The 139763-nt window shown below is 47.3% G+C and overlaps 8 protein-coding genes, 3 long non-coding RNA genes and 2 pseudogenes across 35 annotated transcripts in view; 9 read left to right on the top strand and 4 right to left on the bottom strand.

The window, feature by feature from the left end:
* LOC120655032 (transcription factor HY5-like) overlaps positions 1–1313 on the top strand; it is a 3072-nt gene extending 1759 nt beyond the window's left edge. The window contains exons 3-5 of one of the 4 annotated variants that reach the window (XR_005667272.1): positions 243–399; positions 687–805; positions 844–1226. Coding sequence is in view for 3 of the 4 variants with exons in the window: in XM_039932750.1 (XP_039788684.1) it covers positions 243–399; positions 687–752 (223 nt within the window). In the remaining variant the exon portion in view is untranslated. The other 3 variants (XM_039932750.1, XM_039932749.1, XM_039932751.1) reach the window with 3 other exon arrangements.
* Positions 1314–25338: 24025 nt separating this feature from the next.
* On the top strand, positions 25339–28215 carry LOC120655031 (F-box/kelch-repeat protein At1g55270-like). Its single transcript, XM_039932748.1, has 2 exons — positions 25339–25717; positions 26675–28215. The coding sequence occupies exons 1-2, from the start codon at positions 25688–25690 to the stop codon at positions 27926–27928; spliced, it is 1284 nt and encodes a 427-aa protein (XP_039788682.1). The 5' UTR covers positions 25339–25687; the 3' UTR covers positions 27929–28215.
* A 3855-nt stretch (positions 28216–32070) lies between these two features.
* Positions 32071–35812, top strand: LOC120655028. 2 transcript variants are annotated; one of them, XM_039932746.1, is made up of 9 exons: positions 32071–32278; positions 32351–32369; positions 32492–32620; positions 33014–33129; positions 34426–34507; positions 34641–34700; positions 34798–34905; positions 35035–35080; positions 35224–35812. In XM_039932746.1, the coding sequence occupies exons 1-9, from the start codon at positions 32274–32276 to the stop codon at positions 35439–35441; spliced, it is 783 nt and encodes a 260-aa protein (XP_039788680.1). In that variant the 5' UTR covers positions 32071–32273; the 3' UTR covers positions 35442–35812. The 2 variants fall into 2 exon arrangements, with proteins under 2 accessions (XP_039788680.1, XP_039788679.1); XM_039932745.1 differs by having other exon boundaries at positions 32103–32369.
* A 1103-nt stretch (positions 35813–36915) lies between these two features.
* Positions 36916–39119, top strand: LOC120655029 (uncharacterized protein At2g34160-like). Of its 2 annotated transcripts, XR_005667271.1 has the most exons (6): positions 36932–37244; positions 37436–37484; positions 38402–38464; positions 38543–38607; positions 38701–38885; positions 38970–39119. XR_005667271.1 is itself a non-coding variant. In XM_039932747.1 (5 exons), the coding sequence occupies exons 1-5, from the start codon at positions 37095–37097 to the stop codon at positions 38794–38796; spliced, it is 423 nt and encodes a 140-aa protein (XP_039788681.1). In that variant the 5' UTR covers positions 36916–37094; the 3' UTR covers positions 38797–39035. The 2 variants fall into 2 exon arrangements, 1 of the variants encoding a protein (XP_039788681.1); XM_039932747.1 differs by having other exon boundaries at positions 36916–37244; positions 38701–39035.
* A 112-nt stretch (positions 39120–39231) lies between these two features.
* LOC120655030 lies at positions 39232–41008 on the bottom strand (annotated as a pseudogene).
* A 4075-nt stretch (positions 41009–45083) lies between these two features.
* On the top strand, positions 45084–78488 carry LOC120655026 (nuclear pore complex protein NUP205-like). Of its 4 annotated transcripts, none has more exons than XM_039932744.1 (45): positions 45150–45415; positions 45530–45625; positions 46646–46720; positions 46821–46925; positions 47010–47120; positions 47568–47727; positions 47897–47979; positions 48092–48211; positions 48314–48514; positions 49236–49325; positions 49489–49641; positions 54690–54806; positions 54878–55084; positions 58500–58601; positions 58704–58835; positions 60027–60157; positions 60235–60354; positions 60551–60656; positions 61481–61678; positions 61765–61883; positions 62026–62176; positions 62262–62374; positions 62446–62527; positions 62623–62709; positions 62795–62872; positions 63497–63679; positions 64216–64308; positions 64374–64487; positions 64589–64747; positions 64835–64890; positions 64958–65030; positions 65123–65313; positions 65418–65550; positions 65628–65705; positions 72677–72841; positions 75813–75983; positions 76051–76185; positions 76445–76588; positions 76667–76789; positions 76884–76976; positions 77150–77272; positions 77480–77580; positions 77702–77821; positions 77918–77993; positions 78240–78488. In XM_039932744.1, the coding sequence occupies exons 1-45, from the start codon at positions 45269–45271 to the stop codon at positions 78321–78323; spliced, it is 5499 nt and encodes a 1832-aa protein (XP_039788678.1). In that variant the 5' UTR covers positions 45150–45268; the 3' UTR covers positions 78324–78488. The 4 variants fall into 4 exon arrangements, 3 of the variants coding, with proteins under 3 accessions (XP_039788678.1, XP_039788677.1, XP_039788676.1); XM_039932743.1 differs by having other exon boundaries at positions 45162–45415; positions 48092–48202; XM_039932742.1 differs by having other exon boundaries at positions 45162–45415; positions 76890–76976.
* Positions 78489–81451: 2963 nt separating this feature from the next.
* On the bottom strand, positions 81452–92522 carry LOC120655024 (SPX domain-containing protein 1-like). Its single transcript, XM_039932740.1, has 3 exons — positions 92054–92522; positions 91802–91934; positions 81452–82114 (listed from the first exon to the last, which is right to left on the bottom strand). Exons 1-3 carry the CDS (start codon positions 92333–92335, stop codon positions 81702–81704), a joined length of 828 nt encoding a protein of 275 aa, XP_039788674.1. The 5' UTR covers positions 92336–92522; the 3' UTR covers positions 81452–81701.
* Positions 82568–89463, top strand: LOC120655025. 17 transcript variants are annotated; one of them, XR_005667264.1, is made up of 15 exons: positions 82571–83051; positions 83488–83560; positions 83760–83822; positions 84371–84572; positions 84694–84734; positions 84811–84984; positions 85232–85386; positions 85475–85541; positions 85638–86048; positions 86182–86285; positions 86691–87205; positions 87396–87474; positions 87591–87661; positions 87786–88394; positions 89020–89463. It is a non-coding gene; the product is annotated as an uncharacterized LOC120655025 (long non-coding RNA). The 17 variants fall into 17 exon arrangements; XR_005667257.1 differs by having other exon boundaries at positions 82572–83051; positions 84371–84564; XR_005667269.1 differs by having other exon boundaries at positions 82574–83051; positions 84371–84564; positions 84694–84984; ... (1 more) ...; positions 88299–88394; positions 89074–89463.
* Positions 92523–109202: 16680 nt separating the features above from the next.
* On the top strand, positions 109203–117312 carry LOC120655022 (annotated as a pseudogene).
* Positions 117313–122801: 5489 nt separating this feature from the next.
* LOC120655023 (ethylene-responsive transcription factor WIN1-like) lies at positions 122802–123893 on the bottom strand. Its single transcript, XM_039932739.1, has 2 exons — positions 123703–123893; positions 122802–123602 (listed from the first exon to the last, which is right to left on the bottom strand). Exons 1-2 carry the CDS (start codon positions 123807–123809, stop codon positions 123068–123070), a joined length of 642 nt encoding a protein of 213 aa, XP_039788673.1. The 5' UTR covers positions 123810–123893; the 3' UTR covers positions 122802–123067.
* Positions 123894–124451: 558 nt separating this feature from the next.
* Positions 124452–124880, bottom strand: LOC120653261 (glycine-rich cell wall structural protein 1.0-like). The gene has a single exon (XM_039931036.1). It carries the CDS (start codon positions 124878–124880, stop codon positions 124452–124454), a length of 429 nt encoding a protein of 142 aa, XP_039786970.1.
* Positions 124881–129153: 4273 nt separating this feature from the next.
* Positions 129154–132754, top strand: LOC120653932. Its single transcript, XR_005666900.1, has 3 exons — positions 129154–129528; positions 130764–130878; positions 131836–132754. It is a non-coding gene; the product is annotated as an uncharacterized LOC120653932 (long non-coding RNA).
* A 2855-nt stretch (positions 132755–135609) lies between these two features.
* LOC120653931 lies at positions 135610–136177 on the top strand. Its single transcript, XR_005666899.1, has 2 exons — positions 135610–135854; positions 135966–136177. It is a non-coding gene; the product is annotated as an uncharacterized LOC120653931 (long non-coding RNA).
* Positions 136178–139763: the final 3586 nt, after the last annotated feature.

Here is a 139763-nt window from a genome sequence, read left to right as displayed (position 1 = left end):
TACGGAAAACATTTTGTGTGTGTTAAATTTGAACTCTTAGATGGATTGTTTTGGATTAATATGGATTATGTGAGACAATGTCAAATTTATTCTGATCCAAAATATTCGTTATTTCTCCATTTAAGAAGTCCTCAATCCTCTCCTCTTTCCATTTCACCGATGCAATTTGCAATGCACAAGTTAATCCCATCTTGGGTCTGAAAGTTGTCTTGCTTTGCTACATATGTTTGTGACTTGTGAAGATTACTGAGGAACCGGGTGTCAGCCCAACAGGCAAGAGAGAGGAAGAAGGCTTATCTGACTGACCTAGAGGTGAAGGTAAAGAACCTGGAGAAGAAGAACTCAGAGATCGAAGAGAAGCTCTCCACCCTCCAGAACGAGAACCAGATGCTCCGACAGGTACATTTTGCATTGTCTATGTAATTGGCACGCTAAATTCGTCTGTTTGATGATTTAAATTCTGTTGATTTTGTTTGGGACTTGTTAAGCTTCATCAGTATGTTTGCACCATCAAAACTTCTTCAGCGCCTGCTGATCATCTGGTGCACTAATGGATTGTATTCTATATGACCTTGCAATTTGGAATTATACAGGGGTGCAAGGTTTTTTGTTTGTGACAGAGCACTGGTGGTATGATGCAGGCATATATACAACATTTTCTGATTGGAGTTTTTCTCCCTGTGCAGATACTGAAGAACACCACTGTAAGCAGAAGAGGCCCAGGCAGCACTGCTAGTGGAGAGGGCCAATAGCACAGAAGCTGAGGACAAATAGTGATGCTTTTATGCCAAATATATATATATATATATATATATATATATATATATATATATATATATATACTTATGTGGAATGGATTTGGTCAGGGCGTTTTCTAGCCGAAGAAGAGAACCCCAAAAAAACTGGGGTGAAGAAATTGTGAAGACGGTCATATAGTATCGCACTGTATTACTATCCGACCAGGGGCGGATCCGGGTCTGGAGCTCTGTTCTCGTCCGCCTTACCGCCTTGAGAACAGAGGTCTGGAGGGGCTCGAACCCCTCCGACATCCGTGTTCGATGTACAGATCGTTCAGGGGAAAAACTTGTGGAATGCTTGAACATATATCGTATCATTTTGAGACATTTAACATCTTTACATACCCCATGGTCTGCAATTAGTTTGTATATGAGATTGTGCATTAGAGTAATCAATATCAGTTCTGGAACTAGTGAGCAAAACCTGCAGAACAGTAGTGCAGGGTGTGTTTTTATGCCTGTAACATTCGGATCAGAGGTCAGCTAGTAGTACATTGCATCGTGTCATCTGAAAAAGGAAATGGACAAACGCTCCTAAGAGTGGGATTTTCCTTGCATATAGCCAACGGAATCCCTGCCCAATTTTTGTGTGTTGTCTGTGACAAGTGACAAAACCTAACATTTTTTCACGGTTCATTGTTAAGTAAAACTACAGTGCAAATAAAGTCTTCCGTGTCTTGCATGGTTGCATTGGCTTTTCAATAAGAAAAATCTCCGTTCTCCAACCAACTCGTCTCTATTCCAAGTCCGCGTTTCTCTCTCAATGCATCGCAACTTCTTCACACTGAGTCACTGAGTCACAAAAATAAAAAGGTTAAATTTGGCAGATCTTAAATTTATGTTGTCTTGGAACTAGGTATTGATACTACGGCCTTATTTGGCGGATCTAAAATTTGTGGTTGCCTTATTCAATTTAAACCCTTTTAATTTGGTCTAAACTATTGTTCCATACTAATTAAGAAAAGAGGTTATACTCCCTCTATTTTTATTTACATGTCATATTAGGTTTGTTCTAAATCAAACTTGATCAACTTTGACCAAATTTTTAGAAAAATAATAACTTTTATAATACCAAATTTATTTCATTGAATCTACCATAGAATATATGTTGATAGTGCATATGTTAGGTAGTATAGTTGTTGCTATATTTTTTTTAGACTTGATCAAAGTTAGCCAAAATTGATTTAGGACATACCTAATACGACATGTAATTAAAAACGGAGGGAGTATGTTCAGAACAAGGTTGTTTCACATAGTTATGACAAGAGCAGGACATAACAAATCTGTCCAAAAACCTGCCAAAATCAACGAATGAACTCTCCTGGTCTAATAGATCAAAATGTCTTATTTGTGATACAATTGTGCTAGGCTAAATGGAACCATTGTTCGCCTACACGGCCGTTTATACCATTTATACGACGTGTAAATGCTACTCGATGGGTAGCCGTGTAGGCCGATTAGCCATGTAAAACCGTACAAAACCGTTTTGACCGTTTAAAAGGATGTGTATACTAACTATTCGCTAAAATGATGGGTGACGACCGTTCACCGTTTAACGTTTAGGCTAACACTAAATGGAACTAAATATTATAACTTTTTTGCGTGTTTTAAAAATTGTGTGCCAATGTTCATTTAGGAATACAAGTAAGTAACCTATCGTAGCATAGTCACTTGTCCCCCATATTAAAGATTCAATAATAAGTAAGTGTCGCTAATTAAAATGACAAGGGTAGAACAAGGCCTCAAGGGCATATGCCCCATGCACCCTCCCAATGTAGAGGCGGCTTATGTTGTTGCCTTGTTGGTATTTGGTGTTGACAGCTAAAATTGGCACCAACCGGTCTGACCGGTCGAGGCACTGTGGCCAGTCCGGCAGGGACCGACCGGTCTGACCGGTGGGTCCGACCGGTCTGACCGGTTTATGAGGAATCCGATTATAATTAGAATTCTTAATAGATTTAGATCTGTAAACAGGATTTCTTGCAGGGTAAATCTTCCGCACCCTATAAATATAAAGGGTCATGGCTGATTGAGGACAACCCAATCGAACCAATCAAATACATTTATCTTTATCGTTTTTATCTTTTTTCCTCCCTACTTTTCCAATCTCGACATACTGTTCTTCCCTCGTCTCCATGGCGTTTGAAGACACCCTAGCTGGCCTGCCGAGCCTAGGGCAACCCTACGAGTGTTTGCCCCGACGGGGTCCCTCCTGGGCGAGCGATCGTCGCCATTCTGCACGGCAACCGGTCTGACCGGTCTCCCTGACCGGTCTGACCGCTCCACGCAGGAGGTGCTGCAAGGAGCTCCTCCTTGCGCCGCGCGACCTAGCGTGATCGTGTGTTGGCCCGTAAAAGGCGTCAACACAAATTGGCGACTCCGCTGGGGATCGAGAATCAGGCTATGATGGCAGATCCGTCAAACCCTAGCAATATATCGTCACACGAGGAACTACTTCAAGAGTATCGGCGAGAGTGCGATCAAGCGAATGAAATGTTGCTTCTATCCTGTTATCGTAAAACAGAACAAGGCGTCATCAAAATAAAGGAGTGGAAGCCACCATCCATGATTGATTTATTAAAAGAGGCACAATCTTCAGATACATTATCCGATGCTCTAGCTGATTTTGTTCAGTATTTGATTGATCAAGAAGATAGTTCAATTCCAGTTCCTATTATTCGAAAGTCGGTTATTGAAAAGCCGACTAATAATCTTTGCAAAGATTTGCCAACTTGTGATGTTGATTGTCAAGATACAATTCGGCCATCCCAAGCCGAATTTGTTGACCCAAAATTCCCTGGCAACAGCACAGAGACTACATCTAGTGCTTCAACGCTCGGGGGGGAACAAAACAAAGGCAAAACTACTGGTTGCACTGCAACCGGTCTAACTGGCTCGTCTATGGTTTTGCAAAATAAATCAAAGCCTAAGATGGTTAAGCCAAAGAAACCTGAGATCGGTGTTTGGAATACCGTTCAAGCTAAAGGTCATAGCAAGCATCAAAAGGCAAAGCCGAAGCCCATTGGAGAGTTTCCGGCTAAACCTCAAAAACAAAGAGATGCAAAAAATGCTAGTTGGCCTAATAAATCCAAACACCCAAGATCATCTCCAAAACGCCAGTTCAGTGATAAAAATCGGCAATGGAATAATTTTTCTACATCGATACCGTTTCCGTCATATGGATCTCCTATGAATATGCCATGGGGTGCTGATTTCAATTTGCCTTATTCTTGGGCACCATGGTTTCATATTTCATATATACTGTCTCTTCCTACATATTTGTGCCCAAATTATTTTACCTATAGGGAGCCGGCAATTAGTAAGTGTCGGGTACCACAATTAGGGACACCTTAATTGGGGTACTAAGATCGCTTTAAAAAACACAAACACCTGTTAAAGCAACTGGGCCCACGAAGGCCCACGGCCTGCTTCCCGTCCGGAAGAAAGGAAAGGACTCAAAGAAGCCCAGCGTGCGGCCCATTCACATTCCCCACGAACCCACTGAACAATCTCCGCTTCGTTCGAGGGTCCCTCTCGGTTCCGCTGGGCAATCTCCGTCTCGCTCGAGGGTAGCAAAACTACCCCCGAGCAGAAAACCAATCTCCGCCTCGCTCGAGGGTAGCGGATATACCCTCGAGCGGGTAACTCATTCTCCGCCTCGCTCGAGGGTAGCGGATCTACCCTCGAGCGGTGTCTCATCTTTCGCCTCGCTCAAGGCCGTCCTTCGGCACAAAGGACAAACGGCTCCGCCGCCCAACCGCTCGCCGTACGAAGGCATTCAAAGCCAACCACTCCACCACGGCTCAAAGGACGGGCGGCGTCAGGCCGCCACTCCCACAGTAGATATGACCGGGGTCCCATCCATTGACTCTGGTCACCACACCGCCATCCCGGACGCTGTGGCAGCGCCTTGGGACTTGCGACACGGGACAAGACGGGCTCGGTACTGCTCCCGCCGACATCCCGGACCTCCCCCCTCCTCTCGAAGGCCCGGCGACGTCACGCGTCCCCCGGACCTTCTAGTGTGCACGCCAGCACTCCGACCAGGAAGTCCGGGGCCATCCCGCGCCATTACTACCACCGGAACACTGCAGGGCGTATGGCGCAATCCTCACAGGACGAAGGACGACATCCAGGACGACATCCAGGACGACAGTGACGCACGCCGCCTTCCCACAGTGTACATCCTACAATATCCGACCACTGTAACCCCGCGATTCAAGGGAAAACAACGACCTCCATGCCCCCACTCGTGTACACCACCCCTCCTTATGCCTATAAAAGGAGGAGGTGGGTTTCCTTTAGCGCGGGCGGGCTAATCTCTCTGGTCTGGACTCTAGTCTGCTTGGCCTCTCTGGCTTCTCTCCTCAAGAGGACGCGCAAGGTCTACAGAACACTCATCTCCACCGACTCCACTCTTAGCCGAGACTTGGGAGCTTCTCTCCCTCTCTCGCCTCGCTTGTACCCCCTACTACAAGCACTCCGGGTGCAAGATAATACAGTGCCCTCGCACACTCCCTTTGCTGGACGTACGGCCCCGCGGCCGGAACCAGGGTAAACCGTGTGTTACTGTGATTGCCTCTTGCATCATCATCTGGGACGAGAAAACACGCAGCATTCACCAGTTGGGATCCGAGCCCCCGGGCCGGGACACTGACAGTAAGTCATCACCTACAAATAATGACCGTTTTGATCCTAAAAATTGGCCTGTGCAGAAAAGAAAACACAAGGTGATCAAACAAGTCTATCGTATCAAAAAAGATGGACGATTGGATAAAATTTCAGATTTGACACGAGATACAGAAAAAGTCGACCGTTGAAGAAACATCGGCTAGTTTTATTGATAAAATTGCCTCTGATATTGAACATATTTCAAATGATATGGCTGAACAATGATCAAGTTCGGCTAGGGGGCAAGATAAGAAAGAAAAGGCTGGCGATAAGCCAACCGGACCCCCGAAGCTCAAGAAGCCCTCGAAAGGCTGAAGGCATCGCTCACTCGAGCTCCCATTCTCACACCGCCTACGGACGGCGAGCCCCTCTATCTGTACGTAGCCGCGACGACCCAAGTGGTCAGCGCGGTGATCGTGGTCGAAAGACAAGAGGAGGGCCACGCTCAGCCCGTCCAACGACCAGTGTATTACATCAGCGAGGTGTTGTCTGAAACTAAGACACGCTATCCACAGATTCAAAAACTGCTCTACGCAGTGGTTTTGGCTCGGCGCAAGCTGCGCCACTACTTCGAGGCTCACCCCGTCACCGTGGTCTCATCTTTCCCCTTGGGAGAGATAGCTCGCAACCGGGAAGCCGAGGGTAGAATTGCCAAATGGTATGTGGAGCTGATGGGAGAAACACTCACTTACGCCCCTCGCAAGGCAATCAAGTCCCAAATCTTGGCTGACTTCGTGGCTGAGTGGACGGACACTCAGCTACCCCCATCGCAAATCCAGGGCGAATGCTGGACTATGTACTTCGACGGGTCGGTGATGAAAACCGGCGCCGGTGCCGGCCTCCTCTTCATCTCACCCCTCGGCGAACACATACGGTACGTAATCCGTTTGCATTTCCCTGCTTCGAACAACATGGCGGAGTATGAGGCCCTCCTTGGTGGCCTCCGCATTGCCATCGAACTTGGCGTCAAACGCCTCGACATACGGGGGGACTCTCAACTTGTCGTCGATCAAGTCATGAAGGAGTCTAGCTGTCACGACCCGAAGATGGAGGCGTACTGCAACGCAGTACGCCGCCTCGAGGACAAGTTCGACGGCCTTGAGCTCAATCATGTCCCGCGCAAGTATAACGAGGACGCCGACGAACTGGCCAAGATAGCTTCAGGGCGGACCACCGTCCCCCCGAACGTCTTCGCTCGCGACATCTCCAAGCCCTCCGTCGAGTTCAATCAACCGACGGAGCCAAGCCCCTCGTCCGCCGGGCCCACCGACAGGAACCCCCCGGCGGACGGGGTCGAGCCAATGGACTTTGACCTCGGGACCACCTCCTCAGACGAGGCCGAAGCAATGGAAGTTGACGAGGCCCCCACTTCGCAAGACTGGCGCGTCCAGTACCTTGACTGGATAGTTCGAGGGATCTTACCCTCGGACCACGCTCAGGCACGACGCCTCGCCAGGCGGGCCAAATCCTTCGTCCTAATCGACAATGAGCTACACAAGCGTGGCCCCTCGGGTGTCCTGCAACGATGCATCCCCATCCCCGAGGGCAAGGAGCAGATCCGCGACATCCATGCTGGCGTCTGCGGCCACCACGCCGCGCCACGCACCCTCGTGGGTAACACGTTTCGGCAAGGCTTTTACTGGCCCACCGCGGTCGCCGACGCCACTGACGTCGTACGGACTTGCGAGGGTTGCCAATTCTACGCTCGAAAAACACACCTCCCGGCTCATGCCCTGCAGACGATCCCCATCACATGGCCGTTTGCTGTGTGGGGACTGGACCTCGTCGGTCCACTAAAAAAGGCGCCCGGGGGCTTCACCCACTTGCTGGTGGCGGTCGACAAATTCTCCAAGTGGATCGAGGCTCGACCCATCGGCAAGATCAAATCCGAGCAAGCAGTCCAATTCTTCACTGACATCGTCTTCAGGTTCGGGGTCCCGAACTCGATCATCACCGACAACGGCACCCAGTTCACAGGCAAGAAGTTCATGGCGTTCTGCGACAGCTTCCACATACGTGTGGACTGGTCGGCTGTGGCACACCCGCAGACGAACGGGCAAGTGGAGCGTGCCAACGGCATGATCCTCCAAGGACTAAAGCCAAGAATCTTCAACAAGCTGAACAAGTTTGGCCGGAGGTGGCTCACGGAGCTACCCTCGGTCATCTGGAGCCTGAGGACGACCCCGAGCAGAGCCACGGGCTTTTCTCCGTTCTTCCTGGTCTATGGTGCCGAGGCTATCCTCCCCACTGACTTGGAGTACGGATCGCCGAGGCTCAAGGCATATCAAGAGCAATGAAACCAGCGAGCTCGCGAAGACTCGCTGGACCAAGTGGACGAGGCTCGAGACATGGCGCTCCTCCACTCTGTGCGCTACCAGCAGTCCTTGCGAAGGTATCAAGCGCAGAGGGTCCGGCGCCGAGACCTCAACGAAGGGGACTTGGTGCTAAGGCTTCGACAAGACAACAGGGGCCGCCACAAGCTCTCACCTCCATGGGAAGGACCGTACATAATCGCCAAGGTGCTCAAGCCCGGCACGTACAAGCTGGCCAACGAAAAAGGCGAAGTCCTCACCAACGCTTGGAATATACAACAGCTACGTCGTTTTTATCCTTAGCATTTCAAGCTATTTGTATATTGTTCGTACTCCCATTTTCAATTTCCCGAAATAATAAGGAAGTACGCTTTACTTATTGCTTTTTGGGAACATTCCCGACCCTTGAGGGCTCGGGCGCGCACGAACATTGAGGTATGCTCGGCTTTACCCTCGGCAAAGCCGAGCCTCCCTCGGGGGCTACTACGGGGGGAACCCTCGAACGTCCCCAAAAAAGTCGCCAATGTTTTTTCAAAATATTTCCGTCTCGACTCTAAGCTTCTCGTATCCTTGGAAAAAATGGACGCGAGGCATAAACAACTACGGTACGGGGCTGGCCGAGTCGTGGGCCGCCTACGCCTCCGGGATACGGCACCCCCCTCACCACCCTACGCCTACGTTGCTTATGAACACGAACTTCCTCGCAGATGTTTATCCAAGTCACATACGAAGAACACGGAAATAAAGTAAAGAAACACAGGCTCGAACACACAAGGCCTCGACGGGCCACACATTCAAATTATGAAATCTCTTATACTCATAGGATGCGATAACAAAGTGCGACTATGACATAAACACTAATCTATTTACATGGGCTTCGAGGCCCAACTGTTCTACAGGCTACCATCCCCCCCCCTTGCGGGTCTTCAGGGGCGTCGAATTCGGCGATGGGAGGGATGTCCGCCTCGAGCTTCTCGGCAAGGACAGTGGCGAACTCCTCCGCTACTACATCGGCTTCATCCATGATGGCCGATGCGGCGTCCGCGTCAGCATCATCGGGCACGACGTACCCCGACGACACCCTCTGGAGATCCATGAGGTAATGCGTCGAGGCCACGGCGAGAGCCCGCAGGACACCGAGGCGGAAGGTACTCTTGGCGTGTTCGGCAATCCGGCACTGCCCGAGACGGCACCATCCCCCTCGAGCTCTTGACACACACTCACGGCGGTCTGCTCCAGCTCAGCAAACTCCATCTGTGCCGCCGTGAGCGCGGTGTGAACCGCTTCCTTCGCCGCGGTCTCGTCCGCCACCTTTTGCCTCAGCTCTGAGTAAAGGAAATCAACATTAGCTACGAAAAGAAACAAATCAACGGAAAATCGAAGGTACTCACCCGCCATGTTCTTCTGCGCCTCCTCCCTCTGGGTACGGGCGGCCTCCTCGAGCGAGGACAAGGAGGCTTCTTTTTCCTTAAGTGTAGCCCCCATGTTCTGGAGGGCCACCTCCCTCTCTTCGAGGGCCACACCCTGTTCTTGGAGGGTCCCGGCGAGCGCAACCATGGCCACCTCTTTGTGGAGGAGCTCGGCCTTCTGCTGCTCGAGAGTGGCGCTGAGGCGTTGCAGCTCGGCGCTCTGCGCCTCAGCCTCCCGAGCTCTATCCTCGAGCGCCGTCCGTAGGCGCTGCAGCTCGGCGGCTTGCGCCTCGGCCTCCCGGGCCTTCTGCTCCGCTGCCGCCCTCTGGGCGTCCCGCTCATCGGTGACCCGGGCCAGTTCCTCCTCCAGTGCCTGCCGACGCGCCCCCAGATCGGCCATTTTTGTGTTGGCATCGATATTTTTGAGCACCAGCTCGGCGTTGTGTTGCCCGAGCTGGCTCATCTGGGAGTACAGCCGGTTCATCTCGACGCTCTTCTCGCGCGAGATTTCCCTCAGCTGCTGCAAAGGGGGACGGCGTGGGTGAAGACACGCAAAAACTAAAACCAAATCTGATCAATTTTCGGCGGGAAATATTTACCTGGCTGACCTGGTAATCCGCGTTCTGATGAAGCTGATAAGCGCGGTCGAGGCCCATCTGCTTGTTCCAGGCCTCCTCCTCCTCCTGCTCCTTGCGAAGGAACTCTGAGGGGACACCAGACGGGACGATAACCCCGAGGTGGCTCCCCTCCGACGCCCCCGCTTCGAGCACGCCCGCGATGGCCGACGCGAACTCGGCAATATGTGCGGCGGCGCTCGCCGCAGCAGCAGGGTCGATATCCATCGTGTCCCCGTACTCCTCGCTGCCGTCTGGCAGCTCCACCACCGCCGTTGCGCCCTCCTGCGCCGTGGGCACGGGCACTATCGCGACGGTACCCTCGTCCCGGGCCTCGGTGGGCTCCGAGATGGGGGTTCCTTCTATCTCTGGAGCCTCTTGCGCCATGTCCTCTGCGAGGCCCTCGCCCTCGACCCTCGGGGGCTCATGGACGAGAGTATCCTCCTCTGCGCCACCGGCAGGGCGCTCCTGCTCGCCCCCGCCAGCTTCTCCTTTCGTATCCAGTCGGGCGGCGCGGGCCGCGTCGCCCTGACCAGCCTCAATATTGATGGCCGCCTGGTCGGCGCCACCGGCACCGCCCCGGCCGGTCCCCTCGGCATCGTCGGCCTGAGCAGTCGCTTCGGCGCCACACAGGCCGGCGTCGCCTTCCTCTTGTGCCCGAGCCTACTGCACCGCCCGGGCCCCTCGGGCCAGGGCCTCCCGTAGCCTCGCGGTCGCCGCCTCGAGATCCACAGCAGGCTGGGGTTGCGGTGCCGTGTGCGGCGTGCTGCGCGCCCCGGTCTTGAGAGCCTTGGCCGGGGCGAGCTGCACCGCATCTTTGGGAACGGCCCCGGGGCTGAAAATCAAGAGACGCGAGTTGAGCAGGATCGAGAAATCCACCAGATAAGCAACAAAAATGAAATCCAAAATACTTACCCAGATCGAGCACTCATGCTCCGCTTCCTCGTGGCGCTCCTTCGAGCCCGGGGCATCGAGCCGTCCCTCGAAGACTGCCCCGAAGGCACCCCCCTCGTGTCGGCCCGGCGGCTCGAGGCTGCCAGCACGGACGACTCCTCTCCCGCCGCAGCCTCGGCGCCACGGATCAGCACCTGGGGCGCGGGCGTCTCCTCGGCGGCTGATGACGGGGATGACTCCCGCGCCGCAGCCTCGAGGGAGGGATTCGCCGATGGCCCCCCTGCGGCCCTCGGCTCCTCTGGTACCACGGTCGCTCCCTCTTCCTCGTCCCACAGGTAGAACGGTGGGGGGCTCGCGCCCTCTCCGTCCCTCCTCGGAACGTGGTCCTCGGGGTCCGAGGCCTCCTCCTCATCCTCCTCCGAGGACTCGGGTGTGGCGGGCCGCGCCTTCCCCTCTGAGTGAGCGAGCTTGCACGCCTTGTCGTGCTTCGCCTTCCTCTTCCTCTTCCTCTCGGCCTTTGTCTCCGCCGCGTCCTTCCGCCTCTTCATCTTCTCCGCGTGGAGGCGATTGATCAGGCGCTGTTCTGGGACCGGGGGCCTCGAGGTGCCGCACCTCAACCCCTGTAAAAACACACCGGAGAAAGGGTCAGGAAAGGGGAATTATACGACGCACGACGAGTTCGAAGCCAAAACTCACCAGGGAAATATACCCCGGCTTGGGGCGCATCTTGATCCTCCAAAGATCCGCGGGATCTTGGGGAAACTCTGCCACCGCGTACCTCGCCCTCCGGGCGGCGTTGGTGTGGGAGAGAAGCTTGCTCGACGTCCTCGAGCCTTCGACCTTGCTCCCGGGGGTGAGCTGGTAAATCGGCAGGGCCCTCTCCATGAGAGGGATCACCCGCTGCCGGTGAAAGTTCGCGATGACGGCCGCCGCTGTCAACCCCTTCCTCGCCAAACGCGCCAGCGCATCGGTGAGGCCCTCGAGCCTGGCTTGTTGCGCCGGGGGCGACACCCCCTAGTCCCACTTCGCCGGACGCTCCCGAAGAACCTTGTTGGTAAATGCCGGGAGCGTGCCACTGAAGTTTCGAAGGTAGAACCACCCTCGGCTCCACCCGGAGTTGTTCGTCGTCATCTTGCTTGTGATGTAAAGGTTCCTCCGGTTCGGGCGGACATGAAGCGTCAGGCCACCGGTGTGCGCGAACCGCCTCGGCTGGTTCCGCGCATTTTCGACGAAGAGCTCGCCGCGGAACAGGTGGATCCAGAGATCCCAGTGGACGTCGATGCCGAGGTACCCCTCGCAGACGGCGACGAAGACCGCCGCCTGCGAGATGGAGTTGGGGCTGAAGTTGTGCAGCTCCACTCCGTAGTACTCACACAGGGCCCTCATGAACTTGCTGACAGGGACGCCGAAGCCCCGTTCGTGGAGGCGCACAAAGCTTACGACGTAGCCCTACGGGGGCTTCGGCTCAGTCTCGTCCGGGTGCGGGGAAATCCACGCCGGAGCCCCCAAGTCCGGGTTCCGCGGCAGCAGCCGCTCGGCGACCAGCTGCTCCAGCACCGCCTCGGTGGCGGAGGACTTCCCCCATGGCAAGGGCTCCTGGATGTCCGACGTCTCCGAGAGTCGAGGGGGGATGCGAAAAGGAAGGCTCCGAAATGGCTAAGTTTCTCTCTCTCTTTCTCCTTTCTCCTTCTCGCTCTTGGCTATGGGTTCAGGAGGCGACGGAGGCGGAGAAGGCGAAACAGGATGAAGGCAAATGGCCAGGTGAACCCAAAACGCCCACTTTCTCTTCGTATTTATTCACCTAGTCGGGCGCATCCGTAGCCACGGCCTAAATCTACCGCATTGAATGCGGTAGATTTTGCTATCGCTGACGGATGGGCCCCACGACCGCGGAGTCCCCCACGCGCGCACGCCGCAATAAATGCGGCACAGTAACCGGCAGGTGCGGCGCGACTGTTGCGCTATCCCATCCGTCAGCCGCCTCCCACGCCGCTTCGTTTGCCCGAGGCTGTTGCTTGAAAAGGCGCGCCCACACCGTGCCGCACAAATCGGGCCACGCCGCCCGCTACCGGCGGAAGACCCGCACACACGCGTGGTTCGCGACTCTGCGACGTTTTCAGATCACGACGGAATATTCCTTCATGGGGTCTCTTTACCCACGAAGGAATCGCATTTCGAGACCTTACTGATCAGGGGTTCGAAGCCTGGCCCTTCGGGGGATCGACAGGCGCCCCAGATCACCGGAGTCAGGGACTGCAGGGATGTGCCTTACAAGCTACCCTCGAACGCGGAGTTCGAGACATCCTACGCAGTGTTCAGGGCCAGTCGAGGGTGCCTAGAAGGGGGATCCCATCGAGGGAGAGCATCGAGCCCTCGAACCCTACCGAATGGGTTCGAGCCCCGCCTAGCGAACCCTCGCGAGCGCTTTATGAGACGTGTCCATGGACCACGAGCCGACCCCTATCGAACGGGGCACGGACGTCCGCTTGAACAACCCGCTAATAGCTCACAGAAGCAGCCATAGCTCGCGGCCCGGGCATGGGTAGCATGGTGTGCTTCACCCCTCCTCCCTGCGGAAGGGCGACGAGGGTCGTAATCAAAGTCGAGGGTTCCCCTGAACGCCTTCACACGGGCCTGGGCTCGGGGGCTCCCCGCACACCACGGTACAAACCACACCCTCGAATAAGTCGACAACCGTCCATTGTGAAGCTCCATGTGTCTAATCAAACCCTCCGCTATCAACGTACACTCCCCTAATGGCTAAGCTGAACGCCGGGTCGTTGTACCAGCACTAAGAATGCCGAGGCCGGCTAAAAAAGTGCCGATGCCGGCTGAAAAAGACGCTGGACGGCCATCCCAGTAAAGCTACCCAGTGGGACAACGTTTGCAGCCCTTGGACGAGCACAAACGCTCCTCCAAGGCCTCGGGGGCTACACCCGCGGGTGCGCTGACGCGCCCCCGCGAAGGAGACTTCACACATATTCGAGGGTCGTAACTCTATGTACACCCCTATACCCTCGGTAATCCTCCCCGCAGAGGAGAAAGGGGACTTTATTGCTCAATGCGAATAAAGATTACAAACGGTTACCGGCGCGAAGCCATCGAAAGATACAAACACGTTGCCACCTACGTGGCAATTTTCCCTGTCTTGGGGAGGAGCGGGCGACGAAGAAAGGCACCGGGCCCCTAGCTGACGCAACAGCGAGGCTGCTAGGGATGCGAGGACCAGCCCCCAGACCACACGGGTCCAGCGGGATGCTTTCCTCGCAAGCCTTCTTCTAGCGTCTCCTCCACCGAAGACCATGCGGGGGGTCGAGCTGGCAGACAGCGCCCTTCGCACCGTCTCCCCGAGAGCAACCTTGTCGCCTAGGGGGACGATGCAAAGAACAGCCGCCCAACCTGGCACAAACGCCATGGTCAGGCATCTCCATCCCCCTTCAGGCTAGGGGACATCGCAGAAGCAGGATCCCACGGGCCCAATGCTCTTCTGCTGATCCCACTGAACCAAAGGGATGGAGCGCACGCCCACTCCGGTCTTCCCCAACCGCTCGCAAGCATTCCTCTAGCGCCAAAAGCCTAAAAAAGCCAGGCCACCCCATCTGGGGGCTGGTCACAAAAAGACAAAGGAAACATTACAAGAGTTGGGCAACGCTGGAAGAAAGAGCTGGGAGGATGGAGAAGAAAGGGAACCCCACGACCCCTATTTATAGCTGCACCGGGCACAAAGCTTCACGATTGGCGAAGAGCGGAGGCTTGTATCGTCCGTGACGACGCGGCACTCCACGAACAAAGGATGCCCTCTGTAAGAGCCCAGGGGAACAGTGTCGGGCCGGGTACTGTAGCAAGACGGGTTACTGTAGCTAGAGTACTGTAGCCGAATTGGGCCGGGCTGATGGCGGTTACTGTAGCTTGAGCACTGTAGCACGTCGGGTACTGTAGCGTCGCGACACTGTTCATCCGCGGGAATTGTCCCATACTGAAAGTTGGTTGAGAGCCAGACCAATTTAAATACCGAGTCACGGGAAGCTAATTAATTCCGGATCGATCCTTTTTGCGCGAAGCGAGGACGAAAGCGCAAGTGGATTAATTAGTAGGTGTGGTTTACTCAACTTGAAGAGTAGATCTTAGCCGTTATCCCGGGCCGGGTCGTTACACCCTCGGTCACCGCGCCGAGAAGCGACCGAACGAAATAAAGCAGAGCTGAACCCCTAGACGCCAAGCGGTGCAGCATTGGCTCTGGCCGGCTGCCCTCGAACGGCGCGCCGCAAGGCGACCAGGAACGCCGGGGCCAAGGCCCTGTGTGCGGGGCAGCGCGACGAAAGCGCCAGCTGCCAAGCATCGGGCGCCACCGTCGCCCTGGCCCCCCCTCAGCACACAGACACGTTTCGTCCTTCAAACAAACAAACAAAAGGGCACGCGCCTCGAGCACCCTGCCCGCAGGCGCACTACCCCGTCTGACGAGTTGTCACATCCGCCGGGCCGGCGCCAAGGCGCGCCTGGCGGGGGCACGGCAGTCTCCGATCACATCAAGGGAGAAATCGCCGAAATACCCTTTGGCCGAATCCCTTGACTCGACCAAAGCCTCGGGGGCTACTGTCGGGTACCACAATTAGGGACACCCTAATTGGGGTACTAAGATCGCTTTAAAAAACACAAACACCTGTTAAAGCAACTGGGCCCATGAAGGCCCACGGCCTGCTTCCCGTCCGGAAGAAAGGAAAGGACTCAAAGAAGCCCAGCGTGCGGCCCATTCACATTCCCCTCGAACCCACTGAACAATCTCCGCCTCGTTCGAGGGTCCCTCTCGGTTCCGCTGGGCAATCTCCGTCTCGCTCGAGGGTAGCGAAACTACCCCCGAGCAGAAAAACAATCTCCGCCTCGCTCGAGGGTAGCGGATATACCCTCGAGCGGGTAACTCATTCTCCGCCTCGCTCGAGGGTAGCGGATCTACCCTCGAGCAGTGTCTCATCTTTCGCCTCGCTCAAGGCCGTCCTTCGGCACAAAGGACAAACAGCTCCGCCGCCCAACCGCTCGCCGTACGAAGGCATTCAAAGCCAGCCACTCCACCACGGCTCAAAGGACGGGCGGCGTCAGGCCGCCACTCCCACAGTAGATATGACCGGGGTCCCATCCATTGACTCTGGTCACCACACTGCCATCCCGGACGCTGTGGCAGCGCCTTGGGACCTGCGACACGGGACAAGACGGGCTCGGTACTGCTCCCGCCGACATCCCGGACCTCCCCCTCCTCTCGAAGGCCCGGCGACATCACGCGTCCCCCGGACCTTCTAGTGTGCACGCCAGCACTCCGACCAGGAAGTCCGGGGCCATCCCGCGCCATTACTACCACCGGAACACTGCAGGGCGTATGGCGCAATCCTCACAGGACGAAGGACGACATCCAGGATGACATCTAGGACGACAGCGACGCACGCCGCCTTCCCACAGTGTACATCCTACAGTATCCGACCACTGTAACCCCACGATTCAAGGGAAAACGACGACCTCCATGCCCCCACTTGTGTACACCACCCCTCCTTATGCCTATAAAAGGAGGAGGTGGGTTTCCTTTAGCGCGGGCGGGCTAATCTCTCTGGTCTGCTCTCTAGTCTGCTTGGCCTCTCTGGCTTCTCTCCTCAAGAGGACGCGCAAGGTCTACAGAACACTCATCTCCACCGACTCCACTCTTAGCCGAGACTTGGGAGCTTCTCTCCCTCTCTCGCCTCGCTTGTACTCCCTACTACAAGCACTCCGGGTGCAAGATAATACAGTGCCCTCGCACACCCCCTTTGCTGGACATACGGCCTCGCAGCCGGAACCAGGGTAAACCGTGCGTTACTGTGATTGCCTCTTGCATCATCATCTGGGACGAGAAAACACGCAGCACTCACCAGTTGGGATCCGGGCCCCCGGGCCGGGACACCGACAATTAGTCATCACCTACAAATAATGACCGTTTTGATCCTAAAAATTGGCATGTGCAGAAAAGAAAACACAAGGTGATCAAACAAGTCTATCGTATCAAAAAAGATGGACGATTGGATAAAAATTCAGATTTGACACGAGATACAGAAAAAGTCGACCGTTGAAGAAACATCGGCTAGTTTTATTGATAAAATTGCCTCTGATATTGAACATATTTCAAATGATATGGCTGAACAATGATCAAGTTCGGCTAGGGGGCAAGATAAGAAAGAAAAGGCTGGCGATAAGCCAACCGGTCTGACCGGTTCCCAGAGCGGTCCGACCGGTACGCCGACCGGTCTGACCGGTACTCAGACCGATCTGACCGGTGTGTTCAGTGAATCTGAGAGTTCCTCCAAGAGCAAGATAAGACCGAGTTTTAAGGAACTCTTGGTCAAATATGAGAAGCAAGGAGCTACTCAGAAGAAGGAGAAGCAGAGGGGACGACCAAGCAAAGCTAAGGATGAGAAGGCATCATCAAGATCTTTTAAGCAATTGGATCTTGAAGCGCCCCGACCCAAAGATCGAGGCTAAACCATGTATTAATAACCGAAGCAAGTCTCCGGTACAATACATGTTACATCAAGTGGAGTCTAAAGTCATACAGAGCTTTATTCAACCCGTACACGAGGAGTAAAGTGACAACACAAAGCTACCGCAAATAACCACAAGATAACGAGTAGCATAACGACATGCAAGACTAGCTCTTCGTCCATCACGGCTCCACTCGACCAGCTTGGGTGCGGACACGATCTACTCGTAATCTTCAGTCACAAAGTCAGGATCCTCTAAAAAAATAATCAACAAGGGTTGAGTACAAAAGTACTCAGCAAGTTTCACCTCGCCCTACGGGAGGGGAATGACATGCATGATACACATTAAGCACAATCTAATAGCAATGCAACTAATGGTATGCAAACCCTTCCAGACACAACCCACAGTAGGTAGCTCACTAGTTGTCAGGACCACACCTTAACCTGCCCATACCGTGGGCACGGACCATTCGAATGGATTATACACTCTGCAGAGGTCGTACACTGTACCCACACGCTCGACTGCCCGAACGGACAACCGACATAGCCGACACCCAGCCGTGGTCACGCCCCAGCCCGGCCGCACAAACCCTCGGGCCCTGACTCCAATGGTCTATACCCGTAAACCATCCCTGCGACCGTCAGGCTAACTAGTGGGATTAGGCTAAGTCCAGCCCATATCGGAACCTGTGGTCGTACTAAAGTAAGCTAGGTGAGATGTCAAAATAACTCGGTCCTTATGGTTTACCAGGGAGCAACCATCCCTCAATATACCAACTCGAGCCTACCACCACGGTAGCACTCACCCGCCAGTCTAGCACCACGGTAGCGTCGGCTCCAGCACACCCAGCTGCCCTGGTCTCAGCCAGATCCCTTCGTATCCTAGTCTCAGCTCTGGATATGCATGACTACTCAAATGCATGCATGAGTACACTCAATCACTCAAGTACTGGTATATGTAATCGATCCTAAACCCATACTACAGCTAAACGTCCTCACATGGATGCAACCGCTCACGTAGGGGTCGATGAAACTTGCCTTCGCTTACGTACACGTCGGTGGCTTCCTGATCGCGGTACTGGTCTTCTGGCTCCGGCTCGCGGTACTGGCCTTCGTGCTCCTCAGCGCGCTCCTCCTCGATCACTCGGTCGCCTACGGGAACGACACCACCGGAAAATAAACACAAGCAAGAACAAACATAAAAATAAAATGAGCTCAAATGGAGATGAAAATAGGAGGAGTATATAGTATATGATTTTAGAAGAATTTAGGAAAAAGAATCACGCGAATCAGAGTTTGGATGGTCAAAATATCATAGCTATAAGGTTGGGTGCTTAATTAATCCGAAAATAATAAAAAACAGCTTTGATTAAGAAGGTGACGTGCTCAGGGCCAACAGTTTTGTTTTGTTTTTTTTACACGGCCTGCATGTGCTGGCGTGGGTGCTCCTGAGCTGGACGGCCCAACGTCTATAGCTTTAATTCAGAAGGGGCCAAGCCCACACGGGCTCAGAGGAACAGAGGATGGCTAGCAGGTCGTGTCCTTTCTCCTTAGCTGCAACGCCATGGCAGGGCCACTGGAGCTCGAGACGACGGCAGCTCCGGCCACCGTTCTCGAATCCGTGGGCATGGGGAGAGAGAGGAGGGTGAGGGGATTCCGTTTTGGAGACTCCGGGTATGGGAGAGGGCTGGATTGTGGTCAGCCACGGGCGGCCATTGTTGCGGCCATGGTAGCTCGTGGGGAGTTCTGCTCGAGCAGGGAGAGGGAAGGCCACGACTTGGGACATGTTTAGGAGGGTAGGGGGTGCTCACCTCGAGAGGAATTGGAGCAAGATGGCCTGGGCGAGGAGATCGACGATGCTCTGTTCTTCGGCTAGAGGAAGAAGAAGGGCTCGGTCTGTGACTGGTGTGCACGGAGATGAGCTGCGGATGGTGCGAGGCGTCACGGTGCGGCACCCGGCTCAAATTATAGGCGGCCAAAGGCGGTTCGTGACGAGAAAAATCTCGGCCGACGATCTGTGCGCGGCGACGATGGCACAGCTACGTCGTGGAGTTCTGAGGCTGGCAGGACGATTCGACCTGCAGTGGGGCACAGCTCAGGCGTGGATTGCGGAGGGTGGCCGGCTGTCGGGCGTGCACGAGGGCATCGTCGAGTTGCTTGCTACCTCTCTGCTGGTGGAGTCGCTTCGAGTCTTCTCAAGTCCGGCATGCTCTCTGCACGACGGGTCTTCTCACGGTCGGCAGCGACGCGTCTGAGTCCGGCAGCGCGGCGTCAACCCCAGTTCGGCAGCGTGGCGTTCTCCTTTGGGCAAGGTTGATATGACCAGATGGCAAAGGCTCGACGGTGCATTGAGGCAGTGCAGCTTCTTCACGTCGCTTCTCCTCGTCGGTTTGCAAGTAACTGCGGGTAAGTGCTGCCACCAGTTGACGATGAGTTATGGCGCGGTACGACGAGCTTGAGAGGCTTCCGGTGGAAGAGACATGGCGAATCCGCTTCCAGAATAGCTATGGCTTGTGCTAGCGGCTGTTGAGGCGTGTGTGTGCTCTTGGAGAGAGAGGAAGGAGAAGGTATTTGCTTTTGCGTGGACAGGGAAGGAAGAGGGCAGTTGCTTTTGCAAGTGCAGACAGGAGCACGTGGCTGGTCAATGGAAATGAATGGGCTGATGTTCAAAGTTGGAGTAGCACAATGATTTTCGTGGTCTTTGTGAACAAATTTTAGTGTGAGGGTGTACGTGATTACGAGAGTGAGCAAGAAAGTTATCTCGAGAGAAGGAACTAGCTTGTCTATTTAATTATCTAGTATGTAATACCGTCCATATAAAATAGTATCATTGCCTCTAATTATTTGTAAAAATAATTTTTTTAAACTAGTAGTGAAAATCAGGATGTTACATATCTTCACTCACATCAAGGTAATTATGTTGTTATGCCACATTCAGAGCCGATTACTCCATGGTTTTGTCCATATCCTTGTTATTATACATTTTTGGATTATAGTAGGATGTATATGCAACCATCTTACATTCATTATCCTTCTATACATCCAAGTGGTATTTCTCAAAGACCGATTAGCAATAATCTGGTCGAAAAGGATCTGAATTGCAGCAAGAAGGGTGAGAAGGACGTGAAGAAAAATTCAAAGTACTTATAGCCGAGGTGGTGTCCCTCAGACATATCTCACACTCAAAAAGAAGACTGCAACGTTTGCGCAAGTAGGAATCGATGGAACAACAAGTGGAGGCCGAGCCAACAAAGCCAATAAACATGAAGAAAGTTTGAAAGCCAAAGCAAATTGTTTCATCATCAACTTGAAACAAAGCAAGTCATGGCCGATAATTGTTCATCGCCCTTAGACAATTTTGGCTCAGAAGAATATTTTTTGGCAAGCAAGCTTTACCAAAAAAATAGGGGGGCATATGTTGACAGCCAAAATTGCCATCAACCGGTCTGACCGAGCGGTATGACCGGTCGAGGCACTGTGGCCAGTCCGGCAGGGACCGACCGGTCTGACCGGTTTAGGAGGAATCCGACTATAATTAGAGTCCTAACTGGCCTGCCGAGTCTAGGGCAACCCTACGCGCGCTTGCCCCGACGGGGTCCCTCCCGGGCGAGCGATCGTCGGATCGTCATTGTTCTGCACGGCAACCGGTTTGACCAGTCTCCCTGACCGGTCTGACCGCTCCACGCAGTAAGTGCTGCAAGGAGCTCCTCCTCGCGCCGCGTGACCTAGCGTGATCGTGTGTTGGGTCGTAAAAGACGTCAACACACTTGGTAGGCGCATCGCAGATGCACATTGACAAGGACACTGCCAGCCACCTATGGATGGGCAGTAGAGTCAATATCAATGTTGTACTTTTTCGTGGTCAATAACAAAGAAGGCTGGAGAGTATCCTCGTATGAATGGATTCCTTTCTCCGTTCCGTTTTAAATTATAAGTTATTCTAAATTTTTTGAAGAGTTAAAATATTTTAAGTTTAACTAAATGTATACAATAAAGTACTAACATTTATAATAATAAATAAGTATCATTAGATTCTTCATTAAGTATAATTTTATATATCTATATGGTGCTATAAATCTTTGTAATTTTTTCTATAATTTGATAAATATAAAAATAGTTTAACTCTTCAAAAACTTTGGATTAACTTGCAATTTGAAATGGAGGGAGTAGCATGGTGGTTGATGTACTGAATAGCCATAACGTATGGTGCAGTATCGATGCATAGTCTCAGTGTAAGTTTCATTGCACTATTTCCAAAAATAGAGAACTAGGTAATCGTGTCATGTGGATTTCATGGGGATGAAACTCTACTCTCATCCCATGAAACTCCATCTCATCTCTCCTCGTAATGATCATGCCAAATCATCAAAAATGCTGATATGACATATAGAATTTAATGCATTAAACTCTCTATGAAACTCCTACTTAGACTGACCTAACATTCAACTTCACACGACATGGCGCATGACATTCAGCTTCACACGACACTGCGCAATGATACGAAAAGAGACGCTACAATGGTATATAGTGCATACTATTGCAATGCACTCCACTCCACATCAGTTGACAGCTGAATGCATTCCACTCCGCATCAGTTGACAGTTGAATGGATAGGTGCTAGTATGCTAGGGTTTCACGGCACTCTAGAATTATCGGCCAATTGTTTTGTATATCTTTTTTCTTTCTTTTTAGGTTTGGACTATTTGCCAGGTATCTAAAACAATGTCTATCATATACATTTTGCTACGTTAAATTATGGCGAACCTTCGTGCTTGTACGGGAGAAAGCAGTCAAATGATTATTGCCGCCCGCGCAGTGAGACACAAACCCATCCTTTCCCAAACTCTATTTGGACCCCTTGCTAAAATTTAGTTGGCTAAATTTAGCAACTTTGAACATAAACAAGTCTAACTAAAATGTTGCTAAACTTTAGTTGAACCCTAAAACCAAGAGTTGCTAAAACTTGCTAAAGTAAGCAAAGTCCAAAATACCTTCACGTTTACTCCAGCGGTGGGAGGGCTTTTCTAATTTACGGTCTCCTATTTCTTTCCGTGGATATGGTCATTTTCCGAGAACTCCACCTTTCCACTTTTGGCTAATCTATTGTTCCCCACATAGTTGTGGAAAAAATTAGTAAAAAAACTTTTATACTAAAACAATTAATATTGCAAAATTATGCTTGAGGTATTGAAAAGTTTGTGCAGCAAAAAGTCCTCGAAAGAAAAAATTTATAGAAGTTTTTTCAATAGAAAATGGAAACTCATTTTTCTGATATGTTAAGCAAAAAATATTTTCAAACTATTTGAAAAAAGCTACAAAAAAAATGTCTGAAAACGTTTTTATATCAAAGGTAAAGACTTTAAGATGGCAGGCCGTAAAATAGTAACTTGGGATGGCCGCGTGGTACGGACCAAAGATCCTATCCTTAGAGTTACGTGCTGTCATAGCTTTTCCATTATTAATATGTGCACTCACGTCAACACAGGCATATGCAACCAATCTTAAAATTTAAAAATATTGTAGTTCTTGAACCATACATCAAATTCAAATTTTGATTGTACAGTTGTGTTTCTTTCAACAACACCTAATCCTACTTGTATATGTTTTGACTATATTTTTCAAAAAGATATAATTTGCTTATGTAGACTATAAAAAAATGCTAAACCAAATTAATTAAAATGCTCAATTAGTTTGACAAAATAACCTATAATTAAACATGCATGGAACATCCACCTACCAGGACATTTTTGTTTACCCTCTTTTCTGATCATACCATCCAATTTATCTTCACAATATCATTATAAATATCTGGTTAATTCAACAAAAGTGTTTAAAGCAATCTTTTGCAAAATCATAAGCAACTTTTTTGAAAGTGGTAGGCAGATTATAATACACTGAAAAGTATTTTCTCACACTAGAAAATATCACTAAAATATATTGATGTGAGATCTTATTTTGAAGCTCTTGCTGAAAAAAACGCAATGCTGCAACCAGCTTTTGATTTGGATGCTTGGTTTTAAAATTACAACTTTTTTAATCTTCAAAATCAAGTGCATGCATGCACGTGCTTTTTTATTCCCCTCTTCGCAAGTATATAAACACCGGCGCAGCAGTGTCTAGTTGGATTCACGTGGAAGAAACAGTCGGGACCGCACCCCATATCAAGTTAATTATTCCCAAAATAATATGGCCGTACGGACAGCTAATATTACAGCCCGCCGTAAATTAGCAGTATCCAATTGATACATAACGAATACTTGAGGTACTGAGAAAAATTGACATGTGAAAAATTTGACAGAAAAATTATGGCTACAAAAAAGTTACACATTTGTTTGCTTGAAATAAAAAAAAGGAGAAAAAGAAAGAAAAGAAAAAAAGAAAAAATGGAGCGCGGCCCGCCACCGAGCCGATGTGGCTGTGCTCGCCGGAACCTGGAGCTCACTAGACTCCCCCACGAAGATCCGCTGCCCGGAGCTCGCTAGAATCCCCGCTGGAGCTGCGCGGAGGTCCGCCGCCGCTTGCTGCAGCCACCTCCGTTCCCCACAGGGGGCGAAGCGTGGAGAGCTCCGGCGCTCCCTGTCCGAAGACGCCACCCCACCCTGCTCCCACGAGCTGCACTGCACCGGCCTGCGACCCCCCCCCCCCCCCCCCCCCGTGTTTCACTGCTATGGACCTACTCGGAGGAAATAGGAGGAAAGAGAAGGTGAACGGAAGGAAGAAAATAGAAGGGGAAGGAGGAAGGAGGCGCTCAATAGTTATTGGGGGTATGCGGGTCCACCCACGTGCGAATCGACTGCGGCGAACATTGCGCCCGATCGACCGCAAATGCAGCTTTGGGAGTTGAATTTTAGTTGGAGGGGATTCAGATAGGGCTTCATCGGTGGATCGAACAATTTAACTTGTGGGGGGTGGGGGGAGGGGGGGTCTTTCTCTTCTTCCTCTTTCCTCTCATCTCCTTCTTCTTTCTTTTTTTTTCTCCTCCTTATCCATGGCTAAAAAATATTAGGGGGAGGAGGGAGGTCTTTTTGGGGCTCCATGGGATGCACGTTGGTAGGGGACAAGTTCCAGTGCAGTAACTGCAGGAGAACTCACTCACTTACATGTGGGGCTAGGCTCACGTGGCTATGGCTGCAAGCACCTTGGCAGTATTGCAGAGGATCTCATTCCAGTAGTAGGGGCTCCGGCCTTCTAGCCCCACGGTGGATCTGCCTGGGAAATTTCCCTTGACACGGGAAATTTCTGTCACGAAAACTCCTCTTCCTATGGACATCTACTTGCGTCCATTATGGAAGACACCTCTCTACTTCGTTTTTGGAAAAGAATGCCCATACCATCGATATTGTGATCATATTTGTTTCCATAAGGTTAAACTTTATCCCTATCGCATCAAAAAAAATCTTAATATCTAGAAGTATTAAATAAAATTTAATTATAACTTTCCGACCCTACAGCCCTACCGTATGATTGCTCCTGCAAGCAGACCGCTCAACTCTCAGCGATGGCAGGGGCCGCTCACCAACCCACCTCCTTCCCCTGGTTTGATTCCAAGCGACTCCACGCAATCCAATCGCATGCGTTTGTTTTTGTGCCCGCCTGATCTTGACAACCCACGCCACCGCTCGCCGCTCCCTCTTGTCAGTTTTGCCGCCTTTGCAGGTTCTGTTTTAGCCATCGTGGGCAACCTCCTGTTTTGCTCTGCGCTGCTCTGTTCTGTTCTCACTCTGCTGTCACACGATCTGAACGCGATTACACGCCGTGACCACATATGTAGGAACGTGTTCATGAAAGTTCTGCAGCTGCAACGAGCTGTGTCAAGAAAAAGGTTAACAATGCTAAGCATGGATACGTCGAGTTGCGAGGCTGTGACTGTGATGGATGGTCTGTGCTTAAACAAAGCTATCTGCTGAATCTTCAGAGCAGCAGTCAGACAAAGAAACAAACGAGCAGCAGCAGGAGCGGACGGTTGTTACCCTGCTGGATTTTGAAATGTGCAGCAGCGAAAGGAGAACACGGCTGCGAAGCATCCGGATAATAATCTGGAGGATAATGATCTCTGCTCGTCAGCAACCAGCCATGCGAGCGAACAGGGGTGGTTGACTGGGATGAGGAGACGGAAACGACAGCGACGGAGTCACGGAGAGGGTTCTCATTTCTCAAAGCCAAGTGCCGTGCTGCGGACCGGGTCCACCGGCAGGCACACACGCCCCATTTATCGTCACCACTCGGCACTTGCCACCTTCCCTCTCCTCCTCGCCTCTCGCCTCACCTTCTTCGTCGTCCTCCTTGCAGAGGTTGCAGACAGGCAGGCTGCAGGGTGTTTGGAAGACGTTTCTGGTGGGGAGGGTTCGGTTGGGCCTCCCAGCTTCTTCGCACGGTTCAGAGGCGAACTGAGAGGAGGGGGAGGACGGAGGATAGCAATGGTGTGATGTCTGGTTGGTGACCGGTTCTTGCAGTTGCAAGGCAGCTAGTCGATTCGTTGCTCCGGGAGCAGCCATGGATGCAAGGAACAGAACAGCTCCGGTGGTGAGTCTCCCTTCCTCTCTGCTCCAGTTTGGAATCTCTGACGATGTTTACCAAGCCGACAGGGGAGCATTGGTTGCGTCGTTGTTGTTGTTGTTGTTGTTCGTCAGATAGACATTAGACCATCAGATTCTCATACCTTTTTTCCTCATCGATCCATTGTTTGAACGTGTTTTGCTTGATTGACTAGTTCATCTGAGTATAAAAGAAATACAGGAGAAAAAATTGCCAGAAAATCGAGCTTTCACCACTTGTTTTGAAGTCAGAATGTCAGATGGAGGCTGCTAGCGTGTTTGGCCATCTAGATGTTTTCTTTCAGCGACTTTTCCACTTGAGATTTGAGAGAATAGTTGATGTTTGTTCTAAAGAAATGATGTTTTCTATCATGTAATTACCCAACAAGCCTGGACGGAGATAAACTGGTCAATTTTGTGTGCAAGTCACTTGACCTGTTGGAAAAATGGGCAAGTCAGCTGTATTTATTTGGTTCGGTTTCATCTGAGTTCAGAGGTTCCTTTCCAAGGAGAAAATTTGCTAGTTGTCGATGGGTTGCTTGGGTGCATAATACTCTAATATCTTCAATTCTCCTCCATTTTTTTCTTAAGAAAACGTATTATTATAGTGTAATGAAAATAGCACCTTTGCTAATGCCATCCATGGTGAAACTTTTGCATGGCGAGACCATCAAACTTGGTCCCCCACAAAGTAGTTGTTCAACTACTTCTGTAGGTAGCTGCTGTTTCATGACACCATTCAGTGTCTTATGCTGTTGTCTGATCACTCTAAAGTATCATCGACCAATGAATTTTGTGGAGAAATAACACGCTCAATTGAATCCCCAACTGCACCGAATTATGATGCATCTAGTTCATTTTCTTCCTTTTATGGTTTGGCCAACTTGTTAATGATCTGTTCAACAATCTGAAAATTTTTCGTTTTCTTGTGATGTTTTTGGCGTAGGTTGATACCTCGTCATGCTTGTGCCGAGTGGACAGATCAGCCGCCGCCGCCGCGGCGAGGCGCCTCCCGGTGTCCAAGGCGTGCGTGCAACCGAGCCTCAGGGCGTCCATCCACCCGCTGAAGCCGAAGGCGTCGCCGCGGCCGGCGGCCGATCGGAGCAGCGGTGGGCAATGCCCGCTGCTCCCCGGCCTTCCCGACGATCTCGCTATTGCCTGCCTCATCCGGGTGCCCAGAGCCGACCACTGCAAGCTGAGGCTGGTGTGCCGGAGGTGGCGCCGCCTGCTCGCCGGCAACTACTTCTACGGCCTCCGGCGGCGTCTCGGGCTCGCCGAGCAGTGGCTGTACGCCGTGAAGCGCGGCGGCAAGGACGGGCGCGTGTCGTGGGACGTGCTCGACCCGTCGCGCGGCGCGTGGCGCGCGCTGCCGCCCGTGCCGCGCGAGTACGCGGACGCCGACGGCTTCGGCTGCGCCGTGCTCGGCGGCTGCCACCTGTACCTGGTCGGCGGCACGGACCCGCGCGGGGGCGGCGCCATGCGGCGGGTGGTGTTCTACAGCGCTCGGAGCAACCGGTGGCACCGCGCGCCGGACATGCTGCGCCGGCGGCAATGCTTCGGCGCGTGCGTCATGGGCAACCGCCTGTACGTCGCGGGCGGCGAGAGCGGCGGCGGCGGCGGACTCAGGTCCGCCGAGGTGTTCGACCCCGCCAAGAACCGGTGGTCGTTCGTGGCCGAGATGGCCGCGGCGATGGTGCCGTTCGTCAGCGCGGTGCACGGCGGGCGGTGGTACGTCAAGGGCCTCGGCGCGCAGCAGGAGGTGGTGAGCCAGGCGTACTCGCCGGAGACCGACTCGTGGACCGTCGTGCTCGACGGCATGGTCACCGGCTGGCGGAGCCCCAGCGCGTGCCTCGACGGCAGGATCTACGCCGCCGACTGCAAGGACGGCTGCCGGCTGAGGTCCTACGACGAGGCCGCGGACGCGTGGACCACCTGCGCCGACAGCAAGCAGCACCAGGGGAGCTCCCAGGCGGCGGAGGCGGCCGCCATTGTCGCGCTCCACGGCAGGCTCTGCGTCGTCCGCAACGACATGAGCGTCTCGGCCGTCGATGTCGCGGCCGGGGAGGGAAGCCAGCAGAGCTGGGAGACCCTCGCCGGCAAAGCGCATGCTAAGAGCTTCGTCACGGGCCTCTTGTCCAACCTCGCCGGCCGTGGCCGGGCCAAGAACCACATCCTCCATTGCCAAGTTCTTGAGGCCTAGCTGATAACTTGCTGCTCCATGTGTTCTATGTAGAATCACACACTGAAAGAGAGAGAGAGAGAGAGAGAGAGAGAGAGAGAGAGAGAGAGAGAGAGAGAGAGAGAGAGAGAGAGAGAGAGAGAGAGAAATTCTTCCATATTGGCTGAGGAGTTTTTGATCAGTGAGAAAATCCTCGTGCTTGCTGTAGAGTTTTGAAAAAAAAGTGAGAATTACATCCGAAGGAAGTGATCATTGTACAGACAGTTCATATGATATATTGATATTTGAAAAGTTCATAGCACACATAATTACTTTCTATTCCTTAATTATCGCAAAAAAATTAAGTGACTTTTCTTTCCTTCAATCGTTCTTGCTTGCTAATGCTGTATCTTCAAGAGAAGACTTGACCTGGTGGTAGCTGCCCAGGCCATTTATCCCTGACCTGGCAAGTTTTCCAGTTCCAGGTCAGCGTCCGGAATTAGGTGAAGCTGCCATGGATTGGTGGGTCTCATCCTCATGCCCTCACATCTGAATGCGATCTTCACTTGCATTTTCTTCTGAAGAAATAGATGAAAAACATTTTTCTCCACTTCTGGCGTTGGCAACGCAGTCCTTGTCACTCTAGGAAGTGGAGCAGTTGGAGAATATTGTTAACGTAAAGGACCATGCACAGCCACAAACTACGAGTTCAAAACGAAGAAGATAACAATAGAATCCACAATTAACAACTTAGATACATAGTCACCGAAGTTCCCATGACGACGGCTCGAGGAACGAGGAATGAGGAACGACATTTAGGATGAATTTTAACACTGCGAGAACGAGAATGTTTCCCGTTTCTATCCCCGGAACGGCGTTCCAGGAACGTGGAACGCACCTGTTCCCGGTGACTAAGCTCCGATATTGAAGAAGAGAGTGACGACTGAAAATCCACTGTATTCAACCATACTTTGCTTGAAATTGCGCATGTGTATTGTTCCTTGGACCTGATGAATTCATGGTATGATGATCTTTTCGTTGGAATATAAGAATTTTATAGTAATGCAAGATCTGAATGGACCCATTCATCCGTTTCGTTGTTCAACTCTCGCTACAGCTCAGTTGTTACCCTTTAGTAAATTTCTTTTGAACCCAACCTATAGCGCTATGGCTTCGTACGTGTAACACCAAACCATTTTTTTTCCTGAGAAGCAACCGGCAAGAGTTCTATCGTGCATATAGAGAGGGAGTATTACAACAAACAACAGCAAGACAATGCACACATGATGATAGCGATTAGTAAGGCAAACCACCACAACAATAATGTAGCAAACTAAGCATCTCTGCACCGTCAATGAAGCGTTACAATGCACCACAGCAACCTGCACAGGGGTGTAGGGTCCCTCCAAATCTGTGCCTCCAAGTGAGCTAAGAAGAGCATGAGGCCAACCGAAAATGACATCAATTTGGCTCATTGCTGCAACTAGTTGTAAATAAATTAAAACGACAGATGTAAACAACCGCTTTAATTGTTTCTCGGAGTTCTTGTTTTTCTGCTCTGTGATTCAGGTATCGTTAAGTTAAATGCTGTTCCGAGTGTTGTAATTCTGACTGAGCTATCCGCTGCACCGGAAAACCCATGAAGAATACAAGCATGGTTATTTGGTAGTCACCTTAACTTGTTTCAGCCATTGGATTTTGGTGACTGAAAAAAGCAACAACAACATACATGGAGAAGGAACGAGTGCCTGTTCAATTGCAGAGACTATGGATATCTTGTTATGTTTTAGCTTATGGAAGTAGCAACCATTGCAGTTTCCTTACCATGATAATGTGATTGCCGATTTATTTAGGACATAAATCAATGCAGACAGGAGCTACTGGTCTATTTAAGGATTCTAATCGGTCCTTATGATGATTGATAAAAGTGAAATGCTTTGAAATGTTAAAACGATTCAGAATTTTGAACGATCTCTAATTAAAAAGGAAAAATTTCTTGCAAAAATTAAAAAGGAGTGAGCGCAAGGCCCGAATAAGCGGCCCAGCGCCATGGTGGAATTTTAGGCCTCGAGTACGCTCAGTCCGGCCCATAAATCTGGCCATGAATCCTATACATCTTTCACAAGATTTTTTCATATCCACCTTCTAGTGTTTGAGATTCGTACAAACAACTATAACCTTTGGATCCAACCAAACCCTAACTTCCTCTCTCTCCCTCCCTCCTTCTCCTTCCTCTCTCTCCCTATCTCCTCCCGGGCGCCGCCGCCAACCGCGTCCTGCCACCACGCGGGCCCTCGCACCGCCCGCCCCCTCGCGCCCCTGCCGGCCGCCGTGGCCTGCCGCCACGCAGGCCCCGCGCACTGTCGCGCACCCCCGCCGGCCGCCGCGTGCTTCACGCACCCCCGCAGGCCGCCGGGTGTGCCACGCAACCCTGCAGGCCACGCGCGCCGCCGTGGGCCACGTGCCCCCGCCAACCACGCGGGCCGCCACGGCCCCGCGCGCCGCCCGCACCCCGCGCCGCCGCCAGCTGCCGGCACCGGAGAAGAAAAGGGAAGAAAGAATATTTGTTCAACATTTTAAAAATTGGTTCAATATTTTTGAGATGCTAGTTCAACATTTTTGAGATGCTGGTTCAACATTTTTGAGTAAAATGTGAAATGGATCATTAGTTGGGCTTTAGTGGGCTTTATAGATAAGTTGTTTATCTATCTTCCGGAAGACAATATAGGGGCGCCAAATCTGGCTGCCTTCTTCGAAGCGACGAAACGAAGCCCCAGCTGCTGTCAGGAGACATATCCTATGCAATCGGCCTAGCTGTGCAATCGTGCAATCCGCGAATATGAAGCATCCGATCTCAATCCAACGGTCGCTGTTATTTTGCACTTAAACCCCCCACCTCATCAGCAATCTTCTCTTTGAATACTTACTAAACACCCCCTCGATGATATCGAATCGTTAAACCGTACCCCAGGTATCGCTCCACTCCGGTTCGTGACGCGCGGAGGACTTCTCGCATCGATGGCCCCGCGCCGGCCGCCTCGAGCTCGGCGGAAGCGGCCGGATCTGCTCCTCCTCGGCCTCCTTGACGCGCCAGTGGGGCCGGCCCCCTCCTCCTCCCTCTTCCCTCCCCCTCCTCCCTCTGCCGGTGGCCGGGCCGAGGAGCCACGCCTGGGATCCGGCCAGTCGTGCCCCTCCCTCTCCCTTCCCTCTCGCGCGGGCGACGGCCGGCGCGCGACGGCTGGTGCGCGCCAGAGACCGCGGCGGCCTGCGCACCGCGGCGGCGAGCCAGCGGCGGGCGTGTGCGGGGGCCACGGCGGCAACGCACGCACAGACGCTATGGCGGCGTGGCCCACGCCGGCGCTCGCGGGCAGGCTGCGGAGCAGGCGCGTGGCGGCGGGCTCGAACAGGAGCGGCGCCCTGTAGCTGGCGGCGAGCTCGGCACGCGCGCCCTGCAGCTGGCGGCGAGGACCTCCTCCGCGGCGGCCATGGCGAGGCGAGGCGGCCTCCTCCTCCCTCCCCATCTGGCGGCCTCCGCGCTCCGCCCCTGCCGCCCGTGGCCATGGCGGCACGGCACGGTGGCCTTGGCGGCGCGGCACGATGGACTTGGCCTCCGGATCCATCCGCGCGGCGGCGTCCATGGCCTCCGGTGGCGGCGCGGCCCTCCGCCGCCGTCGGTGGCGCGGCGTGGCGCTGCGGCGGCGGCGGGGCGGCCGGGCTGCTCGAGCGCCCTGCTCCATCCGCCGCGCCTCCTCGTGGGCTCCGGCGGCGGAGCCTCGCGTGGACGGCGGCGCCCGTCTGCCCTCCCTCGCTCTCCCATGGCAGCGACGCTGGCAGAGTCCTCCGCGGCCATGGCGAGCCATGGGGCCGCAACTCCCCCTCCTCTGCTCCATCCTCGCTCGCCGGCCGGTGGTTGGGATGGCGCGCGGGTGCGCGGGCCCCGCACCACGTCGCTGCGTTCCGGAGCTTCTCTACCTGCTCTGGATTTGGCGCGGGAAAGGCGATACCGGCGAGGAGGAAGCCGAGAAGTCCTCTGCGCGTCGCGAACAGGAGCAGAACTGATGAGGTGGGGGGATTTAAGTGCAAAATAGCAGCGATCGTTGGATTGAGATCGGATGCTTCATATTCGCGGATTGCATGATTGCACAGGTAAACCGATTGCATAGGATATGTCTCCCTGCTGTCACGCGGGGTCCACCGGTCAGCGACTCCGGCTCTCGACGGCCTGAGCGGCCGCCATAGCTTCCACGCTCCCCGCCGCCCGCAGCCGGAGGAAGAGACGAAGACGACGAGGGCGCGCGGGGTGGCGCCACCTCCAGGGCACCAACTGTAGCCCGCGGCTAGGCCCCCACGCCGCTCTCCTTCCTCCCGGGACGGGCGACGCGCCGCCATGCTCGCCGCGGCGGCGCGGCGGCTCTCCGCGGCCGCCTCGTCTTCCTCTTCATCCACGCGCGCCAGCCAGCTCGCCGCCGCACTGAACCCGCAGGTGAGGGAGGCGTATTGGTGCGTGGGTGGATCTCATCTGATGATATCGGCGTTTCGTTCTGGTGGCGCCGGTGACGAGCAGAAATGCTTATATGATTTTTTTTTTCGCGCGTGTGGTTGCAGAGGTGGATGCACGAGAGGAATAAGAAGGCGATGGAGCTGATAGCCAAGGGGTGGAGCGCGCTCCAGGAGGTCGACCGCGTCATCGACTACGCCGACCACAATGACAAGCGCCTCATCCCCCTTCTAAGGGTACGGCTTAGGGTTTATCTTCCTTGCTACCCCCATTTCTCCACAATAAGATGAGGGAGCATCTAATCCGCAAAAAAAGGTTCACTGATAGTAGACTAGTAGGTGAAATTTAGCATTGGCAGAGAACTTGGGGTAGTGCTATGTTGGTCCATACTTCATTCATTCATTCCTCTATCGACAAGTTCTCTAGATATTCTGTGAAACCATCAGTTTGGAATTATGGAGTGGAAATTCCTTAGTTCACATTGAGCTTATTCTTTTAATGGCTTATTCCTCTAAGTTGTACTTATTGCGGTGACCTGTTTCATTGATTTGTGGTGGCACTGCACCACTGTTTTTTTTTTACCAACATTTTTAACATTTTGTTGTCCAAATCTTTCTTCATGTGAAAAGGGTGCTAAGGAGAACTTTGAGCTCGCTCTGGAGATCGACAATGATAATACCCACGCGAGATATTGGCTGGGCAAGATGCATTTCAAGTATCATGTTCCTGGAGCTTGTAAGGCAGTGTGAGTGACTTAGTTTGCTTCCATGTGTTTGTTTGCCTGTTCTATTGCTGTTCCAGGAACATGGGAAATCCATGAAAATAGTCTTTTCAATGCTTTTGTTGCTGTCTTAATGTTTTGAGACATCTGTTACATATGTGACATACATTCATACACCTTTTAAAGTTGATGGAGTCCTAAATCCTTGATAAGTTTCATTGTAGAAGTATGTCGATGCTGGTTTGGGAAACTTGATGTTGATTATGCACTCTACATTAGCTGGCATATTGCTTGTCAAATGTTTGCTGCCTGATGATACTACGATGTACCATATTAAATGATACTTATACTACCATATTTGGCTTCTAATATTGAGAATTAGCAAAGCAGAGCTGGTATCTTATAAATGTGACTGATACTCAGCAGATAGTTCTATCAAATCTGTTTTAACAGGACATAAAGTCTGTTCCAAAATATAAGTCCAGTTATAGTCAAGTTCTTTTTTTCCTTCGTTTTTTTTGGCTTCATAACATGCATTTGCATATTAATCTTGTTCTTCCTGTAACTGTTATGCTGAGCATACATTCGTGTTGGAGTCCCCACTCACAAAGAGTCACCTGAAACTTTAGTGTGTGGAATTATGGAAATGTGTATTGTGGTGCAGCTTTGTCTAAAAATCCTGATCATGGTTCTTATGGCGGTAAGGCAAGGTGTGGCGAGTTACCACCACCCAGCCGCCTAGGCGTGCTAAGGCGACGCCATGAAAACCATGATCCTGATTGAGCGATACAAGCTACAGCGGTACAGCCTATAGGGTAGCATTTGAGAATTAAGTTGGTGAGCAAATAAGTTTGTTCCTTGTCTATGCATCAACAACCAGCGAAAAGTTTCAGCAGTAACCACTAACCACCGATTTGTATTCTGTCTAAAACTGTTGGAATTTGCCTATTGGAGCTCACTTTTGCAAACAATATATTGGATTACAGAGTTCATAAGAATAGTATTTGCATCATTAGTTGCATTATTAAAATTTGCTACCACAGCATTAACTGATGGACATTGGGATACACATGCACTGAAATTGGCACTGCAAGACTGGAAGATAAGGTTTAGAACATGTATTGAAATTGGCTGGAGTGTCTTAAACACTGTTCACACAATTAGGCCTTAAAATACTATAGGAAGTAAAGTTGGCCTTGCCTTTGGCTGTCTTCAGTTTAGAAAATTTGTTCTTTGCAGCCGTCTCATGACACATGACTTGTCAAATTGGCATCAATATATTTGTCATCTGAATTAAACTTTGCTTTCTAATGCGTGCAGCGGTGCTGCTTTGTTGGTTGAAGCTGCAAATATGGGTGATCCAGATGCACAGTATGAACTTGGATGTCGACTAAGAATTGAGGTTTTCACATCGTGCCCTCTGTCCCTTCTACTAAATGAGTCAATCACCCGGTTTTCTGCTAGGGAATGGACATTTGATATTCATGGAATTTGTGTTCAGTTGAATTGATCGTTTGTCCTTGCTGCTCTTGCAGAATGACTATGTTCAGTCTGATCAACAGGCTTTCCATTACATTGAGCAAGCTGTTGACCAGGTATGCAGTACGCTACTTACTTGAATGCCGATTATATTCTTTCTGATGTGCCATTAGGTGGACCTGTTTTATTTTTCACCTGAATCCTTGATTGCAGCTGCACCCTGGTGCTTTGTATCTACTAGGCGCTGTATATCTAACTGGGGACTGTGTTAAGAGGGATATAGCTTCTGCAATGTGGTGTTTTCATAGAGCTTCAGAAAAGGTGTCAAATTTTTCCCTCAGAATTAGTTGTATGAAATATGAATTGGACACTCAAGTTTCTGTTTCTTTTACTTATAAATAACTTATTTATGGTTTGGTGTTCTGACTTTTGAGTTTTGACCATCTTCAGGGACATGCTGGAGCTGCCATTGCATGTGGATCTTTGCTTCTTAAAGGTTTGTGATATTACTGTAGTGTCTGAGTAGCTAATCACATATCATTGCGTTATTCATAATGGAATATTGGTTATTTAACACTGTAAAGCGAGCAACATCAAAAATCGAATTAATTATGTGGCCTAACATTGCAATTGCTTCAGGTGCTGAAGTGCCTGAAGTGATTACCAGGTTTAACTCAGGTAAGAGTCCATCAACTGGGAAGATGCAGAAAAAGACCGTGCAGCAGGATCCCATAAAGCTAGCAAAGGAGCAGTTTCAAATTGCAGCTGAGGCAGGATGTGATTTAGGTTTGCGGTGGTTGAAGAGGCTTGAAGATTATGAAAACCAGGAAGAAAAGCTAAAGCAAATCCAACAATGACATCCTCTGAAAGAATCATTCATATTGCACTTTCGCATGATTGTCTGTGCACATAGGTATACCTTGAAGTTGCATTCTGCCTTTCATAATGTAGGAAGCAATTCGATTCTAGGATGTTCGGGTCAATCGAAATTGCACGAAAGATAAACTGAAATTTTGATCTCTAGGCTAACTGGTTGCACGAAAGATAAACTGAAAGAATTCATCATGTGTAGTGGTGTCATTACTGGTAACTATGATCGCATGGATTTGAATTTGTAATAATTTTTCCACGCGTAATAATGCCCCCCCTAATCTGTATTAATGTTACTTGTTCCTGAGGTGACCTTGGATAATTGAATACATTCGGAAAATGAAATTTTTTATCACTATCTTTGAGTGGCATTTGCTTGCTCCCAATTACATGATGAATTCTTGTCAGTTAGTTTGTTATTATGAACGTCAATATGTAAAGTGTTGCATAGATTCCCATGAAAGTACTTTTAAAACAGTTCATTCTTCATTCTATTTCTCTTTAAAATGTCGGTCAAAAAATCACCTTGTAGACTTTTCTATGTGCTAAATGGCATGCATTTGAGCAGTGTTTTATATAGCAGGCTATAGTATTTAGGGGCATCCTTCTCCAACCAATATAGCCCACAATTTTTGTTGCAATGGTCGTGTGCACTGCGTCAGCTCCGTGGAGCCACTATTGTCCTCTCTTTTACAACATTGAATTTGAGTCGGAGAGTATTTAAACAATTATCCTCTATTCTAAAACATTGAATTTGAGTCAGAGTATCTAAACAATTGGGTGGTAAACTTTTAAATAACCCTTCAACAAGTGGCATCAAGTGCTGAAGTTGATATGTTGCCATGCTCCAATACAATGTGACACAACTTCATGGTAAACTGGTAATCAATTTTCTAGATGCTAGAGCGGTCGGGAAGTTTAGGATGGTAATTGGTTGGTGGAGCTTGGTTTGCCCTGACCATTGCCGACAGCAAGGGGCTCAAGACATATCCTTCACTATGACCAAGCCATCTTCAGAATTATCAATCCATGCTATATGCTATTGCCAAGTGCCAACCGATGCTAGGAAAAAAGGCATTTGAAACATGTAAGAGCGTACTAGAAGCTAGTTTTGTCTATCACCATCACCTTGTATAGGTCTTTGGTTTCCAATTTCCCACGGTAACTAGCTTTGTCATCTGAACATGGACTTTTTTCCTCACTACCGTGTTCATCTCTATTGTAACAACCCGCACAAAGGAGTGGAATCTTAACCATTCCTTGCACCCCCAATGATTGCCGGCGATGAGGTCATCCACCGATCTTGTTTTGATATTGCTATGATTCGAACGTTCACAGGAAAAAAGCGTTGAACCCTGGTCGGAAGCTGCTTTGAAGATCCTAGTTCTAGACTGGACAGGACACGGACACACGACGACGTTGGTTGTGAGCCGGCGTTGGTTGGAGCCAGACACGGACCCTATTTTAGGCAAAACCCCGGAAACCCCTCAGGCCGGCCGCGGCCGTAACCCTACCCCGTATAAAACCCAGCGCAGCGATAGGGCGTCCCCCTCCGATTCCATCCATCGCCGCCGAAATCCCATTGACCTCTCTCGCGCTTCGCCAGGCTCTCAAGTTTTCTCACAACGGCGGCGGCGGCGATGGATGAGGTCATCGAGGCCGTGAACAACCTTAGCATCTCCGGGGGAGGGGCCGCGGCGGCCGGTGGCGGCGCGGAGGGGCACAAGAAGAACCGCATCCAGGTCTCCAACACCAAGAAGCCCCTCTTCTTCTATGTCAACCTCGCCAAGGTGAGCGTGGGGGGATAAACCCAATCGTTGCCTTTTGATCTGCTCGCGGGGTTAAACTTCAGACAGAAGAGCTTCCCCTTCTTGAGTTTGAGATGTATTGGCGAGCGATTTGGCTGGATTGGTGGGTGCTTCCGAGGATAGACAATGCGAAAGGAGGCGCTAATTTGTTGTGTGTTGTTGCTCTTGTGCAGAGGTACATGCAGCTGCACAACGAAGTGGAGCTCTCGGCCCTCGGCATGGGTAATTCTTCTCCTCCTCAAAGCTTTTCTTTTTATTTATTAAACACCTTTTCCCGTTAATTGGAGCTCCGCAGAGCTGAGCTGTGCTAGTAGGTTGCCATTGATTGAGATTTTGTAGTAGACTACTTGCGGTTGTGGGTGCTAGGTGCCTAGGTCTAAGGCGCATTGTACTCGTCGGCTTATTTTGAGCTTCTTCTATAAATTAACGCTCAAAGCTTTTGCGTGTTTGCAAAAAAAAAAAGGCGGAAAGATGTGTAGCAGTAGCAGGATTGATTCCATCTTTATGTTAATGATTGTCATTGTGTGGTATCTTTTTGTACTTGCCAAATGTCGTGGATCTTACTTTGGTATACTTGTTTTTAGTTTATTGCTCATCTTTCTTTTTGGTGAGCATAATTATCTAGATGTCCTGTTGGGGGCTACTGAGCTTTCGTTCCTGCGCAACTTTATTTAGTTCTACATCTCTGAATTTAATGATTGATTTATAATCAAATATCCTAACCTATCAAACTAATGATAAAAATTTATGATGTATTTTTCTAACATGTGTTATGGGGTGTACTATCATTTTGTAAAATTTCAAGTTAAAACTCCATCTATGCATGGAGAAATGAAAAAGACAAATTGTATTAGGGGGTAATTTGAACCAAAGGGCATAGTTTGAGGTAAAATGAACCAAACGATAGTTGGGTCATCCGAACTTTGGCTATGGGTCAGGGGCGTAATTTAGACTTCAAGTCAAATATTATGGGAGTTTGTTAATTTACACTTCAGGCATTGTTGGTTAATGTACACTTTAGGAATTGTTGTTGCATACCTGCTTTATTTGCCTTCCCCTCGCCCCCTCCTATTCACCTCTGCTATTGTGTATGTGCATGCCCTTTTGGTATACTAAACGTGGTAACTTTGTACTTTCAGCCATTGCAACGGTGGTGACTGTTGCAGAAATTCTGAAAAATAATGGGCTTGCTGTCGAGAAGAGTGAGTCTTGCTGAATGAGTAATAATTCAATGAATTACACTCTCTTTTCAGCCTAATCTTACCAAGAATCACTTGCAGAGATCATGACATCTACTGTTGATGTAAAAGATGAAACTAGGAGCCGCCCTATCCAGAAGGCCAAGGTAAATTTGTTTCCCATGGCAATGCTTATGCATTTTTTTCAAGATTATTGTAGGGGCTTTTACTTACACCTAACTAATGTGTGCCCTGTTCAGATTGAAATATTGCTCGGCAAGACGGAGAAATTTGATGAGCTGATGGCTGCGGCTGCGGAAGAGAGGGAGGCTGCTGAGGCTGAAGAGCAAAGCTAAATACCTGCAGGGCCCCTGTTGTAGCTTATTTTACTGTTCTGGAGCTAGATTTGCTCAGTTCTTAGTCGAATCAGAAGAGTCGTGTGCTTGTATAATCAATTAAGGGTGCAGCTTATTTAGTGCGCTTTTACTTGATTCATTAGTTCTGGATGGTACAACTTGTGTTCAGTATGATACTCCTGTTTTCTCCAGTCCCTATTTCCATTCAGAAGATATTCTCTTGTTCTGCTCGTAAACCATCTGTGGTGGTGTTGCAAAATTTGAAGTTCTCGCAAAGGTGCAGGAATCGGAATTCGAAGAACAGAATATGCTACATCCATTCACATCTTACCTGATTATTGTGCAGAGATCAGTAATAATTATCAATTCAGCAAAAATGATTACTCTGATTCAATGTGAACACATCTACTCTATGCAATGTTTGCCAAACGTTGAAACACGCCTACTTGGATTCCAAATAGGAAAATATATATAACACTAATGATGCAAACATAACATGACAAACTGAAGTAAGATAACTAAGATATAGTACAAAACACAAACTTGCAAACATGACAAGAAATTGAGTTCTTGTAAACATGTAACATGAAAACACAAACCCCAACTCCAACTTAGTTATGGTTTTGAATACAAACAAAGCATAAGACCTAAAGGAACCAAATCAAACTCCAAATATACTTGTCCATTATTTTCCAACACTTGATCATGCTACCTTGTTCTTGTCCCCGTTGTCAGCTTCACCACCTTCCTCCTCCTCCTCCTCCTCCTTCTCATCCTCCTTGTCGACCAGGATCTTCTTGCAGGCTTCATAGCACATGAAGGAGATGCCGGCGGCAGGCATGAGCTTGATGCAGCTAGGACCTAGGCCACGATACAGGCCATCGACGCCCTCCTTCTTGAGGATGCAGTACATGGCATGCAAGACATGACGATAAACCTGTCTCCCACCCACGGCGCCCACCTGCATCTGCTTGCGCGCCACCTCTAGTGGGAATGTGGCTGTGCTCGCGATGGCACCAGCCATTGACCCAATGAGTAGCGTCACCGCTGCGCCAACATCAGCGCCAGGGCGTCGCCCTGTCATGCGGCGGTAAAGCCGTTTCAGCATCTCGTAGGCGTAGAAGTTGCAGGCCGCGTACGGCACCACGCCGATCAGGCTTGGTGCCAACCCGCGGTACAACTCCGATGGGCCCTCATCACGAAGGATCTTCACGAACGCGTGTGCCACATTGTCGTATGCATCCTTCTGCAAACCATGACATGATGGTTAGCTTCAAGTTGCTAGTCGCCATTGCTTGTGATTAGGAGAAAATGGCTTTGCGGTTTGGCTCACCTCGATGGTAACCCGGGTCTTGATCAACTCCATGGGATAGGTGCACAAGGTAGACGCAACTCCAGCCATAGCTCCAGCAACCAGCGGTGTGGGGATTGGGACCTTTGGTGGCTCATCAGCCTTGGGGGTTAGAAACTTCTTGGCTGTGTCATAGGTGAAATGCTGCGCACAACCACCATATAAACAAATGACAAAGGAAGGTGTAGTGGTTTAGTTATTGCCACTGATGTCTGAATGCAAATGATCACCATGATTTTGAGATGTTTCAAGAGCGTAGATGGATGTGGTACCTCGATGGCCTTGCTAAGAGCGACGCGGAGGACGTTGACAGTGTTGCCGCGGAACAGGCCCGTCCACCCCTCGTTCTGCAAGATCCATTGGAACACCCCGGCCATGGAGTTGGCGCCGCTGCAACCGACCATTAGGTGCGTCCGTATCGTCTCCAGCGGCGCCACGAACGTCCTCGACACTGCGCCAGCGATGGCGCCGCTAACCAGGCGCCGCAGATGTGGGTTGGCAATCTTGACCCTCACCTTCCTTAGACCGCCCACCAACTGCTTCTTGCTGGCCTTTTTCTTCTTCTCTACCTCCTTCGCGTCCTCCCTATCAAGTTCCCCCGCCATGGTGACGCCAAGTTCGCGTGCGATGTCGCAGTTGTCAGTAGGTCGAGCCTTTTGCATTGTGCTCCTGCAGGTCGTGCCCTGGCGTGATGCCTGAGCACGCGTTGAGACCTACACTGGCGAACATCGCCCGACGAGGGAACTCCAACTCGGTTTTGCTGCCTCGTGGCTTCCAAGGGAGAGCAAGCTTCGGGAGTTGCAGGGACCAGCTCTCCCTGCTCTTGGTCACCATCGTCGTCACTGCCATTGCCGTCGCCATCATCAATTCAAAGCAAATCCTTACCTAAAAACACCATGACAAGGCATCAACATAAATGTTCATGCGATCAATTTTATGATCAATATTAGAAAAAGGCAACAAATTAAGAATTACCTTGAGTGAGGAAGTCCAATCTGATGGATATCTTGGTGAGGAGATGACTTCCCTTGTTCTCGAGCCATGGGGAGGGTGCCATATATAAGGGACTAGGAAATCTGGGGGCGCCAAACTGCTGATGTGGTAGTCCTTCTATGGGTTGCCTTTCCAGCTGCAAGGATTCATCTACTTGCCGTGCACACCAGCAATGTAGTTGTGTGTACGGTCAAATATTGCTTGAATTGTATGGCGTCTTGCAATGTTTGTTGGGTTTTTGGACTCACTTACAACAGAAATGGTGCCAACACGCTTTGTAGCTTCAGTTATTGTACCCCGCGAAGATGGGGCCAAGAGCACCCACCGATCCTTAGCACACTGGCGATGGCCGTGAGCAGTGGTCACATTCTGGATGCCACTAGGTGTGAGACAACCATGTTGCTTAGTGATGAAGGATGCACACAGTTAGTAAAGAAGATGACAACACCTCTGATTGTCTCTGCTTGAGTTTTTATTGTTATTTTGACATGGTCAGCATGTAAATGCACTTTGTGTTGGTATATGAACAACATAAAAGTGTCTTTCATGATTGCAAGGTGGTATATGAACAAAATGAAGCTGGTAAGGAGGATGACACCTACCTATGAATGAATTGCCTTTGATTGAGTTGTTGTTGGAGATGGAGAACATGTATAGGCACCTTTTGTGTTGGCATGAGATAGATACAACAAGGTTCCATCTGTAATGACACCTGAGATGTCGTTGGCCATTATGCCCTCAAGGCATTCGTGCATGGTGCGTTGTCATATGGATGCCTATACGTATAATGTTGGATTCTTTGTTCGGGGTATGTGTACTTGATGTTGCTCTCTACATGTGTTCTTTGATGTTTACTAGGGCACACGTGGTTGGAGCCATACATGAAGAGATGATATAAGATCTATAGCTATTATTGCTTTCTTCAATGTTGATGATTTTTTTAACAAAAGGCACCGTAGGATATCTTACACCTAATTTATGTTGAGCAAAAAATAGAACCAATACAAATACATAAATACAGTAAGATTACAAATTCTTCTTCTCTATCACATTCATTGATGTTATTCACTCATCAATAAGTCGATTCATTAGTAGCGAGATGTGTGAGGTGTCATTCTAGAAGTTTGTTGGATGCTGAGGCACGCGTGCATGGGGTCGGTACATGTACAACATATGCTTACATGCACCAATATGTTGTTGCTTTGTCATTGCATCGCTTTCCACAAGAGGATCTCACACATCTTGTAGGGTTTCTTGGGGAACACATGGTTGGAGCCTTGTGCAATCTATGGGTACGGTGTTGTCGCCTTCTTCGGTATCATTTACGTGGATTTTACATGGCCGATCTGTCATTTACTCATGAGTAGGCAATAACGGGGCACCAACATATAAATCTTGCTTGGCACTTCTCCTGAATGTTAACACACTTTTCATATATGGAGCATTTGTCTTACTAATAAACTCATCCACCATGTTACATTACATCATCAAATCATGTGTCTATAGCACATAGGAGCATTTATTGCAGTTGCATATTAAAAATTGCCTAGCGAATATGCAGGTGATGGATCAATTCATTTCATTCATTGAGCAAACAAGTACATTTAGATTAAATCTAGTAGTCCACTATCTCAGTCAGCTAGTCCTCAAATCACTAATTGTCTTGAATTGGGAATTGCTATGGGTTTGTATAAGTGAATAGTTAATGCTGCCTAGCTTCACCTCCTACTATTTTCTATCGTGTGGTTGTTCCAATATCAAGGTAAGGAAAGAAGAAATAGAGGGATCATCAACTTAATGCTTTTATATAAAATTGACATTGCCGTGTGTGAGGCAATGTTCAAGGCGTTTGCTGAGTGCTAGGGCAGGTGTGGTGCATGTATGACACATTCTCACACTCACCGTGCATTGCCCTTGGTGTCATGCTTAATGTGGAGACCTGAGACAGTGGCCAAGGCAAGCATGGTTGGAACCTTATAGGAACATTCGTCTTGCGATCCATGGATGGTGACATCTTCATCTTGACAATTTTAGAGATTTGTTTTTGTCATTGTGTGGCATGATTTTGCTTGGACGACATGGCATGCACCGATGCACTCATGGGAGGTACTTACATAGTATTGCTGTATAAATCTAACTTTGCTAGTAAGAATTCTTTCAGAAATTAATTCTCATCTCTATCTTCCAATTATCAAATCACCCTTTAGTAGAGGTAGCAGCACTGCTCACATTCTATAAGAGACTTTTCTGTGTCATTCCTCAATCAAACAAGTCAATTACATGTTGTAGCTATGATCTAATATTCAGTCACTGTCCTAATTCTTGAAATAACCACACAAGTAACATATTTAACCATGAATATTGCCATGATGTTGTTACAAGTCTACACTAAAAATTTCTTCTATGTGTAAGTTTTGTGTTTGTTTCAATGTAAGGGAGCAAAAGAGATATATTGTAGCAACCATCATATTAATGTTACCTTATTTTTTTTTTGGTATGATGTTGCTCGCTGCATGAGAAACTAATCCTTTGTAATAGCCTAGAGCATGCAGTGTTGGGACCATGGAAGTATGAGTAGTATAATGTACTCCATTCGTTCCAAATTATAAGTCATTCCAAGAATTTTGGAGAGTCAAAGTTTTTCAAGTTTGACCAAATTTATAGAACAAGATAATAATATTAATGATACCAATTAGATATCATTAGATTCTTTGTTAGCTATATTTTCATAGTATTTCTATTTGATGTCATAAATCTTTGTGCTTCTCTCTATAATTTTGGTCAAACTTTGAAATAGTTTGACTGTCCAAGATCCTTGGAATGACTTATAATTTAGAATGGAGGGAGTACATAGTCATTGCCTTCTTTAGTTCTACCATTGTTGTTTTTTCATTATTGATGTTTCATCATCTTTGGAGTAGGAAATTACGTGGCATAGATGTGCCAATCCACTTATCTGCAGTCGGTTGAGACGTATCTTATATAAGGTGGGGGGCATTTGTTGAACAAGTAAATTCATTACCCATACTATTTCTCAATTATGAAAGCAACATTTGGTAAAATAGAAATATTTTACTCATCTATACGATAGATTTACTTAAAAAAATAACAAGGTGGCTCACCAAATTTCATTCTTCACAAGTCAATTAAAGTTGGAGCTAGAGACTAATAGCGTCATTTCCCAGACCAACTATTAAAAAAGAATTCCTAATAGGCATTGGCCTAACTCCTATTCCTTAGTTGGTGACTTGATGTGTTGTTGTTTCAAAGGAAGTGGAGGGAGGATCACAATCTAAAAGCAAATCCATTTGAATGTTCCTTAGACCCAGCTTATTCTTGTGGGTTTCAAATCCATTAGAGTGGTTATTTTTTATGCTGATTTGCCAAAACCTAACGCAACCCTCCTCCTTTACCCGGGCTTGGGACCGGCTATGCTGAGACGACTCAGGAGAGAGAGTCTTCCAGTCAGCATAGGCGGAGTTAGATTTAAATATTAACGAACTCAATTAAGGACTTTACTAATTAACCTTCAGTACAAATCGTAGAAGAAAGATCTAACGCCTCTTGAAATGGTTGCTGTAACACATTAGTTCGAACCACGATCTTATGTTTTAGCCTCGTTATTATAGTTGCTACATTTTACTGATTCCTGCAAAATAATTCAAAACACCATTTGTTAACATTCATTTAGGCAGGCTCAACTCTTTTCATTACAATTTACAAGTTGGAAAATTTGCACTAGTTCTGGACGGCGCATGAATGAATTTTCACATGAAAATACCGGACTACCAGTTGTTCAGAAAGGAAGGTTGAGACTCCGAGTTCTCATACCGGACTATACGCAAATGGGAAACCTCACGTGTTTGGCAAGCCTTCAAAACTGGCGAACGGCCCAGATGGGCAGATGCCACGGCCTTCGCCGCCGCCGCGCGTCTTCGCAACGCGACCACACGGACACGGCTCGTCTCCCCCTCGCTTAAAACAAAGAGCGCCCAAAACCCAGAAGCCACCCCCGCTCTGTGCTCGTGTACTAGGGTTTTAAATCGCTTTCCGTTCCCCTCCCATTCCGCCGACCACCGCCGACTCCCCACTAGGGTTCCGGCCGGCGAGCGGGTTTGCTCTCCGGCGATGGCGCCGCCTCCGCCGCGCGAGCTCCTGGCCATCTTCGAGGCGGCGCTGCTCGGCCCCGCGCCGCCGTCGCCGTCGCAGCGCGTGGAGCTCCTACACGCCGTCCGCGACGCCGCGCCCGCGTTCCGCGCGCTCCTCTCCTACCCGGTGCGCCCCCTGTGCCCGGCATTCGCTTGGCTGTGCTAGGATTCGCCGATGCCGCCTGGTGGCTCGGGTTTGCTTAATTTGGGTCTGGGCGTCTTTCTCTGTGTGTGTGGGCAGGGGCCGAAGGCGTCCGACCGGACTCAGGTAGAGAGCAAGGAGGTGCGGCTGCCAGACATGCCGCCCATCACTCTTGACGACACAGATGTGAAGACTGTAAGCTCCTCATTTAATTAGTTTTGCCCAGGGTGTGCGCACGAGTTGCTTAATTGTACTGTTCAGGATAAGCTCTGAGTGAATGCTTGTTCTCTTGATTAGAGCTTTAGAATGAGAATGCCACTCTAGGAGTTGGTACATCTTGGTGCAAACCTGTACTTTTGAACTAGTCTCCGATAGATGAGATTGTCATTTGTAACAATGTAACTTCTGACTTTGGCTGAGATGAGCTATGGTTTACTTCAATGTTTCATTTGCTCAGTATCAGTAGTTTGGTATCAAACATTTTGGTGAAGCTCAATTTTCTTTGTGTTATAGTACTATAGGATTTTATATTATGGTGGATTACGCTCTGGTGATTCTTTTTTCTTTTGAGGATGATGGTTGGATGTGGTTTCTAGTCCAATGTTCTGTGGACAGATAGGTTTACTTTTGGTACTTGGTAGCACCTAGCCTAATATGATGAACAGAGACCACATTTGACCATCTTGGCACAAATGTGTAAATAATGTGTCTATCACATCAATACCTTGCTAATTAAATGCTAGGATGTTGCTAGCTTGGGCACCAGGTAGTAAAAGTATGTATGAGTAGACTCATAGATTCCTGGCTTGATCCTACATTGTTACTGTTAAGCAAAGAGCAATGTTCAAAATACTGCTCCATTTTTCTGTAGGCTTTTATCTTCTCATATCACATGCTTTAAGTTGTGCAACAAATGTTTACTGCATGACTTATGATGTCCTTCCTTTTCCTTTAATTGATAGATCTGTGATAGAAAACAAGTACAATATATTCTGCACTCTACTGTGCTAGTTGGATTCTTGCCTGTGGTTGAACCCACAAATTATTATCACACGCTCTTAATAATTCCTGTGGCTCAGATCTGTATGTTTTCTGTGGTCGTATTTGCGTCTATGAATCACCAAGAGGGCACAGCTTTATCTTTTTATTTATAAATCTACTTAGTAGTTCCACTTTTTCTTCTTTCAAGACTTAAATCTGCATCTCTGTTTTCAGGCCCTTAAGTTGAGTGATGAACTCAATCTTAATGAGATTGAGTGTGTTCGTTTGCTAGTTGATGCTAACAGAGAGGTATACTTTGCAGAATCGAATTTTTTTCATACCCTATTGTCAACCATGATTGGATTGCTATCTGACCACCTTACATGCATTGACGGTGGTGATTTTGCAGTGGGTTTTATATGGCAGAGAACCATTGGAAATATATAGACTTGCAGCTGGCCTCTGGTACATGGAGAGAAGGGATCTTATAACCTCGTTGTACATTCTGTTGCGAGTAATCTACTGATCATTTTGATTACAGTTGTAGAATAACTTGGCTTGAAGGATGTTTTTGATGTTTTTCTTTCATCTTTTGTAGTCTGTTGCACTTGACCAAGGTCTTGATGCTGATCTGATGTCTGAAATTGAAGAGCAATTGCAACCTTTATTTAATGATGGTCTCCGGCAACGGATAATTGCGCTTGTAAAGGTTGGACCTAACGAAATATATAACCTATGCATGCCTTTTATTCAATGAATTTCATTCGAAATATTTAAATAAAATGACCATGGTGAGTTTAAGGCCATATCCAGTAAACTCAGATCTTCCTCAAATAATGGTTCTGAATCAACTCTTTGAGCTGAAGTTTAAATTTAAAAAGCTTAAACACATGTTAAATAGTGTACAAGGACAGAAGTAGAGATTTTGCGCTAAGCTAGGTGAGCTTATGTTGGTCTGAGCTGCTAGCTTGTCCCTGTTCATTTGTTCATTGTTTATTTGCTGTTACATCCTAAGCTAGTTCGTTCTTTGTTCCAGCTATTTCTCAGCAACCAGTACAGCTAAAAAATCTGTTTAAAAAATGCTCCAAAAGTTTAGTCTTTTTTCTTTGTGAGAAATGATGACTGAGGTATGACTACTTTTTTTTCCCCAATAAAGGAGTTAAACCGTGAAGAACCAGCTGGAATTGGCCGACCAAGCTCTGAGCGTTATGTGCTTGATTTCAGAGGGGCTCTTGTGGAAAGAAGGGCGATAGTCTCGAGAGAGAGATTAAGTTTGAGCCACTGCCTTGCACTTTCTGCACTTATTAAACCAATGAGTAAGCTAACCCTTCTGTTGTAAGGCCTTTATCAAGCGATTTTTATCTAAAACTTACCAAGTGATTTTAATCATTCATACACGTGCATCAACCTTCTTGCTGTGTGTAACCTTTTGTTCATGTCAAATTATGGAAAGCAAACAATAATGCTTTATGCAACTTCATTTAGGCCCCAAGGAGGTTAAGGATGTATTTTCAATATTGAAAGACTGTGCAGCTGAAGCAAATCAAAATACAAGTGCGGAGCTTCAGGTTTGAATTTTGAACAAGTTACTTTGTAATGATATGATGGTTGTACACATGTTGTGCAGATCTGTATGATGGTTGTTGTCAAACAAAAACTTACTTACTTTCATCATTGCAGATCACCTATGGAGTTCTGTTTTCTCTTGTAGCAACTTTTATTTCTGATGCCCTAAGTACTCATGAGAAAGGATCATTGTTATCATCTGATTCCTCATTTAGACATGAATTTCATGAACTTGTAAGCTTTAATATATGTGTTTTCACTAATCACTGTTTAATACTTTGATAGAACACACATCAATTTTTTTTTACCATTGCAACCTATGATTTTTTTTTTCAGGTGATGAGGACAGGAAACAATATGACTGTTGAAGGATTTGTTGGTGTTGTGAGACTTGCATGGTCTGTTCATTTGATGCTAACTCAAGATCGAAGTAATTCAAGAGAAATGTCAGATATTTGGTCATGTCTGGAAATTATCTGTCGTCAAAATTCTTTTGAGTTTTTGCGGGAGCGAGTTTTGAAAACAGCTGCATACCAGGTATCAAGAATCTGTATTTCAATGCAATCTCTTTCAATTGCATGCTTAATTATTCATGGTCCTGCTGGTTGTGCAAATAACTAATTATTCTTTGAAGTTTGATAATCTATGTTCTGTACGCATTACATTATCGTTCAAAAAAAAAACTCTAATATGTTCACGTAATCTTGGCTCCAATATGTTTATCTGTGTATGTTCCTTCTGTTTTGCCATGCTTATCTGTTGCCTCTACCAATTATATTAGTTTGATTTTCTCCGAGGCATGCTAGAAGCAAAGCTACAGCGGCTCATCTTTATTAGTTAAATTCTGTTTGATTAGTTTTTTAGTTGCTGTCTCTAACTTCACTCCACTCATAACCTTTATCTCACTGATTTTGGAATCCTTGTGCTCTTGAAATTCAAGCATATTTATTATCTGATATTGTTGGTCTTTTCCAAACCTCATACTGCGGAAGTGTGGAGTGATAGTTGGGAGCAGGATGTAAGAAACTAAGAAGGAAAAACGTGTTAACGAGGTTATGAATGTAGTACATGTACTTCATTAACTTTTCTTCCTGCTATCCCTTGCTGATGCTCAAACTATGAGGTATACATTGGTACTCTGTGCAGAGAAAAGCTTTGCATACATCCTGATTGCGAGAAGATGCTTGCCTATTTCCCTGTGAGGCATAAGATATCCTTATTTCTTGATTATCCTTATTTTTTTTCTCGTCTAATGCAGAATGATGATGAGGACATTGTCTACATGTACACTGGTTACACACACAAGTTAATGATGTGCTTTATTTCCCATCCAACTTCTAGAGATAAGGTTAGAGTACCTCATGGAACCATAATAACCTAGTATATCATCCATTTTCCTGTGTTGCAGCTGATAGAGATCTATGATTGTGTTCTATGATTGGGATTACTTGCCAAGTAAATTCCTTAATTACTTGTGCAAAAATGATAATATTATCTTCTTTAATTAACAGATAAAGGAAATTAAGAAAAAAGCAATGACTACCCTCAGCCCTTATGGGCCAGTGCGAGATCATCGAGAAGATCCTGCTAGAAATGGGGAAGTTGGTCAGCCTACTAATGAGCCTTTTATATCCTTGCTGGAACTAATTAGAGAAATCTATAAGGTATTGCTTCTGCCTTTATATAGTCAAATCAAATCAGGGAGCCTGAAAAATGTATTGATTTAGCTTGACATTGGTGTTGCATCCTCATATGTGTAGGCTTGTTCTGTTTTATAATGATATTCTTCTGCGACCACTTGTTAATGACAAAGCTGATAATGCTTCCCAAGATAATGGTTGCAGTGCACTGTTGCAAGGGGAAAAAATGTAGGAATCGAATGCTCAATCATGTATTATTTTTGCATCACTTTTCTTCTTGCTTCTCTGCGTCCTGGGTAAAATGGACGAACATTTTGCATGTGCACACAACATTGTACTCATGATTTATTTCAGGGTGTACACACATGTTCCATATACCATTCTGGGGCGTAGGAACCATAAATTGCATGACTATCAAGTGTTACTTAAACACCAGAATTCAAATCCGAAACAGATTCCGGCAACATGTGTCCAAGTTTGAGTGTCATTTCCCAGGACCAATGCATCTTTTATCGTGTTGGACAGTCTCAAGTCAGTCAGAAACTCGTGTTCGTGTTCAAGAATGTGATGAGAATGAGATGTTATTGACACATCAAATTCAACCACAGTTAATTACCATAGTAGAACATAACCTTTAATTTGAATGTTTGGTAGACTTTATATAATCATGGTGTGCCTTGAACAAGTTTTGCTGGCCCCCTCAATGGAGTTTATTATGAAAGAGCCTGGTCTTGCTTAGTGCTCGCTAACTTGTCAGGCTATTATGTGGCTAAGCTAGTTTGTAGTTCTAGTTTGTAATTTCTTACTTTTGTTTGGCACTTTATATTTAGCATATTTTATGGACATTGTTAAGTGCTTCATCGAAGGGGAGTCTTGGTCTTGTTTCGATTCAAGATTAAGAAATGTTCTTCCCTCTAGTCTAGTAACTACTTCCACGCAACTCTCTTGCGTGTTCGAGAACAAAAAAGTTAACTACTTCCATCTCTTGTAATTGTGATCACCAAAAGGATAATAATGCATTTTTGTTTGTGGAGTTTAAAGTTTTCTCAGGTTCTACTCTAAACCCCATTTGATCTTACTGTTGGTGTATATTGAGCCCATGTATAGAGGCCCATCTAGAGGCCCTTGTATAGGAACTATATATCCCACTCTTTTAGGGTTTGGAGGAATACAAGGCAATTATTCTCTCCAACATGGTATCTAGCCTTCCCTTCCCTCTCCCACCCTCCCTCTAGCCGCCGGTGCCACCCGCTGCCGGCGCCGCCGCCACCGCCGCCGCCGGCGCCATGGCCGGCCTCTCCTCCTTCCCTCCTCCCCTCTGCTGCTGGCGGCCCCTCCTCTGTTCCGCGTGCCGCTGCGCCGCCGGTGGCCTGGCCCGCCGCTCCATGCCCCTTCCGGACCCGGGAGCGCCGTCTGCTGCCCGGCGATCTGTCCTCCCACCAGGCTCCGCCCTTTGGATCTGGACCCCGGACCGACCCCCTTCTTGCTTGCTGATCCTCTCACCGGCCAGACCGGGAATGGGGGAGGCCGCGGTCGTCGTCATCGGGGCGAACATGGTGGTGGTGCTGGTGGAGGCCATCAGGGCACTCCGACCCCGACTCCGGCTCCCACTCCTGCTCCAGGGCGCCTCCCGATGTGGCCGGTTCAGGGTCAGGGGCCCCCCTCGTCTTCAGTCCCAGCCGGCGGCCATGTTCGCCGGTGCTGCTCCCCTAATCGCGCCGTTCTGGACCCCGCCCGCTCAGCCCAGCCAGCAGCCGACCTGGCCTGGGGGGTGGGAACAGGCCGCACAGGCGCAGTCCTTCAGCTCCATGGGGCGGCCGCCGCCGGTTAGCACCGAGTGGATCGCCGACTCGGGTGCCTCTTTCCACACCACCCCTGATGCCGGTATCCTCTCCTCTGTCCGACCCCCACACCCCTCTTGTCCTTCTTCCATCATGGTTGGTGATGGGTCTTGCCTTCCTGTCACTGCCGTCGGTTCTGCTCCTGGTTCTTTTCGTCTTCTTAATGTCTTTGTTGCTCCTCGGATGGTTCATAATCTTTTTTCTATTCGTCAGTTTACAGCTGACAACTCTTGTTCCATCGAGTTTGACTCTTCTGGCCTCACTGTAAAGGATTCGGCCTCCCGGCGTCCGCTCCTCCGGTGTGACAGCACGGGGCCCCTTTACACCCTTCGCCTTCCGTCTTCCGCTGCACCACTTTCGCCTTCTTCGTCTGCCGCTTTTGCCGCGACGCCGTCTTCCACCACCTGACACCGCCGTCTTGGTCACCCTGGCCGTGATGTTCTGGCTCAGCTTAGTCGTAGTACCGATGTTCCTAGTACTAGGGCTCCTGCTGAGCACCTCTGCCATGTGTGCCAGCTTGGTCGTCATGTTCGGTTTTCTTTTTCCTCTTCTTCGCATGCGACGCATGCCTTTGACCTTATTCATTGTGACCTGTGGACCTCTCCTATTCTCAGCCTCTCTGGATACAAATACTATCTGGTGGTGGTCGATGATTTCTCACACTACTCTTGGACTTTCTTTGCGCGCCAAGTCTGAGACCTTCCCCACTCCTCCACTTCTTTGCCTGGGTGTCCACTCAGTTCGGCCTCACCATTAAGGCCGTCCAGTGTGACAACGAGCGTGAGTTCGACAACTCCACCTCCCGTTCTTTCTTCCTCTCTCGGGGTGTTCAGCTGCGTATGTCTTGTCCGTATACCTCTCCCCAGAACGGCAAAGCTGAGCGGATGATTCGCACGACGAACGACGTCGTGCGCACCCTTCTGATCTAGGCCTCTATGCCCCCGCGCTTTTGGGCCAAGAGCCTCCACACCGCCACCTACTTGCTTAACCGCCTTCCGTCCACTGGTTCTCCTGCTCCCACTCCACACCACGCTCTCTTCGGTACCCCTCCTCGTTACGACCACCTTCGGGTCTTCGGGTGTGCATGTTACCTTAACATCTCCGCCACTGCTCCTCACAAGCTGGCGCCCCGCTCGACTCGTGTGTTTCTTGGTTACTCCCCTGATCACAAGGGGTACCGATGCTTTGACCTCACCTCTCGCCGCGTCTTGATCTCTCGACACGTCGTGTTTGACGAGTCAGATTTTCCCTACTCCACCTCCTCCACACCTTCTCCTGACCCTGAGTTGGAGTCCTTGTTTCCGACTGACCCGGTGGTTCAGCCACCTTTACCTGTCTGCCCTTTCCCTGCAGGTTTTTCCGGCACACCGGCACCGCTTCCGGTGATCCCTGTTGCGCCACGCGCGGCCCCGGTTCCCGCTGCCGCGCCACGCGCGGCCCCGCTGCCTGCAGTCGCGCCACACGCGGCCCCAAGACCTCCTGTCGTGCCGTGCGCGGCTCCGGGGTCTCCTGCTGTGCCATGTGCGGCCCCGGTGCCTCCTTCTGCACCTGCGCGGTACGCTCAGCCGGTGCAGGTGTACCAGCGTCGTTTGGCGCCGACACCGGCGCCGCCGCGGTACGCTCAGCCGGTGCAGGTGTACCGGCGTCGGTCGGCGGCGACACCGGCGCCGCCTCCTGCTCCGGAGGCTCCTGCGACGCCTACACCGGAGCCGTCGCCGTTGCCGCCTCCACCGGTTCGCTCTCTAGCCGAGCCGGGGGTGTACCACCCGCCAGTCGTCCATCGGGATCCTTGACATATCCATCCCATGGTGACTCGGCGGATGGCGTCTCAGGCCGCGACTCTCTCCGCCACCGAGGGGGAGCCGCTGGTCTCTCCAGTACCCTCCTCTGTCCGCGACGCCTTGGCGGATCCTCACTGGCGTCGCGCGATGGAAGAGGAGTACGCGGCTCTCTTTGCCAACCAGACGTGGGACCTTGTGCCGCGTCCGTCTGGTTGCAATGTGGTCACTGTCAAGTGGATCTGGACGCACAAGCGTCGGGCTGATGGCACACTGGAATGCTACAAGGCACGCTGGGTTCTCCGGAGTTTCACCCAGCGGCCTGGTGTGGACTATGATGAGACCTTCAGTCCAGTGGTGAAGCCTGCTACGGTGTGCACGGTCCTCTCACACGCACTCTCTCGCTCCGGGCCTGTGCACCAGCTGGATGTGAAGAATGCATTTCTTCATAGCACTCTGTCAGAGACAGTCTACTGTAGTCAGCCAGCGGGATTTGTAGACTCGAGTCGTCCGGATATGGTCTGCCGGCTCAACAAGTCCCTCTATTGTCTGAAGCAGGCTCCTCGGGCTTGGTACTCTCGTTTCGCCACGTTCTTGCTGACTTTGGGGTTCACCGAGGCCAAGGCTGACACTTCTCTGTTCATCTACCGCTGTGGGGATGAGACTGTCTACCTGCTGCTCTATGTTGATGATATTGTGCTCACCGCCTCCAGTTAGCAGTTGCTTGAGCGTGTCATCTACTCTCTGCAGCAGGAGTTTGCTATGAAGGATCTTGGTCAGCTCCACCACTTCTTGGGCGTCACTGTTGAACCTCGCCCGTCTGGCCTTCTCCTTCACCAGCGGCAATACGCACTCGATATTCTGAAGCGGGCTGGGATGATTGATTGCAAGCCCTGCTCCACTCCTGTCGACACTCAGGCGAAGCTGTCTGCTGATCTGGGTGCTCCTGTGGCTGATCCTACTACCTACTGGAGTCTAGCCGGTGCCTTGCAGTACCTCACCTTCACCAGGCCGGACCTTACCTACGCTGTTCAGCAGGTATGTCTCCATATGCATGATCCTCGGGAGTCACACCTTGCTGCCCTGCCCTGAAGCGTCTCCTCCGCTACGTCCGTGGCATTGGTGTTGGTGTATATTGAGCCCATGTATAGAAGCCCATCTAGAGACCCTTGTATAGGAATTATATATCCCGCCCTTCTAGGGTTTGGAGGAATACAATGCAATTATTCTCTCCAACACTTACAAATGTATCTGCAGTGGTAAAGAAATTTTGACAGTGCACTAGATCCAATAAGGTTATCTCATTTCTGCTGAACATATTTGATTAGCCTTGTTGTCAATAAGGCATGCTATGTGAATGATGTCACATGCTCTTCTTTTTTACTTTGCTTTTGGTTTGAGAAGTTTGTATGACAATCACAATATTTTTTTTGTATGTGTGTGTTCTCATCAGAAAGAGCCTGAGCTAGTGCATGGAAACGAGGAACTGTGGACCTTTGTTATATATGCAGGAGAAGACCATACCAACACACAAACTCTTGTGGCCTTCCTTGGACTTCTCAGTACTTTGGTATGCATTATGGTTATTGCTCTGTTCGGTTTTTTCATCTTTTTCTGTGACTGAACTATTGTACTTATCAGGCTTCCACTGAAGCTGGTGCTGCCAAAGTCTATGAGCTGCTTCAGGGAAAAATTTATCGCTCAGTTGGGTGGAGCACTTTGTTTGATTGCTTATCTATCTATGAGGAGAAGTTTAAAAAATCCATTCAATCTTCTGCAAGCATACTACCTGATTTTCCTGAGGGGGATGCACAGGCACTTGTTGCTTATTTAGCAGTTCTTCAGAAGGTGTGAAATTTCTTGCATTTCTTATTTATTTCTTTTGCTTGTCTTGCCTAGCTGTGTTCACAGTAAAACTTGCACTTCTGATGATATTGGAATCATCATACGAGTATATTACTTTCAGCGTTCCCTTCCATTTTCTTTGGCTATATCAGCTATGCATGTTACTTTGAAAACAGAAACTAATCAGCCTTTGTCTTAGAAAATTCTCAATCTTTCTTATCTTTAAGGAAAAAGTTCAATTTACTCCCCTCAACTATAGTCAAAGTCTGGATAACCCCCTAAAGTATAACTTGGTTCATTTTACCCCCTAAACTATAACATTTAGTTTATTTTACCCCATAATACAATTTATCTTTTTTGTTTCTCCATACACAAGTTGAATTTTAATTTCAAATTTTGCAGGGTAGTAATGGACATCACATTGCATATTTAGGAAAAGTTTTATAATTTTCTCCATTAGTTTTCATATAATTTTGAACCCCAATGATTAATTTATTATTAAATATCCTAACCTATCAAAATAATGCTAAAAAATTATGATTTTTTTTCTAACATGGGCTATGGTGTGCACTATTATGTTTTAAAATTTCAACTTAAAACTCTACCTATGCATGGAGAAATGAAAAAGACAAATTATATTAGGGGGTAATTTGAACCAAATAGTATAATTTGGGGGTAAAATGAACCAAACGATAGTTTAGGGGGTTATCTAAACTTTAGCTATAGTTGAGGGTAGTAATTTAGACTTTTTCCTATCTTTAACTCATTGAGACAAAACTCTTATGGTCCCTCAGTTGCTAAGTTACACAGATACGGATACGGCATTTTCCCAGAAACCTCCAATCCGTGGATATGTTTCAGAATCTTTTAAAATAAATAAATAAATAAAAACTATGCATAGCAAAGTTCGCAACAATAAGAAATAGGTCAAAAGAATCTCCTCTCACATCCCACATTCTTGTCTCTCCTAGTCTCCTGTCTTGTATGCATCCTTTTTCTTGACATAGATTTGAGTGCACAAAGACCAAATTTTCATGTTCAACGAGTTTAGCATTTTGGATTTTATATCAATCGTGGCTGCATATCCTACATTACCTCTAGCACTTGCTTGCGCCAGCACCAGCAGTAGCACTAGCAATGCTCGATGTAGCCATCTACAAAAGAAAGCAAGAAGCCAAGAAAATGTCACTAGATTAGAAAGACAAACGTGGAGCGGGGAGGAGGAAATTAGAGAGGAAAAGAAACGGAAGGAAGAAATCAATCTAGAGGACGATGAGAACACTCACCGGAGATTGCAGCCGGTGCTCCTCCTTACCGGCGAGTGACGGTTAGTCGTCGGAGACGGCGAGCGGTGGCACTCGTGCGGGCGGGCGCCTGGTTGGGCGTCGCCTGCGTGTGTTCGAGTGTGAGCATGCTGTATGTCGGGGGCTAGGTCAGGGGCATGGGATAGGAGGCTAGAGTGCTATGTGGGCTGGGCTGTGCCTAAAAAATATGCAGATACGTGTCCGGCCCACATAATTACTTGCGATATGTTTTTTCCTGATACTCCGTGGACATGTCGGGGAGGCAAACAGGAAGGGAAAGACACTTGATGGTGGAATGACGAGGTGCAAAGGGCTATTAAGGAGGAGCGTTTCAAGTGCCTCCACCTTGACAAGAGTGCGGCCAACATCGAGGGCTATAAATTAGCTAAGAGGATTGCAAAGCGAGTTGTGAGTGTAGCAAAGGGTAAGGCGCATGATGACTTGTATCAGCGGTTAGGCATGAAAGAAAGGGAGAAGGACATTTATAGGATGGCTAGGATCTGCGAGCGGAAGACAAGGGACATCGACCAAATCAAACACATCAAGGATGGGGCAGACTAACTTCTAGTGAAGGATGAGGATATCAGGGATAGATGGAGGGATTACTTCGACAAGTTGTTTAATGGGGAGAGTGAGGGTCCTACCCTTGAGTTAGATGACTCTTTTGACGATACCAACAGACGCTTTGTGAGGAGAATTCAGGAGGTAGAGATCGTGGAGGCTTTGAAGAGGATGAAGGGAGGTAAAGCGATGAGCCTTGATGGTATCCCCATTGAGGTGTGGAGATGCCTAGGTGATAGAGCAATAGTATGGTTAACTAAGCTTTTTAACCTCATTTTTCGGTCAAACAAGATGTCGGAAGAATAGAGAAGTATGCTAGTGTCCATCTTAAAAAACAAGGGTGATGTTCAAAGTTGTACTAACTACCGTGGGATTAAGCTGATGAGCTATATGATGAAGCTCTAGGAGAGGGTTATCGAGCATCGCCTAAGAAGAGTGACAAGTGTGACCCAAAACTAGTTTGGGTTCATGCCTGGAAGGTCGACCATGAAGGTGATTTTCTTAATACGACAATTGATGAAGAGATATTGGGAGCAAAAGGACTTGCACATGGTATTTATTGACCTTGAGAAAGCGTATGACAAAGTACCGAGAAATGTCATGTGGTGGGTCTTGGAAAAGCACAAAGTCCCAACTAAGTACATTACCCTCATCAAGAATATGTACCAGGATGCGACGACGTTTGTCCGGACATTTAATGGCGACACCACTGACTTTCCTATTAACATAGGCCTACACCAGGGGTCGGCATTGAGCCCTAATTTATTTGCTTTGGTGATGGATGAGGTCACAAGAGACATACGAGGTGATATCCCTTGGTGTATGCTTTTTGCTGATGATGTGGTGCTAGTTGACGAGAGTAGGGTATGAGTTAATAGGAAGTTAGAGCTGTGGAGACGCACGTTAGAGTCGAAAGGGTTCAGACTTAGTAGGACCAAGACCGAGTACATGACGTGCGATTTCAGCACAAGTGGTAGTGACTTGGTGGGCTGGGCCTTACATTCTTCTCGGGCCTTTTCTCTTTTCTTTCTTCTTTTCTCATTTCTTTTCCCCTTTATACTGCTAATTATATTGCTAATATGCTGCTTTTACGTTGGTGTATGGCGTCGCCTAGGCGTCCAGAGGAGGTAGGGCGCCACACCTCGCCTCAACGCCTTAAGAGATTGCAGTATCTCTAAAGAGATAGCTTTGGATATGAGCGCTTGGAGACATAGCTATCAATGTGCCTGAACCGTGACCTTTGTTTCTTTTGGGTTTCATCTCTAGCCTACCCCAACTTGTTTGGGAAAAAAAGTCTATGTTGTTGCATACTCCGTGGACATGTATCCATGCCGTATCTGTGTTGGACACATATTGGACACGCGATATGTGACCTTCCAGCTGTTTTTGGGTAACATAGCTCAGCTGTACTGGCCATAAAAATGTACTAAGTAGCAACACTTTGATCAGATGCTATGTGTGTTATAAAATGCCCTTTTCATCATGCATCATGTTATACAGATTAGTAGATTACTGTTAGTGCTGTGACTAAAGAAACTGTGAACATGCTGTAGGTGGTGGAAAATGGGAATCCTATGGAACGAAGGAAATGGTTCCCTGACATTGAACCTTTATTTAAGCTTCTAAGCTATGAAAATGTGCCTCCGTACTTGAAGGTACAAGCATTTATGTTCTGAGTATGTATTTACATCTGTTTTTTATTGTTTGGTTGGGTGGTGATTATGTTTTCTTCTAATATGTGCTTGAAACATATGCAGGGGGCTTTGCGAAATTCGATAGCTGCATTTATCAAAGTGTCACCCTTACTAAAAGATGCTATTTGGAATTATCTTGAGCAATATGACCTTCCGGTGGTTACAGCTCCACTAGGCCGCCATCCAGCAACACAGGTACATATGTTTACCATTTCATTAATTTCCTATGTTTACTGTCTACTTTACAACACAACCACCACCACCACCACCACCAACAACAACAACATAGCCTTTTATCCCAAGCAAGTTGGGTAGGTTAGCAAAGAAACTTTCTAATTCGTTATTTGGTCATCGAGCAAAGCAACATAGTTCCTCAAGTCACAGAAGTGCCGTTTTGGACATTGGCACAACTACCAACCCACTACTTTGACCACTAATTGCTATTGTAAAATATAGCAAAGTTGTTTATGAAGTATAATATAAAGAAAGAAATATAAAAAACCCTATTTTCTTCTTTTTAAATATGTTTATGAAGTACTGTTTATTGTAAATTAACCGGGTATACAAATATTTTTATTTTTCTGTTGTGACAAACAATGAACCTGTGCTGTATTCGTAATTGTGCATTTACTTATTTCATATAGATGCCAATCTTGCACCTTGATCTCACCTTTTCCCTTAGTACTGGCAGTGGCAGCTAGATGCTATGTTTGGTTTAGTTGTGACTTGCACTATTTTCTCAGCTTATCTGATTTACTATTGATGTATATTTCTGTCTGTTATCTTGTTTTGGTTACCTTATATTCAGTCTCTGGAACTACAACTTTGTGAGAATGCCTGTTATTTATGTCAAAGCTGGCAAACACTTAAGTTGGGTGATGCAATGATTTTGAAATGATCAGCTTCCTCTAGGTGATGCCCATTATCTGGTGCACTGGAAACAGCAACTAAAGTTTGTTGAAACCACGATGCATTTTATTAGTTGCCTATTCCTCAATGTTCTTAATGACAAAGTTAACACAACACTTACGTGAAACAAGGTCTGCTTCAACTACAGCTTCCTCTGTTGGAAGGCTTTGGTGCCCGTCGTCTGATGCATTGGGAAGCAACAACTAAGAGTGTTGATTGTTGATAATGCTACTCGATTCATTTTAGGTCGTTTGTTTTTGCTTCAACATATGGGGCAACAAATACACGAAACACTTGAATTCAACCTATGCTTGCAGAACCCTTCATGATAGGTGTTTTTTTTTTCTTTTGTTTGATCTTGGATGTAAAGTCAACCTTCAGCAGAATCTCACATACAATCTACTAGTCTGCCATGTTCATACAAAAATGCCACTATAATCTCAATTCAGCATAGTGTTTCTTCTATGTTGGCTGCAGATCTATGATATGCGATTTGAGTTGAATGAAGTGGAAGCAAGGAGGGAGAGTTACCCCTCGACCATATCTTTTCTCAAATTGATCAATGCACTTATTGCAGAAGAAAGAAACATAAGTGACAAAGGCCGGAGGTGCTTACCTTTTTACTAGCTATTGTCATTTCCTGACCTTCAACACTTTCTGAGAGTAAGATACGTTTTTCTTACAGGTTCATGGGTATCTTTAAGTTCGTTTATGAGGATGTCTTTGGTCCTTTTCCTCAAAGAGCCTACACTGACCCTCAGGAAAAATGGGAGCTTGCACTTGCCTGCCTGGAGCATTTCCGCATGTGAGTAGTGTGTGATTTTTTTGTTTGAAAATTATTGTTTTTTTTCCTTTTTGGAATGGGGAACCATGTAATGTGAACCCTTGATCCAGATATCCCTTTTTATCTTGGATAGTTTCATTAATCTTCCGTTCTCTTGCTTTGTTTGCCATAAAATGCAGTGGTGCACTCAGTAACAAATTGGTTATTTTTTGTACAGGGTTTTGAGCATGTATGACATAAATGATGATGACATTTATGCTTCTGTCAACACATCAGCCCCTTCATCCATTGAGAGACAGCTCCCTCTTCTAGAACTACTCAAAGTATGTCCATGTACTGATTTTGAGAAGTCCTAACTGCTAACATATTACATATGCTCAATGTGGGATTATTTACTGTACCTGGAAGTTCATTGACCGTCATGTTGCAATGGGAGCCACTTTTCATTGTGAACATTGCGCAGTCCTTACTGCAGATTCCCTGCTTGATGTCAGGAGTCTAGAACAGTGATCCTTTAGCCATGTGTGTATAATATTCGTTAGCTAGTAGTGGAAGGTATTTAGAATGTTTGCAGCATCATATTATTGAGTTATGCTTTGCATTATATGGAACTTGGATGGCTGAAAAGTTATCTGAATATTGCTAATAAACATACATGAATTCATATTGTTGTTCTATATTCAGAAACTGTAGGCAATTCATTTCAAAAAAGAAACTGTAGGCGAGATAGCACTAGGGTCACCAGGGAAATAGTGAGCTTTCTTTCTACATATGCTATCTTCATAGAAATATTATCATCTAAAAAAATAAATAGCAATACCATAAATAAATAAATAATAATAAATAATAAATAACAATACTTTCTGGAATATATTGTGATATGATTTTTCATGCCCATCAGTTATGGTGATTCTCTGGTTTAAAAAACTTTTACTTTTTTTTTGGCAGATAAGTATATGTTTTTGTCCTTCAGATTGCCTGTATTTATATGTGTTGCTTCAGTGGATTTGCTTGCTTGTTTGCTTTGTGGAGTGCATGTTATCCCAGATATATATGTCCGGTTAAAGATATTACATTTTTGCATCAGCTTCTATTTCACCTCTAGTTGTACATTATGAATAATTTGTGGTTGTGGAATTCTGACCAGGATTTCATGGGTGGCAAAGTTGCATTTCGCAATATCATGAACATAATATTAGTGGGTGTTGACTCTATTATCAATGAGCGGACTACCCAAACATATGGTATTCTTTTGGAGAAAACTGTCCATCTATCTCTTGAAATATTTATTCTTGTCATGGAGAAAGATCTTGCTCTTGCTGATGTTTTCCGGCCACTCTACCAGGTTTTGTACTTTGCTTATTTCGGTTGTGGGGTTTTGCCTAGCCATCTTCTTCTAATTGTTTTTTCTGTTTTTTATGGATTATGCAGCCATTGGATGTTGTTTTAGCAAAAAATCCTAGGCAGATAATAGCATTGCTAGAGTTTATACGATATGACTATCTTCCCCAAATTCAACAGTGTTCAATAAAAATTATGGGCATCCTGAGGTATATCCAAATTACTTCTATTTTTTTTCCCTTTTGCTGTGTGTCTAGTTCTTGTTCAATATTAAGACATGAAATTTCTGTAATGAATTCAAGTTTGCTAGTTTGCTTATATATGCTCTTACAACTTATTTATTTATGTCAGTTCTAGAATAGTTGGCCTGGTACCGTTGCTTCTGGAAGCTGATGTTGGAAAAACTGTAATAGAAGATTATGCTGCTTGCTTGGAGTTCCGTTTTGATGATTTTCAGGTTATAGAGGACACAAAAGATGATGTCGGGGTTCTAATACTGCAGGTTGTGATTTCATTCCCTTTGACCTTGTTTGATGAGCTATTTATTGACCTATTTTTTTAATTATGCTAGTCAATCATATATGCAGTTGCTTGTGGACAATATTTGTCGTCCAGCTCCAAACATAGCACATTTGCTCTTGAGATTTGACGTCAATGGATCCATTGAGCGAACGACTCTAAAACCAAAATCTCACTATAGGTTAACTCCAGTCTGTGCCTTTATGTGTAATGATATGCTTTGTTAATTGAACTCACCTCGTTGTATCTCAGTTGTTTGAAGGTAATTCTTGACAATCTCGAAAAGGTGACAAAGCCAGATATAAACGCCTTACTGCACGAGTTCAGTTTTCAGGTTTGGTATTTTTGCTTAGTAGTCAGATATGAGATTTTCCACCCTATTTACTTTTATATCATAATAACATTGCATTTCTCTCCTTTTGAATTCAGCTTCTGTACGAGTTATGTCTTGATCCTTTAACTTGTGTACCTGTTATGGATCTCCTAAGTACAAAGAAGTACCAGTTCTTTTCTAAGGTTTTCATTCTTCTCTGCTCTTTCGAATCATTATTTGCTAAAAGTTTCAATTAGAACTCATATTGTCCTTGCCAACTAATGTCAGCATGTTGGAACCATTGGAGTTACACCACTTCCGAAGAGGAACACTAACCAATCTCTTCGTATCAGCATGCTCCATGAGGTATACATTCAGCTTTCATCTTCCACCAAAATTTTGGTTTGCGGAACGTGCAGAAACTAATAGAAGTGCAACTAATGGCTATTGTTTTATCATTCCAACATACTGTAAAATAAACCTTATATTTGAATTATTCTTGATGCATTGCATAAAACTTTTGAACAGAAAATGGATATCAAAATCAGAATACAGTGATTGGTTTGACATGTCTGCCACGTTTGGGTAGCCACTGTTGTTTTCTGCTATTCATTTTCTGTAGATGTGCTACATTTATGCATTATCTTGATATACGTAAAACAAATAATGAGGTGAGGTAAACAACAGTGTTTCATAAGTAGGAACTCAAACTCTTGGAAGTTAGAACATTATAGTTATCAAATTGCTGATCAGCTGCCCTCCTGACCGGATCATCTGGATTCTGGAGGCTTCGAGCACCGTCACACCAAATCGGCACACTGTTAACAATGCTCGAGATATATAAGAGCGCATGTTTGAAATGTTGAAATTTTGCTACTATAGAATTGCATTTGGACGATTTAGATGTCTTTTTAGGGATCTATTTCTTTTGACAGCCTGTAGCTATTTGTATTTTTCATTCTGTTGAAATCATGATTTCTTTATTTTTAGAGGGCATGGTTGCTAAAGATGTTAGCACTGGCATTACATCTATCCGATGTATCATCACCTGTGTACCGGGAAGCCTGTGTGGCTATTCTTTATCACACTTTTGGTCAGTGTGCCGATAACTTCCAGAGTACAAGTTTGGTCCATTCATGTGATGCTTCAACTGGCATTGCAAATAGAAATAAGGTAACATATGACATCTACATTTTTCTCTCTTCGCTTTTCCCCCTAGTTGATGAATCATCCTTGGATTGGAGAATGTGGAAATCAGCAATCCACATGCCTGATCCTTGACTTAGCCTATTTATCTGCTTTTACTATCATCATCATTATTCCTAATACCTTCTACTTCTTAAATTTTATTGTATCTTGTTGGTTGTATCTCTTGTTGGACTTCATATTTTCATCTCTAGCCTACCCCAACTTGCTTGGGACAAAGGATTTGTTGTTTTTTTTTTCTTGGTGATGAATGAATAGTGTCTTATACTTTGATTGTTTAGCCCTGAAGTTTTGTTTGTGCAAAGCTTCGTCTGTATACTTTAATGGTTGAGCAAAGCCTGGTTCTGCTAGTTGAGGTAACCTTTTTCTGTATACTAGTTTCAAATGTGGGGTTTAGAATCTCATTAAGCTTTTATGGTTCTGCTGGTCAAGTGCTCAAATGTGGTATTTTATCTACATGTCCATGCATCAGAACCTTATATTACTTGTAACTTTGCACTTAGGTTCTGGACTTGCTTGAGGTTCTACAGTTCAGATGTCCGGACACTTCAGTGAAGTATCCGCAGCTGCTTTCCAACCTGGGAGTTGAATCAAAGGTATGCCCTTTCACCTTCCAGTTCCTTAGTTCTTTTTAGTTCTCATTGGATTTTGGTATACACAGATTGAGGAGATCCTAAGGAACTCTGCGACATGTGAACTTGGTGGTGTATATTATTATTCAGAGAGAGGTGATCGACTGATTGATCTGGATGCTTTTCATGGAAAACTTCTCCAGGTTGTATGTCCATTCCTATGCATCCTTGTTATGTTGTACTTTCTTTAAAAATGATCACTTCAAAAATTATTTTGTGTTTGATGGATCTTTTATTTTGTCAGATATCACAAGAATTGAACTCACAATTAAGCGAGCCTGAGAAAAGTGAACTAAGAGAATCTTTTCATCATTTGCTGAAATGGGCTTGGCGATATAATAAAAATCTTGAAGAGCAGGCTGCCCAACTTCACATGTTGACTGGCTGGTCACAGATTGTTGAAGTGAGTTGCGCATTTGCTTGTTGGTTTATCATTTGTGTAGGTTGGAAAATTTTATGTGACATGCTGATTACTATTTGTGAAAACTAGGTTGCTGTATCAAGAAGAATGTCATTACTTGATGACCGTTCGCAGCTACTGTTTGAGTAAGTTGTGTCTCCCTTCACATAAAATTTAAAATTTGGGTAACTGTACTAATCTTGCTTGATGCAGGCTGCTTGATGCTTCATTGGGTGCAACAACATCTCCAGATTGTTCAGTGAAAATGGCATATGTTTTAACCAATGTGAGAAGCTTGTTATGTACCAAACACTAATGTCTTAATCAAGCGCCATACATTTTGTATCTGTTCTCAATTTAATTTGTTGGTCATTTAAGGTATCATTGACCTGTATGGCTAAACTGCGCGATGAAAGATTCATATGCCCAGCTGGTGCAGATTCTGATGTGGTTACTTGCCTTGACATTATTTCATCGAAGCAGCTACCAAATGCTGCTTGTAACTCATTGTTATTCAAGCTTGTGACGTCAATACTAAGAAACGAATCATCTGAAACCTTGCGAAGACGGTAACTTTATTGTAGTTGGTGACTTTGTGCACCACTAACCCACTCCTTGCTTCACATCATCTCCGTCTCTTCTGTGATTACTGACCTTTAATCGTCTTCTGCAGACAATATGCACTATTACTGAGTTATTTTCAGTATTGTCGTAGCATTGTTGACTCTGATGTCCCTCCATCAGTTCTACGGATCTTGCTACTGGAGGAACAAGAGGCTGATGATGATGACTTCACTCTTCAAAAGGTCCTTTCCTGTTGCATTACCTTTTTCTCCCCTTTGTAATGTGACTCTTGCCTTATCATTCTCTTGTCTTTCAAAAGGTTCTCAAGGAGCACAATGAATTAGCACAGGCCAACTTTTCCATCATAAGGAAGGAAGCTCAAGCTATCGTCGATTTGGTAAGCCATTCTTTTGTTTAGGTGAAACTCATGCAGTTTATTTTTGTTTGTGCAAGGGAAACATAACTTACTGTAAATTTTTTAGCACGTCTGCCTCATGGCATGGATGTGGTATCACTAACTCAGCCCATCATCACATCTACTATCCATAATAATTCCAAATTTCAACCATTATGTGGAATTTTAGCAGCAGTTCCCTAATATGCTAAATTTTGAGATAAACAGCAAAAAGTATTGTTATGGGCTTGAGATTGGTTGGAGAATGAGAGGAGGGGAGCAGCATGTACTGTTGACATGAGCAGTACTGCACAAACAGTGCTGCGGGAGAGAGATGATAGAGGGAAATCCCTTCTATCTGCTTAACCTTTACGGATAGCATCCTCACTCTACATCTCTACGTAGATTGGATCTTATAGTTGTAATCCAATTTAGTTACAATCATATTTGAAATATCCCAATTATAAAAGTGTAGGAGGAAATGATGGCTTGTATTCCTCCAACCCTAGAAGGGTGGGTATATATAAAACCTATATATGGGCCTCTAGATGGGTCTCTATACACATGGGCTCAATATACTCCAACACCCCCCCGCAGTCTGAACTACCGGCGCAGCGGTGTTCAAGACTGGACAACAAGAAAGCTAACACCCCCCACAGTCTGAACTACCGACGCAGCGGTGTTCAAGACTGGACAAGAAGAGAGAACAAAGGGCAAATACCCCCCCCCCCCCCCCCGCAGCCACAACTAGCCACCGGCTACGTTGAGGCTAGATCGAAACTCCGAGAAGGTCAAGGAGGGCAGCCCCTTGGTGAAGATGTCAGCAAACTGGGAGGTAGTCGGTACATGGAGTACCCGAACATCGCCGATTGCGACTCTGTCGCGCACGAAGTGTAAGTCGATCTCCACGTGCTTCGTCCGCTGATGCTGGACGGGGTTGGTGGAGAGATACACGGCGCTGACGTTGTCACAGTAGACGAGCGTGCTCTTGGCGAGCGGGCTGTGGAGCTCCGCCAAGAGCTGTCGTAGCCAAGAGGCCTCCGCTACGCCGTTAGCGACAACCCGGTACTCCGCCTCGGCACTGGAGCGGGAGACAACCGGCTGCCGCTTGGACGACCAGGAGACCAGGTTGCCGCCCAGGAAGACGGCGTAGCCGGAGGTGGAGCGACGAGTGTCCGGGCAGCCAGCCCAGTCAGCGTCGGTGTAGACCACCAGCTCAGCAGAGGACGAGCGGTGAAGTATTAGGCCGAGGTCCATAGTGCCACGGACGTACCGGAGGAGACGCTTCAGCGCCGCAAGGTGTGACTCCCGGGGATCATGCATATGGAGACAGACCTGCTGAACAGCGAAGGTGAGATCCGGCTTGGTGAAGGTGAGGTAATGCAAAGCGCCGGCCAGACTCCGGTAGGCGGTAGGATCAGCCACCGGAGCACCCAGATCAGCAGACAGTTTCGCCTGAGTGTCGACTGGAGTGAAGCAGGGCTTGCAATCAGTCATCCCAGCCCGCTCCAGAATATCGAGGGCGTACTGCCGCTGGTGAAGGAGAAGACCAGACGGGCTAGGCTCAACAGTGACGTCCAAGAAGTGGTGGAGCTGACCGAGATCCTTCATAGCGAACTCCCGCTGCAGAGAGGAGATGACACTCTGAAGCAACTGCGGACTGGAAGCTGTGAGCACAATGTCGTCGACATATAGCAGCAAATAGGCAGTCTCATCCCCACGGCGGTAGGTGAAGAGAGACGTGTCAGACTTGGCCTCGGTGAATCCCAGTGTCATCAAGAACGTGGCGAACCGAGAGTACCAAGCCCGAGGAGCCTGCTTCAGTCCATAGAGAAACTTGTTGAGCCGGCAGACCATATGTGGATGACTCGAGTCCACAAATCCCGCTGGCTGAGAGCAGTAGACAGTCTCTGTCAAAGTGCCGTGAAGAAACGCATTCTTCACGTCCAGCTGGTGCACAGGCCAAGAGCGCGAGAGCGCAAGCGAAAGGACCGTGCGCACCGTAGCGGGCTTCAAGACTGGGCTGAAGGTCTCATCATAATCAACACCAGGCCGCTGAGTGAACCCTCGGAGAACCCAGCGAGCCTTGTAGCGCTCCAGTGTGCCATCAGCCCGACGCTTATGCGTCCAGATCCACTTCCCAGTCACTACATTGCAACCAAACGGACGCGGCACGAGGTCCCACGTCTGGTTGGCAAGAAGAGCCGCGTACTCCTCTTCCATCGCGCGACGCCAGTGAGGATCCGCCAAGGCGTCGCGGACAGAGGAGGGTACCGGAGAGACCCGCGGCTCTCCCTCGGTGGCGGAGAGAGTCGCGGTCTGAGACGCCATCCGCCGAGTCACCATGGGATGGATATGCCGAGGATCCCGATGGACGACTGGCGGGTGGTACACCTCCGGCTCTGCTCGAGAGGGAGCCGGAGGAGGCGGCGGCGGCGACGGCTCCAGTGTCGGCGTCGCATGAGCCAACGGAGCAGGAGGCGGCGCCGGAGTTGACGCGGAACGGCGCTGGTACACCTGCACCGGCTCAGCGTACCGCCGCGGCGCCGAGGTCGGCGCCTTGCGACGCCGGTACACCTGCACCGGCTGAGCATACCGCGCAGGGGCAGGGGAAGACACCGGGGCCGCGTGTGGCGCAGCGGGAGACACCGGGGCCGCGCGCGGCACGACCGGAGGTCCGGGGCCGCGGGTACCGGGGCCGCGCTCGGCGCAGCAGGGATCACCCGAAACGGTGCTGGTGCGCCGGGAAAATCTGCAGGAAAAGGACAGACAGGTAACGGTGGCGGAACCACCGGGTCAGTCGGAAACATAGACTACAGCTCGGGGTCAGGAGAAGGTGTAGAGGAGGTAGAGTAGGGGAAATCCGACTCGTCGAAGACGACGTGTCGGGAGATCAAGACGCGGCGAGTGGTGAGGTCAAAGCATCGGTACCCCTTGTGGTCAGGGGAGTAACCGAAGAACACACACGAGTCGAGCGGGGCGCCAGCTTGTGAGGAGCGGTGGCGGAGGTGTTAGGGTAACACGCACACCCGAAGACCCGAAGGTGGTCGTAGCGAGGAGGGGTACCGAAAAGAGCGTGGTGTGGAGTGGGAGCAGGAGAAGCAGTGGACGGAAGACGGTTGAGCAAGTAGGTGGCGGTGTGGAGGCTCTCAGCCCAGAAGCGCGGGGGGAGAGAAGCCTAGATCAGAAGGGTGCGCACGACGTCGTTCGTCGTGCGAATCATTCGCTCAGCCTTGCCGTTCTGAGGAGAGGTATACGGACAAGACATACGCAGCTGAACACCTCGAGACAGGAAGAAAGACCGGGAGGTGGAGTTATCGAACTCCCGCCCGTTGTCGCACTGGACGGCCTTAACGGTGAGGCCGAACTGAGTGGACACCCAGGCAAAGAAGTGGAGGAGGGTGGGGAAGGTCTCAGACTTGGCACGCAAAGGAAACGTCCAAGAGTAGTGCGAGAAGTCATCGACCACCACCAGATAGTACTTGTAGCCAGAGAGGCTGAGTACAGGGGAGGTCTACAGGTCACAGTGAACAAGGTCGAATGCATGCGTCGCATGCGAGGAAGAAGAAGAAAAAGGGAGCCGAACATGACGACCGAGCTGGCACGCATGGCAGAGGGGCTGAGCAGAAGCCCTAGTACCAGGAACATCGGTACTACGACCGAGCTGAGCCAGAACGTCGCGGCCAGGGTGACCAAGACGACGGTGCCAAGTGGTGGAAGACGGCGTCGCGGCAAAAGCAGCAGACCAAGACGGCCAGGGTGAAGAAGACGAGAGTGGTGCAGCGGAAGAAGAAAGGCGAAGGGTGTAAAGGGGCCCGTGCTGTCACACCGGAGTAGCGGACGCCGGGAGGCCGAATCCTTTACAGTGAGGCTAGAAGAATCAAACTCGATGGAACAAGAATTGTCAGCTGTAAACTGACGAATGGAAAGAAGGTTATGAACCATCTGAGGAGCAACAAGGACATTGGGAAAACGAAAAGAGGAAGGAGCAGAACCCACGGCGGTGACAGGAAGACAAGACCCGTCACCAACCATGATGGAAGGACAAGAGGGGTGTGGGGGTCGAACAGAAGAGAGGATACCGCCATGTGGGGGTGGTGTGGAAGGAGGCACCAGAGTCGGCGATCCACTCGGTGCAGACCGGCGGCGTCCCCCCATGGCGCTGAAGGACTGCGCTAGTGCGGCCTGGTCCCACCCCCCAGGCCAGGTCGACTGCTGGGTGGAGCGGGTGGTGTCCAGAACGGCGCGAACAGGGGAGCAGCAGCGGCGAGCATTGCCGCCGGCTGGGGCTGAGGACGAGGGCCCCACCCCTGCGCGGCGGGCGCGACGGCCTGGGCCTGTGTGGCGGGCGCGGCAGCCTGCGCGGCGACGATGGAGGCGGCGGCCCGCGTGGCGTGCGCGGCGGGCGCGACGGCGGCCACAAAGGCAGGCGCAACGGCTCGCGCGGTGTGCGGCGGGCGCGACGGCCTGCGCGGCGGCGATGGAGGCGGCGGCCCGCGCGGCCTGCGCGGCGGGCGCGATGGTGGCCACAAAGGAGTCGGCGGCGGCCAGGTTTGCGGGCGCGACGACCTGAGCCTGCGCGGCGGGCGCCATGGCGGCCTGCGCGGCGGCAGCGGCGCGGACGGCGGCGGCGGGCGCGGTTGTAGCCACGCCCACGGCCACGTCCATGGCAGCGGCAGCATACGGCGCGTCGCCGGGAGGCATACCGAAGGCCAGCCAGGACGGAGGAGGAGCAGCGGCGGCGCGCGCAGCGGTGCCCGCGGCGCGCGCGGCGGCAGATGCTTGCGGCGGCGGGCAGCTGGGTCGGCGCGGCCGGGGCCAGATGGGCCGCAGGAGGGACTAGCGGCCCAGGACGGATGAGGACCAGCGGCGGCCCAAGAAGGGGCGCCACATCTGCCCCACCCGCAGAGGAGCATCCGCCACGACCACGGCAGAGGAGCAGAGGAGCGTCCACCACGGCCTCCACAGGTGCTGGAGCCGCGGCGACCAGGAGCGCGGCCGGCGCCGGGGATGGGGCCGCAGCCCCCGCGTCACGCTCGCGCTCGGCGGCTAGGGCAGTGGCGCGCTCGCGCTCGGCGGCTAGGGCGGCGGCGGATCCGGGCTCCGCGCCCTGGGGCCACTTGGCGCGCTCGCGCTCGGCGGCTAGGGCGGCGGATCCGGGCTCCCCACCCTGGGGCCACCTGCGCAGAGCCGGGAAGGGTGCCCCGCCGGCACCAGAGGCCGCGCTCGCGCCCAGGACGGCAGCAGCGGCATCCGGATCCAGAGAAGGAAGGGCGGACGCGCGCGGCGCACGGTCCTGGGGCCACGCGTGCGGCGCAAGGGCGCCGGCAGCGGCGCCGGCGGCTGCGCCAGCTGCACTCCTCGGGTCCCCGGCCGGAGGCGCGCCGGGGGCGGTGGGTCCGGCGGCGTCATGGACAGAGGAGGTGGGTCCGGCGGCGTCATGGACGCTGGAGGCGGCGGATCCAGTGGATCTAGTAGCAGAGGAGGGAAGGAGAGGGTAAGAGGAAGGGGGAGGAGGTGCCAGCGGCCGGCGGCCAGCCATGGCGGCGGCGGCGGCGGCGGCACCCAGGGCAGAGGAGCCCGCGCCCAGAGCAGGGGAGGAGCTCGCGCCCAGGACAGGGAAGCTCGCGCCCAGAGCAGAGGCAAAGGAAGAGAGGGGAGGGAAGGAGGAGAGGGAAGGGAGGGGCGGCGGCGGCGGCCAGCCGGCCATGGAGGCGGCGGCGGCAGCCATGAGAGCTAGGCTGATAGCAGAGGTAAACCCACCGGCCACGCATTTCTTCCGCTGCGCGATTTCCCCTGCGGGGTTCGCTGAGACCAGCAGCCATAGGCGCTGCGCGGCGCGGCTCGCTCGCCGTAGGGGGAATGTTGGTCCAATGATAAAGCCCCCCTCTCCCCCACTCTAACACCTGGGTTTTAGGGTCGGAGTGGCTAGAGGGGGTGGTCTAAGTAAAAGGAATTACATAAATAGAATATCCATGCAGTCCTAGGTGAGGTCCACCTGCTAACCTGCTTAGCCTGGCATCTGTAGTGCTGGTCGACCATCAGGTGTTTATATAGAAGTTGCCTAGCAGTTATGAAATAAATGCGAGTACATGGATTAATTCCCAGTGATATATTTCTATTAAGGATACAGAAACTAAACTTTCCTAGAGCAGATCAGTAAAGACCATGTTGTGTGTTACATCACATTCTTGTGATTGTGTAGTGCAAAACTATTCTCAATTTTGTACACTAGATAGCTTCTCATGCCTATCGTTGTCTTTTACATCACCTTTGGTTCCTGTTATATTAGGCAACTCCGGATATGGTTAGTTTAGGGTTGATTGTAATCCCAGGGTAACCTTCCTCATCTCTAGGAGAGGCTACTTGCCCTCCAAGCCATGTACTCCTATATAATCAGCCCAAGGGGCTCAAGTAATATATCCCACGCAATATACATAATTTTACAGTTCCAATCATTTGTCCTTTTAACTCTAGGCACGTAGTCCAGGAACGGAGTTACTGCTCTACTTCTGTCAGCATGTTTTATCACAATTAATGATGAATCCCTCTATTTGCCATGCTGCAATAGGCAATAAACAGTTTTTTGTAAATTGCTAAGGAAACTCGAAGATACATCTTTGTATATTTGCACGCCAAAAACAAAACTTAAAATGTGATCTAATTTTGTGACTTGAGCTAATAGCACAGTAGTTCCAATGTTATTATGCTTATTTTTGCCAAACTCTATTGCAACTTTATAATTGAAATGCTTGTGTGCTAGCAGCTAGCATTGTTCAATTACCATACAATGTTTCCTGATTATTATTTATGAGATCCAGAGACTATGTTTTAATTGTGCAATGCTCTTTATGCTTTTGACCAACTGTAATATCCCATCTTCAGGAGTTTTGGAGATGATTAAATGAACCAGTTAAATGGTTAGCCATATAGGCAATCTGATAATCCACTTTTTTTTTCAATTCTTGTTACAGGTTACTAAGGATGCTGTCCATGGGAGTGAAGCTGGCAAAGCAATTTCCTTCTATGTTCTTGATGCACTAATTAGTATTGATCATGAAAAGTATTTCTTAAACCAGCTTCAAAGTCGAGGGATTCTTAGATCATGTCGAAGTGATATTACAAACTATTTGTCAAAGGTCTGTACTGCCACTGCTCTATCTTTTACCTTTTTTTTCTTTTCATTTTGCAACCTGCTGATCCCAAGTTCAGATTTCGTGCTATCATGCATTCACGTCATTTTGATATTGCTGATTTTTCTTGACAAATGGATCAGTCTTTGTGGACTCCTTTTTCTTACAGTGAATGTTTGGGTGGGTAATGTCAAGATTGGGAAAATTATAGAACTAACATAGGCAAACCTTGTAAGACTTGCACAGCGCACAACAACAACAACATAGCCTTTTTTCCCAAGCAAGTTGGGGTAGGCTAGAGATGAAACCCGAAAGAAATAAGTTCAAGGTTCAGGCACATTGATAGCTAGTCTCCAAGCGCTCCTATCCAAAGCTATCTCTTTAGAGATATTCCAATCCTTAAAGTCTCTCTTAACCGACTCATCCCACGTCAGTTTAGGTCTACCTCTACCCCTCTTTACATTATCGACCCGCTCAAGGACCCCATTACGCACCGGCGCCTCAGGAGGCCTTCGTTGGACATGTCCAAACCATCTCAGCCGATGCTGGGTAAGTTTCTCCTCAATTGGTGCTACTCCGAACCTATCCCGAATAACTTCGTTCCGGACTCTTATCCCTCCTTGTGTGCCCGCAAAACCACCGCAACATCCGCATCTCTGCTACACTCAGTTGCTGGACATGTCGCCTTTTTGTAGGCCAACATTCAGCACCGTATAGCATCGCCGAACGAATTGCTGTCCTATAGAATTTGTCTTTTAGCTTTTGTGGTACCCTCTTGTCACAAAGGATGCCAGAAGCTTGCCGCCATTTCAACCAGCCAGCTGAAATTCTATGCCTAACATCTTCATCAATGTCGCCATCCTTTTGTAGCACCGATCCTAAATACCGAAAAGTATCATTCTGAACCACCACTTGTCCATCTAGACTAACGTCTCCCCCCTCATGCCTAGTCGCGCTGAAACCGCACATCATGTACTCGGTCTTGGTCCTACTAAGTCTGAACCCTTTCGGCTCTAACGTGCGTCTCCACAGCTCTAACTTCCTATTAACCCCTGCCCTACTATCGTCAACTAGCACCACATCATCAGCAAAGAGCATACACCAAGGGATCTCACCTTGTATATCCCTTGTGACCTCATCCATCACTAAAGCAAATAAATAAGGGCTCAATGCTGACCCCTGGTGTAGGCCTATGTTAATAGGAAAGTCAGTGGTGTTGCCATCACATGTCCGGACAAATGTCGTCGCATCCTTGTACATATCCTTAATGAGGGTAATGTACTTAGTTGTGACTTTGTGCTTCTCCAAGGCCCACCACATGACATTTCTCGGTACTTTGTCATATGTCTTCTCAAGGTCAATGAAGACCATGTGCAAGTCCTTCTGTTCTCTATCTCTCTCCATCAATTGTCGTATTAAGAAAATCGCCTCCATGGTTGACCTTCCAGGCATGAACCCAAATTGGTTTTGGGTCACACTTGTCACTCTTCTTAGGCGATGCTCGATAATCCTCTCCCAAAGCTTCATCGTATGGCTCATCAGTTTAATCTCACGGTAGTTAGTACAACTTTGAACATCACCCTTGTTTTTGAAGATAGGTACTAATATACTTCTCCTCCATTCTTCCGGCATCTTGTTTGACCGAAAAATGAGATTAAAAAGCTTAGTTAACCATACTATTGCTCTATCTCCTAGGCATCTCCACACCTCAATGGGGATACCATCAGGGCCCATCGATTTACCTCCCTTCATCCTCTTCAAAGCCTCCCCGATCTCTACCTCCTGAATTCTCCTCACAAAACGTCTGTTGGTATCGTCAAAAAAGTCATCTAACTCAAGGGTAGGGCCCTCACTCTCCCCATTAAACAACTTGTCGAAGTACTCTCTCCATCTATCCATGATCTCCTCATCCTTCACTAGCAGTCGATCTGTCACATCCTTAATGCATTTGATTTGGTTGATGTCCTTTGTCTTCCGCTCGCGGATCCTAGCCATCCTATAAATGTCCTTCTCCCCTTCTTTCGTGCCTAGCCGCTGATACATGTCATCATACGCCTTACCCTTTGCTACATTCACAGCTCGCTTTGCAACCCTCTTCGCTAATTTATAGCTCTCGATGTTGGCTGCACTCTTGTCAAGTAAGACTTGCACAGCGCAGACTAAGGTTTTAAAGTTGGACTGCCATTCCTGTAGATGGTGGGAAGGAGAATATGGCTTTGAAGTAAAAATTATCTAAAGGTTCCCAATTCCCAAAAATATGATTTAGGTTTCCTGTCATAATCAATAACTTGCTCGTCCAGCTTGTGTTTGTTTTCATGACAAACAGTATGGCTCCAAATGCGATTTGAGCCTTTTCCATTGTCATATTTATCTGAGCTATACATACTCCCTCCGCCCAAAAAACAAGTCATCCTAGCAATTCTAGGACAAATTAACAAGAAGGTAAATGCCCATGTTTGCCCCTATTTATTAGCCATATTTGACACTAATTGATTTTTGCATGCACATGCATTTTCTAAATAGGCTAAGATGACTTGGTTTTTGGGACAAGTTTTGTATCCTAGAGTGGCTTGTTTTTTGGGACGGAGGGAGTATGTGTGTAGCTTTATACTTTATGTTTTTTTTAACTTGAATAATTAAGTGCAATGTTTAGTTTATTATGAGGCTGAATAACTTTTTCATGCTATACTAGGTATTTGAATATTGGAACTTGCCTGAAATGGATATATATTTGATTGATAACTTTATTTGAGCATATTCATAGTTTCCTGGACATAGATTTTCCATTACCATGTGTTGCAGTACACATATATGCTTAGGATGACCTATAATTCGATGAATATCGCTCCAGAATAAAAAAGGGTCTGCCTAGAGAATACTTCATGCAGGTTTTATTGTGATGATCTTTTCGTCGTTCCACTGTGTCTAGCATTTTACCCTGATATGTGGTGTCATCAGTTTTATGGGTGTTTTTCAGGATTCATCATTCACATCAGAATCTTCACAGCGGTTTTGTACTGTCGATGCTCAGTTCTCATTACTGCTAAGAATAAGTCATCAGTATGGCAAACATGGCTCCCAGATTTTGTTGTCCATGGGTGTTCTACAAAACCTTTCATCATGCAACCTCATGGGTGTGCAAAAAAAGGTGCCCTTCGTTTGCAAATATAACTACATATTTATGAATTCACACTTACAGTTTTGTATACTGTCAGGGAAATTCAAGGGCAATCTCCAATACCATAAAAGAACGGGCTGGTGAAATTGATAAGAATAAGTCACTTATTGCACCCGTACTGCGAATAGTCACCTCTTTTACATCACTTGTGGACTCAGCTGATTTTCTTGAGGTTAGCTGATTTTGGGTGGCAGTATAATGCACATTCAGTTGTGTGATTAAAAGGGAGATCATCATTGAGTAAAATTTTTATCTGTGTTTCGTTGCTGATTCTGCAGTAAAAGTAATTTAACATTACAACAAGCAATCAAAATCAACTAAGAGAAACACTACTTTCTTATGTGTGTAGTTATCATAACTGGATACATATCTTCACTGCTGTATAGTACCGACATTTTAAGAATCTGGCCTTTTGAATCGTGTTACTTCAGGTGAAGAACAAAATTGTACGAGAGATAGTGGACTTTGCAAAGCAGCATCAGTCGGTTTTTAGTAGCATTTTAAGGGAGAACGTTTCCGGAGCTAATTTGTTTACATTGGAGCGGCTTAGCTTGGTGGTTTCTATTCTCAGCAAGGTTTACTGTTCACTTCTTATTTGATTTTGGTCACTCTTAATCTGTTTTATTGGATCACAAGTGCTAATAATTTTGTAGGTGTGGGCATACGAGGAAAATGAGGAATGCAGCTATATCCAAGATCTATTTGCCTTGATGCATTCTCTTTTTAGCCTTGACTTTGGGTCTCTGAATTTTATGCAATCGCCAAACATGATTGAGGTGAGCCTAGTCCTCTTTATAATAAACATATTATAATGATGACTTTATGCACCCACGTCTTTTTTTAATACCTCTACATGTTGCTGCATGCCAGAATCAGAAGTCAGAATTTGTAGCGTTTGGTCTTTGCTTCAGCCTTGTATCTTACCTGTATGTTCTGGCTACAAAGAAGAACATGCGATTTCAAGTGAGTAGTACTTTAAACCTACCCTCTGCAAATGAAAAAAAAAAGGAATGTACGTGCTGCAAGTTGAGTTTTTCTTAAAAGAAAAATTCAGGTAGCACAAATGAAATGGCGGAGGGATTAGTTCTTTTGTAAAATATTTGACACTAACGTCTTCCAACACCTTGGTTTTGCAGGTTTCGAATGACTATAATAATGACCAACAACAACCAACACTACAAATGGTTTCTGATCTTCTGAATTCAATAACTTTAGCCCTAGAAAGAGTAGCTGAAGAAAAATATATGCTATTAAACAAGGTATTTCTGTTTCTGACTTGCATGTTCACAAATTTACTTGCGGATTTTCATTTGAATGGAATATTGAAGTATGGAGAATGAGTTATGCATGGTAACCTGACTTGGAATGTAGATCCAGAATATATTGAAATGGTTGCTATTATCAGGAATTCTGAGGTAGTTCATACTTTTTTCTGGATAGCTAACTTGTCTGATTTTGTTGTTTAGGTTCGTGACTTGAATGAGTTATCCAGAAAAGAGGTCGATGAGATAATAAAATTATGTATGAAGCAAGATTGCATCTCTCCCAATGATAATATCCGTAAAAGGTTACCTTTTTTCTGCCTTACAGATTCTTTGCAATATTCTTGGTTCTAACACTTGCTGCTTTTGTCTAGTTAATCCTTCAACAATATGTGCAATTGGGTGACACGTTTTCTTTATTTGCAGGAGGTACATTGCAATGATAGATTTGTCTTGCATGGCTGGGAACCGAGATCAGCTTATAACCCTTCTGCTTCAAATAGCGGAATGTGCCATTACCATTCTCCTTGTTCATTTCCAGGACGAGTAAGAATGCTTATTATTAGTGTAAATAAAGGCTGTATATCTCATGATTCTGTTCTTATTACATTAGAAAATCAACATTTTTCTCTGCATTTGCAGGGCTTGCACAAAAGATCTTTCTCCATTTTCTGATGAGCTTCTTCCTGTACTGGAGAGGCTTGAACATTTTAATGAGGTATGAAGTTCGCATAAATTGATATTGTTACTATTGCTCCAAGGACCAAGTAGTTTGCCATGTTATGTTCACTCTGCTTTCACTTATAAGCTTCCATGTTGTAAGGTTGAAATATGGCTGCTATTTTGTACCATGAGATCAATATATATTTAATCCTTCAATAATTAAACTGGACTCTAAAGGGAAACCATGTTTAAGCCTAATTATTTTTGTCTATAAACTTTAATACATTTATTTGCTTTTCAGGATAAGGTTGGACGTAGTCTAAAGTTGTTCCACAGATCTGTTAGCACGCTAAAAGAGATGACCATCAGAAACATGACCGTATGACAGATTGGTGTGTTGTACAATATACATGTTTTGTATGATAGGCTACACTTCGCTAGATTTGTGGATGTATAACATTATTGTTGTGCTAGCTCACTTATTGAATTGCATTAATAACTTGGACTGTCCTGAGGCATTCAGTTTTATGTTACATGCCATGTTTGCTGCTTTTGTTGTTTGTTTGGGAGTGTCTTGTATTATCCTTTTCCCTCCTGACGAGTACTCCCGTGCTCCCAAAACACATCCCAAAAATTCTTGTTTTGAAGAGAAACGAAAAATAAGGCTTCAACGGTGGCCTATCTCGATGCCTAATTTCTCCCCAGTTCTAAAAACCACGCCGTTAGGAGCTGCCATGATGAGCTCCCAATCGCAAAAAAAAATTCACCTCACGCCTCGCACCAGTCTCCATTCGCGCCATCTTGCCCCGCCATCCACCCTCCAATCTTCGCCTCATTCACACCTTAATTTTTCTAGCATCTTTGGAGGTCAGAGGCTGGGTTAGCCCCCAGGTTCAATGGAACCCTAAGAGAGGAGTCAGGTTCTCTCTGCGATACGGCTGGCGGCGGCCTCACTCCCAGCGAGACGTGCTGCTCGGGATTCGAACCCGGCACCTCATGGTCTGAGGCTTGGTATTGTAGCGGTTTTTTTATTTTTTATTTTCATTTTTTATAAAAATATTTTTTTATTTTCAAAATTTACAAGAATATACCCGGCCGTCCAACTGTCGGGCGGCCGGCACCTGGTCGCCCCGCTGCCGGGCGACATGGGCTTATCTGTAAAAATTTTTGTAAAAAAATTGTGTTCCGGTCCCTGAAGGACCGGTCGCCCGGCAGCGGGGCAGCCGGCCCTTCAAGCCGCCCGGCCCTTCAGGCCGCCCGGCAGCTGGGCGGCCGGTCCAGGCTAGTTGGTTCTTCAATATTTTCAGAGGACGGAAAGAGCTCATGTTTCATCTGTCTGCTGGTCTGATCGTGACAAGCTCACTGCTTTCTCTCCACCGAGCAAATCAGCACCTGCTCTCCTTTTTCCACGCTAAGCACAACAGAGCAATCAATTAGCAGCAGCAACTCTCTCTCTTCTCTCTCATGCATGCACACTCACGCACTGGCAAAAGCTTTCTTCTCTCTCACTCATGCACACTCTCTTCTCTCCCGTCCAGGAAGAGCTCGTGTTTCATCTGCCTGCTGGTCTGATCGTGACAGTGAGGAACAGAGGTGGCGGCGGCTTGAGAGGAGGCACATGGCGTGAGGAGCAGGAGCCCAGGCTGCTGGCAGTAGTGTGGTTGGGGAAAAAGAAATAACTGGGGGCATTAAAGAGGAGCTCTGGCTGCTGCTTGTGCTATGTGCCTGTGCGTGAGTGTGCATGCATGCATGAGAGAGAAGAGAGAGAGAGAGCTGCTGCTGCTAATTGATTGCTCTGCTGTGCTTGGCGTGGAAAAAGGAGAGCAGGTGCTGATTTGCTCGGTGGAGAGAGAGAGCAGTGAGCCTGTCACAATCAGACCAGCAGGCAGATGAAACACGAGCTCTTCCCGTCCTCTGAAAATATTGAAGAACCAGCTAGGCTAGACCGGCCGCCCAGCTGCCGGGCGGCCTGGGGGGCCGGCCGCCCGGTCCTTCAGGGACTGGAACGTAATTTTTTTACGAAAATTTTTACAAATAAGTCCGTGCCGCCCGGCAGCGGGGCGACCAGGTGCCGGCCGCCCGGCAGCTGGGCGGCTGGGGTATATTTTTGTAAATTTCGAAAACGAAAATATATTTTTGTAAAACATGAAAATAAAAAATAAAAAAATAAAAAACCGCTGGTATTGAAACCAGCCGGGCTATCCACCCGCCCCCTAATTTCCCTAGCATCTAGCCTGCTCCTTCCGCACATCCGCATCGTGGCTCCCTGCAACATTGCCCTGTGCAAGACCTGAGGGGCCACGCCGGCGCAAGGTACGCCACGCCGGGTGACGCCGGCGAGTCCTGCCTCCGTCTCCAAGTGTGTTCCGTGGCGGTCTCGTCGAGTTTCTGCAACTCCTGTGCAGTTGACCCGAGGCTCGCGCTGAGCAGTTTGCTAGGTACAAATCCGAATTCTTGTTCCTTTCTTTGAGCTACTGTTCAGTATGTCTGACTAGAATTCATGTTCTAGTTGCATTGTCAGGTGTAGCCTTTGAATCGTGATGAAATATGATGTTTGTGAATCTTGTCCCCTAAGATTATGGCTCTGAATGGCGATGCCAATTAGGTCAGGTGTTGCCTCTAGCGTCTGTCAGATAACCGTGTTCGGCAGACTGGAACTGGAGGTTGGAGCTGGAGTGGTGTGAGAGAAAAACACTGTTCGGCAGGCTGGAGCTGGAGACTGGAGCTGGAGGAATGTGAGAAAGAAATCCTGTAGAGCTGTTCGGCTGGTGACTCTCAAGACAGTATATGTGGACTTTTTGTTCTCTGATTTACAGTTAAATTCACTTTAATATACATCATTTTACCATAAAAACACTGCAATAATGAAAACAGAGTATCAATTTCAGAGTTAGATATTTTTTAGGAGAAATCAGGAAAATATAAATATCATTTTTTTTATCTTGGTGCTTGCTGATAATGTTCACTCATTTTTAAGGTAACAATGGATGGAGAAGGATATTGGACTAACCTGATGAACGATGGCAACAATAACCTATCTCTGAATACTTCAATATGCTGCCTCAGGAGCAACAATCGCCCACCGAGCAATTACATTGCTCCCAAATTTTAGGCCTTATTTAGATCCCAAATTTTTACACTAAAAAATATCACATCGAATGTTTGGACACATACATGGAGTACTAAATGAAATCTATTTATAAAACTTTTTGCACGGATGGGTTGTAAATCGCGAGACAAATATGATGAACCTACTTAATCCATGCAATTATGGATTAATCATGGATTAATTAGGCTCATTAGATTAGTCTCGCGATTTACAACTCATTCGTGAAAAAAGTTTTATAAATAGACTTACTCTAAATTACCAAGATTCTTTTCCAAATTCTTTTGGAAAGGTGATCTAAACAAGGCCGATATCAAGAGAAATTACGTTGTGCAGCTCTTCTCCACCATTGATGCGGACATTGGCGCATTGCACGGAGGGAGCTCACTGGCTTATCTTCAGGGATGTAGTGTCAAATCCATATTGAATCCTTCTCAAGATTTTTATATATATACGGTGTAAGATATTATCCCACTTTTACATCAGTTGCCATATTATGTGTGAAAACAATCGCTGGGTACATGGCACATTGGCACCGAACCGAAGAAAATCTTCTCTGAGCATTGAGCACAGAAGTATTTTACACATCAATCTGTCCGGCCACCTGACGACAATGGCTGCTCCGTCGATTCGATCCACGCAAACGGCAGCAGCCCGTCAGCCCTGCTCCGGCTCCTCCACACGCCCATTGGCGCTCACCGTGGAGCTCCCGCTCCGGATCTCCCTGAGCGACCTGAGCGCGGCCACGGTGCTCTTCATGTACGTGCTCTCCATGTCCTCGATCTCCTCCAGCTCCAGGGCCGCGCCACCGCCGCTGGCCAACGACGAGCCGGTGGCAGCCACAGGCTTGTCGTCGCCGTCGCCGTCGCTGTCCTCCCTCGCGTCGTCGCTCGGTGGCGCGGGCGGCTGGCTCCTCGGCAGGAGCTGCTCCAGCATCGCCTCGCACTCCTTCACGAGCTTGTACAGGAGGTCGGTGGTGAAGAAGGGTTCCTGCATCACGTTCTGGATGAAGGGCAGCCGGATCAGCGCGCCGGTCCTCTTGTCGTACTTCTTGAGGATCTTGACCAGTCCTGGTTAAAGAGAGGACAGCTTCATCAGCATAACGGCAATCGGCAGTACAGAACGAACTGGCAGAGCAACTTGGTAGCTCTTTTTGCTCAAGTGCACAACTAGAGTTACAAATAGAACCATCCATTGTTGCACCTTAAAATGTAGGAGGGAAAAGAATGGAAATATGCTAAGACTATTTGTGTAGGAACCCCACCTAACTTTTAGGGATGAGTAAGCTTACTAGAACTTATTCAAATGGGAAGGGGTTTTATATTTTACATGTATATAACCAGAATATCCTCTGGTCCCTAGTCTATCTCTATCTATACTATAAGGATCCATAGAATTTGAAACACCTTTCACCAAAATTAGCCTCCATACTTACCTCACATACTACCACTTTGAGGTCCACATGAAAGCTCAGAAAGTTTGACAGGAAGGCGGCAGAGTCCACCCGCCCGTTCAAGTCGCTCGGCGCCCTCCCCTTCGCGTTTTTTTTTCACCAAGGTGTTGTTTACCCACCCCCTCTGTACGCGCGATCCGATTGGCCATGGAGTTTGGGGGAGCTTGAATTACTCCCATAACGACGCGGCCTTCCAAAGCGAGCGCGACGTACCGCCCTCGACCTCCCTCTGCGCGAGGGATCGCCGCGCACCGAGCCCATTCCCTGCGACGAGACAAGTCTGGAGCGCGCGCGGAGCGTCGGCGTCGGCGTCGGCGCGTCCGGCCCTCGCGCCACGGATCGCCGCCGAGACCGCGCGGAGCATATCCATCCCGTCGGCGGCAGCGCGTCCGGCCCATCCCCTGCGAGACGGATCGCCGCCGAGCCCATCCCCTGCGATCCCCTCGACGAGAAGACTTTGTTTTGCCACTCCCCGTCGCCTGCCGCCCACCGGAACGCCGCCGCCGCGGCCAGTCCCATAAGCGGCCGCCGTTGGCCGGATTCCGGCCATCCCTGTGAGTTTTCCTCATCCTCCTCTAACTTTCCCCCATCCCATCGAATTCCTTGCGCCCCGGAACGCCTGCTCGCTAGCCAGAACCACCGGCGGCCATGGCCACGAGCTCATTGAGCTTTTGCATCCCATGAACAGAAGGTATTTGTGTTTGGGTCCAAACCAATGTCATCATTATTTTTTGAGGTCGACGAGAGCCTTGAGGTGGATTTGAAACCATTTCGAATTTTATTGCTTACCCCTTATCAAACTAGAGTAGTGTACATGGGCTATTTTTCGGGCTTAATCTATTTATCTATCTACATTGATTCTCCTAATCTATTTGTCTGGTTTCAGTTTGAAACTAACTGGCTAATTTACTACATTTGGAGGGTTAACATCTAGACTTATCATTCTTTTTAATGAATGGTTGCCTATTCGTGCTCATAACCTTTATTCAGTGTATGGCATTTGCAGCTCTTTGGGATGGTTTGACAAGGCACATCACAAGCAAATATTGGAGGAGCTACTACTGTAAGTCATTTCCTAGTTCTTTTGGATAAATTTTTTATGTCTTGACTTCAACACCTTCACTTGAGCATGCCAGCATCAGTCTGTATGGATCCATTTTAAACAAATTAATTTAACTGTACACTCTCATGATTATTTGCAGCCAAATGTATGAAACCAACATGCTCAGTTTTTCTTAAATGCTTTCATTTTATTCATGCAGAAAATTTTGAAGTCAGATTCGTAGTGCAGAATTTTGGAAATCAGAACAACTAAACTATCCAAGGTAGTAGGAGCTGACACCAAACAGTAATCTCAGTAGATGAGCTCAATCATGCCTTGTCAGCAGTTTTTGGCTATTAAAAGTGCAAGATTGGTTTTCAATTTTTAATTCTATAGATGCACTATCTTGATTGTAGATACAATAGGCCGCTCAATGGTTATCTCCAATCCTTCGTATATACAAAAGACTAGCACAATCAATATTGACAACAACTAGACCTCCTACATTTTCAGTGCTTTCTTGACGCCTCAACACCTACAGTTACACCTTGTGCTCTTGGTTCAGTTTTGGTGGAATTTACAACGAACTGTCCAAAACATAGTTTAAAAATGGTAACAGTTATATCTCATAGCCGCGCTACATTCTTTCTGGTGGTAGATTATAGTCTTAGATGCTCTGCAATTTAAGTATTTTAGTTGCCTCCATTGGTTATGAGTGTAGTGTATCATGTGTATGTATGCATCCATATCTTAGGTACTATGCAACTGCTAAAGGTGTTTGTTTGGTGCTCGAATCGGGTTCATATGATTGTGGTGAGTTTTTGTTGATAGGGTAAGGATGTTTGGCTTGTGCGTTGGAGATCGGGTCCAGATGGAAGCGGGCAGGGAGCGCTGCCCGTGGGGGTAGAGAAAGGCACAGCTCGTGAGTGGATGGAAGGAGGCAGGGAGCGCCCGGCCACCATTGCCGGCGAGCCATCGTATGGCTACTTTCGCGCCGTGCCGACCCCTTCGAGAAGATCGACAATGTACTTAGGTTGTGTCCTCCCTGCTCTCCCTATTCATGCATCTTCATAGTGTAACAGTTTACCATTGATTGAATAATTTATTGTGACTTTGATTGCTTCATTGATTAAAGTTGGACTGCTCGTTTGCAGGATGTTGCCAACTGCAAACGCCCTCTCCGGTTCCACCACAAGTGTGTATCTATAGCAACATGCTGTTCTATTTAATTCTTTGGCACTGATCATCTTGGTGTTAAACTGGTAATTCAGGATCTCTACCTGAATTCCGGGGCATGAGACGCAGAACACAGGCTGATCGAGGAAGCTTTTCAATTGCATGCTCATGAATAGGCCAATAATTATTTGGCTTTGTTGTAGGACAAGTGCCTGATTGTCCTGCTGCACAGGCATACAGCTTGATGGTCTGGTCTTTGAAAGCCCTAGGTATTCTTCTTGTGTGCTAAACTCTTAGAATAAGCTTTTTGTCCCATTTTGCTTTTAGAGAATGCTGGAGACAGGCAAAGCTCTGCAATCTTATCCCTATTACTTTGGGTTTTAGGTATTTTCCTTCATGATTATGAATGTGATGGCTTATTACGTATTTTTCATGCATTCATGTCTTGCAGATCAGAAATGGGGATTATGAATGCGATGGCTTATTACAAATTTTTCATGCATTCATGTCTTGCAGATCAGAAATGGGGGATGCGTGTTTCTCTACGGAGCTCATTGACGGTGATGGGGTTTTCAATGTCTCCGAATTGGAGAACTTCATGAAGGAAGCTAGATTGGGTGAATGCGGGCTCTCTTATGCTGTTGTATCAATAATGGGCCTGCAAAGTAGTGGTATGTGGTCCTTTTTTTCCATTGTTTCGATATATCTACTTGGTATTTCCATTTGTTTGATTTCACCATCTTCCTCTTTTTCTTGCAGGGAAAAGTACACTTCTGAATCATCTTTTTGGCACCAATTTTAGGAAGACGGATGCTTTCAAAGGAAGGTGTGCTACTATTTCTTTATATTTGTCACTAAACTTTCTTGGTTGTGGTTCTGTGTGTTCGTGTGTAATTTAATTAGCATTTCTTCACATGGTCAGGTCACTACCAAAGGTATATGGTTGGCAAAGGCTAAAAAGTAAAAAGATTGAACCATGCACCCTTGTAATGGACATGGAAGGAACTGATGGTAAAGAGAGGGGAGAGGTAATATAAATGACATTGAATATTGACATTGAATTATGTTTTGCACTTGATCAAGCAAGAGACACAAGAGATGTTGCTCCAGGATTCATCAAAGGTAAGCAATTCGCGTGGCTTTATCATCTGACATGATTGCTCCAGGATCTTTTTAATTAGGTACTGTGGAGGCGCGGAGGAGATAGTTGGGATCAAATTGCTCCGCGGACAGGTGGAAGGGTCTCGCTAGAGATATACATGTGCGGCGAGCGAAATCAAGGTCCAAGGCCGCCCGCCTGCCCATGGTCATGCTAGCGAGAGAGATCCAAACTGTATGCATAATTCATCTATATACTGATTGTAGTTCTAAAAATGCAGATAGATTGCATCACACATTCATATGCATGCATAATGGTTCACACATTTGGGACTGAGCTGCTACTAATGTACATTCCCTTCATCCAGGTGGCCAAACTGCATTCCACTCTCTATTAAAAGGCCCTGAGGAAGAGGGTGCTTTCTGCTTACCGATGAATCTCAAGGCATGGTAATAATGTTTGCCTCTTAAGGTATGCGTTCAACTTATTCTCACTCAGCTTGCTATCTTGTCCCTGAAATCTATTTACTGAATCAATCTGGTGTTCATATTTTTTAACGGAATCAAATTAAGTGAGTTGGCCTCATGTGTATCCCATTTGAATGCAAATTATCTTCCTTGCCACTTTAGAGGGAGAAACCACATGCAACAAGGAAATAATAGATCCTGATGAAGCACTAATTGGTTGGGCAAGAATGACATATACTAAAATCAAACAATTCATAGGTCAAAATGACGTGTCAATCGTCATGAGATTTCTGGTACATGTATCCTCCTGAACAAATCAGGATCATGACCATTTGTATGAATTCTACTAATTGATACAAATTGCAAAATCCTAATATTTGTAGTGGCTCATTTCCTAATATTTAGGCAGCGGTGCGCCGGCGGCGGCGAGCGAGGGGCAGCTGCGCGAGGACCGAGGAGGGCCTCCAAGGTCCACTCCTTCCCCGCTCCACCACCGACGTCCATTGCAGCGTTATTTGGCAACTGCCTTCTCCGCACGCGAGCGCACCCTTCGCCGCGATCTCCTTGGTTCTCACCGACGCCGCGCGCCCGATGCACTCCACCGATCCACTCGAACCCAATGGTTTAAGCAGATCCGCGCTTCCCCGTGATTGCCGGGGCCCGTCCGCTTGAAGGCGTACCTCACCGATCTATGGTCGCTTTGCCCGCCGGCATCCTCGCCGATGCCATCGTGCCCGATCTGCGCCCCCGCCCTGCCAGTACAGGTGAGCTCCTTGAGATCCTTGGAAGCATCATTAGTGGGCAACCGGGAAGTACAAGGTATATTTGGTTGCGGAGGGAGATGCTACTGGAGGTGGTTGGGTGGAAGAGGACGAGTTTGCTGGTGGTTCGGCTCCCTCGACAACATGCTGCAGTGGGCTATCGGTACATGAATCCCAAACCCCCTAAATTCTGTTGTACGATCCTTCAATTTTCTGTGAGTTTAAAGTTTTATAGGAAAAATGTCGGGCCAGTGGATAATTGATGTTGCATTTGTGTTGTAGAGTTTGGTTGAGTTTGAGCATATAAAGACAACTCTGTATTTTGCTGAATGTTTTTGGTCTTTGTGGGGCAGGAAATTCTGATCCAGAGAAGCTGAAAGAGGAGGAAGCTGATGTGCAGATTAGCTGCTGAAGTGGCGTCGGGAGACTAAGGTAATAAATGCTGCTTCACTGCATCAGTATTCTGACGCATGTGAATTTATTATCAGCTTTGTGGTGTGACGCATTGGGTTTGAGTTGGCAATGCATGGTTTGAGTTGGCAATGCAGGCAGGGTTTAAGCGATTTATTTTTGTCGCGTTGGGAACTTGGGATTCTAAGCACATGTTCAGTCTTCTTGGGTAATTTCATTGAATGGCTCCTACTGAACAATATATTTGCCCTATTTTAGTTTCCTTTTTTTGGTTTGGGTTAATATAGTTCATATATAGTTTCTTAAATGTGTTTTCTGGGTGTTTATATCAGAAAGAGTTCAGGGAAGGATGGAGGTATGACAGTTCCAGAGAGAGAGTCTGCTTTGGAGGAGGTTGGTGCAATGGATGCGGTCTTGGTGAATACACATCGGGTTTTCATTCTTCTGTTCCTTAACCTTTTGCTTCATGGCTATAGTGCTACTTGTAACTATCACTGAAAATACAATGTTCAAATTACAATTTTCTTTCATGTAGTTCTACAGGTGGTTTGCAAAACTGGAGTCGGCTGTGAAATTTGAGTTTTGTTTAATGTCACTATTTCTCTTAGCGACAGAAAGATTATGATAACATTGTTTGCTCACTCTGGAGACATTGTTTATTGACAGACAGAGGAGAATTATCGCCTCTATGAGAATACATTAGAGGAGCGTGTCAACACATGTGACAGCATCCTGAAGCAATTAAGGCTGCAATTTTTTTTCATTTCTTTATGTTGAAAAAAATCTGTACAGACGTATACACCTTTGCCCTTTCAGTTTTAACCTTTTAAAGTGCATCTCTACAGGTTGATGATACATTGAACTTGTTTGAAGAACTACAGTCCTTGCACTCGAGTGTTGCCACGAAGACTAAAACTTTGCATGATGTTTGCGGCCAACTGGTATGTCCATTTTGCACCACTTGTGTTAATACCATCCTTATAGTTGTGCTTGTGCGCTTTGACTCTTAATAGTGAAATATCCATCTACCAGAGAGAACCATCAGTTCTACACAACTTGTGCACATAAGACATCTTGAAGCATTAAAAAAAAAAGAGAGCAGCGCTATGCATCTAACTTTGCTCACGATTTTCCACTTCCAACCAATAACGGTGCTCTGTTTCTCATCAAAGTCAGCCCAAGAAAGTACATGAACTGAAAAAAAAACTCACATCTCTTTTAGTTTGTAGCAAGTGCATTCTGATCCATGATTCTGTTTAAGTTGTTTTTTTATCAACTACCAACTGGTGAAATGAGCAAATCAAATTCCATTGAGATTTGAGAGTGTTTTTCTCATGTGCAACTTGTGGAATCTATTATTAAATTATGTTGCTTTGATACAAATGGGGAGTGCCCACCTTCGATACAAATGGCTACTAACTTTCATGGTTAATAAAAGGTTTTCACTATTTCCATTAGGTTTCTTGGAATCTGTTTGCTGCAAAATTAATCGAGAAAATATGTGTGCTGCCAAGTTAATTTGTTTTGTTTAGTAATTTCTTCTGATATGAACTATTTATATTGCAGGGAGCATGTTTATGTAGCCATTCTGATCATTTCATTATGTTTGTGGAGAAATAGGGGGCTACTTTTGTGCAAAGCTGAGCAAATTCTTAGGAGAATCTGATGGAGCTGATGATCTTGGTCCCGCTGCAAATATTATGGGATCCTCAATGAAGCGAACTAATATCAAAGTTTAATTTGGAGGCATTTATGGAATCAGAATTTTGGTTGAGGATGGCATGTGTGCATCCTATTTTATCTTAGTTTGGTATTATCTGATTTAATCTCGGCGCATTCGATGATGCTACCAATATTGTTTGCATATCACTATGACAAGTATCGAGTTTGCACCATATCCTGATTTGGCATCATAAGGATGCTGTTAGAAGTGAGGTATATGTTAATATTTTCTGGATGTGCTACATTATTAGCAATGGTCTGCAAGTTAATCATGTGTGAGTTTAAACATCCGCTCTGAAGGCATCTTTTTTTCGAAAAACACGTGCTTGCAGCACTCTTTAGATGGCCGTTTCATGACAAGATGCTGGTGTCATTTTGCTTTGTATTAAACAATTATGTTAATTCCTCATAGATATTGAATGGAATATTTGGTGGCAAAAATAATTGAGGTGTGGCGACCTGCTCGCTCTTCCGGCCCAGTTCCGCACTGCGGTACCGAATGGACAACGCCATTTGGTGAAGATGACCCTTGGTATGGAACCTCTCAGATTTAACGGTCATGTATGTTAACTCACATGCGGTGCTAATTTTTATTTACTGGTGAAGTGGCTAATTTGTAAAATTATGATTGTGATTTCACTATTTCACAACTGTTCATGTTGGACTCATGGTATCTTGAAAAAGTAGCATAGCTGCTGGCGAAAATCAAGTTTTAATTGTGATTTTGGTTGTCTCATTAACTGAATGCAATATTTCATTTTCATATTTTGGTACGTTACATTTTAATAGTACTAGATTTCTATCTCAAACTTCAAAAAGATGCTGAAAATTGCCTTTACATCAGTGTTACAAACAAAAAGAGGTATTATCGGTCTCAAGGGTATAATGGTCATTTTATACACAGGACAAATAATCTATCAGCAATAATCAGAACAGCCAAACACCTTGCTTATTTTGGACAGTAGATTCTCTAGACCGCGACTTATCAGATAAGTCCGCTCAGCTTATAAGCGAGTTTCATAAAAGCTCTCCCAAACAGAGCTTAAATTGGCCATTGATGTCTCGAGGAGGGAAACATATAGATGGATTGGCATTGGCGAAACATATAGATGGATTGGCATTGGCATTGGCATTGGACTCCCTAGAGATTCGAACAACATATTTTTTCAAGACTACATGCTCATGCGTGAAATGATGTTGGCTAATCATGGGAATGGTGATAAGTAGATGAACCAACTGATTGCTCAATTCTCACCATTAATAAACGATGTAATTTCCATAGTGTTCAGCTTGGTATTTTTTATATTTGGAATAATATATTTTGTTTATTTATTTTTTGCAACATTGGTCTTCAAAACACGTGTGTGCCGCACGTGCACCCTACTAGTCCAGAATAACAAAGCAATTCTTTAACAAAGAAACAGAACCATTCTGATGACTCTTTTCTTTTTTCCTTTATACTGAAACTGAGAGCCCAAGCTGTGTGGAGTCAAAGCTCCAATATTGTCATAGAATTTTCTACAGAACGTTGCAAATGTATGGGTAAAGATATGAAAAGTGAATTGCTATTGCTTATACATATTGCGATAAATAATCAATTGTATATGTAAATAAATCCCACATGACTAGTTAAAAGAGTCAAAAGAATGTTCTCTATCCAGTGTTCGTCCCTCTTTCAATCCAATATTTCCATGTTGATATCCTAAAACTTTAGGGAAGAATTCCTCTGCAATACTTCCTTGTAACTAACGTGTGGGGTTGGGTCCGCACGTCAGGGATCCAATTGTATGGTGAAGTATTGCAGGGGATCCTCGCATCAATTATAGTGGGAACCACACTTTCTTATCAAAGGATCCTCGCGTCCACTGTAGTGGGAACCACACTTTCTTATCACAGGATCCTCGCGCAAACTGTAGTGGGAATCACACTTTCATATCACGTGACCCGTGGTGGTCCGTAAACGGTTGTTTTTCTAAACGAAATTGAACTCCCATATTGCAAAAGCATCCTTGACCGTTCATGTATTACTAGTGCTTCGGCCTTACATATGAAACGGGGAGATAACAGTACACTTTGTAGCATGAGAGAACTATTACATTTATAAAACAAAACTATATGGTTCAAATTTGCACACAGATGACATCCTGTTATCCAGTGGCGGATGTAGGATGAGAGACAAGAAGGGCTGAAACAATGGAGATGTTGATTTGTGTGAAGATTTAATGGTGATTTGAAGCTTTGCTACAGTGATTTACGTGTACTTATGTGCTCTTATGGGGGCTGGAGCCCCCCACCCCCGCATCCGCCGCTGCTGTTATCATATAATAACACTATTTCAAAAAAAAGTATATGGAATATGCCTCTTTGCTGCGCCCTACTCGGACGCAACTCAAACTTATTAAATTAAGTTACTTTAAATAAATTAATAAAGATTCTCACGTGCACTTTACTAGATAGTAAAAGATTGACCATATTATTTTAAATAATAGTATATCATATGATACCACAGAATATTTCTAGATTCCGACGCGCAAAACGCACCACGTGGCTAACTTAGCCCACTGCAGATCTAAAACACACACACACACACCAAGCTGCAACATCGAACAGGGGAGGGCGTGCTCACCGGTGTAGTTGAGCGCGCTGTAGTTCTCGAGCAGCACCATCTCGCCGTGGAGGTCGACGATCTCCTTCCGCACCCGCAGCAGGTCCTCCGGCGACCCCGTCTCCGCCGCGCTCACCGCTCTGTCCTGCAGCTCCTGCATCCCCTCAACCCGACCCACCCACCACACGAATCAGACCGAAATTCGCGGAGAAGAAAAGGAAACGATGTGAGAATTGGATCGATGGAATCGGGTGGCGGCGATCGAGCAATCACCTTCTGCCGGATGACGTACTCCTCCTCCTTTTCGAGGAAGAAGGCGTTGAACTTGTCGAGCTCGGCGTCGAGGAGGGCGACGAACCCGGCCTCCTCGGCGGTCATCGCCGGCGGGGCGCCGCCGCCCCCCACGCGCTGGCGCTTGCTCCGCCGCTCGCCGCCCGCGGCGCCGGCACCGATCTGCTTGAGCCGCTTCTTGAGGTTCTTGTAGGACAGGAACTTGTCGCGCCACTCGGGGAGCGTCTCCACGATCTGGTTGTTCAGGCTCTTGCCGAACTTCATTGTGGTTGTGGGTGGGAGCAACCAGAATTGGAATCGAAATGGTGGGGGAGTGAATTCGTGGTGGAATGTGGGTGTGGGGGAGGACGGAGAGGAGGCGAGATAAATAGGAGGGTGGATGCAGAGGAGGACGAACGGGGATATGCGCGGCCGCGCGGGTGGTGATGGGGAAGTTCAGAATATTCCTGACGACGATATCTCGCGCCGTGGCGGTTTTATGCGACGCGCGCCTTCGTCACTTTGGAGGGGTTTGGATGGTGGGAGAGGTAATTGTATTGTGGCATCCAAGGATGACAAATGTGCAATGACTAATGAGAAAATATAAAATTAATTGTGTGGGGGCAGCTTTTTTAAACTTTCGCTTACTATAATTCCTAGAGATGAACATGAAGCCAAGCGAAAAAAAGTTTTTCCTTATCGATGGCCCCCACACGAACTAGCATGACAGGCAAACGAAGACATACACCGAAGTATTTCCTTATCGAGAAAAATGATAGTTCTTATTCTGCGCTAGTAGAAATGTGCATCCCATAGTCACGTATTCAATTTTTCTTTCATAAAGCTAACAGTTATTTATTTTCTTTCCAAAAATAATACATGTTTCTTTTTTCTTTCATAAGACAATGATGTCAATTATTATCCTTCCAAATCAAATAATGACGCGAATTATGGGTGAATGCATGTGCAAAGAAAGTAAAATATGTGCAAAGAAAAGTAATACACGGTTACAAGAAGTGGGTATAGAAAATTGCTGGTGCAAAAAGTATTAACATTTTGATGGAATTATTTTTCTTCTATAAAAAATGGGTCACCAGCCCTTTAGTCAAACCTCAGGAATTGACACGTGAGATCTCCGTAAAAGGTTACTGTGATCTTGGTGAGAAAGTGTTTCAATTGTTTCAACTTTTATTATTCTGCATATGCATATATTTGGGTTTTGAACTTTTGGCAAATCTTTTTTTAGGGGGGGTGTCATCCCCACAACTTTTTGCAAATCTTATTATCTCCGATTTGTTATAAATATGACCCTTGGACTTTGCGGAAGAGCACAAGCGAATAAAAGAATTATAATTGAACATCTCTATTCTAGTAATTTTCCTCTACTTAACTAGAAAACAATTACTTATTGGTGGCATAATTTGATTTGGCTCAACAAAACATGTTATCAACTAAATATTAACATGAACTTAAAAGTTAAATGTCTTTAAAAAAATAACCAATGTAAAAAACGATCCATAGTTGGCGTTGCATGCCCTAGCTCATTAAAATATATGTTGTATTCGTGGCACTCCAATGTGCCAAACCAGCTGCTGATAAAAAGAGGATAGTGCAGGCTTCTTAGTTTCTAACTGGTTGGCTTCATTAGCTTGCAGATTTGTCCAAAAGCTCAACTTGGGGCGTGACAACTCCGAATGATGCCATTTTCTCGTTGTTGAATACTTCCCTGGGTATGGATATCCTATCCTACTCTTAAAATAACACCCAATTGAAATACGGAGTCTACCACGAGATATCGCGCCGAGATCTCCTCCTCGGCCTGACACACATCATCGTTGTGGACCACGCAAATGGCAATCCGTATTATTGCTTGAATTAACAAGACAAGACGCATTTCTTAATTAATCAGGCAAGTTGAGCAGATAAAAGTTCAGCCCGTGTGCAACTCTCTCACTGGTCCAATCAACATGTAGGTACCCATTGACTTTTTTTTTTAAAAAAAAGCTCCCATTGACTTTAATTTTCAAGATGAGCTGCTGCTAGCCGGTGCTAATTTCCCAGCACGATTCTTTGAAAAAGATAAATCCCGCCACAGTTTTGCGGGCAAACTTGGTTCCACTGATACCCATGTACAAAATAGCCCGCTAATAGTCCGTTATTAGTTTTTTAAGAGATCTACCGCTACGCTATACAACATTTGTCCGCTATGCCCGCTAAAGGGGTTTTTACAGGAATTAGTGATAATAAATGTCCGCTACTTCCGCTAAAGATGTAGCCAAAAGGAATAAAGAATCAATATAACTAGGGTGGACCATAGACAAAGCAGCACGTGCATAGTTACGCAGTCAAGAAACGTGTTGAGTCTATTTTAGAATATTAGACCAATGATGCTTCTAATTTTGTATGTATTATGGACGTATGGATATGAAAAATTTGCTGAAATTGGTTGCATTACTGATGTTATTGGCCAAATTATGCATATTTTTTTGCAAACCGCTAAATGGATAGTTCCGCTATAACTCCGCTATAGCTTTCGCTATAATTCTCTTAGCTTTTTGGAAAAGCTTCCGCTAAACGTCTTAGCTCGCGATTTTAAACATGGACTAATACACACTTCACCGGCAATAATCACCATAACAACAACTACCCAGTGGTTTATTGGCTAAACAGTGTCTTACAATAAGTACTCTTGAGAATGCATAGAGAAAAGACAACAGGGAAAAAAAGAAAAAGAAAAGACAACAGGAAATAATAAGCTGTGCGTCCATGGCACCGGGTACGCTTGACACATTCGAGAGTCGAGACTCCACATGCACCATGTCCAAAAGGCCAAGTCACCATACGGCCCGGGGCACGGAAGATTCCAAGCATAATCCGCTTGGGGGAACGAATATCCTAGGCGGATATGCCCGCAGGTGCCCTTCTTTTCCGTCCGGTCGCGCCGTCCCCGAGAACGTGGGAATCCTCTCTCTCACCGTGGCTCCGCTCGCCGACACGCCAATGGGATGGATCTTCCTCTCGGCGGCAGAGCAGCGAAGCATCTCCATCCAAGTCAACACGAGACTATGCGGAGAACGTGGGAGACGGAGCGAGCGAGGCAGAGGAGGCGTTCACGCAAAGCCCGCTACCGGCCGGTGATAAGATCCTGTGCGGCGCCCGGCCGGCGGTGAACGAGAGCCCTCGCGTGTGGCTCCGGCCGCCGGCGCGGCGGACCGGCCTGCACCGGCGAGGGACCATATGAGTCAAGGTCCTTGGCCCCGGCCGTTGACATGAGCCTCATGTTCTTAGTTGTTGAGATAGTGATGTGTGATGTGGCAGAAACTGGAAAGGGCAAAGCGGTGGGATCTGAAAGATTGCTTAAAATGGTAGGTGGATATGGTCTTTGTTCTCGGCTTCTCGCGAGTTTTCGTGCGAGCGAGATCTCGTACGAAAAGTGTAATGGTTGAGATAAGCATATTCTGATTCTCTGACCAGTCACTTTGGTCAAATGAGTCCATTTGGGTCAAGTGAGTGTGAGTCCACTTCCTTGGATAATATTTGTCGGATGTCCCAAAGCGTATGTCGATTTGGTCACTTGTTAAGTCACGAACCATCCACGTGGGAAGATTATAAATTATCTTATCCTTAATTTTTCGAGCCAAACTGTATTAGCCACTGGATTGTTTTTATAATGACATAAGATAACACATATACATATATACACGAGCCAAACTATATTAGCTACTGGATTAACTAGACAAAAGCAGCAAGTGTTATGAGCACATTCAAAAAGTAAAAATTGGCGCATCTGGAGATTTATGAAGTCGCCACGTACTATTATTGAAAATTTCAACTGAGGCGAGCATGTGAGAATATACCATCAGCTAACTTTTCACCTTTTTATATACTTCCGTCACCAAAATAATTCAAATTTGGCTATTTGCTTAGACAATACTTGTCAAACATAGCTTTGCTTGGTTGGATGCCAATTTTTGCCAAGCCAAAATCAGGGCACGCCTATAAAAATTTGGGTACCAATTGGTCAATGTCTAAAAGTTGGCAATGCAATATTTATGACCAAAACAATGGCAAATTATTAGAAACTTTTTTTTAGGACAAGGGGGGGGGGGGGGGGGGGGGGGGGTAACGTCAATTTTGAAGTCACGTAAGGGTTACCACCGTTACGGGTGTCGGGTAACTGTGTGCTACTTCGTGAGAAAGATCACTAAAAAAGTGCATGAAAATTCTAATCCAAACATGGATGAATAGATCATGGAAACATGGACGAATAGACCATGTAAACTATGTAGCTGCAGTGCAAAATCTAAATTTAAAAATAAGTAAATTGCATCCAGGTCCCCAACCTTGTAGCGGCGTTCCACTTAGGTCCCCAAACTCTTAAATCGTCTAATTGGGTCACTAAAGTCCTTTAAGTGGTTCATCCCAGGTCCCAAATGTGCCACGCGTGTATCCGAAACCGACGTGGCATGCCACGTGACGCAACGGTGTTGAATATTTGGAAAAAAAAAACCCTAATTTTTTTATCTTCTCAATTTACTCCTCTCTCCCTCTCTTCCCCTCTCCATCTCCAATCTCTCACCAGTTTATCCGCCGAAGCTGGCTGCCGCCACACCGCTCCTCCCCATCCCCGGGTGCGGCGGCCAGCAGGCAGCGCGGCAGCGTGCTTGGCGAGGAGGCTCGTGCGTTGCCGCTCCCGTTCGCCTCTCCACAATTGCCGTCCACCCCAACCTCCATTGCCACCGCCGGCGACCTTCGATTCCTCCTCCGCGATGAGTTTCCCCTTCAATTGACGGCGCCACCACCTCCTCATTCCTTTCCTCGGCCGATTTGGGCCCTCACCCGGCCGCTCCTCCTCTTGCAGCCCCCCTGGCCGGAGCTCGCCGTCCGCCGCCGCCTCCGCCGTAGTTCCTTGCCATTCACCGCTGGGGTGAGGTTCGCCCGCGCTGGAAACATGCCGTGCGCCCACTTCCTCGCCGCGTCGCCATTCGCCGTCACCGCCGCCACGCTGACGCCCGCTGCCCGAGCAAGCCGGCGACGCATATGGCGCCGTGCGGCCGCCGCCTCGTAGCCGTCGAGATGGCCGCCCGCGCAGACCACCGCCACGCGGTGCCCACGGCAGCATCCCCCGCGGCCGCCGCCGCGCCGCGCCGATGGCCTCCGCCTGCGCAAGCCGCGGCTGCATCCAGCGCCGGCCTCCCGCGTCTCCAAGGTCCGATTGGCGACGGGTCTAGCTTCGCGGAGTTGTGGGGGTGCTCACCGGCGTAGGGGTTTGGCCGGGGAAGGCCGGGAGAGGGCCGGCCACCGCCACCTGTCGGTGTTCCTGAAAGTGCATCTAGGCCCCTAATTGATTTTGGTGATTCTTGACAATCACAAATTTGGGGATATGATGCTTTGAAGAAAGTGTGTGCAGGAATAAAATGAGAAATTCAAGAAGAAGATGAAAGGAAGGTCCCCAATTTCAATTTTAATATGGTGGATTCAATCGGGATTTAATTTTAATTTTCGGTTTGAATTTGAGTATAGGATTCACCGTACTATTAAGGGGGACGCATTCGGATGAATTTTTGGTTGTTAAAATGTTTCACATGAGATGCAATTCTTGAGAGAAAACACCTACATAAATCAGCCACAGCACAAGTTTCTGCGCTGGGTCGGATGATCCGGCCCAACAGTGCCCAGACTTTCGGAGTAAGTCTGGATGATCCGGCCCTAGGCTGGATGATCCGGACCTGGTGACTTGTGAGCGTCCAGAGCAGCCCAGGTCGGATGATCCGGCCCTATACCAGATGATGCGGACCTGGGAATTTCAGTGTGTGTTTAGTTCATTCTGTTCACACCCCGGATGATCCGGGCACCACCAGAAAACACACAACGGTCACTTTCGGGGGTGGGAGTATATATACCCCTTCACCCCTTCCTTCATTTCTCTCTCTCTCCCCGACTAACCTCGACTCCAAAGCACTAAATCCTCCACTTCTCTCCATCCTAGAGCTTGATTCTTGCAAGGAAACACCTAGGGATTGAGTGGAAGTGAGATTCGAGAGCTCTCTGTGATCTAGCACTAGTTCATCTCAAGAAGCATTTGAAGCAACCTTGATTCGTCGATTCGCGTTTGTTACTCTTGGAGCTTTGTTCCTAGACGGTTAGAGGTGCCGGAGAGCTTCCATTCCTTTGTGGTTGAGCCGCCAGAAGTTTGTATTACCCATCCTTTGTGGACTCTTGCTAGTGAGAACATCAATCCTCCTAAGTGGTTGATTGAGTGAGGGAAAGGGTTAAAGGGCAACCCTGCTCTTTGTGAGCACCTCAACGGAGACGTAGCTCTTTTGTGGAGTGAACTTTGGGATAAATCTTGTGTCAATTTTATTTTTATTGTATTTATTGTTCTTGAGCTAATCTTAACTTGATCTACTTGTTAGTTGCGTTCCGCTTGTGCTAAACTGTTTCACAGGCCTAGTTACTTTATTTGTTAACTTTGCATTCAAAGGGAATCGTCAAAAGCTAAGTAAATTTCAAATCTTGTGTTAGATTCTCTCCTGCTGTCGGATCATCCGACCCATAGTCGGATCATCCGGACCTGAGAAGGACCGGATCATCCGACCAGGGGCCGGATCATCCAGACCTGACAGTTTTCTGCCAAGTTTTTCAGAGAATTTTTAAACAGGCCTATTCACCCCCCTCTTGATTACGGCTTAACCGCTAAAGGAAAAACACTTTGGCCGCCGAGATGTCCGCAAGTGGTGGTGGTGCTTCATCCGCATACGAAGTCAATGATAGTGACTTCAAAGTGAGTGATGTGGAAGGTGAAATGACCGAGCAAGAAAGATCACTCAAGCGAAAAGAAAAGATCAAGAAGAAGATGAGTGAAAGGGTTGAAAAGAAGGCTCTAGCTCTTTTCAATGAGAAGATGAGGAAGGAAAGTGAGAAGAAGGACCAACAAGGTTTTCACACTACATCTCACACATATGATAGCTCAAATTTCCAATCCAACAACCTCTCGTTCACTACCGTTCCAATGGGCAAGCCTCCTCATTTTGATGGAACCGATTATGCACGATGGAGTGATGACATGCAAGTGCATTTGTATGGACTTAACCCACATCTTTGGACCATTGTGTGTGGTGGTGTGCCTCAACTCTGTGAAGGCGAAGAAGTTACTCCGGAACACGAGCACGACTTGTTCCGCAATGCCCAAGCCGTGAGAGTCATCAAGAGTTCTCTTTGCACAATGGAGTACAACAAAGTTAGAGGAATGATAAGTGCAAAAGAGATTTAGAAAACTCTCCAAATGTCACATGAAGGCAATGATGAAGTCAAAGAAGGAAAGATGGATCTTCTTCAAGGAGAGTTGGAATTATTTGTCATGAAGAAGGATGGAACACTTCAACAAATGCATGATAGGCTCACTCTCATAGTTACCGAGATTAGAACTCTTGGTAGTAAAATTGGGATGACTTCAAGGTCACTAAGAAGATGCTTAGAGTATATGCACCCAATAATCTAATGTTGGCAACATTCATTAGAGGCAAAGAGTCATATAGAAAGATGAAGCCAATCAACTTGTTGCATGAGTTGCAATTTCATGAGATGAATGATCTAGATGTGGCCAAGTCAATTAGTCAAAAGGAAGTCAAGACTATTGCCCTCAAGGTCGAACCAAGTAAGATGGTTGAAATAAGTGAGAAGCCGTCAAAGCAAAAGAAGAAAGTTGAGTCAAGTGATGGAGATAGCACCGATGAAGAAACGACAATGATGGTGAGAAACTTCAAGAAGTTTATGAAGAAAAGAAACTTCAAGAGAGGGACAAAGAAAAGAACATGCTACAAGTGTGGTGCAAAGGATCACTTCATAGCGGATTGTCCTCAAAATGACAATGATGAAAATGAAGACAAGAAGAACAAGGACAAGAACAATGACAAGAATTATGACAAGGAGAAGAAGTACAAAGAGAAAAGCAAAGAGTACAAGAAGAAGCATGAAAAGGCTCATGTTGGTGAAGAGTGGGAGTCTAGCGATGACTCCGACAATGAGGGCACAGAATCTCTTGCCTTGCTCTCTACATCATCAACACCAAAGCTCTTCAACAACCTCTCTGATGATGAAGATGAAGGTCCTATGTGCCTCATGGCCAAAGGAACTAAGGTATCAAACTATGCGAACCCTCCATCCTCTCCTACCTCTACATCTAGTGAAGTAGAAAATGATTTAGAGGAAGAGGAAGCCCAACTTAAAAAAATATGATAAAGAAGTTTGGCAAAATAGGTTACAAACAAATTAAGAAACTTATGGAGAACTTAGAGAAAAAGAAAGAGATTCTTAGAGAACAAGAAGAATTGCTCATCCTTGAGGAGAGAAACCTTGCTCTAGAAGAATCTTTAGCCAAAGAAAAAGATAAGGTTGAGAAATTGGCAATGGACTTGTCTCTTGCCAAGGACTCAAATTTGAGGATGTCAAAGGATCATACTTTGGCAAATAATTCACTAACTAGCCTAAAGAATACCAATAGTGAACTTCAAGAGAGGCATTCACGCCTTGAAGATATTTACAAAAATCTTGAAGTGAACTATAGTAATCTTTGGGAGAAAACCAAATCTAATTTCAAAGCTACTCTTGACTCTAATGCCTCCATTAGCAAAGGGTGCTCTAAATGTCATAATCATGATATAAATGCTTGTGTTACTAACCTTGCAAAGCTAGAAGAAGCGATCAAGGCCAAAGATGCTCAAATCCACAAGTTGAACATGCTAGTTGGAAAGAGAAACCTTAAGCCCAAGAGTAATGAACATGCTAGTTGGCAAATGATTGTGTAGTGCATGCCAAGCCGGGAAACAAGTTGGTGCTCCACATCCTTCCAAGAACATCTTGACATCATCAATACCATTGAAGCTTCTACATATGGATCTCTTCGGGCCAATCACCTACATTAGCATTGGCGGTAACAAATATGGTCTTGTTATTGTTGATGATTTTTCTCGTTTTACTTGGGTGTTCTTTGTGCATGACAAAAGCGAAGTACAAGGAATTGTCAAGAAATTCATTAGAAGAGCTCAAAATGAATTTGAATTGAAGATCAAGAATGTTAGAAGTGACAATGGCTCGGAATTCCGAAACACCAATGTTGAGGAATTTCTTGATGAAGAAGGAATCAAGCATGAATTCTCCGCTCCATATATACCTCAACAAAATGGAATAGTGGAGAGAAAGAATAGGACGTTGATTGAAGCCACAAGAACCATGCTTGATGAGTAAGACCCCGGATATCTTTTGGGCCGAAGCAATCAACACGGCGTGTCATGCCATCAATCGTCTCTACATCCACAAGTATTTGGGCAAGACACCCTACGAAATAATCACCGGTAACAAGTCTAAGGTGCATTGCTTTAGAATTTTTGGTTGCAAATGTTACATACTTAACAAGAAAGCCAAAAGCTCAAAGTTTGCACCAAAGGTTGATGAAGGTTTTCTACTTGATTTTGGTACTAATGAACACGCATATCGTGTTTTCAACAAAACCACTGGTGTTGTTGAGACCACGGTAGATGTGAAATTTGATGAATCCAACGGCTCTCAAGTAGAGCAAGTTGATATGAACCTTGTAGATGATGAAGAACCTCCAAATCTATCAATCATGAGAATGGCTTAGGTGAAGTAAGGCCACGAGAAGAAAGAAGTAATGCTACGGTTGAAGCAAGAAATGATGACCCATCATCTTCCACTAGAGTTGAGTCATCAAGCTCTCAAGTCCCTCAAGATCAAAGTCAAGATCATGGTGACGATCATGATCATGGCATGGATCAAGGGGGAGCACAAGGTGAAGAAACTCAAGGAGAAGCATCTCAAGTTGAAAGAGATGATGATGGTGAACCCATTCAACCACAACGCCAAGTGTCTCATCCAAGAGTAAATTAAAGTGTTCAACGGGATCATCCCGTTGACAATATCCTTGGGAGTATCCGAAGAGGGGTAACTACTTAGTGATCCGGATTGGGTAATGGCTATGCAAGAAGAGTTGAACAACTTCACAAGAAATGGAGTTTGGGAATTAGTGCCAAGACCCAAGCAAAATGTCATTGTAAGCAAGTGGGTTTTCCGGAACAAGCAAGATGAACACGAGATTGTCACAAGAAATAATGATAAATTGGTTGCTCAAGGTTTCACTCAAATTGAAGGCTTGGATTTTGGTGAAACATATGCTCCGGTGGCTAGGCTTGAATCAATTCGGATATTGCTAGCCTATGCCCCTCATCATGATTTCAAGTTATATCAAATGGATGTCAAGAGTGCCTTCTTGAATAGACCACTCTCCGAGCTAGTATATGTAGAGCAACCCCCGGGCTTTGAAAACCCCAAGCGTCCCGACCACGTGTTCAAGCTCCATAAGGCGCTCTATGGACTTAAGCAAGCTCCAAGAGCATGGTATGAATGCCTTAGGGAATTTCTTCTCAAGAACGGCTTTGTAATGGGCAAAGCCGATTCTACTCTCTTTACTCAAAAAGTAGATAAAGATCTCTTTGTGTGTCAAATTTATGTTGATGACAATATCTTTGGTTCTACTAATAAAATTTTTTGTGAAGAGTTTAGTAGGATCATGACAAAGAGATTCGAGATGTCCATGATGGGTGAATTGAAGTTCTTCCTTGGTTTTCAAATCAAGCAAATGAAGGAAGGGACTTTCATATGTCAAACTAAATATACACATGACATGCTCAAGAAGTTTGACATGGCCGATGCTAAACCCATCAAGACTCCCATGGCCGTGAATGGACATCTTGATCTAAATGAAGATGGAAAATCCGTGGATCAAAAGGTATATCACTCCATGATTGGTTCCTTGCTTTATCTTTGTGCATCTAGGCCAGATATTATGCTTAGTGTGTGCATGTGTGCAAGATTTCAAGCTAATCCTAAGGAATGCCATTTGATAGCTGTTAAAAGAATATTGAGATATTTATTTTTAACTCCAAACCTTAGCTTGTGGTATCCCAAGGGCTCCACTTTTGATTTACTTGGCTATTCCGATTCGGATTACGCCGGTTGCAAAGTTGATCGAAAGAGTATAACGGGGACTTGCCAATTTCTTGGTCGGTCCTTGGTGTCTTGGAGCTCTAAGAAACAAAATTCTGTTGCGCTGTCCACCACCGAGGCCAAGTATGTTGCAGCCGGTGCTTGTTGTGCTCAACTACTTTGGATGAGGCAAACCTTGAGTGACTTTGGTTGTGAGTATAAAAAGATACCACAATGAGAGTGCCATAAAACTAGCCAATAACCCCGTCCAACACTCAAGAACCAAGCACATTGACATAAGACATCACTTCCTAAGAGACCACGAAACCAAAGGAGATATCGCTTTGAGTCATGTGAGTACCGATAAACAACTAACCGATATCTTCACAAAGCCCCTCGATGAGCAAAGATTTTGTTTTCTTAGGAGTGAGCTAAATATCTTGGATTCTCGTAACTTGGCTTGACATGTTGCACATATCTTGTATTAATGCCTAGACTAGAAAAAAACTTGTTATTTGTGTGAGTTTTTTCTAAAATTTTTGATGTTGTGATCTTTGGATCACTCCTTGACTCAATGATCATTGCTATGTACTGTTGATTGTGCCTGATCATTTTGAGTTAAGGCTCTTGAAAGAGCATCTAGGCCCCTAGTGGGTTTTGGAGTATTGATTGGCAACACGATTAAAGGACTAACTTGTTTGCATGAGATCATGAGCAGGTATTTAATTAAGTAATGGGTACTAAATGAGATGGCTCATGTGTTGCAAACAAGTGTGTTTATCCCATTGGTAAAATGTGTATGTGACAAGCTAAACAAGAAAAGAAAAATAGAGCAAGATATTCATGGTTGATATAAAAGCTCTAATATGAGAAGGCTTGTTTCGGTTTAAAATGGAATTTAAAGTGACAAGTAAAGGTTTTGTGAATGAGATTTCATATGCTTATGCATAATCTCAAATATGGAAGATCTTGCCACATATGATAAATGGTTATTAACTAAAGAAGCAAGCAAGGCAAAAGAGAATGAGACATGAGTTGATGCGTATATGATGTCTCAAATTGGAAAGCTTGCATATAAGATTGAATTAAGAATTCGAACTGACAATGAAGTTTTCATGCATGACACAAATCAATATGAGTTCAAGATGGACGGCTAGGATAAAGGTAGAGGACCGAGAGGCGTGTTTCAAGAGGCTACGCAAGCGACGGCTTGGGGGGAGCAAAGAAACCGATACGGATCAAAGGCCGGAGATCCTAGAGTCATTTATTAGCACTACTCTTATTGTGTTCACTCTGTTCCGAGTGAACTCGGAAGTTCCGGATTGACAAACCCGGAAGTTCCGAGTTCACCTACTGTCTAGCCCAAATCCGGAAGTTCCGGATTTTAAACCCGGAAGTTCCGGGTTTGGCAGACAGACAATTTTATCCGCTGTGTTTGAGTGAAATTTTGTAGGTGCGCCTATTCACCCCCCTCTAGGCGACATCACGGTCCTTTCAGCTCTTATATGTCCATACACTATTCTCTAATTCATCGGATCAAAATTCTATCATTAAAGACATCTTTTTTGGCAAAACTCTCTGGGAAACCCGGATGATCCAAACCTTAGCCGGATCATCCGGTCAAATCTTTCGGAGTAACTCTGGATGATCCGGCGTTGCCCCGGATCATCCGGCCTCCCTGGTCCTGACCTCTCTGGTCATCTCCGGATGATCCGGCCCCTGCCCGGATCATCCGGCCCTGGCACCCAGGGTATATATAGGGCTGCCCGCGGGGTGCCCTAACCCTACTTCTCTTTTTCTACCGTCGCCGCTCCTTTGCTCTCCAAATACTCGCGCGGCAATCTCCAGTTTCAACCAAGGATTCGTCAAGCTACTTTGTGCCTTTGATTCTCCACGTCTCGGAAGATCCGGACTCCTCCGGAACTCTTCGATTCACGCGGGAACTTCAAAGGTATTTTTCATTCAAAATCCTCTCACCCCGATCTCTTAATGTAGGAAGTTCTAGGGGATTTCTTCCAGTGAATCATCTTATTTATCTATCTAGAGGACATGCCTAGAGTTTCATAGCTTTTCATTGGTCAAATTCTCAGATTCATGGAAGTGGTGTTCATCCCGAGCGCAGACCGGATGATCCGGCCTATGCCCGGATGATCCGGACTTGGATAGGTCCAGATGATCCGGTGCATACCCGAATGATCCGGCTATGCTCAGGGATGACCTATCACTTATTTGAATCTTTCAATTCCGTTTCATCATATCCTTATTCTTGGCTACTATTCTTGTGTTCTAGATAGTGAAAACCAAGATAAGCAAGAAGAAGGGTCCTCCCACTCCCACCGACTCCGACAGTGATGAATCCTATAGGGGGAGTTCTAATGAGGATGTTCAAGCCAGGCCACAAAGCACTAAGAAGGGTGCATCCAAGAGAAATGTCAGAGGCCGTGGCTCCGGCAATCCATCAAGGCGTGGCAGAGGTACTTTGAGAGGGCAATCTAGCTCTGCACTTACTGATCCTTTGCCAGAAATTGATATTTCACATCTTGAGAGAGTTATGGCTACTGTTCAACGCCCAATTCATCACCGTCTTGATCCTCTTATGGTGAACTACAAGAAAGGTGGAAGTTCTGTTGAGCACTTGAGATATAGTGAGGATCCAGCTGAGGTTGAGCGTATCTTCTGTGGTGATTCTCACTTCTGGTTTCCTCACCAAGCCGACTGGTATGAGTCAGTCATTATTACCATGAAGCATATTACTACAGAAATGAAATAGTTTGACTGGAATTATCTGAAGGGGTTAGCTTCACCTCTTAAAGAGGTTGTTGATGCTGTTCATGAGAGGTGTCAAGAGATGGATCTGCTGGGAATTATAAGTTTCACTTATGATTGGAATGAGAAAGTTGTGGCCCAATTCTATGCCACACTTCATATTAGTAAGTGTGGAAGAATCTTTCAGTTTCTGATTGGAGGAAAGAGGTTCACATACACCATGGCTCAGTTCAGCTTCTTGTTTGGTCACGGTGGAGATCAAGTTGAGTATGGTGGAGGCTATATTGTGAATCGTGATGCGTCAAAGGTGGATTTATATGAAGGTAATGAACTTGATGTCTCTAGAATGCACTTTATGTATGATAGAGCTTATGGTGATATAGTGCTTGGGCAAGTCAAGGGCCTCACACCATTTTATAGATTGCTCAACACATTGTTCCGCTTCACTCTCACTCCTAGAGGGGGTGACTCGGATAACATATCACATAGGGCCAAGAATTTGCTAGTACAGATGGCTCCTGGGAAACGTAAGTTTGCTGTCATGGAGTTCATTTGGAATGAGATCATCACTTGTGCATCAGATCCATCCAGTGCCTGTCATTATGCTCCCTACATATTCCACATGATCAAGAATGTGACCCATCTCAACATTGTGCCCAACATCTCACATGTGTCATATCATTCAAGCAATGGCAAGATTGAGCAGTCTCTTCACATTGGCAATCATAGCACTGGTATTGATCCTCTTGGACCTTTTCCTGGTGCTTATTCATCTTCTTTCACTCCTAGTGCATCATCTTCTGGAGCGGCTCCTCCACCTTCTAGTGGGGCTCCTTCATCCTCCCAGGCAGCACCTGCAGCACCTACAAGACCTTCCACCTCACGTGAGCGACGGGCTCCCAAGAGCAAGAAAGGCAAGCTGGAGTACATTGCTCAAGGTGTATTTGCTTGCTTCAACATGTGTTGCCAGAACTCCCAGGAGATCCGTGAGCACAGAAAGTATATGGATGAGGAACTCTTGAAGCTTGAGAGGAGGCAAAAGGAGATCATGGCCAAAGTTGATCTTCCATATTCTCCAATTCGTGAGCCTAGGGATTTTCCTACTCCTCCTAGAATATACAACCCATGGGATGACTATGTGCCACAAGAGAATCCAGATGATGATGTTGAGCTTGACTATGGGGGTCAAGAGATGCCTGGCACAGCTGATGATGAGGAGGAAGAGGCCGGAGATGATGAATAGACCGAGTCTGACGATGATGGAGATGGTGATGGCGATGACGACGACGACGAGTAGCTTCCTTTTTGGCGCTTGATGCCAAAGAGGGAGTGAATTTGGCGCTTGAAGGCCCTCATTCGCTTTCTCATTTTATCTATCTATCCTATTTATGTATCGGACATGTAAGAACTCTATTTGTGATGGTGTGATGTGTGGTGTGTGCCATGTGAACAATTTCTATTTGTAAGACTTAATTTGCTAGTGTGACGTTGAACCTCTTATTTTTCTATGGTGTGATGCTTATGGATGATGTAATGTTTTTTCTCACTTTATTGTTGTGATGATCTTGTCATATGCATCACGGATTTTATATCACACAAAAACATATAAATGCAATGTTGTGGGGGGAGCTCATTTAAATATGTGCATTGGCATTTGAGGCCACTTTAAAAAAAATTATGCACATATTTAGGGGGAGCTCTCCTATCTCTTGTTTAGTATTCTTGAATTTTATTCTCCCTTTTTTAGTCCAAATTGGTATTGTCATCAGTCACCAAAAAGGGAGAGATTGAAAGTGCATATAGGCCCCTAATTGATTTTGGTGATTCTTGACTATCACAAATTTGGGGATATGATGTTTTGAAGAAAGTGTGTGTAGGAATAAAATGAGAAATTCAAGAAGAAGATGAAAGGAAGGTCCCCAATTTCAATTTTAATATGGTGGATTCAATCGGGATTTAATTTTAATTTTCGGTTTGAATTTGAGTATAGGATTCACCGTACTATCAAGGGGACGCATTTGGATGCATTTTTGGTTGTTAAAATGCTTCACATGAGATGCAATTCTTGAGAGAAAACACCTTCAAAAATTAGCCACAACACAAGTTTCTGCGCGGGGTCGGATGATCCGGCCCTAGGCCGAATGATCCGGCCCAACAGTGCCCAGACTTTCGGAGTAAGTCCGGATGATCCGGCCCTAGGCTGGATGATCCGGACCTGGTGACTTGTGAGCGTCCAGAGCAGCCCAGGTCAGATGATCCGGCCCTATACCGGATGATCCGGACCTGGGAATTTCAGTGTGTGTTTAGTTCATTTTGTTCACACCCCGGATGATCCGAGGGTACCCCGGATGATCCGGGTACCACCAGAAAACACACAACGGTCACTTTCGGGGGTGGGACTATATATACCCCTTCACCCCATTCCTTCATTTCTCTCTCTCTCCCCGACTAACCTCGACTCCAAAGCACTAAATCCTCCACTTCTCTCCATCCTAGAGCTTGATTCTTGCAAGGAAACACCTAGGGATTGAGTGGAAGTGAGATTCGAGAGCTCTCCGTGAGCTAGCATTAGTTCATCTCAAGAAGCATTTGAAGCAACCTCGATTCGTCAATTCACATTTGTTACTCTTGGAGCTTTGCTCCTAGACGGTTAGAGGTGCCGGTGAACTTCCATTCCTCTGTGGTTGAGCCGCCGGAAGTTTCTATTACCCGTCCTTTGTGGACTCTTGCTAGTGAGCACCTCAATCCTCCTAAGTGGCTGATTGAGTAAGGGAAAGGGTTAAAGGGCAACCCTGCTCTTTGTGAGCACCTCAACGGAGACGTATCTCCTTTGTGGATCACTGTAGCAAATCATCGATTAATTACTGTCATTAGATTTGTCACGAAAAGCTATACACATCTCTAAAAATATTTTACAAATAGACTTTATTTAGTACTTCATGCATGCGAGATTCTCTTTTCGGAAAACGTTCGTGCTAGTTTTGTAGCAAAACCAAACAAGGCCCGGTCTAGACATATGTAACTTTTGTGCTTTTTTTTTCTCTCGATATGAGCAAGTGCATTCGTGCAAGTGGTGTAGCTGAAAACCACCAGGAAGACTGGAAGAGAGAGAGCACGCCGCGTTGTAATAACAAATGGGGAAAAATTTGAACATTCCACAAAACTAACTATAAGGCCTTTTGTGTTCAATACAAAGCAGGGCCTTTAAGGCCTTTGATCTAAACAAAAACTGACTATAAGGCCTACGAAAAACAGAGACAGGCCCAGATCGTAACGCAATGAAGGTCCAGTCCAATCCACTTTCCGCTTCTTTCCAACTTCGTACTACGAGCGAGCCGCGATTAAAAACGCAACACGGCCTTGGAAACAAACAGGCCCACTTTCCCTCCGGTTTCTCACTGGCAGGCCCAAGACGCGCGTGCTCCCTCCCCTCGCTGGTTCACCCGCAGCCTCGCCGGCCGCCGCGCCGTGCTCCTCTCCTCTCCAGGCACCGCCGCCGTCCCGTGCTACGAAGCCGCGAGTCGTTGCGGCGGCGAAACCTCCGTCCATCTCTTGCTGAAGCGGATGTGGTAATTGCCCTTATCAAGTTCCCGTTGGCCTCCTTCGCGGCAAATCACACCCCCGACGAGGCCGAGGTGGGTGTAGGGGCTCTCGATCCCATCGGGTCGCGGCCAACCGCCTAGGGGACCCGGTCACTCGGCCCGCCCCCGCCGCGGTCGGAGGCCAGCGTCCCTCGTCTTCGCAGGCAGGCAGGGCCGGAGGAGCCGTCGCTCGGCCGCGGCGCCTCCGCCCTAAGCTCCAAACCCTAGACCATTGCTGCGACCGCTGCGGCAAGGGCTCGGGGCGTGGGCGCTTCGGCGCGCGAGGCGGGCGGCGGCGGCGACCCTCAAGTCTGCGGGTAACGGGCTGTGCTTTTAACTCTCGCATTCGTATTCTGCTTGGTACAGATCGTAGATACCAACTGAAACCTGTGGAACTTTTGTGAATCTGTTATGGAAATAAGAAGACGTGTTTACTTCCTCGTAACAAGTGGGTTAATATTTGAGGTGTCTGAGCTGATCTTCCCCTTTCTTGTTCTGTGTAGTTGTTTGGTGCTTGTCTTCCTTCCTGGACCGAATGGAGCGAGGGGATAACCAAGCTGCTGATAACTTGCCTGTATCATCATCTGATAATAATGAGTCGGAAGGTAACTGTGCTGAATTGATTGCTGCATGTTCCGGCAAACAACACATTATTGGGAATGCATATATTCTTTTTGTCACGAAAACAAAAGGAAGGAAAAACTCTGCAGCAAATAATCAATATGGCACTCAGTATTTCTTTACGGAGAACACATCTGGTTATGAACCATAAAACTGCATGTAGGAAAGATGCAAGTTTTATCTTGACTTAACTTGATGTTCCGTGTTAGGAGGTTAAAAATCAAAGTTATGAAATCTGCTGCCCTTGCTCACTCATTTTATTAGCTGATGGCCCTTTTCTTTTTTTTTTTTCTGCTAGCTTGATTTTGTTTTTCCCCTATTCTTGCAAACATAATACCATCCTTATTTCCCGTTTCTCGTTCTTAATAACTGAACATATACCTGCACATCTTGGATTCTGTGCCCCCCTGTATTTCAACCAGACGCATTAAAATGTATTTTTCCTCGTATTTTTTTTCCTTTTGCAGATTTACCTGTGAAGGAAAGATGTTTTGAGCAGAGAGAAGCTCTTCCTGGGGAGCCTCGCTGTGTTGTATGTGGCCGATATGGGGAGTATATATGTGATCAGACTGATGATGATACCTGCAGTGTGGAATGCAAGACAACTCTTCTTGCTCGGGTTGCTGCTAAAACAAAGCCAGCAGTACACGCAACAAAGCGTGTGAATCTTCCTTTGGGCGATGAGAATATCTGCGTTAAGGACACTAATTTTCCAAATATACCTACTTTGGCTGACAGCCGGATTGCTGCGCTGAGGAGTAAGCTTGACATTTGTGTCAAGGGTGAGGCTGTTCCTGATCCAATCATGTGTTTCTCTTCATGTGGTCTTCCTGAGAAGCTTGTGCACAATCTTGAGACTGCAGGATATTGTATGCCTACTCCAGTACAAATGCAAGTTATCCCTGCGTCAATGAGTAATAGAAGCTTACTTGTTTCTGCTGATACTGGTTAAGGGAAAACTGCTTCTTTTCTTATTCCCATAATTGCTCATTGTTCACAAGTAAGATCGCAACAATGCACAGTCAAGCGAGGACCATTGGCTATAGTTCTTTCTCCAACTAGAGAGCTATGCGTGCAGGTGGAAGAGCAAGCAAAAGTGCTTGGAAACTATGTTGCCCGGATCCGCGGATACGGATACCGGTACGCGATACGGGGATACTCCGATACGCTATTTTTTCAAAAATAAGGATATGGGGATACGCCAATATATATAAAAAATAAAAATAAATAAAAGTTTCAGGAATTAGAATGTGAGAAAATAGAAGTTCCAGAGACTATAATGCGTCATAAACTCATATATTCAGATGTTCTATAATTATTAGAAAAGGGAAGGGGCAAAGGAAAAAAAATCAACCTTATCTTATCTGTTCGTCTGTTCCACGAATGGGGTTATCTTTTCCCCAACCTCCGGCACTCTCTCTCTTTCTCTGTGTAGCGGCCAACTCCGGCGGCCGCGGCTCCTCTCCCTCTCCGGAGGCCGCGGCTCATCCTCTCCCTCTCTAGCGGTCGCACGGGCCGTCCAGAGGCGTGCTCCGGCTATAACACCCTAGGTGTCTGCACAGTAGTTGTGTATATATTATATGCGTCATGTGCGTGAATTGCTTCAAAAAGGACCGTTTTGTAAATATAAAGATTATATGTGTAATTATGATTTTATGCAAGGTTCTTTCTATAGTTATTTTTTAATATAGCATTTATTGCATGGCAGCAAATTTTGTTTTTAAGTCTAAATTTGAAGTGAAATTGCATTGAAAAAGACAAAATTCCTAGAATCCAAAATCACTCTTATGTTTTCAAAATTAGCTCTTGAATCTTTGATCAAATAAATTTTTGCACAACATCAAAGTTGTAGACCTTGAAAAATTGAACAACTTTCATGTTGGGCACTTTTTCATTTGAGCCCTATTTTAAAAGTTATCGCTGGTTTACAGTTTAGTCACTGTAATTTTTAGAAATTGCAAACTAGCCCTTATCCCCTTCCTCCAGCTCCCTGCTCTGTTCTCGCCGCCGCTGTGCAGAGCGCCACCGCCGGCGCCGTGGAGAGCCTTCCCGGCCACCTCCTGCATCGCGCTGGCGCCCACGCGTCGCGCTGCTCCTCCTCCCCCGCCTGTTGCCTCGCGCTGGAGCCCCCCGGCCGTGCCACGCGCGCCGCCGAGCCCAGAAGCGTCCGCGCCGCCGCCACCTCGCCGTCGCGGTGGCGAGCTCGCTGCAGAGGCCACCGCCTTCCCCTCGCGCGCGCACGGGCACTACAAAAGCCCTAGAAATCCATTCCTCTCGCTCTTTTGCATTCTCCTCGCTTCCACGCCTCAGAACGCCGCCGCTCCGCAGCACGCCGGCGAGCTCACCTCGCTGTCGACCCGCCTTCCCAGAGCCGCTCCGCTCACACCAGCACCCCCAACAGCTCCGCCTCACCCTCTCACACCTTCCTGACTACTTCCCGTCGACCAATTTCCACTGGAGCCCCCTCGCCGTCGTAGCCCGAGCTCTGCCGCGCGCCTGTCCGCAGTGGAACCCGTAGCTCCGTAGCTCCACCGCCCACGCTGACCACTCCAGCAGTTGCGCCTCGACCCCGCGTAGCTCCTCGACCACCTCCCCTCGCCCAACCCTCACCGGAGTCACCCCGCCGCCGTTCTCCTCCGCCGCTGACCCGCCCTGCTCCATCGAGCTGCCGCCTCCGAGCCCCTCTCAGCACCTCAAGACCACCCTGAGGTGCATCTTGAACCCGTGAAGCTTCCACACCCCTCCACCCTCGCCGCCGGTGAGCCCCTCGCCGGGAAACGGCCGGTCAAACCCGCGCTCCCCCTCTGACCCGGCCCAAGGACCTCGGGTTTGAAATTCCAGAAAGCCCAGGGGGTTATTTGAGTAGGCCGTGACTCAGTTGAATAGTGCTCTAAGGACTTCTTTGTAATTTCTAGCAGTGAACTTTGGAATTCAGTATAAATTCGTACAAAATTCATAAAATAGCAAATCTTGATGTTCTGGAATCCTTGTGTAAAGCTCTTTGCAGTAGAACCATAATATTGTAGGTGTTTGTTGCAAGTTTTTGCTGTACAAGTTGTTTTGTGTCACTAGGTAAATAAAGACTAGTTATTTAATCTTTTTCTTATCTGATGATTAAAAGCTTGTCTTGTAGTGAAATTTTTATGGTAGTTTGTTCTTATAACACTAGTGTTGCTATAAATATTTCGTGGTCAGTTCTCATGTGTAGCTATTTATGTGATTTAATGCATGTTTAGTAGACTTTATTTATGATAAATAGTTCGTGCTTATGATAAATCATGAAAATATTTATGAGTGATCTTTTTGGATATTTTAGATTGTACATGAAGTTTGAGCCATAGTTCATGATTAGAACAGGAGCTAAAAATGAATCTTGCTAATCTGTTGTTCTGTTTGTTTATTTTTCTCATAATTATTTCTGTGTAGATAAAATCATGAACAATTCACAGTAGCTAAATCATCCTTGTGTCGACCTCCTGTTAAATTTTTAACTTCTGCTTTGCTCTATATTGACCTGTATAATTCAAACTTGTTCTAGGTGTTGTCTGAATGAATGATTTGTTGTGAATAAATGGCTAAATGTTTTGGCATGATTTTTACAGGGTAGCTTAATCTGTTCATGTTCTGTTTAGATTAATTTTTGCTAAATTTATTTCTATTTGTGATTTGAGTTGTTTATTTATTAGCAAACCATGAATTACTTGTTATAGGAAATCACCCCCACTTGTTTTTGAAGTTAGTAAACTTCATTTGTGTTGTTGATCATGATGCCTTGTGTAGTTAGATTTGTTATTTAACTACTCTATAAACGATTGCCCATGTGTGTTTTTAATGTTGTTCTTGCATTACATATAGATACGACTACTTTATCGGACGGGACGTACGAGCTGATTCCGGAGTCTGACGGAGGTGATCTCGAAGCTCAAGTGAACACTGCTGAACTAACTGAAGCCCCGGACCAAAGTTCGGAAGAGCCTAGAGCTGAAATAGTTAGCGACTACCGAGAAGGCAAGCCCCGGACATAACCTATATTTCAAATTATTATCATTTACTGTTATTACTTACTTGTGCATTTACAGTTCTTATGATTTGAATTGAAACTCTAGATGCATGATCCTAGGAACCTATGTACTGAACACTAGACCTGAGTTCGACTACTTGCTAAGCTTATAGGACCGGTAAAAGTCGAGTGATTGCCTGTCACTCGCGAGCTTTATAGAAATTGCTTGTTTACTTTTTGTTATCAATGTAAAGACGACAGACGGGGTTGTGTTCGATAACATGACCTTATGTGAGACCCCGTCTGTGTTGATGAACTTGTTAAGGTCGCGGTGTGTGGTAGCGGTGGTTAAGTTTTTGAAAGTACTAGCCACGTGCCGTAAATATGGTACGCGGCAAGCCTAGTAGCCGATTGGATCGGGGAGTGGATATACCTCCCACTCTCTCTTAGGGATAGGTTTTATTTTTATGTTGCGCAACACTACGACTTCTAGGGACAAGGTTCGGCCTTGGAGCCAGGGGCGGAGGGAGGGGGGCGGATAGGGGCCTGGCCCCCCATGATCTCTAAATTAACACTACAAATTTGAATTTTGATTAAATTTTTTTAGAAATTTATATGGTTGGCCCCCCTAACAATGAAAAAAAACACTTCCTGGCTCCGCCCCTGCTTGGAGCCCTGTAGTCGGGGAGAGTGGCACTATCCACAAGCCGGAAAGAAAGATCAACGGTTGTTTGGGAACGACCCGACGGTGTTCCAGACGTGTGTGTTAGGTTTGCCTGGTCAGGTTGAATTTCGATTCAGAATCGTCCGCCTCTCACGATGAAATGAGACTGCTTGATCCCTTTGCCACACAGAGTAATAAGAGCAATAATATTATTTATCAATCTTGATGTTTGCTTAGTTTTCTACCATGATTGGATAGTAGTTGCTTATATAGAATGGTTAATCAACTAGAATCTTGAAAGTTAAAACTTGAAAGTAAGGACCTACTCTTTATTGCTTTTCAGCAAAAGGAAAACCAGAGCCTCACAAAACCTTGCATAGTCTAACTAAGGTGGGCTAATTATACCCGAGGACGGTTAAGTCTTGCTGAGTATTAGAATACTCAGTCTTGCTGTTGAACCCCTTTTCATGTATGAGTTTTGTGGAACAGATCGCTAGCTTGACCTATCCCTGCTCTTTACCTCCTGGCTGGTCCGTAGAGTGGGATACGTCTTCGACCAGCAATGACCTTGACGAGTAATACCATGCTTGGGCTAGCCTGGTATTTTTTGCGACGTGTTGTAGCCGTCGTGTGTTATCTTCCGCTATTTAAACTCTGAAACTTTACACTTATGGTTTGTATAACTGTTTTACCAAAGTTGGTTTTGTAATAATGGTTTGAACTAGTTTGTAATCATTACTATGCATGTGTTGTAAAATTGTGGTTGTAATATCTCTGGACTCGCCTTCGTGCGGGGTATGCTTGTTCGATCCGAGAACTGGTGGTTGTATCGGGGCGTTACCCAACAGACCAAGAATTGTTCCGTTTGAAGTGCGTTTGAGCTAGTGTTGCCTTTATGGTGATGCCATGCGCACTTGAGCCGGGATAATTCAGGTGGTTCTGCCACAGCGGCGGCCATGGCGGCCCGCCAGCGGCGAGCTCCAGCAGCGCAGCACGACCCTAAATAGTGCTTTAACAGATGTGCGGGCCTCTGTCTGGACAGGCCGCGCAGCCGCTGGAGCAGTAGGAGGCACGGACGGGTGGGCGGGCGGAGGTGACGGCAAGGGAGCAACGAGCGATGGGGAAGGAGCAGGAGGAGGCACGGGCGGGTGGCGGTGACGGCAAGGTAGCGATGAGCAGCGGGGAAGGAGCAAGAGGAGGCGTGGGCGGGTGGCCGAGCGGCGGTGACAGCAAGAGAGCCGTGCGAGGCTGCAGCGGGCCTGCGGCTGCACGAGTGGGGATGAGAGGGTGGCACAGCTGAACGGAGGACCTTTATACGAAGCGATTGAGTGGTGTTGTTAGGGTTTGAAGGTATCGGACAGATATCCACAGATATCCCACGAGTATCCGATTTATTTTTATTATTTGAAAATATCTAAATAGTCCGATACTTACGGGATACGTATCCGGGAGTATCCGTGGAGTACGGGTATCCGATACGGTATCCGATACCGGTACGTGAGTTTTGCGAAGTATCCGCGTATCATAGCTTGGAAAAGGTTTGCCTTTCAAAACTGCTCTAGTTGTTGGTGGAGATCCATTGGCTCAGCAAATTTACAGGATTGAAAATGGTATTGAGTTAATTATTGGCACCCCTGGAAGGCTAATTGATCTTCTCATGAAACACGATGTTGACTTTTCCGATGTTTCTGTATTCGTTTTGGATGAAGTGGACTGTTTGCTGCAGAGGGGATTCAGGGATCAGGCCATGCAAATTTTTCAGTCTCTTTCAAACCCCCAGGTTATGATGTTTTCAGCAACATTAGATTTGGAAGTCGAGAAGATGTCTAACTCACTGTCTAAGACTGTTATACGTATCTCTTGTGGGAACCCAAGCAGACCAAACAAATCGGTCAAACAAGTGGTCATTTGGGTGGAGTCTAAGAAGAAGCAGAAGATTTTTGAGATAATCAAAAGCAAGCAGCACTTTAAACCTCCTGCTGTTGTGTTTGTGAGTTCCAGAGTCGGTGCTGATCTGTTGTCTGAAGCAATTACTGTTGCTACTGGATTAAAGGTGATTTCTATCCATGGCGAGAAGACGATGAGTGAGAGAAGAGAGTTTGAGAAGGTTTTTGACAGGAGAAGTATCTGTTTTAGTTTCTACTGGGGTTCTGGGTCGTGGAATGGATCTCCTGAAAGTGCGCCAAGTGATATTGTTTGACATACCAAATTCCATTGATGAATATATTCACCAAGTTGGAAGGGCATCTCGGATGGGTGAGGAGGGTATGGCTATTGTGTTTGTGAATGAGGAGGATAGGAAGATTTTTAAAGAGCTTGTTCCGGTTCTGAAGACTGCAGGAGCTCCAATACCCCGGGAACTTGCAAATTCAAGATACATGGCTGGTGTTTCCCTTGGTAGCGAGAGGAAGAGAAAATTGAGTTCGAGGTCTCATCCTTGGCCAAGATGTGTAAAAAAGTTGCTCAGAATCTTTCTTCATGCCAAATATGATGCTATTGCATGTTTATCTGGGACTGTCTTTGCAATTGATCTAAAGATTCGTCCACCTAAAAGGATAATTTGGTTATCTGTGGAATTCATAATTTTCCTGAGAATTTGAAGCATTTGCTGACCCAACAGGTGCAAACAGTCAAAGATTTTTTCTGAGTGCATGACGTCTAAGATAAATTTGCTCAGGAAACATAAAGGAGGTACAGTATATGTAAACTGCAGCAAAAAATGTAAGTTGGCAAATGATACAGTTAACTTTTCTCGGTTTCCTGTGCTGCATTTTCAACTATTTTATGTGTGTTCTTTATTTTGAATAATAGGAATGCTGGTAAACCTGAATGAAAAACAGTGCTATTGCTGAAAACTGAGTAAGTAATATTGTGATTTTGGTTAACGCTACCTTCTACAATCCCGTAAGAGTGGTGAGGGTATGAAACATATATTGATCTGAATGAATAGAACATCAACAATCGACAATGAATAAACAATACTTCAGGACCACTACGTCGTGGATCTGTGGTACTGCCTTACTCAAAGCGGCAGGTTGGATCTTAAGCTATAGTGGTTGTCCTTACCAAAGGTCTAGTATGGGTTGGTAAACTGTCAGTAGATCATTGGTAGCAAAAGATTCTGTGCTGAATCTGACAATATAACAATTTGATGAGAAGTAAGTATGCTGAAAAATATGGCTGGAGTCTAAATTACATAACCCTTAATTGTTAACGTTTCAGTTATTATTGTTATAATTATTTTCTGTTCACTCCCTGCATATTCATGCAAGGTTTAGGAGCACTCGCGTAATTTTGGAAAGGTCACTACTATCAATAATTCCACAATAACAAAGCCTTTTAGTCCCAATCAATTTGGGTAGGTTAGAGCTGAAAGCCTACGTGACGCACCGCCAAAGGGGGAAAAGAAAGAGAAAAGAACTGTATTAGGGAATACAAAGAATTAAAGATCACTCATGGTTCTGGTCTGGGTACTTGGATAGCTGATTTCCATGCACTTCTATCTAAGGACAATCTGTAGGTATTTTCCACTCTTTCAAGTCCCTTTTTTACTGCCTACTCCCATAGTTTGAGTGGAAAATAAGATTCAGTGAATAACAAATTAACCAGCAGATATAGTATTCATTGTGACTGTTATGACAGCATGCCAATATTGTTCTGTTCTGCAAACTGTCTTTTCTATATACAAGCATCTCTTTACGATTGCAGCAACATTCAACCATCCTTACCCTTGGTGTTTACTTTAATCAAGCAGCACATACATGCGATCTTTTATTTAAACCATTTTTGGGAGATCTAATGTATTACAAGATCACAATCACAAAGTGAATAACTAAATATGTTATGCTTAGTTGCTTAACAGTCTTATTTGAGATGACATCACTGGTTATTAGAATAGGATTGATGCAAAGGATAGAGTTAATGTTATGGGACCACTACAGCTATCTTGCTGGACAGATTCAATGCTTGCTTTTGCATCATAGAAGTTCCTTGACCAGCTAATGTGGTACCAGAATTTATCGAGCACAGAATAGCAGAAAATTTGGAGGGTTATGTCTGACCTCTTGAGTATGTGGCCACACTATCAAACATCCACATACCGTCTATGTTGTAATCTATTAGTGCTTGACACAAGGCTCATATCTACCATATTTTGATGAATAAAACCGACTGTATTGATTAGCTTTTAGCCATACAGCGCCCAAGATCACCATCAATGTGGATTATATAAGTGATGATCAATTCATAGATACTACCTTCTCCAGTTATGAAAGATGAACCCACCTACACCAAGGTAGGCTCTGTTTACTGTTTATCTGTAATTCCTGTTTCTCGGAGATCACATGCTTCAGTTTTATTCTACACATTGACAAATGAATTATTGATACTACGTGTATAGTGTGGAAAGAATTATAACTGCAAGGAGATACAATGGTGGTTATTGGAGATGACTTCAGAAATTTCAAGGGGAATCAGCTAGTGCCACTGGAAGTTGTCAAACATAACTTTATGTGAAACATGTGATTGAGACAAACATCATTATTCAATTTAGACAAAGTCTAGATTAGAAAAACAGCATACTAACTATCTTGGCTCTTTTACGTAGCTATCCAGAAAGTCTCTCTCAAAAGGAATGGAGACCTTCAGGTCTTAATCAGATGCTATTTCATTATGTTATGTACTGAATGTAATGCTGTGTTCTATGACACACCAAAACTTAGTATTTATCGACTATGGTGAGAATCTAGTTTCCTTCTCGGTGCTCTGTTTTCTTCTCTAATACAATCGTACTTTACGACTGACCAACTAATTGGCTGGGCCCTTAGCATTGACTGCATGCTTTGGACCAACCTCCAAATCCAACCATGGAGCTGATACTTGCTTTTTTGGCATTGTGTTCTTTGAGTTCTGAAAGAAAACAAGCACTCATCATGAACATCTTGTTTTGATTTGCCATTGTTGTGTTTGCATCCATGCTAAGATACAAATTGGGTGGGGTTCTTTCAGCTTAATGTTTTATATTACAAGGATTGCTCGTTGCGATTTACTACCTCAGAAGTTGATGATCACCACTATGTAAACTATTTTCACTAGTGCATTTAACTGGATGACCGTCTCTTAGTTACATCAGATGGATCTTTCTTGTGGTTTTTTTTGTGTGTCTATAAGCAATGTTCTTATGGCATCGCCTAGGCGACAAGGCGCTCCCCTGTTTTGGCCCGCCTAGGCGTTTTAGCCCGCCTAGGCAGCTAGGCGGTGGTGACTCGCCACAACTCGCCTTAACGCCGTAAGAACATTGTCTATAAGTGAGTTGGGCTCCAAAATAATTTCAGAGTAGTTAACAAATCCATGTTTTGCTAAACATTTTGGCTCCTCAGAAGGATTGCAAAAATTTCGTTGGATATGGATTAAAGGTGTGGGTTGTTATATGATCGTTTTTGTATTTCTCAAGTTAGGCCCCTCATCTTCTTATATTAAGATTATATGCTTTCCGCATGAAACAATCACATGGATGCCTCTATTCTGGTGTGGTATAGCTCCAGTTCCCACCCTGGGGATGCTGGTGCCAGATGCCAATCCAAATTCTGAGACCTGAATATTGATTATTCCTAGCCTGAAGGCAATTGTTATGCTGGTCATGATGACATTTTGTCTGTAGTAGCCTATCATGATTATCAATTATTTATATATTACATTTGCTTATTCAATGAGGAGAAATATGAGGAACGAGAGTACTCTATCATGCCTGTGATGAGTGAATTGTCAACCGTGCGGTGTGATCGTGCGCTTGGTCTTTGGATTGCAGGTACACGGGCGTCGAGTGTCGACGGGGAGCTGCCGTGGAGGTGCTGTGGCCGATGGACCGTGCGGTGGACGGCGGTGAAGGGCAGCCGGGACCGGAGCTCGGACCGGGCAGCAGTTGTGGCGTCCACTCCTGAATCGAGGGCGCAAGCGGCGACGGAAGGCGGGTTTCTTGGTTTGCGCCACAAAACCAAGGAGGCGGACGGCGGTTGAAGACGCCAAGTCGTGGAGGCACGGGTGTCGGTCTCGGGACTGACGGAGGCGACGGGCGTCGACGGCTTCTAGGGCCTCGCTGCGGGCGAGGAGGTGACGGGCATCGGGCGGCGTCTAGGGCCGTCAGGAGGCCGAGGCGGGAACGACGTCTAGGGCTACGGCGTGGAGGCGGGAATCTTCCCGCGCGTGAGGTTTTGGCGGTTTTCTCAAAACCGGCCACCTACCTGGGTTTCGCGGACCCTCCAAAACCGCGGACCGGATCTTCGTCGACGTGGCGGCATCGCAGCAAAGACTTCGAGTCGAAGAAAGAAGCTCCGCCGTCGATCGAGGCTGTACAGCGGGGTGCTGCTGCCCGACCGGTCTGACCGGTCCCCTGGACCGGTCTGACCGGTCTGGCCGCAGCAGCCGGGTATAAATACCCCAACCAGCCCGTGGTTGGGTGAGTCTCTTGAGTCTTTTGTTTCCTCAGAGTTTTTCCTTCTCCCAGCCCCTGCTCTAGGTTAGGGCCAAGGACTCCAACGCAAAAGAGGGGTAGGTATAGCTAATCTCTCAATTCTAGAGGGTGGATGATGGGCGGATGGCTCTAGCTTTGTATAGGTGAATTCCTCCGTAATTTATGAATGAGATCCTGTTGAGATTCACCTTTGTGTGCTGAGTACTCGTCCTCTCCCTTCTCCTTTGCGTTTTGGTCTTGATTTCCTCTATTTTGGATGATTCGTGTTTAAAGGAATCGAGCCTTTGATTTCGTGGTTTGATGAACTCTTTGGAATGATTCCTATGCTTATGGCCTAGTGCTAAACCCCCTGGAATCGAGAGTTCTCACGAATTGGCGATTTTGTGTTCTTGAGAAAACCCCAATCCTCTTTGATCTTACCTCGATTTCTCTCAATCCATGAATCTTTTGGGTGAGATCCTTTGGGGATATGTTCACGGGGTAGTTACGAAGCTTTCCTCCAAGTTTCGTTGGATTTGGACTTCGTTTGCTCGAGAATTGAGATTTGGAGCTTTGTTGGCGGGCTGACTGGGAGAGACCGGTCTGACCGGTCTGTGCAACCGGTCTGACCGGTCTGCAGTTTGAAATTCCCAGCCCGACCGCTCAGACCGGTCCAGTACACCGGTCAGACCGGTCTGTGTGTGCTGTGCTGCAATTTGTGAAGTTTCACTCGCTTTGCTTCCATGCTGCAACCTGGGTCTTTCGCTTCGAGATAGCTATTCTCGCTGACCTGGGTGGGAGGGCTTGTGGTGATTTTGGGACATAGGCCGACGATTCGAATTTCGGAGAAATTTTGATCGGCTCCCATTCACCCCCCCCCCCCTCTGATCGCCAGTTTCGGTCCCTCAAAATACGACCTCAAGGCCTTTAAAGTGTTTGTTGCACACCTTGATGGTCCATATGTTGGGTTCATCGCTCTCACCCTTGGTGCATATCTACGTCCACATTGCAGAGGTGTGATGGTTATATGATGTTGAACATATTATTATTCATGACCTATTTATTAACACAAGATTGGCAGAAGAGAGCATCCTGAAACGTTTCATTCTCCATTACTGTTCAGTGGTGACCGGTGATGTGGGTTTGAACATCCAAAAAACACCACATTTCTTGATCCTGTAAGATGGTGTTAGAAGTGCCAAAAATGTGTGTTTCCACAAACCCAATGCAAAACCTTGAGTTTCTAATGGATGTCTTTTTAGTGAAATAATTTGCATCTTGTTCTCCGCACTGAATTCTATCCATTTCTGCATAACTGCCTTCACTAGAGTGACTGCTTTAGTTGATATGACGATTAAATAAACGTGTTGTCTACTTGCTGGTTTGTGTTAGATGCCATGTACATGTATTTCTTCACATTAAATGAGTACTGAGTTGGTATGAAATACACTTAGTGATGATATCTTAGAGAGTATGGCCCTTCGAAATAATTCTGTCATAAAGCAGAGGTTTTATTCACAAATACCGCCTTCATTCTGTTTTGAGATTTATTTGTTCAGCCTTTTCTTCTTCATTTGAAGAAAGAAAGTAAGACTCTTCTTTTCAAATTTGTGTTATTGAGATTTCTCAACAGAGTTCAACATCGGGGGTCCAAACAAAGTATGAACAGTAACACAATCATAGTCTATTTATTTCCTTTATAAGCAATTATATCACTGACATTGATATGTAACAAAGTATCTTGATAGGAACATGTGTATTTAGAGCTTTTACTTAAAACTGCACACAATTGCAAACTTATAGTTCTTGTAAGTTGGATTTAGTAATAGACACATATCTATATTACTGGAGCGACCTGAACTGCTTGTGTACCAACCAGCCTAGCGAAACTCTGATCTGAGATGGTGACTTCATTGTGCTGTTTGATCCAAACTTTTCAGATGACGAAACGGCCTTGGTCATCTCTGTGCGATGGTGAAGCTGGGCTACTGCTGCTCAACAACTCCTCGATCATTTGCAGCGCGATCCTCTCCTCGTCATCCATCGCTGTTGCTGGTGAAGCAGTTGTTACTGACGTAGACTGTGATGCTGCATCAGTGGACGCTGCCTCTTTGTTGAGCTCCACGGTCATGACCCAGTTGGAGTCGGCGCGAGCTCCTGCACGCTTCTGCCAGACGCCAATGTGGGACTTCTCAGGGTCAAGACGGAGGCAGGTCAGGGAAGGTGATGGTGCCTTGCAGCACTTGCGGAGCTTGGCACTGAGAATCTGGGACAGGTTGGCTGTAGAGGAGCCACCGGCGATGTTGCTGCGAGCGTCCTTTCCTGCAGCTGGGGCAGGCTCGCCTGTGCTGCTCCTTTGGACAGGGAAGTTGGTCTTGGCGTTGCGGCCACTCATCAGCACAGCGGCCTCATCATATGCCCTCGCTGCCTCCTCTGCTGTCTCGAAGGTGCCCAGCCACACCCTCCTCTTACTGTACGCATCACAAAAATGTAGGCATTGCAACTCAGAATTATGGTTGCATCACCAGTCTATGTTCTTCGCTGAAGATTAGAGGGAGGGAAGGGACTTACAGGAGGGGATGCCTGATCTCGGAGACCCAGGAACCCCAGTGGCGCTGCCGGACTCCACGAAACTTCTTTGGCTGTACCATTTTCCTGGAGTGGAGATTCTCTGTCATGGAGGACACAGGAAGCAGAGATGAGCTCTGCTGGGGCTCCTCTGAACTGAAGTGTGAGGCCGTGTGGGGGAGGAACGCTCTGGGTTGATTGAATATAAACTGCCCAGCCTGTACTTGCTTCTGCAGTGAGCGTTAAATGTGGTTAGCTGCGTAGGCAGCCAGGTACGTGTCAGAGAGGAAGGGGGTGGATAGTATGTCTGACCTTGTTTTCACTCCACAATCATCATGATAGAAGGCGGCATACGCTGACTGGAGAGCATAGGGGTGCCGGGGTCACCAGCAGTATACCAAGCGTGTGTCAATGGATAAAACTGGCATGTAGTCCATCTAGAAACCCATGTATAGGACTATATATACCCACCCATCTAAAGTTTGGAGGAATACATCTTATAATTCCTTCCTACATGGTATCATTCGCTTAGGGTAGCCCTCTCTCTCCCTCTTCCTGGCTGCCGCCGCCGCCAAGGCTGGCCGCCGGCTGCCAGCGCCTCCTCCCCTCTCCTTCCCTCTCCTCTCCTCCTTCCTTCCTCCTGCTGCCGCGGGGGCCTCTGCCCGCGACCGCCGCCCGATCCGGCCCCTAGGGGGGTGTGCCGCCGCCACCGCCCAGGCCCTGGCGCCCGCGCTGCCCCTGCCTCTGCTGCGCTAGCCGCCAGCGCTGGGGGCGCCGCCGCCTCTGCCTTCCAGGACGCCCCGCGCGCGTCCGCCCAGGCCCCTACCTTCCAGGCCGGCCAGGGCGCCGCCACCCAGGCCCAGGGCGCGGGAAATGCCTTCCAGGCCGCCCCTGCCTTCCATGACGCCGCCGTCCCTGCCTTCCAGGCTGCCCAGCGCGCGGGCAATGCCTTCCAGGCCGCCCCTGCCTTCCAGGCCGCGAGGGCTGCGGGAGCGGGCGTGCCTGGCGGCGCCCAGGCCGCCGCCGTCGCCGCCGCCCTCCGCGCCACTGTTGCCGCAGCCCAGGGCGTGCCTGGCGCCGCCGCCCGCGCCGAGGACACCGCGGGCGTCGCGCGCGCCGTGGCCGCCGCCGCCTACGGCGCGGGGGCCGCTGGCGCGGGCGTGCCAGCCGCCGCCGCCCATGGCGCTGCACCCACGCCACCCAGGGCCGCGGTCGCGGTGCCTCTTCCAGCGCCCGCGCTGCCCGTGGCGGCGCCTGTGCCGCCCGTTGCCGCGCACGCGCTCCTGCACACGCCCATGGCGCCCGTGGCTGCGCCTGCGGTGCCTCTGCCTGCGATGCCTCTGCCCGCGCTCCTACACGCGCCCCGTGGCGCCGCTCCCTCCCGCGCCCGCGGCGTTTGGTATGTCCCCCGCGGATGCGCCGTTCGCCGTCGCCGCCTTCCGCGGGCAGCCGATCGTCGCCGGAGCTGCTTCGGCCGACGCCGCTCTCGCAGCGGCCCTCCTCGCTGCCAAGTCCGAGGCTTCGGCTCCTCTCACCGGCCAGACCAGGGGTGGGGGAGACCACGGGGTCGTCGGCGGAGGGGACGTGGTGGTGGTGCTCGGGGCACTTCGGACCCGACTCCGGCTCCCACTCCTGCTCCTGGTCCTGGAGGTACGCACTGGCCATCCTACAGCGCCCCATGGGCAGGGCGCATCCCGATGTGGCCATTTCAGGGTCAGGGAGGGGCCCCTCGCCCTCAGCCCCAGCCGGCGGCCATGCTCGCCGCTGCTGCTCCCATGTTCGCGCTGTTCTGGACCCCGCCTCGCCGCTGCTGCTCCCCTGTTCGCGCCGTTCTGGACCCCGCCAACTCAGCCCAGCCAGCAGTCGGCCTGGCCTGGGGGTGGGGTTAGGCCACACTGGCGCAGTCCTACAGCGCCATGGGGCTGACGCCGCCGGTCCGCACCGAGTGGATCGCCGACTCGGGTGCCTCCTTCCACACCACCCCAGATGCCGGTATCCTCTCTTCTGTACGACCCCCACACCCCTCTGGTCCTTCTTCCATCATGGTTGGCGATGGGTCTTGCCTTCCTGTCACCGCCGTGGTTCTGGTCCTGGTTCTTTTCGTCTTCCCAATGTCCTTGTTGCTCCTTAGATGGTTTATAACCTTCTTTCCATTCGTCAGTTTATAGCTGACAATTCTTGTTCCATCGAGTTTGATTCTTCTGGCCTCACTCTAAAGGATTTGGCCTCCCGGCGTCCGCTACTCCGGTGTGACAGCACGGGGCTCCTTTACACCCTTCGCCTTCCTTCTTCCGTTGCACCACTTTCGCCTTCTTCTTCGTCTGCTGCTTTTGCCGCGACGCCGTCTTCCACCACCTGGCACTGCCGTCTTGGTCACCCCGGCCACGATGTTCTGGCTCAGCTTAGTCATAGTACAGATGTTCCTTGTACTACGGCTCCTGCTGAGCACCTCTACCATGCGTGCCAGCTTGGTCGTCATGTTCGACTTCCCTTTTCTTCTTCTTCGCATGCTGCGCATGCATTTGATCTTGTTCACTGTGACCTGTGGACCTCCCATGTTCTCAGCCTTTCTGGCTACAAATACTATCTGGTGGTGGTCGATGATTTCTCACACTACTCTTGGACTTTTCCTTTGCGCGCCAAGTCCGAGACCTTCCCCACCCTCCTCCACTTCTTTGCCTGGGTGTCCACTCAGTTCGGCCTCACCATTAAGGCCGTCTAGTGTGACAACGGTCGCGAGTTCGATAACTCCACCTCCCGTTCATTCTTTCTCTCTCGGGGTGTTCAGCTGCGTATGTCTTGTCCGTATACCTCTCCTCAAAATGGCAAGGCTGAGCGGATGATTCGCACGACGAACGACGTCGTACGCACCCTTCTGATCCAGGCCTCTTTGCCTCCCTGTTTCTGAGCGGAGAGCCTCCACACCACCACCTACTTGCTCAACCGCCTTCCGTCCACTGCTTCTCCTACTCCCACTCCACACCACGCTCTTTTAGGTATCCCTCCTCGCTACGACCACCTTCGGGTCTTCGGGTGTGCGTGTTATCCTAACACCTCCACCACTGCTCCTCACAAGCTGGAGCCCCACTCGACTCGGTGTGTGTTCCTTGGTTACTCCTCTGACCACAAGGGGTACCGACGCTTTGACCTCACCTCTCGCCGCGTCCTGATCTCCTGACACGTCGTCTTTGACGAGTCGGATTTCCCCTACTCCACATCCTCCACACCTTCTCCTGACCCCGAGCTGGAGTCCCTGTTTCCGAAAGACCCGGTGGTTCAGCCACCTTTACCTGTCTTTCCTTTCCCTGCAGATTATTTCGGCACACCGGCACCGCTTCCGGTGATCCCTGCTGCGCCACACGCGGACTCGATGTCTCCTGCTGCACCAACTCCGGTGCAGGTGTAAAGGCGTCGTCCGGCGCCGACTCCGGCGCCGCCGCGGTACGCTCAGCCGGTGCAGGTGTACCGGCGTCGTTCGGCGCCGACACCGGCGCCGACTCTGGCTCCGGAGGCTCCTCCGATGCCTACACCGGAGTCGTCGCCGTCGCCATCTACACCGGAGCCGCCGTCGCCTCCGCCTCCACCGGCTCGCTCTCGAGTCGAGCCGGAGGTGTACCACCCGCCAGTCGTCCACCGGAATCCTCGGCATATCCATCCCATGGTGACTCGGCGGATGGCGTCTCAGGCCGCGACTCTCTCCGCGGGTCTCTCCGGTACCCTCCTCTGTCCGTGACGCCTTGGCGGATCCTCACTGGCATCGCGCAATGGAAGAGGAGTACGCGGCTCTTCTTGCCAACCAGACGTGGGACCTCGTGACACATCCATCTGGTTGCAATGTGGTGACTGGTAAGTGGATCTGGACGCATAAGCGTCGGGCTGATGGAACACTGGAGCGCTACAAGGCTCGCTGGGTTCTCCGGGGGTTCACTCAGCGGCCTGGTGTGGACTATGATGAGACCTTCAGTCCAGTGGGGAAGGCTGCTACTGTGCGCACGGTCCTCTCACTTGCGCTCTCGCGCTCTTGGCCTGTGCACTAGGTGGACGTGAAGAATGCGTTTCTTCACGGCACTCTGTCGGAGACTGTCTACTGCTCTCAGCCAACGGGATTTGTGGACTCGAGTCGTCCGGATATGGTCTGCCGGTTCAACAAGTCTCTCTATGGTCTGAAGCAGCCTCCTCAAACTTGGTACTCTCGGTTCACCACGTTCCTGCTGACATTGGGATTCACCGAGGCCAAGTCTGACACGTCTCTCTTCATCTACCATCGTGGGGATGAGACTGCATATATGCTGCTCTATGTCGATGACATTGTGCTCACAACCTCCAGTCATCAGTTGCTTCAGAGTGTCATCTCCTCTCTACAGCAGGAGTTTGCTATGAAGGATCTGGGTCAGCTCCACCACTTCTTGGGCGTCACTATTGAGCCTCGCCCGTCTGGTCTTCTCCTTCACCAGCGACAGTACGCACTGGATATTCTGGAGCAGGCTGGGATGACTGATTGCAAGTCCTGCTCCACTCTTGTCGACACTCAGGCGAAGTTGTCTGCTGATCTGGGTGATCCGGTGGCTGATCCTACTGCCTACCGGAGTCTGGCCGGCGCGTTTCAGTACCTCACCTTCACCAGGCCAGACCTCACATACGTTGTTCAGCAGGTCTGTCTCCATATGCATGATCTCCGGGAGTCACACCTTGCTGCGCGGAAGCATCTCCTCCGCTACGTCCGTGGCACTGTGGACCTCGGCCTGGTGCTTCACCGCTCGTCCTCAGCTGAGCTGGTTGTCTACACCGACGCCGACTGGGCTGGCCGCCCGGACACTCGCCGCTCCACTTCCGGCTACGCCGTTTTCCTGGGCGGCAACCTGGTCTCCTGGTCGTCCAAGCGGCAGCCGGTTGTCTCCCGCTCCAGTGCCGAGGCGGAGTACCGTGCTGTCGCTAACGGCGTGGCGGAGGCGTCCTGGCTACGACAGCTCTTGGCAGAGCTCCACAGCCCGCTCGCCAAGAGCACGCTCGTCTACTGCGACAACGTCAGCGTCGTGTATCTCTCCACCAACCCCGTCCAGCACCAGCGGACGAAGCATGTGGAGATCGACCTACACTTCATGCGCAATAGGGTCGCCATCGGCGATGTTCGGGTACTCCATGTCCCGACCACCTCCCAGTTTGCTGACATCTTCACCAAGGGACTACCCTCTTCGACCTTCTTGGAGTTTCGCTCCAGCCTCAACGTAGCAGGTGGCTAGTTGTGGCTGCGGGGGGGGGGTATTTGCCCTTTTGTACTTGCTTCCTGTCCAGTCTTGAACACCGCTGCGACGGTAGTTCAGACTGCGGGGGGTGTTGTGTTGGTTTTCTTGTTGTCCAGTCTTGAACACCGTTGTGCCGGTAGTTCAGACTGCGGGGGGGTATTAGAGTATATTGAGCTCATGTATAGGACTATATATACCCATCCATCTAGGGTTTGGAGGAATACATCTCATAATTCATTTCTAAAAAAACTAGGGTGGAAGATGAAGAGAGAAATCAGGGGAGGGGCAACTGAAGGGGGCCCACATTGTGTCTGCTGGGGTGGGCTGTCGGTGAACTGTGTGTAGAGCATAACCACCTTCCCTGCTAGTACAGTGGTAATAAACACTCTCACCTACACCCATGGCTGCCACATTTATTTGTGGGGCAACCCTGAGTTGATCCAGTCTCCTATAGTTTATTAGTTGTTTATGTAGGGTTAATGTACACCTATTTTGGATTAACTTCGTCACCCTTTCCAGAGCTACTGGGGCCAATCATATAGTTGAGTGCCATTGGACGCATGGACACAACTGCACAACATATATGGTACGACTTATGTTGAAAAATTTTGTAGTATAATATTTTGTGCATTTTTTTCGAGATTGGGTCTTCAAATCTCTTTTGCTTCATTTGGAATATCTTGTTGTGTTGCATCAGCTAGTTTTGTTCTCTTGAATATAAGTATATAATTGGATGTTGAAAGGAATGGTTCTTGAAGTTGAGTATAGATTGTGTTTAGAGTGATTTCAGTGAGACCTGTAAGAGAATTGACAAGTTTGCCTTTGCCCTGGGATGTTAGCTCTGGAATTGCTTGGAGTTGGTTGGCATTTACTTGTCTGAGGTAGCTGCAGGTACAGGCTGGTGATGACGATGGTGTGTGCTAGGTGTTGATCAATGTTTGTTCTATGAAATATGAAGGCATATTAGAGTTTTTTGCTGACACTGTGGACAATTATTTGAATATAGTCTAACTTGTTATTCGGTGGAGAATTTGATAATATATTTAACATTTGCCTTTTGCAATATTTTTCACATGGAAATTAAGCAGCAGAAAAGGAATACCATTGGGCAATAGTTCTCTTTGACTTTATATACATAACTTCACTTGTTGTTCATTGAAGAATTCATGTTGCTTGAATTTGCAGGAAATATTTGAACTTGGCTGTCTTTTGTTAATTTCTGAAATTACTCGTAGCTTTATAGTCTGACATAGTTTGACAACTGTTTATAATAAGTCTAGATCCTTTGCTATATCCATACATTCTGAGTGATTTTGGGGTTCTTTGAAATAAAGGGAGCTCGAGTCTTTGCCCAAAATGTTTTATTGCCTGTTTGCCACTTTGCACACTTGAATGTTGTGTTTGCTCTTGCCCGCAACTTTCCTGTTTGAGTGCTTTCCTGAAAAACTGTTGCCATTTCGTTTTGGGGTATAATTTCGCATCTTCATGGGTTTTGACTTATGCATGGTTATAGAAGTTAAGAAGTCACACTTTGGAATATTCTATGCTCTCATTAACATGCATACTTTTTTCTGAAAATGAAAAAGAACTTGCATTTGGTGCACTCGTAGTATTTACATAGTCATTTGCGTGAATGGGGTACTAAACCTTCCTACGATGCCAAAACTGAAGCGTCGATCTGCGATAAATCAGTGAGCTGAGTCATATTTCACCTTGCAAGGAACTGTCCCCCTTGCTGCATCAGTTAAGCAGTGTAAAATAAAAAGTGAATCGAATTGATGGAAGTTCGTTGCCCTTGTCCACTCAATTAATGGGAAACAGGTACCTGCTGTACATCTACGGTGTTGGCTCCACAGGCATGTGTCAGTCGGTCATTTCTTGCTGGATCCTATGATAAGAAGCTTCGGTGAGATCTTGTCTTCTGACACTGTCTCAGGTACGTACACCCTTTCTCACACATTGTGCTAAGGTACCTTTAAGATGCTGGCACATGAGTCAGAAGAATAGAGGATGTAGTAATGTTGCAATAAAAGGGTTATTGCATTTGAATGAAGCTCTTGCATGCTTTCAGCCAGATATCTCGGGTTTGAATCTTTGTTTCCCCTTTCATCTCATCAATAACGTTAGAAAAGTTTGTTTGGTCTTGTCTGATGTAGCGGACAGAGGGATAAGTTCTTTATGGGACCATATATGACTAAGCTGGGCTCCAGAAATCATTTCCGGCAAAATCATGGACCTTAGCGAGGTGCCGGAAGCTGTTTGATTTTCCTTTTTTTTTTCTTCATGAGGCAGGCCTTCAGTAGCCCAGACATGAGAAATGCATGGTAGTAGAATGTACTCCCTGTGTTTCACAGTAATGGCCAATAACACAGATAAGCTACAGCATCATAGGATAGATAAATCTCTGACAAACCAGTGCTTGGAAAACGTTGGTGCATGTCTTCTTTACCATGTAGTCCAGTCTATGCCATTCGCACTAATGACATCTCCCTTCCTGGAACGCTAAGAAGTGCTGGCCGACACGCTTGCCACAAAAAAAAAACAATCTCCTAATGTGGCGATGCAGAGATGGCTACATGAAACAGAGTCAGAAAGACCATCAGTCTTGACACGGGCCCAGGTGGTTGGGTACTTTCCAATCTCACACTAGCATTACTCTCCCGCACGTCTAATCTACACATGATTAGAAAGCCGGCCCCGGCCGGCCGTCCTATGCCTGGATCAGTTAGATCTGAACTGAGCATCAAAGTGTGGTTTGGTGAAAGGAAAAAAAGAAAAGAAGGGCAAGTAGTTGGATGTGTGGTTACCTGTGCCGTAACTGCACGGCTTGCCCTAGCGACTTCTTTGCGATCTTTCTAACAATCTTCTCTCTCTCTCTCTTTTAACTTTGCAGAAGTGAGTTTCCTGTTATCTTCCCCATGGAAAGGCGAAGGTGCAAGGACAAATCTGGGGACAGCGCAATAAAGCTGGCTTTAATCGCTCGGATCAACTCCAACCGTAAGCTTTCTCGTGCGTGTGGATGAGGCGAGCTCCAGACGAGCCCACCACTGTGACCACTCCACACTGGAGACTAGAGTACAATACAGGACCTTCCCTCGGCTCCTCGGCGGTCGGAACTGCCCTTCGGTCTGAGCCCGGAAAACTCAGCCTGGGCCCGGGTCAGCCGGTCAGGTGGTGTGCGAGCGCCTTCTTCATGTGCAGGTTTTGCTGCACTGGTGCCCACATACATGCGCGCGGTAAGCCGGTAACTATCGTGCCAGAGATCCCATGGGAGCTAAAAAGTTTTTATATCTATCTAGGCCTTCGCGATTGTAGCACGTGCAGTATAGCACTACTAGAAAACAGACCAAAGATCCAGGCTAAAAGTACCACTTGTTGTATGAACCGGTACTAATATAAGGCATCAGCACCGGCTGCAACACTAGCCGGTACTATTGGCCTGCGCCGAGCGCTAGCAAGATGCGCCACGGCACAAACCGGTGCCAATGCACTGACAAAATCACCGGGTAATGCTATGAGCCGGTACCAAATGGTCGATGCATCAATAGCACCGGGTGGAGGCACGACCCGGCGCTATTGGTGCAGACATTGGTACCGGGTCACGCCATAACCCGGTGTCAGTGCATGCCTTAGATATAGGTACCGGTTGGTGGCAATTGAAAACACGTCTTTTGGCATTGGTTGAAAGAATTACCCGGCACCAAAACATGGCCGTCCAGTTTGGCTCCGCGATATTTTAAGTCCCTGTTCATTCATCTCTCACGTCGATCTCTCATTCTCTCGTCTCTCTCATCTCTCATTCTCTACCTCTCATCTCTCCCACCTTATCTCCCGCGGCCGCGGAAAGGGGCGCGCGGGGCGCCGCCGCCGCGGAGGGGCGCGCCGGCCGGCGGGGGACGACTCCTCCTCGGGCTCGTCGTCGGACGTGGAGGACCCGCAGCTCGAGCTCCCGGCGCGCGGAGGCGGAGCTCCTCCGTTCACGCACGTCGCGCCTCGTCCGCTCGAGCTCCCAGGCGCACACCCGGCGAGAGGGCCGCCGTGCCTCCTCCGCCCGTTCGGGCACCCGGCGCCGCCCCCCGCGGCCGGCTCGACCTGGACCCGTGCCGCTTCCGCTTCCAACTCGGGGTCGGTGTTGGCGGCCGCCGATAGGTTCGTGCTCGAGCTCGATTCGGTCAGTCAGGCCATGGGCCACTCCGTCGCCGGTGATGGTTCGCCAACCGTTCCTCGTCTTCTTCTTCCTTGCAGGCTGGTGACGGCGAGCGCAGATGGGGTGGCGCCGCTCTCCCGGGGGAGATCTACAACGCGCTCAAGGCGATCCGACCCCGCCTGGCCCGCGCCGACCTGCTGCGAGCCTACGGCGCACTCGTTCGCGACGACCGCCAGTTCAGGTCGCTCATGGCGCTGCCGGAGGACATGAGGAGGGACTGGCTGCTCATGGAGGTCCCGGACCGGGGGCATTGTTTCTTTTTTTCTTATTTTTTTAAATAGAGATGCATGTGGGATTATAGATTGTGAATGATTTTTTGAATGATTTGTCGGATCTATGAGTATTTTTTTTGGATCAATTCAATATTTTGTTGTTGATTCTTTTGAATGAATCTCTACTGCAAGTAGAGGATGGGATGCTAGTGGAGGATGGGAGGGGAATGTGAGAGAGTGCAAGCAACAGAACGGGAGATGATGAGAGAGAACGGGCTTAGCTGCCTTACGGGTGTAGCTGCCTTTGGTACCGGTTGGAATTCCAACCGGTACCAAAGGTGGCTTTAGGTACCGGGTGATTTACCCGGTGTCAAAGTCAGATCCTATTGGTCTCACTTTGGGGGCACCGGTTGAAAAACCGGTACCTAAGCTTGTTTCCAACTGGTGCTAAGAGCTCTTTTTCTAGTAGTGTAGTCCGGAAATTTGGTACACATGGTTGCAGCAAGGGGGCTTCAGGCTTGTATGACAAATAAGCTCATCACAACATCAGAAGTACTACGTCCCAACCAAGTCTATACCGTGTAGTAGCTACAAGAACGAACCTTGTAAATAGGAGAAGCTCAAGTCTCTCCATGCTATCTGGACAATCCCAATCATGTTTGTCATGTCATATAGACATTACTCAAAGAAACTATATTTTTAGTGGATGGTTTCTTCCAAACAAATTTTCATCTAATCACCTATCTTCACTCACCTTTCCTCTAATTACATATATCTCCTCTTTTTTCATGGTTCTCGCGTAGAATTAGTTCCTTGCGTGAGAAAATTTTCTTCTATCTTTTCTCATCTCCCCATGCTAACGCTCTTGCCGCATTCGCTTTTAGCTTTTTTTCTTATACGGTAACATATTTGGTGAAATATAAACTAGCTGAGATGAAGGATTGGAGCTGTTCTTAGTCAATAATCCATCAGATATGGTCTGCAAGCACCAGCGAGCACGCACCCAGGGCCCAAAAATGGCCTGATATATTGGACCATGCATGTAGTTCAGTGGGCTGCCCAAAAGGCTCTAAAGGTTCGGTCTCTAATATGTTGCGTACTTGCATATAGATAATCTGAACAGTGTGTGCAGAGCATTTTTTTCCTTCCCTTTTGATCCATTTGCATAGTTTTGCATAGCTCTAAGAGAAGGTAAGGAATCCAGAGAGAACTTGCATTGCTTGCAGGTAAACAACAAGCTAAGGCTAGCTTCTAGCTAGACACTAGCACGCAGACAACGGCGGAACCAGGGGGGGCTAGCAGGGGCCACGGGCCCCCCTAAGGCTGAAAAAAAAAATTTGAACCTTCCTTTTTTTTGCAGTATATAACAAATAATTAGATAAGTGATTCTACAACAAATTCAATATCTAGTAGCTCACGTTGTATTTTCAATTAAAATCAAGTACATAGTCTAAGAGGCAATAACTACAAGCAAAAAGTAGTCTGTTTTGCATAGCTTCCTCACCGACTTTTGATGAAAGCTCTATCAAAATATCATTTTCAAAATGATTTTATCATGGGAGCCGTGAATAAAGCCATAAAACGGCTTTGCCTGCGAGCAAAAAATTGTGGCTTCTCGCGGCTACCATGATCCTAGGCGACTGAAGCCGTTTTAGGAAACAATTTTTTAACACAACTTCAGTTTCTACTTCATCAAAAAACTGTACCAGAGCTATTTTAGGAGGAGCCGCAGCGGCGCAGCCAGGGTTAACGCTACGTACAGTTTGCCTGGTACCGATGCACCAGGGTAATGAAAAATTTAGCACTAGCTAGACTTGCATTTACCATGTATTGTTAATTTTTTTTATGGTCTTTAACGGTTGCACCATGATAATTTTAGAGGTAGCTTCGCCCCTAGCCGCAGACATGGCACATAGACTCTGAATCGTTTTTGCAATGGTCATATGTTGGCTTAGCCTCTTGGCCCCCCCTTCAAAAATTTTCTGGTTCCGCCGCTGCACGCAGATGCTATGCAAGTAGCTGAGAACTGAGAGTCGTTAAGCCTGATTAGCCCTGCTAGTGGGACGGGTCGTTTTGGGTTTTTTGGGTCGGATACTGAGATGAGTCTTATTGGTATCTGAGATGGGTCTTATTAGTATGAGTGAAAATATGTTCTAGGAGGTATCGGGTCGGAGCGGGTTGGGTCTTTACCGAGTGCAGGTTGGGTGCGGGTTGAGTGCGGGTCTTGACCAGGCGTGGGCAACTCGTGACTCCTCACAAGTCCTCCCGTTCCTCGCTGGGCAGGGAGGCTCCGCCGCCACCCTCCTCCCCGGCCTCCCTCCACTCCGGTCACCCTCCTCGCTGGCCTCCGTGTCGGCCACTGTACCCGCCGTCCGCCGGCCGCCCTACCACCGGCCGCGCCGGCCGCCCTTCGCACCGTCCACACCGACCGCCCTCCACGCCGGCCACCCTCCACGCCGTCCGCGCCCTTCCAGCCCCTGCCCCTTCACCCAGGTGATTGCTCTGATTTTGCCCCGTCGGCGCCCCTCCGACCCTCCCGGCCCCCATCTCTTTCTGCGCATTTCAAGTCCATCCCCTTCTCATCTTCTTTTCCCTTCTTGATAGGGTTTGATTTGGCTGTCTGCGAGAGCGGGTGATTGGCCTTGCGGCTCGCAAAAGAGGTCCAGATCGACAACCACCGTGGGCAGCTCTGTCGAGTTCAGCTACAAGGTAACCATTACTGCTTTAGAGTAGATCGACAAACACGTTGTCTGTATTTGTCACAGCTACTTCCGGATTCTGTAAAGCTATTTGTGTGCGATCAATCTTTTTCTGTACAACCTGTGAATATAGTTGTTAATCAGGTTCATATATGTTGGAGAAATAGACAACTGTAAGTTTAAATTCCGAACTAGATTTATCATGACGAGAATTAAACCTAGCATGCATGACTCTAACATACTAGACAGTACGTATATCATAAACATGATCTCGGAAAACATGATTATGAAACAGATCTGATCACAAAATACGTACTGTGCGGGAGCTGCTGGGAAGATGAAAGGCGCAGACGAGATGAAGATGGTCCTTCGAACGGAGCGCAGCAACCGGCGATGCAAATGACGGTATGCCGCAGCTCCTGACTTGGACAGAGGACGAGTCGTGGCGAAGAAGATGAGCAGTCGCGCTTGGCGCTTCCCAAAAACCTTATTCGCCCTCTCCTGGTGCAGGATCACAAGAGCGAGCGGTTTCGGAGACCTGCTCTCCCGTTCGCCGGTGCACGCCGGCGTTCGGGATGGAGCAACTACGAAGGCGGCGCAGCAGCGAGGAGAGGAAAAACCCTAACTCGATTAGATCATTTATGAATTCCCAAACCTAGGGGACTCCACGTATAACGATCTATGGTGCACTTTTTCCATGAGGGAGGTGGTCTGTATTTAAAGGGAAAAAACCCTTACGCCCTCGTCCATTAGCAATACGGGACTAATAGATGGTGTACATCCTCTTAGCGCTAATGGACCTTTGAGATTTATTAGGATTATTTATATGGGCCAATCCCATAAATCTAACAATCCCCCACCAGATCTCAAATACCCATTTATAGATTTTGCCTGTTTCTCACTACTGTTTGATATACCAGTGTTTTAGTGAGGACTGTTAAGTTGAACTCTCACCTAGAGCTCCAAGCTACACTTATCCACAACTTGAACAATAGACTACGTCTTGAATTGCAAGTTTGGTGCGAACAAATTTCACTCAAAGTCATAACCAGTACATGGCTACCAGTAGCCTTCTCCGCGGGTGGAGCATATATGTCGTACTCCCTGGTCTTTTCATGTGTTTACTAGAGATCACCCAAATCTCATAGACTGCGACGTTAGACAGTCAGACTCATATAGGTGTGTTCTTTCAAGAATGCTCTGTAGGACAGCACCTTTGCTCATTAGAGCCAATAGAAACACATTAAGGCAAATAGCCAACCTGCCTTACAGCAACTGAGAGTATTGCATCTTTTTTTAAAGAGGGTTTAACCATTACTCTCCTCAGTTCACCATCAACTTGTTCTCCCCAAGTCCTAATTCACGGGATCTCCGATCACATAGGTTGGGTTACCACTGTGGCAACTTATACGGGTCTCATACCCATCTCCCTTGATGCACTATCTATCACATTCCGTGATAATCCTTTTGTAAAAGGATCTGCCAGGTTTTTGTCTGTTTGAATATAAGTCACATTTATCACTCCAGAGTTTTTCAACTTCCTGACAGACTTCAGTCGTCTTTTAACATGTCTTGATGATTTTGCATTATCCTTAGCACTGTTCACTTTGACTATTATCGTTTGATTGTCACAGTTCATAAGGATGACTGGCACTGGTTTCTCAACCACAAGCAAGTCCATCAAGAGCTCACGCAGCCACTCTGCCTCAACAGTGGCTGTGTCCAAAGCAGTAAATTCTACTTCCATGGACCATGGTTGACTGCGTCAAAATGGTCTGTTTGCAAGACCTCCATGATATCGCACCACCTCCAAGGGTAAACGCATACCCACCATGTCAGATATCCAATTTGAATCACTATATCCCTCAAGCACAGCAGGGTGCCCAGAATAGTGAATCCCATAACTCATAGTACCTGCTAGATAGCGTATAACCCTTTCAAGTGCATGCCAATGATCAGTACCCGGGTTTGACATGAACCTGCTCAATTTGCTCACAGTAAAAGATATGTTGGGTCGCGTTGCGCTAGCTAAGTACATGAGTGAACCAATAATCTACAAATATCTCAGTTGATCTTTGGCAATTTTCCTATTCTTTCTCAACATCGCACTAGGGTCATAAGGTGTTGGAGAAGGCTTGTTGTCGATATAATCAAAACGGCTCAAGACCTTTTCCACATAATGGGATTGTGAAAGAGTAATCCCATTCTCAACCTTAATAAGCTTGATGTTAAGGATAACATAAGCTTCTCCTAGATCCTTCATATCAAAGCTCTTTGAAAGAAAGGACTTGACCTCATTGATCACATCAATGTTTGTGCCAAAGATCAGTATGTCGTCCACATACAAGTATAATATCACTCCTCCACCCCCACCATAGCGATAGTACACACATCTATCAGCCTCATTAATGACAAAGCCCACAGAAGTTAAAGTTCTGTCGAACTTCTCATGCCATTGCTTAGGTGCTTGTTTCAACCCTTACAAAGACTTCAAAAGCTTACACACCTTGTTTTCTTGACCTTTCATTATAAATCCATCAGGCTGATCCATGTAGATCTCCTCATCCAACTCTCCATTTAGGAAAGCTGTCTTAACATCCATCTGATGAATGATAAGACCATATGAGGCAGCCAAGGAAATTAATGCTCGAATAGTGGTCAATCTAGCGACAGGTGAATAAGTATCAAAGAAGTATTCGCCTTCCTTTTGTGTGTACCCTTTAGCAACAAGCCGAGCCTTGTACTTGTCAATAGTACCGTCAGGCTTAAGCTTCTTCTTGAATATCCACTTACATCCTACTGGCTTGCAACCATAGGGTAGTTCAGTGATCTCTCATATTCCATTAGAAAGAAATGAGTCCATCTCACTTTGGACTGCTTCTTTTCAATCATCTGCATCTGAAGATGCATATGCCTCTGCAATGGACATGGGAGTATTGTCCACAAGATACACAGTGAAATCGTCACCAAAAGATTTTACAATCCTTTGTCTCTTGTTCCTTCTAGGAGCTTCACTGTCATCCTTCTCTAGGACATGCTCATGTTCATCGGATTGTTTAGAAGACTCGATAGGTACTACAGGTTGAGGAGTTATCTCTGTCGAAAATCTAGAATTGCTATGCATATCTTTCATAGGAAAAATATCTTCAAAAAATGTTGCATCACGAGATTCCATATTAGTATCAACATGCACATCTGGTATCTCAGATTTAACCACTAAGAATCTATAAGCAATGCTCCTCTGAGCATATCCTAGAAAGACACAATCCACTGTCTTAGGTCCCAACTTGCGCTTCTTTGGAATATGCACATTAACTTTCGCTAAGCACCCCCACGTGCGCAGATAAGAAAGTGATGGTTTTCTCCCATTCCACATCTCATATGGAGTTTGATCTTGATTCTTGTTTCGAACTTTATTCAAGACATGACACGAAGTTAATACAGCCTCCCCCCGCCATGCCTTAGAAAGACTAGCTGTGTCTAACATGGAATTAACCAAGTCAGTCACCGTGCGGTTTTTCCTCTCGGCAATCCGTTTGATTCGGGAGAATAGGGAGGCGTCCTCTCATGAATAATTCCATGCTCCTCACAGAATTCATCAAATATTTTGGGAAAATACTCGCCACCACGATCTGACCTTAGACGCTTGATCTTTCTCTCTAGTTGATTCTCAACTTCACCTTTATAGATTTTAAAGTAGTCT

This window comes from Panicum virgatum, chromosome 1N (genome assembly GCF_016808335.1).
Source record: "Panicum virgatum strain AP13 chromosome 1N, P.virgatum_v5, whole genome shotgun sequence".
Lineage (NCBI taxonomy): Eukaryota > Viridiplantae > Streptophyta > Magnoliopsida > Poales > Poaceae > Panicum > Panicum virgatum.
The sequence above is the reverse complement of the archived record's forward strand: the minus strand, read 5'-3'. Positions and strand labels throughout refer to the sequence as shown.

Bases quoted from the DNA above. Each gene is read 5' to 3' on its own strand.
- LOC120655031 (XM_039932748.1), top strand. From the start codon at position 25,688: ATGGATGCAAGGAACAGAACAGCTCCGGTG. The intron at 25,718-26,674 runs GTGAGTCTCCCT...TTTTTGGCGTAG, and splicing joins GGAACAGAACAGCTCCGGTG to GTTGATACCTCGTCATGCTT.
- LOC120655028 (XM_039932745.1), top strand. From the start codon at position 32,274: ATGCTCGCCGCGGCGGCGCGGCGGCTCTCCGCGGCCGCCTCGTCTTCC. The intron at 32,621-33,013 runs GTACGGCTTAGG...TCATGTGAAAAG, and splicing joins GCCTCATCCCCCTTCTAAGG to GGTGCTAAGGAGAACTTTGA. The intron at 34,701-34,797 runs GTATGCAGTACG...CCTTGATTGCAG, and splicing joins TTGAGCAAGCTGTTGACCAG to CTGCACCCTGGTGCTTTGTA.
- LOC120655029 (XM_039932747.1), top strand. From the start codon at position 37,095: ATGGATGAGGTCATCGAGGCCGTGAACAACCTTAGCATCTCCGGGGGA. The intron at 38,465-38,542 runs GTGAGTCTTGCT...AATCACTTGCAG, and splicing joins TGGGCTTGCTGTCGAGAAGA to AGATCATGACATCTACTGTT. The intron at 38,608-38,700 runs GTAAATTTGTTT...TGCCCTGTTCAG, and splicing joins GCCCTATCCAGAAGGCCAAG to ATTGAAATATTGCTCGGCAA.
- LOC120655026 (XM_039932744.1), top strand. From the start codon at position 45,269: ATGGCGCCGCCTCCGCCGCGCGAGCTCCTGGCCATCTTCGAGGCGGCG. The intron at 58,602-58,703 runs GTACAAGCATTT...AAACATATGCAG, and splicing joins ATGTGCCTCCGTACTTGAAG to GGGGCTTTGCGAAATTCGAT. The intron at 60,355-60,550 runs GTGAGTAGTGTG...TTTTTTGTACAG, and splicing joins TGCCTGGAGCATTTCCGCAT to GGTTTTGAGCATGTATGACA.
- LOC120655024 (XM_039932740.1), bottom strand. From the start codon at position 92,335: ATGAAGTTCGGCAAGAGCCTGAACAACCAGATCGTGGAGACGCTCCCC. The intron at 91,935-92,053 runs GTGATTGCTCGA...GAGGGGATGCAG, and splicing joins AGTACGTCATCCGGCAGAAG to GAGCTGCAGGACAGAGCGGT. The intron at 82,115-91,801 runs GTGAGCACGCCC...CTCTTTAACCAG, and splicing joins CAGCGCGCTCAACTACACCG to GACTGGTCAAGATCCTCAAG.
- LOC120655023 (XM_039932739.1), bottom strand. From the start codon at position 123,809: ATGACAGAGAATCTCCACTCCAGGAAAATGGTACAGCCAAAGAAGTTT. The intron at 123,603-123,702 runs GTAAGTCCCTTC...TGATGCGTACAG, and splicing joins GAGATCAGGCATCCCCTCCT to TAAGAGGAGGGTGTGGCTGG.
- LOC120653261 (XM_039931036.1), bottom strand. From the start codon at position 124,880: ATGGGCGGCGGCGGCTGGCACGCCCGCGCCAGCGGCCCCCGCGCCGTA.